This window comes from Strigops habroptila, chromosome 12 (assembly GCF_004027225.2).
Source record: "Strigops habroptila isolate Jane chromosome 12, bStrHab1.2.pri, whole genome shotgun sequence".
Lineage (NCBI taxonomy): Eukaryota > Metazoa > Chordata > Aves > Psittaciformes > Psittacidae > Strigops > Strigops habroptila.
Genome location: NC_044288.2, coordinates 8,686,993 through 8,808,114, shown reverse-complemented (window position 1 = coordinate 8,808,114; position 121,122 = coordinate 8,686,993). Strand labels below are relative to the sequence as shown.

Below are 121,122 nucleotides of genomic sequence, written 5' to 3'. Positions count from 1 at the left end.
CGCTGCTGCAGGACTCTGGGTTCACACCAGCTCCACAGGACATGCTTTTGCTATTGACAGCAGGAGTAATGAAAAAGGAGGCCTGAAACCACATACAGGGTTTGTTACTCAGTGTTAGCAATCTGCAGAAGGGACGTGGTAGGGCTTGGAGTAATGGGAACAGTCATGGCTGTAGATAGGTGGGGCAATAGTGAAGGAAAATATGTGAAGATTGTGAGGGGTGCTCCTGACTGTCTCCTCCGCATTCATGCTTTCCTGGCATGTAGCGGGCAGCACGCAATGAGCCGTCCAGTGTCAGCATGAGTTGGCCCAGTGATGCAGGGAGAGGGACAGGAATCTGCTGCTGCATTCTGGTGTTGCATGCTCATTAAATGCACAGCTCAATGAAACAGGTCCGTGGAGTCACCAGGGTGATTCCAACTCACATCAAGGTGCACCAAGGGACCGAGGTGTGACATGAGCCCCTGCCTGGCCTCTGCAGACCACAGTTCCAGTGAGAAGCGGTACTATGGACACTGCCTGGGGTTGCTTTGTCATTGGTTTGAAAGCCTCCACAGTTGGACAGGAGGGACAAAGGCCTATAGTGACAGGACAAGGGGAATGGCTTTAACTGCCAGAAGGGAGATTGAGATGAGCTCTTAGGCAGAAGTTCTTCCCTGTGAGGGTGCTGAGGCGCTGGCACAGGGTGCCCAGAGAAGCTGTGGCTGCCCCATCCCTGACAGTGTTCAAGGCCAGGTTGGGCACAGGGGCTTGGAGCAACCTGCTCTAGCAGAAAAGCCCAGACTTGGGTTTAAGTGCAGAAAAACACCCTGTAGGTGTGCCCGGCTTGCTCTAAAATGATTTATTTTTCTCTACTTGACTTTTTTACCTTGTGATAGGATCCTCCAGTTGGGTCTTTGTGCTGGGTGAGGCACCAGTGAGCTTTCACCATAGGTGAAGATACAACATATTACATAAATTAAATAACCAAAGAAGGGCAGTGGTACACAGACAAGGTGTGTGGCACTAGGACATTTATAGTTTATGGTCTGTGAGAGAGCACAGGTTCACTCCTCAGCGTAAGACGTCCGGAGATTTAGAGGTAATGTAAAGTACCCTGAAAAAGAGAAGACAGAAGGTATTTGAGGTTCCAGTGCAAATATCATCTACAAAAACAGTCACAACACATAAATTACAATCTAAATACTGATAATAAAGATCATGCTGTCATTCCTTTCAATCTCCCATGGTTTGCTTTCACCCCTCAGCCAGCTCTAAGAAAACTGAATCCTGAGCTCCCTGTTCTGACAGGTTAACGTGTGCACACACTCAGTGTATCTCACATACTTGACTGAATCTTGAAAAGTGACTTGTCTGATACATGACTTTGGTGCTGTTATGATCCTTACCAGCTATTTTTAGTCTGTCCCATCAGGAACTGGCACAGGCACCAAATAGACCAGGAATAGAAACACACAAAGGAAGGTTAACGGTCCCAGCCTTAAATCTCCACTTTCCTCTGGTTTAAGCTCAAACCGATCCTACTCAGTGGAACTGAACTGACCTTTCTATCTGTGCTCTGTCCCATATCTGCATGACAAGTCTCCATGGAGCACGACCTGCCCAAGCTGGGATTCCTTATATTTGTTTGCTGCATTGTTATCTCTCAGCTGAAACAAGGAAATAACAACTTGTCTCTTCCAATATTATTGTGATCTCCTTGCACTGCATTACAAAGCTTTCTCCTTACAAAACCAACTCCTTCTCCCATCTGCACCGCTACACTAACAATCCTCATCCTCTCAGCAGCTTGCTTAATGTAACAGGAATATGCCCTTACACTTGACACATACTTGTATAAAAGTGTGACCAAGGGGTAGTACCTGCACCACCACGACTCAATAAATGGTTGGTCATAAAAAACCATAAACCACCCTTCTGCTCCACCCCGTTTATGACACAGCAAGAATTTCTGCACAGCACGGAATCATTTAGGTTAAAAAAGACCATTAAGATCATTGAGATCAACCGTTAACCCGGCACCGCCACATCCCTCATTCTCTGCAGAGCTGCAGCCCCCCTCCAGCTCTATTTCACATCATTCTTATCTCGGGCACCCACTTGGCCTTTTGGCTCTGAGTACCCTCTGGCATTCCCCCTTTTTCATATTTGCCAGTTCTCTTGTTTCAGTGGTAAACGGAGACACAGAGAAACAGATTGCTAAACTATTCTATCACATTTACCCAATTCAGGGAGATCCCAAGTCTGGGATTGTTTTCCTAATGCAGAGGAAATATTTGATAATATTTTTATCTAAGACCAGATCAAATCCCCAACTGATGCAACTCCAGCAAGTGGTATTTGTTTTTCTAGAATGGGCACCTCTCTGTCTCAGTCAGCAGTGCACTGAAATAAGCTGCTCCTAGGAAGACTGTATTTCAAGTAATGCTAAAAAACAGAAACTATGTGGCATCAACCCCAGAGCTCCTGGTGTAGCCTGAAAGAAGGAGAGTGATGAATCGGGTGTACAGGCTCTAAGGTGGTTCTTTGTTCCCCGCTTTGCTTGGTTAAGCAGCTCAGGATGACTTCACTCCTGGGCTATATAAACAGTGGTTAATGTTGAACCCCATGTGCTGTGGAGTGGCCAGGTCCCAGCCAGCAGCACTGTGCGCCAGCCACCCAAACCTGCCATCTCCAGTGCCTGGCCTGGCTCCCTCTTCCCTAGGGATAAGTGGCACAGATTTCTCACTCATGGGCACCCAGCCTCGTGCTGGGGCTGCCCGGAGCATGTGGGTTTTCCAGCAGTGCAAAAGGAGCATCTTTTCCACCTTACCTCCGCTCTTCCCTCCTTGTGAGATTACCCTTCAGTGGGGATGAGACCTCCCATGCTTTCGCCCAACAAAACTCACCAGGATCTGAACATCCAGAAACATGTTTTGAGGTGCTGGGGGGTGAAGGGGGGGAAACCAGCACACTCCAGCACAAACACAGCTGCAGGAATGGGTGCACACTCCAGAGTCACATTCAGGTAAGCAGAGCACTGGTGCAGGAGTCCATCAGCTTTCTGATAACTTCCCATCCCGGGCTCCCTTCCAAGCTCAGCAAGAGGCAGGTTGCCCTTTCCTCATGGAAGGAGATGCTGAAGGAGCACTCATGAGCACGGCAGGACTGGGCTATCTCATAGCACCTTGTTTAGTGCATGTACCATGCAGCAGCCAGTGCACTGGCCCTGCACTCTCCCAGTGCTATACATGAGGTGTGGATGGGGAAGATGTCCCTCGGCTGTTAAATCCCTAAGGTGTCTGGAGGAGAAAGAGCTTGAGCATTTCACCATGTGTTGATGGCAGTCTCTGCTTTGAAGATTCTCCCTTCCCAGGACTCTGAATTCAACCAGGGGAGAAGCTCTTCAATGGGGAATCCTTGCTCTGGCAATGGGGAGATGGAGAGAGGGGGAGATGGGGAGAGGTGGAGATGGGGAGAGGTGGGGATGGAAAGATGGAGACATGGAGAGATGGGGACGGGGACTGCCACAGGAAGCTGCTTTGAGGACTGGCAGAGAGCCCCAGGAGGGAGCAGAGCTCCAGCTCTGCATGCCCAGGTGGTATTTGGGTGTGGGGAGTGAAAAACCACAGGATGCAGCAGGGGCTTGTGGAGGGGAAGAGCGGGAGCATGGCGAGAGAGAGCCTCTTATCTGCTTCCTTGTGGCCATGGCTGCTTCCTCCCATCACTGCATGGAAGCATGCCTCCCCATGCCCACCAGTCCTCAACAATCCTCCCAGATCCCACTCTGCAGGGGGCTGTTCCTCCTTTCTACCTGTTTTAAGAGAAACCTGCTCTGATGCAAATTCTCTCTCATTTTCTCCCCCACTTTCCTTCCTCCGCTTTCCCTGTCCAACTCAGAAACAATTCCTTTTGGAGCTGCTAACTGGAGCACACAAAACGGGTGTGGAGCCTCATAGAATCATGGTTTGGGTTGGAAAGGACATTAAGATTATCCAGTTCCAACCCTCCTGCCATGAGGATGCCTCATACTAGACCATGACACCAAAGGCTCTGCCCAACCTGGCCTCGGACACTGCCAGGGATGCCAGAGCCTTCGCTGTCGCTTGAGGAATGCCATGGTTGCCAGCAAAGGGACTGTCACAGTATCATGCCCCAGGTCACTTCCAGGCAAGCAGCATGAGAGGGGTTAATGTAGAGCAGACTTTGAAGGCGCAGAGGTGAAGTATCAGCCTTAAAAACTGCATTAGCTAACAACAAAACTTGGCTGCTTGTTGGTCGGTGGGCCTGAGAACACAGGACTCACAGCAGGACTTGCTGCGAGCTCTTTCCATTTCTTATAAATGCCTCTGTTACAAAAAGGAAGCTTGGATGAAGCACATGCAGGAGAATGAATAATGTCAGAAATGTTGAAAGCCTGCCCAGATGGCATGATGTAATACCAGTGAGCGCTCTGATCTGCAGGCTACAATAAATATATCCTGGGATGGGCCGTTTACAGTTTCCTGGAATTGGAAAGGCCTATCTCAGGACCCCAGATCAACATAGTTCTCCCCACCGATGGCAAGGTGAAGTTTTAGACTAAACCCGAATGAGATTTTGTGCTTGGTTTGGTGGGGAAAGAAAAGGAAATTCTAAGAACTTGACTCGTGTCCCCAGACTTTCCCAGCCCCTCACTGTTCTCTCAGCCTTGCAGGAGGACATAGAGCTTTCCTGAACTATTTGCCAAGGAAAACCCTGTGAGCTGCAGGCACCTGGCAGCTGTGGGGAGTTTGCCTAATGAGGGAGCAGCCCTGCAGCAGCCTGAGCCTTCTTGCAAAGGTTAGAGAGACTCAGTCCTTTCCTGGTGCTTGTGGGGGGGCATGGGAGCCAGCAGCCACACCATAGCCTTTCTTTTCTTCCTCCCCTCCCCAGCTGCCCAGTGGGGCAGCAGTGGGGCTATGCTGACCCATGTGAAGCTAAATGAGGAGTCCATTCATTTTACAGCACTGAAGTCCCACCACTGCAGCTGGGGCTCATATCGGGACAAAAAAGGTGAGTTGTGTTTTTAAAATTTTATATATGTTTTATATGCCTTTAGAGTATCTCTCTGAAGGTGTCAGTGAATCCACTTGCCCAACCAGCCACCCAAAGAGCAGGCATTAAACTGAAGGGAGCTGCAGCCTGCAGGAAGGCTGATTGTGCCTCCTGTCTGGCTCCTTGCTGGGTGGGATCCTGGACTGATCGGAAAAGGTGATGAAATTCCCAGGGGAAGAACAGGGGCTGCCCATGGCAGCGTGGTGTTGAGCCTGCAGCAGGCTCCAGCTTGCCCAGTGCTTGGGCTGGAGGTCTCTGGGGCTTCTGCATGTTCCTGCCTGCACATAGCTCCTGCCTGCATCCTGCTTTTACCTACCAGCCAAGCCTGGCAGCTCCAGTGGACCAGAGAACCTGGTGCATGAAGGCAGGGAGGCCCTGGGAAATACTGCAGTTCTCCAGGAAAAGGTGACCTGCGAGTGTTTCACCTCTGCTCCACCCCGGGAAGAACATCAATAGCCCTGCTTTGTTTGGAATGCTCCGTCCCATCCTTGTGCAAAGGGGCTGCCAAAAAGGAAGCTCTTACAGATGCTGCAAAGTGTTGTTGGGCTTGTCACGGTAGCGCTGTTAGGAGCCGAGGGATGGGACAGCAAAGGTGGGATGTGCTGGGAAGGCGGCTTGTGTCCCACCAACCAAGACTGGGACGGGAGCTCTGGCTGTGCTGTCCCAGGCTCTGGGGGAGACCAGGTGTGTCCCAAAGACCTCATATGATGGCCACAGCAATAGTGCCAATCAGGCACTATACAGTGCTGCAGGCATCAGAGCCCAAACCAACTGGGCCTTATTCTCTATGGTTTTATAATTATTTATTGGCCATTAACCTTGATGCAGCTGCAGCCACCTCTGGGCAGACACAGCCTGCGAGAAGCGAGCCCAACAGCTTGGCTTGATGGGAATAATAACTTACATCAGCAAGAGCCAGGTCTGTGGCCTGGAAAATCTTTTTCTCCTTTTCTTCACCTCTTTTTTTTCTTCACCCTTTTTCTGCCCTTTTTTCTCCAGCCTTTTTCCAACTTTTTTTCTTCTTTTTTTTCCCCAATCTTTTTTCCTTCTTCCCTCCCTTCTTTTGCCTTTTCCCCCCCTTTTTCCCTTTTTTCGCCCTTTTTCCTTTTTTTTCTCCTGTTTTTAGTTTTCTTCCTTTATTTTTTCTTCTTTTTCCCCCACTTCTTTCCCGGTTTTGCCTTTTCCCCGCCCCCCGGCTCTGTTCACACCTCACGTCCCGCCGCTGGGTTTCGGTTTCCCGCAGGAGGAGCGGCCCGGGCGGCGAGAGACGCTTCCGGGAATCCGCGGTGCCGGGCGCGGCCGCGAGGGGGCGCTCCCCGATCCCACTCCTGCCTCCCGGGACACGTGGAGAGCCAAAACCACCCCAAAACAACCCAAAACCGGCAGCGGACTGTGAGGGTGGTGGGACACCGGCACAGGGTGCCCAGAGAAGCTGTGGCTGCCCCATCCCTGGCAGTGTTCAAGGCCGGGTTGGACACAGGGGCTTGGAGCAACCTGCTCTAGCGGAATGTCCCTGCCCGTGGCAGGGGGTTGGAACTGGATGAGCCTGAAGGTCCCTTCCAACCCAAACCAGGCTGTAAAACCCCCGTTTGGTCTCAAGCCGGGCCAGGCTCGCTAATTACCCCCGCACACCTCACAGCCTCGTGAACCTTTTCATGTTTCACAACATAAAATCACCATTTGAACCACTGTGAAGCCATCAGACAGTGCTGGAGGGGGGTTCTGCGGAAGACAGACCCAGGTGTTTTGGGGGGCAGGTAGCTGAGGTGGCATCGGGGGCACAATGACTGCCAGGCAGCTTTAAAATCGAAAAGTTCCTTTATTTTCTGGTGGTGCTGAACTGGTCCTGCTTGGCTGATGGAGATGATGTACAGGGGTTTGTTTTCTCCATCATAGGCAGCTTTAGCAGTACACTTTTGGTTCCTCACACACTCATTTCTCATTGCCATCCCCGTGGTGGTCTCCACAGCCTTGTCCCACTGGCACTGGTCAGACCTTCCCTGCTCTCCACCTTTTGGCCCTTCTGAAGTGCAGGCACTGAAACCATGAAATCTGAGCTGGAATCTTTACAGCAAGTGTTGCTGAGCCTATTTTTAACTGTCAAGCTGTGATTGTACCCGGGGTTATACTCATTATGCTAATGCCTGCTTATTTCCTAGTCAGTGACTCCTTCCTGCTCCAGTTGCACCTGAGGCAAAAGGCTCAGCCAGTTTGGAGTTCAAAGCCTGTCTGAAGGAAACGACTGGCTTCCGAGAGGCAGCGAGGGAAAGGGAGAGAGTTTAGGGGGTGTGCATCTTCTATCTCTGGTCTCTTATTGCCACCTGCTGTCAGCCTTCCTCCCGCTCCGCTGCGGGAGGATGCTCCGGCTGGATGGAGAGCGCACTGCAGGCGTTCCAGCAGGGGCTCCCCAACAGCTCTGATAATGTGCCAGCTCAGCTCCATCACAGAGATGTGCACCTCAGTGGTCTCTGGTTTTTAGTTTTTGCATCATTGGAAATAGCTTTCAGCAACACACTTGTTCACTCACCTCAAGGATCTAATTCCCTTGACCATCAGAGATTTGCTTAACTGTGGGAATAGCTTGGAAGAAATTTATGGGAAAAAAATAAAAAGGCTGAGACAAACATTTATTCACTTTGTTAAAAGTAGTAAAAATACAGAATAAATATTTTCTCCAAAATAGATATAGCTATAAAATTTTATATAATTTAATTGACACCGTAGAAATAAATTTATCTAAACACTCCTACTGTTACCATTAGCTTTAGAAGACCCATTAATTCTCTAAGTGGCACGCACTCAGATCCTTACAGAGCTTTAGCTGCCAGATTTCCACTGGTCCGGAGCTGCAGGTAGAGTGAAATCCCAGGATGTTTCTCAGTGCTTGGGAAAGATTTTGGGCAGAGTGGTAAGCATCCACCAAGGTATCATCTGTATTCATTCTTGCTGTGACTGTTCCGAAATTAACTTGACCTCTTCCTAAGAAACCCAAGGTTTTGTGCCTAGGCAGGTCCTTCCATACCCCCTGCACAATCTGCTTTATCAAGCATTTAAATTTCCATCTAGAAATACAAATGACACTTCACCATCGATGCTTTCAGAGCTTACATGCCAAACACTAATAGCACAGCACCACTGAAACCGAAGATGTGCCCTGCAAGATTTTAACATGAAGGAGGAGTGCTTTTAAAACAAATAACCATTTAACTGCTTGTCTAAATTTACAGCAATTCTAGAAACCTGTAACTCTATGCTCTTGCTTTTTTTAATGCTGCTTTTCGGATGAACGTCATCAGCTTCCCCATGAATACTGTTGCAGACTTCCTTTCTGTATCACATTTCCCCTGGAAAGTTAATCAAGAAAATTAATTTGTTTAGTATTTAACCATTATCTAGAGCTTTTTCATCTTGAAATCCTTTTATAAATTATATGGTTTTCTTTAAACCTTAAATATGCTGGTCACGCATCTGATCCTTGTTTTAGGGGTGGACTAGAACAAGGGAAGAGTATGAATGTGAAATAATGCCAGGATTTCTTTTTCCATGTACTCAACACAAGCAAGTACAAAAATTATTCTCTCTTTTGTAGATATAAGGGCTCAGTTATGAATTATGGTTTAAGTTTTGCTACATCTCTGCTTCACGATCTCTGCTGGACAAGAAGCAAGTTCCTACCTCTCTTCCCAGGCTTGGTGTGAGTGACTGCTTCAGTCTTTCAAACTGCTGGAAAAACCCACTGAACTTCTTCATGGCTGGATTAGTTTTCAGCTGTTCTGTTCCTTCAAACATGGTGCTGATGCAGTTCACATCCTGAGATGGAAGAAATGGCAAAGCTGAGATACAAGAATTTGTAGCCATCAACTACAGTAAGTTTATTAAAAATCATCTGGAGTTTCATCCAGCTGCCCGGTGGCAAATAAATTGTTACTGACTTTTGGACTTGTATTTGCAAACAACTGAGGCAAACAGGCTTGACTGATGTGCACATGTATTTACGCTGCAGACAGACACCTGGCAAAGGATAGTTTCTGTGAGGGTAATGCCCAGATGAACCATATAATTATCTAAAGACTTTGTCCTATCTCCTGTGCAGCCATCTGAGGACCAATTTGATTTCTCACATCTGCTCGTGTCAGCAGATAATTCTGGTTGATGTGTCCGGTTTGGATGCAAGATGCTTTCTGCCCCAGGAGCTGGAGCAGTCTGAATATGAGACAATGAATGAACCTGAAGCTACACCAAACATCAGTCTCTGTGTGCTGGGAGAGATGGGGACAATGGCCACACTCTCATCTCACAATCTTGTTTGCCTTGTCCCATCCCAAGCATGGCCATGCCCCAGGAATCCTGGTCTTCTTCCCCATAGTGGTAGCTGGCATTTGTCTCTGAAACCTCATGGCCTGGGCAAGGTGGCAAAGAGAGCTTGAGGGATACAGGACGGAAGCCGAGCAGAGTGATGATGGTCACACTTGGCAGTGTGGGGTTGCTTTGGAAGAGATCAGCTAAACTCATGAACAAGACAAGAAGGAGAGGACACAATGATCAGTGGTGGGAGCAGACTGAGGTGTAATGAGAGAAGAAAGTGATGAAAAATTAAAAGCTAATCAGTGAAGATGAAAGGAAAGGCAGACAGCATCATGCATTGGTCGAGAACATCACGTGTATGCATTTAAAGTCATTGCTCTTAAATACAAAGTATTTTAGGTATAATGAAGAGGTAGCAATTTTAAAGCTATCTCAATCTCCAATTACTAAATTTATGGAAAAGTTGTTTGGGGTTTTTTTTAAGAAGAAAGGAGGTTTACTTACATCTATGTCATCTGGAGTTTCAATCCTCAGATTCTGAAAAATAATATTTAATTAAGCCTTTTAAATATCATCTTCATTAACATGAATATAAATAAAACGTCATATAAATAGATTGACTTCAAAAAATTAAATAGTCAAGAACAAGAGGATTCAGTCTATCAATTTTAGATGAGAAATGTGGAAATTGAACCAACCTGACTGTCCTTAGCCATCGACTCACTCATTTGCTGCAATAATGTCAGTAGTTCAGCCATGCTGCTCGCATGGGGAGCAGCAGAGATGGCTGCAGCCAGCAGAAGAAGGTAGAGATGGGTCTTCATCCTCCTGATGTGCTCAGAGAACCCCGATGTGGCTCTGGCCCACTCCGCTCCCATTTTATGGTCTCTCTACAAGGAAATAACCGTTTTGGTTGATTTTTGAAGCTGATAGGAAAAAGGCCATTTGTTGTGATTTTCTGGAAGAGAGAGGTTCCAGTAAATTTGGGGTTTAACCATGGGGCACGCTCCTTATCCGATCAGCATTTCTACAGAAGTAGGTAATAAACATATAAGGATGTGGCCTTTCCATTTTCAATCACTAATACATAGAATGACCCCAGGCATGACCAAGCACTTGTCTTCTCCACGGCACTTCTCTAGAACTCAGAGTTTCTCTGATAACAGTGTCTGATCTTCTGATAGGCAATAGGAAAAAGACTGTGGTGTAAGTAAAATAATATACTCCATCGAAAAAAGGGAGACCACTGCCCAGAAAGGGAAAATGACATTCATGCAACGCTTGTGGCGAAGTGTTGCAGGTATTCCATAAGAATTAATTTATTTTCAGCAGGAGAAGCCAGTGCCCTGGAGCATGTGCTGGAGCAGGAGGATGGCCCTGGCAACAGGCATGGTGAAGGGGCTCCTTTTGGGTGGGAAGGAGGGATGCGGGATGCCCTGAGCATGTCAGCCCGGACCACACGGATACAGCTGGGGTCCGGGCGTTGATTTTATGCCAGGAAGGGGAAGCCCATCAGGTTCACAAGAGTCACATCTAAGATCTTAATTCATCAAAAGTGTTACGATGTTATCTTACCAAATTAGCTAACTCAGTGACTCAAGTTTCCCTCCTTCCTGGAAGCTGGAAAAAGTCCGATGTCTTTTCAAGGAGAATGGGGTCACTTTTCAAAAAGTGCTATCCTGGCTTTCTGCTGGCAGGTTCCTGTGAGGGCAGCAGGGAATCCAGCCCTGTTTCTCCTGGGAAGGAGCAGACCTGCTGGCTCCAACCTGCATGGCCCTGTACCCCACAGCCCCATGCCACAGCAGTTATGAGTAAGCTCCTCAATATCTCAATACTTTTAATTAGGTCAGTCGAAAGTTGGTAGTGGTTGTGTGGTTCAAGCTAACCTGAAAGCTGATTGCTGCCCACTTCATCATAAGCAGTTGTCATCTCTAACAGGAATAGGGTTTTGTTTTACACTGCATGCTTATCTGTAGAGCTTTCCCATCACATGATTCTGAGGATCGTATCCTTGCAGGAGCACTGACTCCCCACCAGTGCATCTCTGGGAGCTCTGCAGAGAACCTGCCTGGCACTGTCAGTCACCCTCAGGCTGAATTTGTATGTCATAGAATCATGGAATGGTTTGTGTTGGAAGGGACCTTAAAGCTCATCCAGTTCCAACCCCCTGCCATGGGCAGGGACACCTTCCACTAGAGCAGGTTGCTCAAAGTCACGCAGCTGAAAATATTAAGCCCCTTTCTCAGTGCACTGTGGGTTTGGTGTTTTACCACTTGTTTCTTATGGTCTCCTACAAACTCACACTGATTTTTTGAGTAAAGCCTCCTCTCCCCTTTGGTTGCCCCCTGGGCTGTACCTGCCAGCCAGGCTGAGGTTTGACCCCATCATTGGAGACCTCCGTGGACAGCTCGGTTTTGAAGTGCTGCACGACCTCAGCTGCATTGCCAGCACCGGGGAGGTTGCGGGAGCTGCTCAGTGCTTCCTGCCTAGCACAGGATTGATCTCCAGCTGCCCAAGTGCCACCAAGTCCCCGCAGAGACCATGGCAAATCGAAGCACTGCAGTGCCCAGAGGAGGCGACCTAAAGTGGCCCACAGGAACTAGCACGCTATCATGTGCTACTGCCACCTTTGTATCTGTTTGCTGGCATCATTAGCTGGAAGCTGCAACTGTTTGCAGTAGCTGGTTTTGCTCCTTCATCTAGATAAGGATGAAGTTCCGATAGTCAGATAAGGTTTCTTTACTGGTTTAAGTACGAAATGCAGCATGGATATAGTGCAGCAGCTTGTGCCTCTCCAGCTGCCAGGCGCAAGAAAATGGGTATTTCTGGAAATCAGGGAACAGGCTTCACTTCCCAGACTCTCTTATCCCTGAAGACAGCTCAGGGCCGCCTGCACCCCTCTGCCAGAGCAGGTCCCAGGGGAGGTGAAGGACTCGGCTGGAGCCACACTGCAGTGAGCAGGTAACATACTGGGGTGCTGCGGGTAAGGAGCCCTCTGTGATCCCAGCCACTTTCTCTGTCTGTTCTGAGGTCTAATGAACACAAGGGGGTCCAAAAAATGTCCAAGGGGGGGTCTGATGGGGGTCCGAGGGGAATCCTCTGGTGCCCCAGCGGGGCTGACCAGGGGTGCAGCTCATGGGTGCTGTTGAGGGGACACACACGAAATGGTGTGTGGGTGTTTCAGTGGTAAATGTGGGGGGTAAATGGAGCCCTTGGGCAGAGTGACGTTTGTGTCCTTTTCCTCCCTTATCTGAAAGGTCAGGGTAAATGTATGAGGAGATCATGCAGCTTTGGAGACCATATCTTGGTTTTTAAATCCTCCTTGATAAATGGGCAGCTTTTGACCAATGTAAGCTCACACATGGAAACTCCATGTCATCATTTAACATCATCAGTAAATGTTATATCTCATTTATTAACCACAAGTGTTTCCTGGGCATCTCTGAAGTGGCTGCAATGTCCCACCTGAGCACCAGGATCTCAGCTGCAGCCAATGCCATACACTTGGCCACATAAAAAGCTGCAACCGTGATTTGTGGCTCTCCTCCCTGCTCCTGGGAAAGCAGAGCTGCTCAGGACTGCTGGGCTTGCTTCCTCCTGAGCTGGATCCAGCCCAATTCCCAGAGACATGCAGGTGACTTGTTGGAGCCACCAGCCACCCGCCCTTGTTTCTACTCCAGTATGAATAGAAGATTGTACAGCCACGCTCACAACTTCCTCTGCCTTTAGATGTGCAGCCTTTTCCTCCCTCCTAGGACTCCTGAGAACCTCATTCACGTGCCTTGACGACTCTGGTTTGAAACAGCACCTTTTCTTTCTCTTCTGAAATGACTTTTCATAGGTTGGCCAGATGGCAAACATGATGCACTGCATTGGCAGCACACCAGAAACTCATTTCTCCCACTCAGGGTATTTTTAAATGCTCTCAAGGATTCTAAATTGTCCTATCATCCTGGCACTAATCCTCCTGAAGAGCTGATAGCATGAAATGAGAATCACGGGTGCTCCAAACACTGCTAACCTGTACTAATGCAGGAAGTAAAATGCTTCCGGAAGAGCAAAATGGAAAGAAAACAGATTTTCCTGTGCTCTGCCCTGTATGGATGGACCCACTGCAAGGTAATCATAGAATCACAGGATGGTTTGTGTTGGAAGGGACCTTAACGCTCATCCAGTTCCAACCCCCTGCCACAGGCAGGGACACCTTCCACTAGAGCAGGTTGCTCCAAGCCCCTGTGTCCAACCTGGCCTTGAACACTGTCAGGGATGGGGCATCTGAAGGAATAGTGAAAGAACACACTTGTAGGTGTGAGTTGAGCTCACACGAGGCTGCATTAAAATATGCTGTAATTAGTGATCTCTTCTGCTTAATTAGTTAATTAAGCTCCAGTGTGGTCTGGTTAAGCAGTCAGCATTTGCCTGTGCTCACCTCCTGAGGCTTAGCTTGCCATGGGGGAGCAATATCCTCTCCACCCTTAGGTTCATCACATTATAGTTGGCACTTGTAATGTGGTTTAGACAGGCTTAGAGAGCTGGGCTGGGTCAGCCTGGAGAAGAGAAGGCTCCCTAAGGGGAGACCTTAGAGCAGCTCCAGTGCCTAAAGGGGCTACAGGAAACCTGGAGAAGGGCTTTGGACAAGGGCCTGTAGGGACAGGACAAGGGGAATGGCTTTAACCTGCCAGAGGGGAGATTGAGATGAGCTCTGAGGCAGAAGCTCTAAATAAAAAGTTCTAAATAAATAAAGGTATTTAAATTTAGATCATAAATATGATATTATGATAGATTTAGTATTTTTATCTTAGATATTTAATCTTGAGATCATATGCGTAAATAAATAATGCATTGCAGGCAGGTACTGTGCTGCAGTTATGTCACAGAACTTCAGGAAAACACTGATTTCAAACTTAATTCTGCTTATAATTATGAAGTTTTTTCTCTTTTTTGCTCCTCCTACCTTCAGAAAATTAAGATTCTGCCAATTTCCTAAATGTCTGCAGGAGAGCACAGCAATGGACCTGCCTTCCAACCTGTACTTCCTCATTTCACTCACATAGTTTTATTCAAGCCTTGACATATACTCTAGCAATTATAGTGCACAAACCCCACAATGGAACTAATAATTTTAAGTTCTTTTATTAATGATCAGTTTGAACAATTGGGACTGTGTACAAATATAAAAGCTCTCTATAAATTAAATAAATACATTAATACCTGCAATAGGACATAAATAGCTGGTAAGACACACATAAAACATTCACGTTGACGTTGTGCCGTCAGTATTCAGTGGCAGCTTTGCAGGATTCCAGCAGAACTGGCTCTAGTGTTGGGTAAGAGACATCTCAGACTTGCTGGGATGGCAGCACCCATCGACAGGGCTTCTAGCAGTGCTCGTGAAACTTCTGTAAGAACCTCTTGTAGTGCTGCAGGGCGCTGTGCAGGATCACCTCTTTAATCTCACAGTCCCTGCCCTTCTCAAGCTTCTAGAAGAATAATACCAACAGGTAATAGTGATAATAAGGGAGAGAATAAGAAGAGCACAGCGCTGCAGAGCTGTTGGCGGTTGTTCAAGGCAGTATTCAATCAGAAGGAAAGAGAGATCTTAATGAATGAACAGAAAGAAGACTTTTGAGAATCGGGACTATCACTTCCTGGCTGACTCTGCTTACCAAGATGTGGCCTAGGGCATTTCCTTATTCATCTCCTGGCTAATGACAAGTTAGGATTTTTTGAAGGGTGATGCATCTTTTAGAAATCTGTAACTTCCATCCAGATTCTCTGAATTTCAGGCAAGTGTTTTCTATAAAAACATTGCTGAGGGCCAGTTGTAATGCTCAAAGTGCAAAATAAAGAGTGTATGGAAACAGCATCAAAATTTTGCTGTTGGCTTTAGTTGACCAGGCTGCTGAGTTGCTTAATTTCATGTTTTAAAAACAAATAATCCAGCCATTCATTATAATTTCAGATTTTTACCTATTTAATCACTATAAATAACGACAAGGAACTTACTGTACGTGCTTTACTTAAAGTTGATATTATGGTCTCCTTGTTTTTCTCCATCAGAGAAAAGTATGTTCTCATTTGATCATTCTTAACGTAATGTTTCAGCTGTTTCATGGTTCTTTCAAAGTGACAGGGAACGTGGTTGCACTAAAAAACAAATACACCAAACAACAGCAAAATTATTTGCAGAAGCAGATGAGTTAGATTTTATCTTCCAATAAATATTTAATTTATTATTAAATTCAATAACTAACTGCATGCACAGCAGAAACAGCAATTACTTAGTGTCTACTCTAGTTCTACACAATTAGGGAAAGGGGTACTTGGAGCAACCTATTCTAGTGGAAGGTGTCCCTGCCTGTGGCAAGGAATTGGAACTGGGTGAGCTTTAGGGTTCCTTCCAACCCAAACCAGTCTTCACCTCATATAGTAATGTCAAGAACAGCCTCAGTGTTAAGCTCTCTGCAAGAGTTCCTGAGATTGCCTTCAGTAGGAGCATGACCATGTCTCAGAATTGGTTATTTATTTCCATAACTTTTTACATACAAGGAACTTCACCGAATTTGGTAGAATGATGAATATACTGTGAATATACTCTTAGCACGTGTATTCCCTTTTTGTGAAATTCAGTCTTTTTCTCTCTTTCTCTCATGTTTTACCGCAAAGCATCACCATTTTCCACATGATTAACAACAGAAGTAATAAAGAAACTTTAAAAGTCTTACCTGAAATTTCTTGGCAGGTACGGGAAGAAAGCTCTAAAATTTTAAAGCAGAAAACAGTGTTAGAAGGTAATTCTCTTTGAAGTGACTGCCACGTTGTTAAGCATCTCTACCTAACTACATATCATCTCCATCAGGTTTTCTATTTCTGAACTTCCTTTGGGGAAACAATTGCAACACCAGCTTCTGAGGAGAGGCTGACACGCAGTGCCTTCAGCATCTCAAGTTGAACAAACAAAACAGGACACGCAACCTAAGCTGAAACTAACCCAGGCTTGATTTTAGGCTTCCATTAAAAACACAGTAGAAAATGAAGAAGAAAAGGCAATGACCCACCCTCTTGTCTGCCAGATCCACTAAATTCTTGAAGTTTACTAGAAATTCCTCTGTTACACTTCCCATTGAGCCAGAGAAGCAGCCACTCAATAAGAAGATACAGAGCAACAGCATTTTCGCTTCCAGGAAAGCTAGGTTTGATTTATGCCGGTTTAACACCACAAGCTGCCTATATATACCCATGTACACTTTGAATATTAAATCAATGGGAAAGTTTTCTCATATAGGAAAAGGCACAAGAACACAGTGTGAATTACTAGAGGCACTGTGGGATGCCTCAGTGGGGACAGGTTGGGGGTTTCCTTCCTTCTGACATCAAATAAAGGGAAAATACCTTTGTAGATAAGAGGTGTCATTTTTCTACACGGTATCAAAAGCTCATCACAGGAAATAGGAGTATTCCTTGTTTAACACACAGAATCTTTATGTGGTTCTATTCTATTTTTGCATCACATAATCAGGTAGATGGAGACCTGGAAACCTAAATAGTTCCTACATTCCACTCAGTAATAGGACATCCTTTGTTCAAAAGGATTTTCTAATATAAACTGTGGTTTTAGATATAGTAAAAAAATATAGCAAACTCTCAGGCATCACAGACCCTAATACCACTTAACCAGTTTGACTTCTTTAGCCTTCCTCCTTCACCCTCACTCTTCTGTGAAATTCAGTGTATAATATAAAGCTGAGAAAAACATGGGTTTAATTAGCCACAGCCAAATAGCAAAAGCATGGTAGGCACTAATGGCAGAAATTAGCAATCCTGGCATCAAGTAAAAACTTTGTCCTTTAACATCAGTGGAAAAACTCTATCTACTGAAAAATACTGAAGTGCTTATAAACAGTTAAAAACGACTTTCAGATGCCTGGAAAGGGCTTGTGAGAGGGCAACGGTTGCTCATTAAAAGGTTACAATTTTCCAGCAAAATCAGACAAATCATCCAACAGGGTGAGAAGAGAGAAGAATCATCTGGTTTTCCATAGCGGTCTGCTTGAGAGTCAAGAGGCAAAGGAGTCCTTGTGCAGATAATTGCAGAAGACAGCAAATAACCTCATGCAATCAAATAATCAATTGCTCAATACAGAATTTTATGAACAGACCCCTTTCAGTCTTGTTAAAAACACTGCTAAACTTTTAGATATTCCTTTACTATTCAAATACCTATTCTTGTCCTAAAATTCAGTCAGAGAAGAACATCTACAAGTGAAGAAAACCTTTTTTTATTGAACCGTTAGTTAGAATCTGAAAAAGTTCCTGAAGAAGCTTTTACCACCAGGCTCATATAGCATCCTGTTGTCAGAGCATATCCAGAGAAACACAAAAGGCCCCCAGCTGAAAATGCTTGGATACTGGAAGAGCACACAGGGAATAACATAACACAAACTGACATTCCTCCATAGCAATCAGCATTTGACTACTCCTAGTGACAGGATGCTGAGTAAGAGAGACCTTTGCCTGACCTGGTATGCAGAGGGATAAAAAGCATCTGTGATAAACCAGGCAGAAGAAAAGCAGATCTGAAAGGTTTCCCTTTCCCATAGCATGGCTATAAAACAAGCATTTTGTTACATTTCACAAATAGTGGAAGTTTTATTACAAGTTAATATAGACATTAGTTTATATCATATGACATTCCAATAGAGTTTTATATTTTGTTCTATTTAACAAGAATTGAAGGAGTAAAGGTTTCTTGCTATATCGGCAAATAATCTAATCTTTTGGGGCTGTCACCAGCATGTGAATCACCAACAATGTCTTAGCCAGTTTTGAAGGAATGAGAGATTTTGCCCCAAACTGGTCATACCCATGGTGACGTATCCCTAGATATGACCTGGGAGAGAAGCAAGAGGCACATGATGTTTAATAATGGGAGACTTCCGTCCATCATCTATGGGTAGAACCATGGCAGTTCTTCGCATGACAGTATCGATGAGTCTTGCAGTATTTGAATAAAGAGTTGTGACATTATGGGAGGTGTGTGGGAGTAGAATGGAAAAAATGTATGAAGGGAACATAGGATAAGTGTCTCCCAGTAAAATGCCATCGTCCATCTGCAGCAGAAACAAATGCAACAGGTATGTAAGGTTCTATCTCCCAGCTGAGTGCAAGTATCTTGTCTGTCAGACATGGAATTTCAACCACATTATTTAGCAACCTCCCTTCAGAAGCACATAGGAGGCATTTCTGAATGCTTTCTAATTTTATTCTCATTTAATCAGGAAACTGAGTTTTTCTTTGGCTTCTTTTCCAGCTTGTAGTGATTGCTGAGATCACTCACCTAGAGGCATGCAGTGGCTTTGGTCAGGTGCCACTGAGCCATCTGTGGAACAACAGAAGCTGTTTGCATTTCACGTGAAAAGCTGCTGTGATTTATTTTCACGTTTGGGTAAGTCCAACACCATTCCCCTTTGTGCATGGCAACTCTCAGTCCACAAGAGACATTGTCAGAAACTTATGAGCAAATAAAAAGGCGGCAATACTGTTTCTTTACAAACAACTTACATTCAGTTTCCAACAATCTTTGTAGGCAGGTGGAAAACATGGAAAAGAATATGCCATGAAGTAAAACATTTCTATTTGATGGGAGGCCACATGTCTGGGTTGAACACTCCATGCCTCAGAATGGTATTTGAGTGATCACAAAGGCCCATATTAATTTCTACAGTAGGAAGCTGAAGTACAATGCTTGTGCCTCACAACTGCTGCGAGGAGGATGTGGCAGAGGGTCCTCACGCATCTCGTATATTCTAACAGCACTTCTTGAGTCCTGCTAAGATGTTAACTTCAAAAATACCTGATATCACTTAGTTAGTCATTCTTTCCCTATTTTTCATATGGATTGGAAGGAAAGTTCCCCTCAAATTAAACCTAAGTGGAGGAATCATACAGATACATGACTACATTCTCTTTGTGCACTGAGCACAAAGAGACTGATGTGGAATTTCTGCAGTTTATATTCTAGATTTCCTACCGAGGAAGGTGAATTACCAGATCAAAAAACACCTCAGATTTGTAAACCATTTCCTGACTCTCATCTGTCACTGTGAGAGAGGGATGTATCACACTTACACTACCAACAGCGTCATGGTGAACCACCGCTAACCCACAACCCTAAGGACTCATGCTATTGCTGGAAAAACTAGAGCATCGCTACCAACAGCACTGGCATTGCCACAGCCTGCCAGGTAGCTGTGGCAGCTCTGATGATGGTGTTCCACCTTTTTGCATGCTGGTCATCGATCCCGTTCTGGCTCTGATTCAGTGCGCAATGGGCAGAATGAGTGGACATCAAAGCCAGCATTGGAAATGTGGTTTCTGAGGCAGAAGCACTGAGCTGGGATCCTGCAGGGATCTGCAGATTTGCCTTGAAAGCAGGGCTCAGCGGTACACCCTCATGCTCCCCACAATTCAATTACCCCCAGGTCTCTTCATCCTTTAATCAGACTGTCAGAACAAGAGGCCTTGTCTGGGGGATGATCCGCTGTTATTCAGCTCTGTTTAATGATGGGGCTGGGGGATTTGTCTTCCAACGGGCGACCTGTCTGCTCCGAAGGCAAGGGCTGGAGCTGGAGCCAGCTGGAGTTTTCCAGTGCCATAGCTGCCATATCACAGAACTGCGGGAACACCGAGCCACAGCAGCAGGCTGAAAACATTGGTTTAAAACCCTCTTGAATTAAAATTTTATGATTGTTTTGTGTTGGAGCAAGTTCAGGGGAGGCCACGGAGATGCTGTGAGGGCTGGAGCAGCCCTGCTCTGGAGCCAGGCTGAGAGAGCTGGGCTGGGTCAGCCTGGAGAAGAGAAGGCTCCTGAAGGGGAAACCTTAGAGCAGCTCCAGTGCCTAAAGGGGCTACAGGAAACCTGGAGAGGGGCTTTGGACAAGGGCCTGTAGGGACAGGACAAAGGGAATGGCTTTAACCTGCCAGAGGGGAGATTGAGACGAGCTCTGAGGCAGAAGCTCTTCCCTGTGAGGGTGCTGAGGCGCTGGCACAGGGTGCCCAGAGAAGCTGTGGCTGCCCCATCCCTGGCAGTGTTCAAGGCCAGGTTGGACACAGGGGCTCGGAGCAACCTGCTGTAGTGGAAGGTGTCCCTGCCCGGGGCAGGGGTTGGAACTGGATGAGCTTTAAGGTCCCTTCCAACACAAACCAGTCTGGGATTCTATGAGCAGAAGCGCCGAGCCGGCGACTGGTTTCTCCGTCGTTCCTCTGCCTCCGCTCACTGCCTGCGTTCCACCGACAAGGGAAAACGAACGGGCGTGGGAGCGGGACCGGGGAACCCGCAGCGAGGGGCGGTCCCGAGCCGGGGCGGGGCGGCGGCGGCCGCGGTGGCTGCTGGGGAGCGCGGGACAGCGGCGGCGACCGGAGGTGAGCGGGCTGCAGGCGTTACGGGGGTGTTAAGGGGTATTAAGGGGACAGGATGGGAAGGGCCACGGCTGCCCCCGCCGCGGCGGTGCCATCGCCGCTCCCTGGAAAATGTCCCGTTCCCCCCGCCCCGCGCTGCAGCGGGCTCCGGGCGGGGAACTCCCGCTGCCGCCTCTGCCCGCAGCGGTCTCCAGGAAATGCCTGTTTCCGTCCGGTGCCTCGTACCGCAGCGGTGGCCTGGCGGGGGCTCGGGAGGCGCCGGGACCGGGGGAGGACGGGGCGAGCCGTCGGGGCGCAGCGTGGGCGCCAAGCCGCGCTCCTTCGGCCTTTCGGAGCACATCGAAATACACGTGAAGATTGGCTTGAAATACGCGTTCGCCGAGGTTAGGGGCGGCTTTAATGTGGGAGTTGCCTCCACCAGCTCCCCCCGACCCGTGGGTCCTGCCCGCCCCTCCAGCGATGGCTGTGCAGTCTCCTGCTTTTTATCTCCCCCATGTCGGGACAAAGGTAATCCTGGGTGTCCCATGGGAGCTTGAATGCGGCGCTGTGGGAAACAGGGGCTGTAGTGAAGCTCTCGCAATGTTGCAGTGCTACAGAGGGTTTTTAAAGAGAATAAATATTGGGGCCTCTATTGTATTTGTGATATTCTGAAAGCACGTGTGTGGCTTTTGTGATGCGGAATAAAGGCTTATTTTTGGCCACCGTTCTTGATGTAATGATAAGTAGTTTGACACTTCTCATAACTTGGAGTTGGTTAGCTTCTCAGATTAAAACAAATCACAGAATCCCAGCCTGGTTTGGGTTGAAGGGACCTTAAAGCTCATCCAGTCCCAACCCCCTGCCACCGGCAGGGACACCTTCCACTAGAGCAGGTTGCTCCAAGCCCCTGCGTCAAACCTGGCCTTGAACACTGCCAGGGATGGGGCAGCCACAGCTTCTCTGGGGAAAAAAAAAACAACAGGAGTTTTGCCTTCATCTGTTCTGTTACTTGAGCCATTACTGAAGAGTCTTAGCTGTGATTTTAAAGACATTCATAATATTTCATGCTTCCATAGATGCCTCGTCAGCTGTCAGTGACATGCTGTGATTTTTGCCTTCTACACTTCTCACAAAGCTTTATTTTGCAGGATTTTTAACGTTCACATTTCTGACTGGAGGAGAGGAAGTTCCATAGAAATGTCGCGGATTGAGAAAATGAGTATCCTTGGAGTGAGGAGTTTTGGTGTAGAGGATAAAGACAAACAAATTATCAGTTTTTTTAATCCATTAACTATTTTAGTGGGACCAAATGGTGCAGGGAAAACGGTAAGGCTTACTGTGTGTTTGGGTTTGAACTGTGAATAGGTCTGAAAGGCCTCAAAATACAAATAATGATCTCTACAGAAAGATATTAATAATACTGCAAAAATCTTGCTGTTCACTGCAAATACTGTGTTTAGCATTATTAGAGATCTGCTTTCATGCCTGGATTTTGCAGAGCACTGGTTGATATTTTTCATAAGAAATTGATCCAGATCCTGATTAAAACCAATTTTGCAAAGGACCATATTCTCATGATACTCAAGAAATAGAATGTTGTTTCATATTTCTCGCTTCTTGCATATTTAACTCATTTGTAAATATTGGGGTGTTTTTGCCTGCAGTCCATCTTGTTCTAAATTGCCATTATAACTATATACTTATTTCTGTTTTCACAGACTATCATTGAATGTCTTAAATACATATCCACTGGAGATTTTCCTCCTGGCACCAAAGGAAACTCATTTGTTCACGATCCAAAGGTAAAAGTCATAGTGATTAGATTGAATGTGTGTATATCCCTAAGTACAATACTTCACTGCACTCAGGGTTGTGATGGAAACAGGGATGCTCAAATTTTAAGCAGACGTGAGATGACTGTGTTGCTTCAGGAAAAACAGGGAGCTGGGGGACATTATCCACAGCTGGAAGGTCCATTTTCATGTGGACATTGAGGAGAATTTACCTTACTCAGTATTTTGTTTCTCCTAAAGGTTGCCAATGAAACAGATGTTCGAGCTCAGATTCGATTGCAGTTTCGAGATGTAAATGGAGAGCTCGTAGCTGTCCAGCGATCCATGGTCTGTACCCAGAAAGGCAAGAAAACAGAATTTAAAACCCTTGAATCTGTCATTACTAGAACAAAGTAAGTTGTCAAGGTTTGTTTCCTTAGTTTGGCATGAAGATGAGTTTGGGTTTTGTATATTTTTATGTATAAGAGAAGTGAAAACTTAATAATGTATTCATTCAAGCCACCAGTGCTCTTAGATTAAAGCTATGTAGTTACATCACTTTGTTAGTCAATTAAAAATCCTCCATTTGATAGCCACTATGTTAGGAACTACTTATCTGTTCACTTGCATTTATTTGAAAATTGTATTAATAATGGTAATTATTAATAATGATACAGTTTGAAAGTAGCATTGTGTGCAGTATGTAGGCTTGACTTCCTTCAGCACCATTTTCAGTTTAAGGTCTTTGTAGGCCCACCTTTAACTCTGATCTCCACTATTTGACAAGTGTGTTCACTACATTCAGGATCTTTTTTATTCCCTCTGGTGGTTCTGCGTAGTTATAAAATGTGTAATGATAGTCTTGGATACAAACACTGACAGAGTTAAATGCATGTGCTGAAAATGGTAATTATATGCTTAAAAATTGTTACTTGTTGAGTTTTTTAATCAGTACACTGCAATGAGATTATACTGTTTAAAATGCAGTTTACTGCTTTTAAAAGATCTTGCTAGTAACTACTTCGGGGGTTTTTCTTTACCTGTGGTATCTAGGCATGGGGAGAAGGTCAGTCTGAGCTCCAAGTGTGCAGAAATTGATCGAGAGATGGTCAGCGCCCTGGGTGTTTCCAAAGCAGTGATCAACAATGTCATTTTCTGCCACCAAGAAGAATCCAACTGGCCATTAAGTGAAGGGAAGGCCCTGAAGCAGAAATTTGACGAGATCTTCTCAGCAACAAGGTTTTTCTTTTTACTGTAACTAAATAAAAACTAAATAAGAAATTGTCTTCCCTAATAATGTAGCTGTTAATGAAAATGCCTAAGGCCAAGAGGATCTGAGATTTTTTTGTCTTTTTTAAAGGTATATTAAAGCACTCGAAAGTCTCCGTCAGGTCCGGATGAAACAAAGCTTGAAAGTAAAAGAGTGTCAGACAGAGCTGAAATACCTGAAACAGAATAAAGAAAAAGCACAGGAAATCCAGGATCATCTGAGCAACAGAGAGGCTCAGCTGGCTGCTTCTAAGGAGAATGTAAAGTCAATTGAGAGTCAGCTTGATCCTCTCAAGGTAATTTGCATGATGATTACTCTTTTATATTGTGTTATCTAATGCTTTGCTCTGAGGCAGAATCAAGCATACCTCAACAACCCTGGCGGTTGCTGGTCTAGTCTGTAAACAGTCAGTGGGGGTTTAAGAACATCCTTTGTGAAATTCTTGTAGCAGCGTTGGGTTTTTATAGCTTAATTTAAAATCTCTCTCAAATTTAGCTGATAACTAAAACCACGATAAGCTATAACTAAAACGAAAACTAAACTGAAACTTAAACCCCCTTATTCTTGAAAATACTTTATGAGGTGAAAGTTTTTCACTTCGACTACTGTATTGTGTAGAACAATTGATTGTGGGATTCATCAGCTGGTGAGATGTTTTACTTGCAGCATTCTTCCCTTTGCAGAGTTCTCTGGCAACAGTTGAACAGAATCTCACCAAAGTCATGAGGATAGACAACGATGTAAAGGCCCTGGAGAGCAGGAGGCGGCAGATGGAGAAAGATAATCAGGATTTGCAACAGAAGATGGAGAAGGTTGCCTTTTAAATTCCATGCTGCCATCCCTTCTGGTGTATAATCAGTCTGTCTTTTGCTACCCAGTGAACTAAGTAGAATCATAGAATGGTTTTGGTTGGAAAGGACCTTAAGAGGATCTAGTTCCAACCCCCCGACCATGGGCAGGGACGCCTAACTCTCAGTTCATGTTCTGTTATGCATCAGATGTTGGTGAGGAGTATTTTCATAGCCCGTGTAGCTCGCTTGATATTGTCAGATACTGCAAACACGGCTCAGTAAAGCTGTATTAGTGTCTGTATCATTTGGGTTAAATGGCTTTTTGTAACTTCTCCTTCCTCCATCGTCTGGCTTGTTAGGAAGGTAAATACTGACAAGTTTTCATAAAAGCGATAATTATTGGTAACAATGCCCTGTGATGTGTAACTTGAACAGATTTCTCTCTCACAATATGTTGATGATAGCCAGCACTTGTTTTGACCAGTATGGGATGTCTCCTGGCATTAATATTGTTCATCTCCCTGCAGATATTTTCTTTCTTTCTCTTAAAATAAGAAACAATTGTCAGTCTTCTGTGAGATTGTGCCAGGGCATTTGGAGCTACTTTGGTAAATGGGAAGAAATTCTTTGGTGGTAAAAATTTAGATTAATTTGTTTTATCAGCCTAAGAAAAATAGATTTTCTTTTCCCAGTTTTGCTTGTAGCACATTCAGTTTTTCCCAGTTTATGTCTTCATATAAAAATTCTGGATGGGAGGTGTTTATTTCTTATTTCTTGAATTGTGTTATAGTAAAAACTGTACATTTTCTAAAACATCAATAATTGGCTTATAAATGTAGTTAATACAGAATAAAGGTAGCTTTTTGTGTTTGTTGTACAGGTGTTTCAAGGAACAGATGAACAGCTAAAGGATAGGTACCAGAGTCACCAGAGAACAGTGAAGGAGAAGGAGAGGAGATTATTAGACTGTAAGCGGGAATTAGATCGAGCCACTAAAGAATGCCAGAGGTTTAACAGTGAGAAATCAGAACTACTTATTGAACAAGGTATTTTACACTTCATCTATAACCTTTTTGTGTTGTTTAAAACATACTTCAGTTTCAAAGACTTTAAGAAGTCACAACTGACTTTAAATCTTCAGTGTATCTTCTGCCTCAGTTTTTGAGCATTTATGTCACGTTTTCTTGTGAAGGTCGTCTTCAGCTGGAAGCAGGTCGTCACCAAGAACACATCACCATGAGGGATTCATTAATTCAGTCCTTGGCAGCACAGCTGGAATTAGATGGTTTTGAGCAGACACCTTTTAATGAATGGCACATTACCAGTTTTCACACGTTGTTGAAGGAGAGACAGAGAAGAGATACAGAAGCTGCACAGCATTTGATGGTAAGAATTTTGTTGGTTTAGTAGTGTAGTTAGTATTGGTTAGTATAGTGTGTTATTGGTCCATATGTGTCTTCATGGTGCTGGGAGGAAGAATATTGGGAGGGAAATGAAGCGATTTTTTCTTCTAGACTTCTTTGTTAGGGGTTGCCTGAATTTTTCCATGGAAATTGGTTTCGGAACGAAGAGTGATAGCAGTTCTTCAGATAGGTTTTTCTTAGCAGCCATCTCAGGCAGGTGTGTCACTGACAAGCTAAAAAGCCTGAACATGAATTATAGTGGGCAGCTGGTTTAAAAACAACTTTTTGTTGAAGTCATCCTCAGAATGGAGTTGCTCTCACGGAACACTCCAGCGTGATGCATCTGCATCTTCCTATGGAAACATTTCAGCAGAAAAATTCTGACAAGTTCTTGTTATCTAAGTATTTCAATGTCTTGTATTACAGTGGTGAATATTTGCAAGCTTGTGTGAGTAAGTGTACTTAAATGCTGTTTGCCTGTGAAAAAATTAGTATATTATTGCTGACTTCTTTCAGAGAGAATTTACACGAAAAGAAGCAATGAAACAGAAGCAGATAGATGAAATAAGAGACAAGAAAACTGGATTAGAAAAAACCATTGACCTGAAATCAGACATTCAAAATAAGAAACAAGTTGAGCTGAAGAATGTGAAATACGAATTGAAGCAGTTGGAGGGGTTTTCAGACAGAATTCTGGAGTTGGAGCAGGAGATCGTCAAGACAGTAAGTTCATGTATCTGAAACGTTTATAGAAGTTGAAGTAAAACCTTTTGGCTTTATCATTAAAACAAACAAATAAAAACCTCTTGATGTTTACTCCATTTGCTGCATTCTTGCCATTTTAATCCCCTCTCTATGCTTTGTCTGTTTAGATGGTGTGCCCTCTGGGACAGGGACCATTCACTACTTCGTTTTTCTAGAGTGCATGCATAGAATATAGTAATGCTGCTTGGTATAAGTAGGGTAATAGGCACAGCTGGGGAATATTGTAAGATTAGTCAGTCTTAAATTATTGGGCCAGAAAAATATGCCAAGATCCCAGCCTTTGTCCTTTTTCATCTATTCTTTACAAATCTTGTGTCATTCCTGCTACAGCTAATGACGCTGCTGCCAGGCAGCTTGAGAGCTTTCTTCTGTTGCCTTTAGTTAGGACTTGATTGACTAGTATAACTATATAAGTCTTCTGGGCTTTTGTTTAGGAAAAGGAGCTGGAGAAGACTGAGAGGAGTAGCAGTGTAGAAAAACTGGAACTGGAAGTGCAGACTCTGCAAAATGAGAAAATAAACCTGGACAAAGCTCTTAGGAAGCTGGATCAAGAGATTGAACAATTGAATCTACATACCACGACAATTACCCAAATGGAGATGCTGAAGAAAGACAAAGTAATTTTTCTATCATGATCTCATGAGACAGGGACGTGAAATTAATACAGTGCCTTCAAGATTTGTGTGTTTTTCAGGTGTTTGTCAACAATCGTATGTAAAGCTTCTGTCTGACTGCAGAGAAGCCATTAACTGCATGAACACATGGACATAAACTTAAAGATATGAAAAAACTAATTCAAAATGCTTCATTTCCCCAGGTAGACAAAGAAGAGCAGATCAGAAAAGTAAAAGCAAGACATTCTGATGAACTGACATCACTGCTGGGATACTTTCCAAATAAAAACCAACTTGAAGACTGGCTTCATAGTAAAAATAGGAAGATAAATCAGACAAGGGATAATCTTGCTGGCCTTAAGTAGGTATTAGTTTAATTGGTTAGGATCCATAAGTATTTATATGAATTTAAATGTTGGGAAGTTTACTATGCTTAATATACTTGTTACTTTATTATTGTTTATTTAGCTGTCTGCAAAAATCAAAGAAAGCATCCTGCAGAATTTGTGCAATGTAGGGCTGCTACAGTTTGTACTAGTTAATAAATCACGTTTGTAGTATGTCAGAGGCAGCACTAAAAGCAGATAGTGGAGGTTGCTGATCTTCTGACCTTGTAAGTTGGAGTACTTGGTGACTATATCACAAGTTCATATGTGATTATGTCCTGATTTTATTTGATTATATAGAACAATTTGTTAGTAAGTAAGATCACAACACTGTGTAATGATGCCCATTACGCTTCCACAAAACAAAACCTCCAAGATTTTAAGCATAAGAGTATAGCATAATTCAGAAGTGTGTAGCATGAGTAGAAGGGTGCTAGCATTCTTTGCTTAAGAGGTTCAGTAGTATCTCATAAGCAGTAATTGTTGTAGGGGGCAAAAAAGTTGATAGTGTATTATTCCGTAAAGTTTTGTATAGCTTTGTTGTTAGAAATGAGCTTCTCATCAGAAAGCAGCAATAAAACAAAAGAGAATTAAAATGAAGCACTTTGTGCTGTACTTAGATTAATAAAAAGCTGATGCTATAGATTCCCTGAAAAGTCATTAATGAAGAACTGGTGAACAGCTCTGTAGTATCAATTTCAGATTAACTTCCCATGTCTTTGTTTTGGCTTAAGCAGTTTGAAATCTTTGTGGTTTTGTAACAAAAGTCTTTGTGCATTGATTGATGTTTCAGCAAACGGCTGGTGTCAGTAGAATATCAAAAAACTTACGTCAGCAATGAGCTGCGAAACAAAGAAGAGCAGTTGTCCCTTCATGAAGCAAAACTCTTCGATGTCTGTGGAAGCCAAGACTTTGACAGTGATCTGGACAAGCTTCAAGATGAAATTGAGAAAAGCTCAAAACAGCGAGGTACATTCGTATATAGCTCTACTTTCTTTCCTAAAGCATGTTTTAAATGTAAGCCACGGATACTGGGATGATCTGTTGCGTGTGCAGGGCAAACAATAGGCACAGAAACTGACTGGAGAGAGAGTTTTACTGCATCTTACTGGTTTTTAATAAATCACTTCCACTGTTGATTGTAGAGGGATGAGCATGGTTTAATAAAACACTCATAGAAGAATTCAGGTTGACAAGGACTTGAGGTGATTTAGGGCAGCCTGCTGAAACAGGGGCAGCACTGAATTCCAACCGGGTCACTTAGAGCCGTTTCAGTTCCCTACCTTTGTGATTTATGGGTTATAATTTTCTCTTATGGTAAATACATATCTAGTTTAGATCTTTTTATGCACTGTTTATTCAACATAAAGTGTTTTCTTTCTAAACCAGCCGTGCTTGCGGGAGCCACTGCAGTCTATTCCCAGTTCATCACGCAGCTGACAGAGGAGAACCAGAGGTGTTGTCCAGTTTGTCAGAGAGCATTTCAAACAGAGGCCGATCTGCAAGATGTCATCAGTGATCTGCAGTCTAAGCTGCGTCTTGCTCCAGACAAACTGAAGTCAACAGAGTCTGAGCTTAAAAGAAAGGAGAAGAAACGTGATGAAATGATGAGTCTTAAACCACTGAGGTAAAATCCTTAGCAAACCGGATTGTTGCAAGCTGTTTTCTTTTAAATCCTTGGGTTTTATTATTAAAAACAATGCAGACATCGAGGAGGTTTAATTTTTAGGGCTTGTTAGTTCATTTAAAAAATCTCAGTTGTTGAGATAAGTATCTTCCTAGCATTTGTTCTCTGCTCGTTTGGACTTTAAACTGTTTTACATTCCTGGTATTTCTGGTCGTTTGGGGCTTCTCATGAGAGTTAAACAGAAGAAATGGTTCTATGCTTATTTTCTACTGATCATTTACACTATAGAGGCACAGTTCTCCTCCTTGTTACTTATCATTGTAATTTAAAATGGACAGGCTGGTTCTGTCATTACTGAAATGTTTTTTATACCACGGCACCTTAAATATGTTTCTGAAGAAAGCTGAAATGGAAGTTTGTAGAGACAGAATGCGAACTGAACCTGTATTAAACACCCTTTAATAATATCTTGATTCATATCTCCTTTAACAGTAGTTTTTATTGCTGGCATTTTTATATGAATGATGATGTTTTAGAAAGGCATCTCTGGATTTTATAGCGGATTCCCAATGCCATTCATGTTTCCTTGAAGTTCAGTCAGCTGCAGCTCCATCATTTGGGAATGAATCTCTGTCTCTGATGCTGATAATCCATAGATTGAACTGAATTCTTTTATTTTAGTTACTTAACCTTTTTATGTTGGGTTTGGATTTTTGGGTTGTTTTGTGGCGGGCTTTTTGAACATGCAAGGTAATACAAAGTTTAGGTAACATTAACAAATGCAGGAAAGGTGCCTATGGTATTTTCCAGTTTCCAGGCTGAATTAGTCTGTGTTTTTAAAGCTATGAAAACACTGGACAGGCTCCAAAGCATCAACAAATAACACTTGGCCTAAAGAGTTTTTGTCAGAGTCTTCTTTTTCTCTTTTCTTAGCATACAAACAGCAAAGTGAGGGTAGTTTCCTGGTTTGTCTGTTACAGGGTAGACCTTTCCTTCACAAGAGGGCACCCTTGCACGGTGGATTTCATCCGTCTCATGAGCACTTGCTGCAATTAAGTTAAAAATCAAAAGAGATTTTGTTTGCTTGTTTCACCTCACTTTTCTAAACCAAGGGATGTGTTACCTTAGCTGGGTATATAACATCAGCTTCATCTAATACGGGCAAGGTTAAAGGAATTATATTGACGAAATTTAGTCTTCCACTATTAAATCCTATCAATCACAGACTTTGTAATTTTGAATGTCTTGAACTTATGCTGCTGTTTTGACAAAGGAAACTTTAAGGATTTGTCTTTCATTCAAGGCAAACTGTAGTTGAACTCCAAGCAAGGGACATACCAAACTTGAGGAACAAGATACAGAATGCAAACAGGGATTTGACAGGCCTGAAGGGCGAGATAGAAGAACAGGAATCACTCTTGCAGACAGCTTTGTCTGAGGAGGAAGGTGCCAAGGCATGTTTACAGGATATAACTCTAATGGAAAGGTACCAGGTATGTTTGGTAATTTCTTTTAGTATATAAAATGATACTCACTAATGTAGTTATTCAATAATGTGACAAAACTTTGAGGTCTTACGACTGTTGAAGCAAAGTAAAAGTACTTTCAAAGCCAGCATAACAGAGGTGAGCTTCAAGTTTTATGTCATGACTTCTTCTTCTGAGGACCACAGAGTCCCTTGAGTTCTAATTCAATTCTGTGCTATAGTAACTGGGAATAAAGGCAGAACTTGAGCATGACTGGAAGTACACCAAAGTGTATTTCAGTCCTCACAGTCATTATAGTTCAGTGTATTCTCAGCTTTTACTCTATGTACTTTCTGAAATCTTGTCACATGTGCTTCCTTGTTCTGTGCCATATGGTGAAGGGGAATGGATAATCCTACACTGTTATTATTCTGACAGTCTTCATGCCTTTATTACCAACACAAAATCTTAGCTTGACCAAGAACCATGAGAGGGATGATTATGCAGAGAACCAGGAGCCAGGCAAAGGACTGAGAGCACTTCACGAGTGGGAGATGGCAGCAGCTCCTGAGGCTCCAATGGTTCTGTTGTCACAGCGAGAGGTAGCATATGTAACTGTTCTGAGGTGGACATGGGTGTCTAAAGCCTGTCCATCCATATTGACTGGTTTCCTCTCACAATTAGGAATTCCAGATTCCAGCAGCCTGTGGCTGACATAACCTTCCTGATAATGATGTGACATTGCTCCAGCAGCAGAGATAAATTTGAACGCATTGGGTCATGTGTGCCTCAAGCCGCAAGCATGTTGTTGTGTGCCGAAGATTAAAAAATACATTGTTAAACACTACTACAATAGTAATAGTGCTTTTCCTCATACTTTCAGACTGATATTAGGGATGTTGAACGTAAAATTGCTCAGCAGGAGGCTAAGCTGCTAGGGGTCGATTTAAGTAGGACTGTTCTACAAGTAAGCCAAGAAAAACAAGAGAAAAAGCACTTGTGGGATACAGGTAGGTCATACAAGACTGATATTTCATTTTTGTATTGAAAATAACGCTCCAAGCTTCCTGCCATTAACATTTTAGTTTAATTATTTTACATTCTGAAATAACTGTTCTAGTTATTTCAGAATGTTCGTTGCTTTGGCTTAATTTAGACTTCAATTTTGATGAGGAAGATAATGTTTTCAATAACAGATTGTTTCGCTCGGTGTTTGTTTTCATCTGCAGTTACTGGTAAAATTGAGTTAAACCAGAAACTGAAGCAAGACCAGCAAAATCAGATCCAGCAGCTGAAGAGCACCGTTAATGAGCTTAAAGCAGAGAAACTTCAGATTTTCAGCAGCATGCAGCGTCGGCGCCAGCTGGAGGAACAAACAGTGGAATTAACCACTGAGGTTCAGGACTTATGCAGAGAGATCAAGGTAGGAAATACTCTCATCATTTAACCCTTAGCTTTGTTGTTCTGGAAGAAAAATAATAATCCTGTTATATTTAACATTGTCTGTAATCCTAGAAAATAAGATGTATTTTTAATGTGCGGCTATTGCATATATTTGGGAATGGTCAGAACTTTATTAATACGTGCTTTCACGTTTATTGTAACACACACGCACACAGAAAGAACTAAGTAACCACATGACTTTTTTACCACTTGAAAACATTATTATGCTTTAACAGAATGAGAAAATAAAAAGGATTTTCTCCAACTACTTTCCAGGAAGCAAAAGAACAGGTATTTCCTTTGGATGCAACTTTAGAAAAGCTGCAGCAGGAGAAGGAGGAACTGGTGAATAAAAGGACTACAAGTAATAAAGAAACACAGGATAAGGTTTGTTTGCTCTTGGTGTAGCGGGGAGATAGGGTTATATATTGTTTTTCAGACATGGATGGAATTGTGGTAATGAGTTTGCTTTTAGGAAACAGTGACTTTAGCAGATGCTTTAGATTGGTGGAGCTTCTGGGGAAGAAAAGGAGCATAACTAAGTCAGGAGATGAACTCAATTGTTATTAACCTTTGGCTGTGTTGTCAAAGGGACATTTGCCAATATTTAGCAACCAGTGGTATTAAAAAGCCCTTCCTAATAGACCTAAGAGGAATAGGAAGGATGACTGTAACCTGTCCTTGCCAAGAGACAAACCTGTTTTCCTCAGGTGCAGTGGTTCTTTTGTAAGCTCAAATGAGTGTTTTACCATTTGTTTTGGAAGGCATTTTCATGGTGACAAGTTGTATCTGCGTTTCAGAAGCTGAAGGTTTTATAGGTAAATTAAAAGAGAATTATGCTAAGGAATTGTATTTTGACAGTAGCGTTATCCAGTATCTAGTATTTGATACAGAGGGTATCAGGTTTTGGACAAAAGACTACATTTCATTTGAAATCTTTTCCCTGCAGATGAATGGCATAAATGAGAAAGTTAAAGATATCAACAAGTACGTGAAAGAAATCGAAAACTATATTCAACAAGGAAGAGATGACTATAAAAAGGTAACCTAAAATCCAATCAATGAAAAGGTGACATCAATAATACTTCTGTATTTAAGCTGTCTGCTGTTTTATTTCTTTAGCAAAAGGAGTCTGAACTTAATGAAGTAAATTCACAGTTAGCTGACTGTGAGAAACAGAAGGAAAAGATAAGTAAAGAGATGGAAACGATTCGACAGGATATTGACACTCAAAAGGTAGATGTGTTGTTTTAGAGTAAATGTATTTTGCATAGTTGAACTAATTTCTGGGTTTGGCTTAAGTCTGCCTAGGTCCATAGTGGTGCAAAGTTTGTCTCCTCTTGATTTGCTTAGATAGTTGTTAGTCAGAATAGCTGCTATATGTGCATTAGGCTGAAAAAGTGTTGAGATTTGTATATGCAAAAGTAGATGCATTTTAAAAACCTTTATGTGGAGAATACCCACCTTCTGAAGTGAGGTACCAAACTGGAGGTACCAAAAGTTGCTTGTCGCTCCAGGTTTTGTCATGTACTTTAAATTCTTATGTATGTATTACAAATACTGTTAACATTCTTTATAGGAAAGATGTCTTTCCCCATTCTACCCCACCCCTTACTGTCTAACTTAACAGAACAGACATGGGCGACTCAGTTAAATCTCATCCTAAATTACTGCCCCATTTGAAACATTGATTAATAGTCACACACAGGATCACTCTGGCGTTCACCTGTGACAATAAATACTGTTATTTCAGATTGAAATATAAAAATATACTGCTAATTTCCATTATACCCTGTTTCCAGCACAAGATGAGTTCTCACTCTGATAATTTTTGTTGTTATCAATTATATTATGCTTGCAGCACATTTTAGAGTTGTGCAGAACTCATACTGTGTAATTGAGAATCAATCTACTGAAGCATTATACAACTTCTTGCTTTCTGTGGAGACAGGTACAGGAAAGGTGGCTGGAGGATAATCTTACTTTGAGGAAACGGAATGAAGAGCTAAAAGATGTTGAAGACAATATAAAACGACTTGTGAGGGAGATGGGAGAAATGAAAGTCCTGGAAATGAAAAAGTAAGTGTCTTCAAAACAGCAAGGCGTGTTGTGCACAAGAATTCAATGAGTATCTGAATGTAATATTCACTGTGGTTTTGGTGTGTTTTCTGGTCCACTTTTCTCCCCATTCATGTAGACCACTTCCTCCTTCAAACTCACTTTTGTATAATATCCCCATGATGACAATATAAATGACTCAGTGAATTATATGGTGCTTCTGGCTAGGAAGAAACACATGTGCACATGTGCCCATACCTGTTTTAATCCAATCCATTTTTTTAATGAATTCCATTGCTAAATCCACATGTAAAAATAATTCATGTCTCTTGGTAAGAATATTTAGTTGTCATTTCCAGTCTGCTCATGTAGGTCTCAGCAGAAAATTTTGTATTTACTTCGTAGTTTAATATTAATTGCTTAGATAATAAACACTTTTGAAAAAGGAATTAGCCCTATGCTGGTGCTTACATGTGAACTATTTATTTAGCTTTCTAGAGGTTACTCAATTAATTCATCTTATTTTGCTCAGCATCCTAATTTAATTCCACCTCTGAAATGAATTATTTATATGTTTCTACATACAGCACTTTGGCATCCAAACTTCGTAACTTGCTTCTCCCACTCACAATAGCAATTTGAGTATGTTCTTCCCAAAGTTAAAAGTACTTTTATTTCAATAATGTCTTCATTTCAGTGATGTTAGTACTATAATTTTAACTGTTACAGACTTCATAGATATAATATAATACGCTCCCTACATCAGCTCCAAATTAGAACCCTGATTGATAAATTGTGAAACACTCAATACAAAAGACTTGTGTATCAATTATGGTTTCACAGTGAACAGAAACAGCTAGAGGAGAAAATAGAATCTCTGAAAAGAAACCATCATGTTGCCCTTGGTCGACAGCGTGGATTTGAGGAGGAGATTGTCCGGTTCAAAAAGGAACTTCGAGAGCCACAATTCAAAGATGCAGAGGAAAAATACAGGGACATGATGATTGTCATGAGAACAACAGAGCTAGTGAACAAAGATCTGGACCTTTATTACAAGGCTCTTGATAAGTAAGTGTTGTCATCTGAGAGTGATTCTTAAATGTATTCATCTTTATTACTAATGATAACCTTGATCCAAAAGCAGCTTTCAGTTTCAGACTTCCAGGGGTAACTTCTTATAAGCAGGAAATCGATAAAAGTCTTTGAGATGTTTAATCATTTCTCTTAATAAAATCTGGCCTTTAAATATTAAGGCAGCATAACATGGTACAACTTTTAAAGCGAATTAATGAAAATATGCTTCAAACTTCACAGGATTGGTAAGATGTAGGAAATTTGTGAGTTAATGTATAGAAAGTACATACAGTAAATGTGTTGACAATAACTGGAGTTTAATAGAGTCATAGATAAATTTAGTGATCATTATAAATTTATTCACAGTTCTCTGTAGGACCTATTTTGAGTTATGATTGTACATGTTGATATGTTACTCATTTGAATGGTGGTTAGAGAGCGTCCAGACAATAAACATTCAACTTTGGTTGTCATATGAGACCACATGGAAGAGCCAGTGGAGCCGGAGGCTAGAGGAATAGCCGGAGAGCTATTCTGCTGTAGCTTTTTTTTCCATTTGAAGGCATTTTTAGGATGCTTTTGTCAGTGTGACTCCCAGAATTGCTGATGCTTTTCCTTTCCGCCTGTGCTTTTGGTGGGGTTTGGTTTTGAGGGAAGTAAAGTATTACAGGATGTGCAATGACTAATGGGGAGAATGCGTTCCTTAAAAGTCTGTCTCACATGTTATCTCAAAATACTCTACAGTACGAGTCAAGGAAAGGTGGAATCTGTGTTTAAATCATTCATTATTAACCTGGATCTTTCTTACATAGTCTCTCTACTCTTCCATTTCTATAGCAGTATATTTTAGCATCTTCTGGTCGTATCTTAACACAAATAACATACACCAGGTAGATTTCTTGTTCCCCATGATCTTCTGAGGTAAACAAATGTGTTTGCATTAAAGAATATTGCAATATAGAGGTGGCTTTCCCCTGTTTCCGGTGTGGGTGGTTTTGTGCTTATATTAGAGAAGGCAAGATCAAAAGAAGCATGTCTTGCATTTGATGGAAAGTGTAGTCAACTTCGTGATTGTTTCTGCTTCCTCTGGAAGCTGGTTTTCTAGTCTTGGGCTGACTGGCCAAAAATAGTATCTCATCATTTGTAAACATATACAAAGTAAAAGATATGGCTCCCTAAAACCCCCTAAATGTTCAATTATAATGGAATTGCAGTGAGCTGTTGCAATTTGGTGGACAATGGGGAAGGATCTTGGAGTCAGTGGATACATTTTAGGAAATACAAAACTGGTTCTCAGTGACAGATAAATTGAATATTAGGAACAAAGAAAGAAAGAAACATTTGGGCACTATATGAATTCCCAGGACACCCTTGTCTGGAATATAGTATGGAATTTTGGTCTCCTGTATTAAAAAGGGTCTGGAAAAAAGAGCACAGAAGAGCAGGAGTGTGGTTGAGGGTACACCATGATGGCTAAGAAGAGAAACTAAACAGATGAGAACTTTCCAAGTTGAAAAGATGGTCTAGAGGAATCCTGCTTTCAGCAGTTTTAACAATTATATACAATTAAACATAGTATTAAAATGTAAGCTAAGCCATAATTTATTTTGTGAAGACATAAATTGTTCAGAGCTTGCATAATTCTTCCCTTTCAGCTTAAATGGAAATGTACTCCAAGAACTTCCCTTTTAGAATTCAGAATCTTTTTGTATGGTATCAAATTATCTATTGTTCCTATTTAAGGCAAAACAGGAAACCAGTCTGGTAATTTCAAGAAGAATAGATAAACATCACTTATTGGTAATCGTCTGAAAGATCGGTGAGACGAAATGTTAACTCTAATGGTCAGAGATTGAAAGCTGTCTCTGTCGCTGGGAAAACTGACTTTTTGGGTGTTCTGTGCTATCACTTGATCTTTATTGTGGTAATATTTAGAGGTTTATGATAAATATTGATGAGGAATGCATTCTTGGGTTTAACAAAGTAAACAGTTGAAAACACGTTCTTCTTTCTTTGGACTGAACAAATCCTATTAGAGTTGATTCTTCAGTATTCCCCAGAAGAGGTGGAAATAATTCCTGTAAGAGAGAAAGTAGGAAAAGTCTATGTAAAAGCCCATTTCAGAAGTATATTTTGTTTCCACCATATTCTTTTTTGGCATAAATTGAACAAGCAATTTTTTTCATTACAGAGTACTTTTTGCTTTAAAAAGCAAAGTTAGGAACGTGGCATCCTGTCCTTTCGTGAATGCTTTCGTAAGGAGTTCATCTGTTATTGAACTAAAGTCATTTTGATACACTAAACAGAGGAATTAAATTGGAAATAGTTAATGACATCCTATGTTCCTCTCGCTACTGAAGAGAAAGGCAGCTCTAGTCGGAATATCTCTTTGGGTGATTATAAAGTATAGTCTCAAGAAGAATTCTCCACTCTCCTTTCCTATGGAGACCCAGTTATTTGCATTGCTGGGAGACTGCACCAAAGAGTAAGACTACTGCTGTTTAGAAAGCCATAATATCAGATTCGTCTTCTTGGTGTCAGTCTTAAAATGCACCTCACATAAATTATCTCTTGGAAATCCAGGTAAAGCTGCTCTCCGTTGAGTGACTGCAAATCTTTTTGTCTTCATGACTCTCCTGATGCTTGAGCCTGAGCTGTTTGTGAGACAATTTATGCAATCGTGTGTGTTTGATCTTTAGATACTTCTGCATTCAAAATGAACCAGTACTGTAGTTTTAGTACAAGTATTTAGGGATTGGAAAGGGGGCTGCTGCCTTCCTTAAAGCTCCTCTAGTCCCTGGTAGTCCATGGTCACACCTTTAACAATTTGCATTTGTTGTTGTTGTTTTAGAGCAATAATGACATTTCATAGCATGAAGATGGAAGAAATCAACAAAATAATTCGGGAACTTTGGCGAAGCACCTACAGAGGACAAGGTATGTGCAACTCTTATTTTGTTAGCTTTGCCCATGTGTATCCCTTTAATATTGAGTACTGCATATGGAAAAGAGTTTGTTCAAAATACTGAAAACCCAGGATCTGAAAACAGTTGATTCCATTCTGAAGGCTGCCTCTGTTGTTCACCACTATAATCTTTTTATTACACATATGTAAGTTATAGGATAAATAGAGTTAATTTTCCTTTTCCATGTTTTCTAAAGGTAAAGTTTCTTTGAAGCAGAAGAACTGCACAAGTTCATTCTTTCAATTTTGGAAAAAATCCTTTCAAAGGTGTAGCTATTGGTCGGAGTTCTGAATGGAATTTCTGTGGTTGCTGTATATTGTACCTCTCACCTCCTGGTAACCCTGGGGTATTTTTAATAATGTAAAAACTGTCTCCTTCCCATTTTCAGATATTGAGTATATAGAAATTCGTTCTGATGCAGATGAGAATGTCTCAGCCTCTGATAAAAGAAGAAGTTACAATTACAGAGTAGTAATGGTAAAGGGCGATACAGCACTGGATATGCGAGGAAGATGTAGTGCTGGGCAAAAGGTAACAGCGTTTGTTTTTTAGTATGAAGTAAAAACTTGCAGGTGAATGCAGGAGAGGAACGTGTTCTGAGTGACCCTGGAGAACAAGTGGCTCCAACTGTAACTTACAGTTCTGACAGCTTCCCTTCACCATGTCTGGATTTTGCTGACAGTATGCAATATATGAGTCTGAACATCTGAACCGTATTTGGGGGTTCCAGAATCTGTTGTTCCAGTTGAGGACTGGTCTGAGTCCTGCAGGAGTGAAGTGTTTTCAACTTCCCTCTCCTCAAGTTCAAATCCTTCCACTCTGTCTCTTGCTAGTTACCACTAATGTTCCCATAGCTTTAGGTCTATTGACTTGCTCCACTATTTCTGCCATCCTGAGGGCTGCCCTTGGTCGTCTTTTCACAACTGTATCTACCTCTAAGTGTGGCAAGACCTCTTTTTCTCCAAGTTATGCTGCTGTCTCCTACTGCTCAATATAACCTTTCAGTTCGTGTCACCAAATACATACCATACTCACTGTTGGGTCATGTTAAGCTTGTCGTCAACCAGCACCCCCAAGTCTTTTTCCTTAGTCGGCTCTCCATCCATTCTCTGCCGAGCCTGGTTCTTGGGAGCCAGGCCTTTTCGATGACCAGATGGTACAGGCAGTAGTAGAAAACAAAATCAAGGGATGGAACAAAATTATACACAATATCTTTAAGTGCATACAGCAGTAGAGTCATGAAAGGATGTTTCATCAGAAGATGAATAATGTATTGTTGCTTGAATATGAAAAATGCTGTCAAATTAAATCCCACACGAGTGTAGATGTTTACTTAGTTTTGAAAATTCCATACAAATTCTGGGGGAAATCCAAATCTTCTAAAACAGCACTATAGGCAAAAAATTTGTCCTCTCCTAAAGTAGTCTAGGATGTTACGTTAGAGTCTTATGTAAATGAGAGTGAAACTTGTTCACGGTTTCTTACCTTATATTCTGAGAATTCTTTGATCGTGAAGTGTGATGCCAAAAGTTGTGATAATTGGAAAGTATTTTCGGCAGCACAGTTTCCATCGAGTGTTCTGTAATTTTCACTAGTTCAGGAGATCTAACAGCAGTGTGATTAGGTATGATAACATAAAACTGATGTGTAAGGTGGTAAATCCTCCTGTCTTCATGTTTAGTATGTCGTCAGTTCAGTAACTCAAACCTAGTGACACCCGTACAAATTTCCACTGTCCCTGATGCATTATGGTGGGGCTTGAAGAGAGCAAGATGGCAATGTGGCGTCTTTACCTCAGGTTGGAATCTTTACTTCCAACATCTCTTCAATTTTGAGTATTTGACTTTACAATATTTTTTCCAACAGTACTTTGCAGAACGGATCTTTCAATTCAAACTTGAAGTTTTAATGGTGTTTTTCAGTAACTAATTGTTGCCATTTTGTGAACTATCAGCACATTGTTATGGAAACTTTACTCATGGTTTGTAATGGCATTAAATATAGCATGTCACATGTCGTTCCTCTACAAACACTCTGAAGAGTGAGATTTTGATGTTGATTTGGTTTTTTTCCCCTTAGGTGCTTGCTTCTCTTATTATCCGTCTTGCTCTAGCAGAAACATTCTGTCTCAACTGCGGCATATTGGCACTTGATGAGCCTACTACCAACCTTGATCGAGAAAACATCGAGTCTCTTGCCCATGCCCTCATGGAGTAAGCGATCTCTTCTTGAGAAGCTTAAAGATGGATGTTTTTCAAATGTTAATAGTAGTTGGCAGAAGTTAATTACATTTTGAGTTGGTATATCTCTCTTAGCATCTGCAGATATACACGCAAAGCAGTAGTTTTAGATTCCCTGACCTTTATCTGGCAAAGAAAAAAGGTTTCTTAAATAATTTAAGGGGTTTTAGGTGGGTGAAAAGCATTGCTAATCAGCATTAGATTGCTTGATGGTCCATGTCATCCATTTTCAGTACGTAAATATTTTGATCAATAGTTAAAAATTTTGATCAATAATTAAATTCTTTTGTTCTATGATGTTTTACAAGTCCTCTAAAACCAGAATGTGATTTAGATAAATACACACTAACCAATATCTCTTTGTAGGATAATAAAAAGCCGCTCACAACAGCGTAACTTTCAACTTCTGGTGATAACTCACGATGAGGATTTTGTTGAACTTCTGGTCCGTTCTGAATACGTGGAGACGTTCTACAGGATAAGGAAGAACATTGACCAGTGCTCTGAGATCATGAAATGCAGTGCCAGTTCCCTGGGCTCGTACGTTCATTAGGAATTTGAGTAATTACATGTTATAGACTGGCTTGGCTGCCTGACTCTGTAAGAGGTCAGATGAAGGCACCTGAAAATATAGTTCCTTCGTATTATATATTATTGAGGGTTTGTAACAATTTTAGCTAAAGCTATTAAACTTCTAAGCTTTTGCATATTTCTGTGCCTGGCTTTAAGGATCACCACAACCTGGACCCATTAAGCACCACGGACAGAGGCAGCCCTGGGACCAGCCACTGCTGAGCCCCTCTCGTTCATGATACCACCACCACCTAAAGGCTCTGGGCATCTGCAGCAAAAGAGACAAAACCCAGCAACAGCAGAGGTCTAATTCTGCATCTCAATAGCTGATGTTTTTCAGTGCCTCCATGGCCAGAGAGTTAGGTAGACTTGGGGAAAGGTGGCTTAAAGGGTCCTGACGCAAACTGAGCCTTTGAACCAAGGATTATTTCCACCTGAATTTTCTGAAACTGCAAGTCACTAGAATGAGGGTGACCCCGTCACTGGGAAACCACTCAGATAAGCGAATGAATGGGACTTCCTAGCAATTACGCTCTTTCACCAGTCCCCTGATAAAGCAATTAACACCAGACTAGGGAGAGGGGGAGGAGAAGGCAGAGGAAAATGCTACGCCATGCAGTACATTTGCAGTTTTGAATAAGAATCTTCACTGACTGTAGCACTACTTCCTGAAGGGGAATTTTCTTAGAGATACAATCGACAGGAAAAAAAAAATGACTTTGAATTTTCAAATTTTCCTGTCCTACCTGTTTGTTTTAGCATGACACATACATCCCAGCTCATGAAAATCACATCAGCTTCAGAAGCAACTCCTCAACCTTTGTGAATTCTGTGCCTTCCCCCCCCCCCCCCCCCCAAGTTAAAGCCGTGGCTGGCAATCCCTCTATAAAGTAGTTTGAGACACAGGAAGCTGGGCTGCGGACAGGCAGAGTCAGCCACCCCCAGCGCCACGTCAGGGGGATCCCTGCTCCACCACCAACCACGCTTCCTGCCGCAGCGCACGGTGACGGCAGCTGAGCAGCTGCCTGTGCTCCCAGCTCAGCCTCCTCCAGCCTTGTCCTGCGGGTAAAGGACTGAAGGTGAGGGGCAAGAGGAGCAGACTATCAGGGAGAAGGGGTTGGCGCCCTTACGTGATGCTACTACACAAGGTGCAACACTGTTTGTAGTCTGGAACCAAGCAGAGGTGTTTTAAGGCAAGCGAGGCACAGATTTATTGTGGTAACTCATTGTGCAGGTGGCAAAATGGTAAAGAAACTGGCTCTGCACTTGCCATTGTGGTTTGGCTGGATTTCCAGCAGAGAAACACTGGCACAGGAGTGGCTCTGTTCTCCACATGAAAGCATCATAGAATCCCAGCCTGGTTTGGGTTGGAAGGGACCTTAAAGCTCCTCCAGTTCCAACCCCTGCCACGGGCAGGGACACCTTCCACTAGAGCAGGTTGCTCCAAGCCCCTGTGTCCAACCTGGCCTTAGACACCGCCAGGGTTAGGGCAGCCACAACTCCACGTGATGCAGGCACACACCATCACAAGGAGGGCACAGCCACAGGCAGACACACCTCGGATATACAACGACTTAAGAGCCAAAATTTACAACTAAAAAGACCTTTCCATGCTGTCACAAAATCATCACTGAGTACAACTGCAGCGGGCCCAGGAGCCAAGAGTCCAGCAGTTGCCTGGGGCAGTGATTTCAGAGCCAGACAGGCACCCAGCACCTGCCTGCACGGACAAGTGGTGGCAGGGAAGGGTTGGTTGGGTATAAATCCCTTCTAAAGGATTTCGGGCTGATGCAGCCTCAGCTGTGGCCAACACTCTCAGAGCCAGGGACATGTAGCAGCTGGAGGGCTGCAGGATGCACCAATGCACCACTCAAGTGGGTGACTTCCCTCCCACCCCTCATCATAGCATTGATTTCTTCACTAACATCACATTTTTGGTTTATCTGCACTTAGCAAGGTGGCAGCTACTTTCACTAGAACAAAGAAGAATCTTCAAGACATCCCTGTCTGAACAGTCTCATTTCTAAGTGGAATTGAGACTATGTAAATTAAATGTATAATTAGTGGAAAACCAAGACTTTGGTTTTCTGAGGCTTCTTTCAACATTACCTGTGCAGCACAGCACTGCTGCCTGCTTACAGACTGCTGCAAAGACAGAAACGACCCAAAGCACTCCAGGTACTTAAAGCTTCAGAGAAGATGCATTTGTACATTTTTTTTTCCCAACCAAAACTGCTTTCTGACCTATTTGAAGTAAAAAGAGTGACTTACAGAACATGTAACTTGTTACTCCCTGGAGCAACCTCTCTGTGAAGCTTCCAGTGGTGGAGATCCAGTTCTGCTCCTGCAGGCCACTTTTTAGGCAAAACCAGCTCTTGTACGCCCTAAAAATTACAAATAAAGAAAGATACAAATGCAGTTACCTGCAAATAACCAACACCACAAAACAAACCAATAAATAGATGCTTTCAAAAGCTTAATCATTTCACTTTGTTAGCATTTAAATGTCCCATTAGATATCACTTCTAATCTATTTCACTATGACAGTTTGTTTATACTCCCCCCACCCCGGGGATGCTGCCAGGAGCCAGCTCTTACTGTCTGCTTACTGCAAGGTTACACCTTCGGGAAATGGGATGCAGTTTCCAATTCTCCTCCATCACCTTCCTCCTACTCCTTGTAATCTGGTTTATGCAGAACAAAACCCTGTGGCTGTCGCTGTAGCGCTGGCTCCATGTCCTGGGGCTGAAACACGCCATCTGCAAAAAGTCAACCACTGATTCAAGAGATACCACATTGCTGTAGGCATTACACAGTGACCCACATTTGGGTTTTTTCTCATGTTAGAAAATGCTGTATTTAACTTTGGCATCTTCTGAAAGTAAGGAGCAGCATATGAGCCAACAGGAAAAAGTGTTGTGGCTTCCTTATGAGGATTCCATACAAGGCAAAGTTGGAATAGTATCGGAAAGAAGAATACAGTAGGGTTGTCCAAAATTAGGTCTTCGAAAATGATGGAAGAGACCTGAAGGTGTTTATATCACCACAATTAAGGTATCCACTGGACCATGTGAGTTCTGGTTCTTAATGTCATGATCACATTCTTTCCTCCGCAAAACCTACGACAGTGCAGCTGGGACTGCCATAGGGGTGAACTTGTCCTCCCACTGTCAGGACAAGGCATGCTGAGTGCAGTAGGGAACCGTGGGAGAAGGAAAGTCGGCCGAGAGCTCTCAATCACCCAGGAGAAGTGGGGTACATGATGCCAGGTATGGACAAATGCAGCTGGGTGGGAAACCTGCCACTCCTCCTGCATGCCACCACAATGGTACCGAGACAGAGCTGCTGCCTGTGAAACTGAGAAGGCACAAATTCAGCCCATCTGAAAGTATAAACCATGGTTCCCTCTTTCCTACAGAGCCAGGAAAGAGAAGGGGCCGCTGCCATGGGGAGCTGTAGCCCCTGTAAGTCTGAATTATGGCAATCATCTATGCCATGTCAGGGGGTTGGAACTAGACGATCTTTAAAGTCCCTTCCAACCCAAACCATTCTATGACTCTATGACTTAGCTATCGGCCATACCTGTTTCCATTGGTTCCAACCGTGTCCACCAGTGCCATCCTGTGGAGGCCGCAGCTCCAGCCTGTCCCACGACTCTTCCTTTGTGTGTGGTGCTTGTGGGCAACCAACCTTGGCTCACTGCTGGGAAAGGAGGAAACAAAGAGGAAAAAGCCGTGGCTTTGGGCACAGGAATGTGCAGTTCAGCTCTCCCTCGGGCTGTGCAACACGTTGGCTTCACTGAAAACTAAAAAAAATAATAAAAAAAGGTTAAACTTAAAATTTCTACATTTTCTAAATGAATTTAACAGTTCACAACTATTTACAAGCCTCTGATGTGGTATAGGGTGAGGTCTGAGGCTCCCTGTACAAGGTTTGCCTCAGCCAGGGCAGCCGTGTGGGGTGCTGGTGTGAGCAGAGCTGTGCGGTGCCCTGAGCCATGTCACCTCTGCTTGCAGCAGTGCTTGGAAAAGGCATTTAGGAATTTAGGGAAGAAATGAGCCATTTTGGAAAGCCAACTTTTTTCCCCACAGAATTCCCACTAATAACACACTTCAGCCATGGTGATAATTGTCTGCTCAAGGATGACGTGGTTGTTGTTGGTTTTCTGATGTCCTCTGTCATGGTTCAACATGTGGGACAGCATGGGATGACATGGAACAGCATGGGACAGTGTGGGATGGCATGGGGACAGTGTGGGATGTTGTGGCCCACAGGCGTCTGGAAGGTGCCGTGCCGAGCTGGGTGCTGCAGGAGCCATCCCCACAGGACAGGATACATGCTACAGAGCTGAGCAAGTCCTAGATAAACCCACACACCCACACACCAGAAAACCCCCTCAGCTGCTTCTTCCTTTACATGCAAGAGGTTTTTTTTCTTGTCACTGCAGATGTTCAGGATCTTGATAAAAGTTTTGAGGTTTTTGTTTTCTTTCAGGTCTGACTTTGGCTGCTGGAGCTTGCCAGAGCTGCCGCTGCTATGGCCAAACGACACACGGTTCTGCTGCTCCCCTCCAACAGCAGCCTGCTCTTTTTCCAGAGTGCTGCCACCACCCAGGATGCCCTTTTCCAACCGAGCTGTGGCACAGGGCACTGTGGTCCTGTCATGTCCCTGAGGAGAAGGAGCGACATGGGAGAAGAGGTCCTCCAGGTCAGGAGGTGGTTGGGGTGCCCTGGAAAGCAGCACCAGCGTGCTCCCACCCGCATCCCATGATGGTGGAACCCCCAGAGCAGAGCACATTCAAGTGCAAAAGCAAATACCTGCTTTGGTGTCACTTCATCCCCTGGGTTTCTAACCCGAGGGTGATCCCTGAGCTACAGCCACTGGGCACCAACCCACCTGGATGACAAGGCTGGTCTGGCTCCCGGCACTCAGCTCCAAACTCAACCAGATACTTGCTGGGGTCATGTCATCCCTCATAAGTCATTGACATCCAGGGCAGGAGCCCAGCAGACATCCAGCCATACACATCCCAAGGCTGGTCCTTATGCCTAGCTGCTTGCCTCTTCCATCATGGAGACAAGGAAAGCTTTGCAGACATTTCTCTGTTCATAGCTTGACTTCATGCAATGTGCACAGTTAAGTCGTGCACATTCATGGTTTTCCACAGGCAGCACGTTACAAACGCTCAATAGTAAATAGATCCTCAAACATCAAAGAGCAATTCTCAACTTCTCATCCCGGTATCTCTCCATCTATCAATTAGGTGATTAAGATCTGCATGGTCGCTGACACAGACAACGCAGGTGAAGGGCAAGAAGCCTGCCATCATTACATAGTGCCCTTTGGGGTGAAGGCACTTCCCACCGTCTCACCCCATCAGCACAGGAACACACCTATATTTGGCAGCCCATGGAGATGCGGGTCCTTCTCCACTCTATAAAACCCGTGCTGTGCCCAGCAGCGAGGCAGAGGGGCCCCGGCCAGCCCAGCGCACGGCAGCAGGATGCTCCCCTGGCTGAAGGCTGCTCTCGCTGTCCTCTCCCTGCTCCAGCTCATTTCTTCCAGACCGCTGATGACTACATCTCCCAAGATAAAGCTCTCAGAGATCACCCACTGCATCCAACAGCTCAATTCAGGAGTGCAGGTAAATGCTGCTACACTGCCTGGCTTTTCTTCGCTTACAGAGCAGAGGAACATTATTGATTGTGATGATGATGTTCCTTAGTGCTCAAGGCACTGCCACTGCAGGGACCAGTGCCCACCCATGGCTCAGTCCACTGTATCCCACCTCCAGCTATGGGCACTGGTTTCAGCCTGGACTTTAGGTGCTCAGCCCTTGACATGGTGGTACAAGAGGCTGCTGGGGTTGGGCAGGGGGGAGTTTTACATCTGGCATAAGGCACATCGCATTAAAAAATGCTGAGGAAGAAAACAACCTCCCCCAGCCCTCCCTGTCCAATGCAAAGGGTGTATCAGGGTGACAGTGGCAGGGACATGGTGTCCTGGTGCGATGTGAGCTGCCGGAGGGTCTCTGCTCTGCTCTGGTCCACAGCACCCGCTGAGCACTCAGGGATCCTCCTGCCCCTTCCCCTTCAGCTGCTTGCAAGTGCTGAGCAAACCCAGGTCCCACCTTCCCAGGAGCCTGTTTTAAAAAACAACTTGCTGCAAGATGCATCTCAGTGGTGGCAGCACCGAGGGTGCATCCACGCCGTGCCCTGCGGAGAGGGACTGGGACATGGTACCTCTTCCTGGGGCACAGCACAGCTCCTCGGGGATGGTCTCATAATGGTGATCTCCTAATGATGGCCTCCTAATGCCAGTATCTTAATGATGGCTCTGCTTTGTGTCGCCTCTCCAGGTACCCTGCAATGACACCCGAGTGGCACAGGTCGCCTTCACAGACCGAAAGGTAAAAGATGCCGGAGAGAAAGGTGGAAAACGCAGTTGTAAGAAACACAGACGTAGCCGGCACCGTCCTCACCGTGGTGCACAGCCCACGTAGCAGAGGTGCTTGTATTAGTCACTGAGCAAGAGCTGCTCAAGTGCAGTCACTGGGGGTGATGCCGTCTGCACCCCAGGACCTGCCTCCAGCCTCTGCCCCCAGCTCCCCTCTTCGGGCCCGGGTCACCCCCCGGGACTGTGATTGCAGCCATAAAATGAAAGCAACTTAGGGGATCACTGTGAGACCTCCCCCCAGTCCTGACACCTCAGTAAGTGACATCGACTCAACTCCATGGTGCTAACGATTGCCCCTGGTTTACAGCTGTCAGAGCAGGAGCTGCTGTGCCAGGCTGCTGCGGCGCTCACCAGCATCACACAGTGCAGGAAGGACTATGAGCCCCTCATCATCAACCTGCAGAGCCTGCACGGAGACACGGTAAGCAGGACCTGCAGCCCCCAGCCCCGGGTGCCCGTGTCCCCCTTCACTCAGCACAGCCCCGATTCAGTGCCAGCCCCACCACATGCACCCCAGGGCTGATCAAGCCCATACTGATTATCTTGCATGGGGCCAGACTTGGGCATTGCATGTTGCAGGGTAATTTGCCTCCATGGGAAGAGGGTGAATGTCCCCACCAGACCCAGCCACCCCACACCAGTGGCCATGGGCATCAAGTGCTGGGAACAGGGGCCAGGCGCCTGTCCTGAGTGAAGGACAAATTCCCAACCTCCTGAGGCAGCACCTTCCAGCATCTCAGAGCAGCTTCCAGTATCTGAAGGGAGCCTAAAAGAATGTCAGAGAGGGACTCTTCATCCATCAGAGACTGTAGCAATAGGACAAGGGGTGATGGGTTCAAACTTCAGCAGGGGAGATTTAGGTTAGATATAAAGACGTTCTTCCCTGTGAGGGTGCTGAGGCGCTGGCACAGGGTGCCCAGAGAAGCTGTGGCTGCCCCATCCCTGGCAGTGTTCAAGGCCAGGTTGGACACAGGGGCTTGGAGCAACCTGCTCTAGTGGAAGGTGTCCCTGCCTGTGGCAGGGGGTTGGAACTGGATGAGCTGTAAGGTCCCTTCCAGCCCAAATCAGTCTGGAATCTATCTTCACAGTTCTGTATTATTTGTTCAATTATTTATATGGAGGCAGAGGCAATGGAAACAAACCATCTGCATGGGCCGGTCGCCTGCCTAAGCTGCTAAATCCTGGTGGCAGCTCTGAAGTGACTCTTTTCCTTCCCCAGAGCTGCTCCCTGAGCGATGAAAACGAGATCTACCTGCGCAACTTCTTACCGGAGCTGGGGAACTTCACGCAGGGGGTGTACAGGCGCCTGGCCACATTGGCTACACCATGAGGCAGGAGACCCACCGCTGCCAGCCCCGAGCACAGGGATCATACTGCTGGTAGCTCTGAAATAGGTTTTGCAGAGGTTTTTTTGCTCTTCATTGTATGCACTTCCTCAGCTCTGCCCCAGCCCTCCTAAACCCAATGCAATCCTGACAGCAAGTCCCAGCGGGAACGCCGGGGACGTGGGATCACTCAGCTCTGGTGGGAAATGTCCCCTTCCTGGCAGGTGCCGGGCATCTCCCAAGCTTTCCACCAAGCCCTGTGTTAGACCTTACTCAAGCTCTGCAGGAGAGGTCTTGCCCGGATAAGGCTGCCCTTGGTGCTCCCTCACAGCTCTGAGGCTCTTCCAGCTGGCACTATGGGGGATGAGACCCCTTGGGAGGGATCCCATCCCCTGGGAAGCATGAGACTCCCCTGGGAAGGCTTTACCCAGCCGGGAGGAGCTGAGCATCACGCCTGGATGGGGCATTGCAGGAGGCTGAGCTTCTAATTCGTTCACCTTCTCCTGCAGCAGCTACCAAAACCAAAACCAAGTTATCTGTCTGCTTCCTGTTCCTCTTAATGGAGGGAGGCTTCTTCGCAATCACCATCTCTTCCTAAAGAGATCAAAATCTGAGGCTGAAATGATGCATTTTTCACTAACAAGTTACTACAGCACGCAAAGAAGTGACTCCTTGTTGGAGCAGAGCTGGGGAAGGGCAGCATCCAAGAGCAAGAGCCAGGAGGGGACAGCTGAGGGAGGGGGCTGCCAGGGCTGTGCACTCAACCTTGAATGGGTCTTCTACATCACTGGTGGGCATTTAGAATCATAGAGTTTTAAGTTATTACTAGTAAAGACTGGGAGAGGCTGTAGGACAGCTCTGGATCTAGCAGGTGCTCATTGGCACCACACTTCTCGAGTTTATTTATTATTGTATTTTATTTAAATAACTTATTTTTATACTGCATAATCTAAAGATTAAAGACCAGAAAAATCCTGGCTGGTGAAAGCTGTTCTTCACTTGGGACCCACCACAAAAAGGAAAAGCCACTATTCAGGTTGTTTAAGTTATACAAAAGCAGGTCTGTGGAATAGTTGTATTGAAAATACTGCTACCTCATTCTTAGGGAACTCTTACTGCCCGGTTGCCCTTCCATGACAGCAAGTGATTCATAATTTATTGTTCTTCCCTCTATTTAAACTATTTGTATGATGACAGAGTTAATATATTCAAATTACACGTATTTGGATGCTTTGTTTTATCCTTTTTTTTTTATTTCAACCTTGCACTGATGTTATAAAAGTGTCTCAGGGCTTAAGCAATAAATTACTGACAAACAAGCTCTTGGTTTTGCTGTTCATTCCCCTCTTTTCACCCTCAGCAGTTAATGAAGAGCATCGGGGGGTGCTGCCTCCTTGGTCAGTCGGCATGGGGTGGGAATGGAGTGGGAAAGGCTGGCATTTTTCGTAGGATCATGGAACCCCAGACTGGTTTGTGTTGAAGGGACCTTAAAGCTCAACCAGTCCCACCCCCTGCCATGGGCAGGGACACCTTCCACTAGAGCAGGTTGCTGCAAGCCCAGTCCAGGTTTTGGGGTGATTGATACACAGCAAATCTACCCAGTTTGCCACTGAAAGCAAGTTTTCAAGAAAGCGAAAGGCACCAATGAACCCATCTGGCTTGTGGTGTAGGAAAACACGGGTGAAAGGAAGGGCTGGAGGAGCGGAGATAAGCTGCAGCAGGTACAGGGGTAGGAAATAAATGGTCAAAACAGCTGCTGGAAATCATTATAAATGCAGGAAACTGCAATAAATGCACACAATGGGGTGTTAATCGCAGCCTTTGGATTTGCTCTGGGTGACCCCCAGCATTATCAGCACCAGCGCCAGGCCTAGTAGGCAACAGAAAGGCATGAAACCAGCGGCACATCCCTGCCCCTGCAGCCCAAACTTACCTGGGCATGTGTGACACCGTCTCGCAGCGCCTGTCCTGGGATCCTCCAGTTCCAGCCACAGGAAGCTGAGCTGGTGGCTTTCAGTGGAGCCCGGGGGCCACAGGGACACCAGCAGGATCCTGTGTGATGGGGAGATGTTTTAATCCACAGAGCATGACAGGGAGGAGGAAAACAGAGAACACATTTCTGCAACAAGCACCTTCCTTTAGTAGGGGAAATGGCAGCAGGTTCATCCATGAAGGATGGCTGGGGTGAAGGCAAAGCCAGGGCTCTGGAAACATCCCTCCCACCTCACATGGGCAGAGATGGGGACCACGTGGAGCTGGAGCCATCCCCCCTGCCAGCAATGGAGCCGTTGCTGCATCCCACCCTTAGGAAAGGATGTGGGAACAGAAAGCTGCTCTGTCACTGCCCTCTTCAACTGGACTGAGGAGAGAAAACACAGCAAAAGGCTGGTGGGTCAAGATAAGAGCAGGGAGAGATCACTCAGCAGTTACTGTCGTGGGTAAAAAGTGACTTGAGGAAATCAGTTTAATTTATTACAATCAAGTCACAGCAGGATAATGAGAAATAAACGCAAATCTTAACACACCTTCCCCCCATCCCTCCCTGCTTCCAAGGCTCAGCTTCACTCCCAAATTCTCTCCCTCCTCCCCTCTTTCTGCACTGACCTTGGGATCTGCAGGGCCCTTGCTCTCACATATTGCCACTCCTCTCTTTGGATGCTGTTGCACAGGGGTTTTTCCCCTTCTTACTGTCATCCCAGAGGTGCTGCCACCATTGCTGACGGGCTCAGCTGTGGGTCCATCTTAGAGCCGCTGGCATTAGCTCTGCTGGACGTGGGGGACACTTCTAGCAGTTTCTCACAGAAACCACCCTGTAGCCCTCCTGCTAGCAAACCCTTGCCACACAAACCCAATGCAACCGCTGGCTTTCCCATCACCAGTGATGCAGTTTTCCACCATGATTCAGCCCGAGTAGCTCAAAGGTTAATTTTTTCTGCTAATTTAGCATTTTCTGTCCATTTACTCCAGTTTTAGAGCTTTACACCACTATCACTGGGGAAATCACTGTGTCTGCAGGATGGGACCACAAATCCATCCCCTCTTCCAGCATCCACCAGGGAGCCTCTCACCACCAACCATTCCAGATCAGTGGGGCTGCTCCAGGCATCCCAGTAAGGTGCCCGGCCCCATGGCCACTGTCCATCAAGGCCACCACTTCCATTGCTTATCTGCTGTCCATCGAGATTGTGCAGGTAGGAAATGTCAGCACTCCACCGGCAAATCCCTCACAAAGGTCTTTCTGAGTCAGTGGCACCAACTTCATCTGAGGCATTTCGCAATTAGACAAACACAATCACTCTCAGTCTGGCTGCTCCTGGATTAATCGAGCGCTCGCAGCCTCTTATCAAGAATCTGATGGCAAGTTGCTATTTGAGTTACAAAAATACCTATTAGTTATTACAAAACTCCAAAGTTTCCCAGCTCAGCTCATTTCTCAGCATGATTTCCTGCAGTGGTGCTGGTTGGTGGTGCCAGCAGAGCCCATGGCCTGAACCTCGCTCCTGAGCAGGACAGAACAGGATGGGGAATGAGGTTCAGGCCATGGAGTGATGCTGCAGCTCATTGGGATGCCGAGTGCTGGAGCAGAGGCACAAAACCCATTTCCCCATGGGAGCACCAGCGTCAACACTATGAGACCACCCTGCACCAGCTCCCTGCCCATCACCACATCCCCTACGGTAACCACACAGGGTCACATTGTTTTAGGGGTCCCTTGGAGGGCCCCAGCTCTCTATAACCCCCAGCCCCAGCAATGCCCCGCTCCTACCCAGGAGGTGTTTGTGCCCCGGGCTGCAGGCAGGGTTCTGCTGTGCTTTCTGTTTCGCCCCAGCACAGGGTAAGATAAGCACAGACAGAAAATCACACACGGATGAAGGATGCTTTGCATGATCTGGAGATATTCAAATGAAACACAAGGTGGAAGAGTTCACAGGATGGATAGAGAGACATAAAAAGGCAAAGCTCCACTCTCGAAGTGTGGTCCGATAAGATTCGGCCACTTTCACCTCACTGTCTAGAGAAAATGTTGGGATACGTAGAAACAAAGAATCCCCAAACCTGAGAGTTTACGCACTTCACTCTCGTACGTGACCTGACTCCTACCGGCGTTATCTTAGGGTGGAAATTTCCTACGTTGAAACGTAATGCAAGATCAGAAGAAAATCTTGACTTTTACACTAAAGACCTGTTGTCCTAATTGGATGGGAGCAACCTTGGAAAGTGCAGATCAGAGAAAAACGAGATTTTTCCTACAGGTTCAGCAATTTCACAGCCATAAATTGAGATGGTTCTTCCAGAAAAGTACACCCAGGTGTTGAGCACCAAAATATCCAGAACCTGCAGCAGAGGGTTCAGTGCACCAAGGCCATGGTCATCCCGGTGCCGGTGCTGCTCACCTTGCTGGCGCTGTCAGGCTGCCACACGGCCACTCTGCTGCACACCTCCAACTTCCTGAAGGAGAGCATCAGGCTGCTGGACGAGCTCCAGAAGGCAAAGGTAGGGCTCAACCTGTGGATCAGCCTTAGGGATGGGTTGTTGTGCCAGGCTGGATGAGAGCGATGCTGAGGCAAAGGCAGGCTCAAAGCGAGTGGTTCACAGCGCGCTGGGGGGATGGATGGACAGACGGGGGTGTGTCTGCTCGTGTCAGGATGGATCCATGTTAGCGCTTTCTTTAGCCTGATCACTCCTCTCTTTTCTGTCTCCATAAAGGTTTCCTGTGGCAAGATGAATGTGACAAATGTTTTTGCAGGCAATAAGGTAAGAGAGAAAAAGAGGAACTTGTCCTTGTTTGGAAACAACCATAGGGCCACAATGGGCACTGGGAGAGGATGCTGGGGCAGAGGAGAGCACAGGGTGGCCAGGGGGAGGTGTGAAGCCCTGGGAGTTCTGCAGCACTGCATAGGAGTAAGGGGCCCATTGGTGCATCATCAGTGCCCTCGACCATCTCCACCTGAAGCAGCAGTGGCTGCTCCCGGCCATCCCGGAGGCACGGGCAGGAATGGGCAGCATGTGTCTGAGCAGCACTCGAGTTATCAAGCTTTTCAGAAAGGAAGCGAGGAACTTCTTCCTTTGCCTTGGAGCAGTGTGTCACCACCTCAGAGACACCCACACGGGCCTATCGCACACTCTGGTTACACACATTATCCCTCTTTAGCCCCTTATCTGGGGAAGGCTCCTCAGTTAGCAGATTTAACGGCAGATAGTAAAGCCTATTTCTGCTCTGAAAAACACTGCCTAAGCCGAGCTCCCCGGCCCCAGAGTTCCTGTTTTCACAGAAAGCCAATGCCCTCGCACCGAGCTGCACCAACGGGCACCAGCCCAGGGCTGCAGCAGCCACCCTCGGGGGGCTGAGCATCCCCCAGGGGTCCGTGCACCCTCCTACCATAGGCAAGGGCCCTGGGAGCAAGGAGAGATGCTCAGGATGACCCAGCACCCGCAGATCTGTGCTCATGGGACAGGGTGGTCACTTGTTTAATGGTGGCATTTAGTTCAAAGCTGAGAAGATCTGAGCAGGCAGAGCTCAGCGACCTTCCCTGTATTGGGAACATCCCCCATGGAAAACAGTTGAATAGTTTTATTACCAGCATTTCACTTACCAGTTCCTCATCTTCCATGTGTCTCTGCTATGGGGCTTTTTCCACTCAAAGCACCTAGTGGAGGCAACCTCTTCTCTTCCCGGGGGCTTTTGTTATTCCCATAGAGCCTCTGCCCCCCAAAACCAGCTCCATCCCCATGGGACCCACAGGGAGCAGCTCCCTGAGCATCAGGTCCCATGTTCATGCCCACAACAGGAGCACAATGCTCTAAGCAGGAGGGTGCTCACCGCTGTGCTGAGCTCTGCCAGGACTTCTCACCATCAGCCTCCTCACCAGGAGGGCAGCAGACTTGGGAGCTTCAGGGGGGCTCTGACATCTCCTGCTGTACCTTGTACCTGCGCTTAGGAACAGAAATGTGTTATTGTCCCTGCCCGTGGCAGGGGGTTGGGATTGGATGAGCTTTAAGGTCCCTTCAACCCAAATCAGTTTGTGGTTCTTCTTTGCACTGGTTTAATCTGCTGCGGATGAAGCAGTGACTGTACAAAAGGGTGTCTCAAAAACCACACGTGTCTTTTTCCAGCAAGACAATGACCTGGAGACCTTATGCAAAGCCGCCACAGTTGCTTGGGAAGGCCGGAGCTGCCACAGGTACCTGGAGGGCATCTACCTCAACTTGCTCAGCCTGCTCCGAAGGGAGAGCACGGTCTACAAGGTACACCAGGGTCTCCCCTCGCTGCTCACGGCCTCAGCTTCTGCTCTCAGCCCATCCTCTCCTGCACCACGCTGCAGAACCAGATCCCCCCACAGCAAACACCCTAATGGCCATTTTTCCCTCTTACAGGCCCCATGCCCCGTGGCAGGAGGCAGCACTACCTCCCTGAATGATTTCCTACTGGACTTGCGCAGAGCCCTCCAACAACTAATAAAAGGCCAGAGCTTGAAGTGAAAACCAGTTTGTTCTATGTTTGTAAACTATGATGCTATTTTTGTAAGCTATGATGCTATTTTTCAGAGATTATTTATAATAATTCTTTAAATAAATGTATTTTGGGATTAAATTTGCTTACATTGTGCAAGATGCTTCTTGGCTAGAAACTGGAGAGCACAGAAGCACGTTTGAGAGCTTGAAGGTGCCAGCAGGAGACTGGAGGCCCCTTGCTCTTGGTGAGACCAATCCCAGCAGAGACACTGAGGGACACAAGGAGAGGCTATGGATAGGACTGAGCAACAGGGACAGAGAATGGCAGAGCAGGGAAGAAAGAATGGGTATTTTCTATCCATGATGTTGGAAAGGGGCAACCAGGGCCTGGAGGGGGAGTGCTGACTCCAGAGCACTAGATGGAACTGGGGCTTTAGAAATAAGGGGGTTTAAAACCATGAAATCTACAATTTTGTAACTTACTTTTGCACCAGGACAGTGCAGGGTTTGGTTCATACATCGGCTGAGTCTCTACTCAGGGAGCTGCAGTGTTAGGAGAGTACAACCAACCTGTTACCTTCTGCATGAGCAGGCTGGAGGGTCTTCCAGAGGAAACAGAGCTGAGCAGCTCCAGTGACTGCAGCTGAATTCACACCACCTGCATGAATCCAGGGCAACAGGCTTAGTGTGTAGCACAAGGACACTTCAAGGCAGAATAGTGTGAAAAGCATCTCCCCATCCGCTGGGCCACCTATCCCATGCATGGGTGCAGGAAGAAGCAGAACACAGGCAGCACTGACATTCCAGTGGACAAGCTGCTGCTCTTGCATGCTCTGGCTCACCTGGGCTCTCCTCTTCCTCGGGAGAGGATGGGCTTGAACAGGGGGCTCACCACCTCCACAGGCCACATCTCCTGACCTGCAGACTGGCCTCATCCCACTGATCTTCTCCAGAGTCTTACAAAGCATCCTCTAGTCCTGCTCTGTCCACGTCTTCCACAAGAGCTGGCTGCCCACTGCCCCAGGGCTTGGCAATAGGGTCCCCAACACCCCAAACTCACTTCTCCAACTTCTCCAGTGAGTGCTGTGCATCAGAGACACACAGACTGTTTGATCCTTCCTGCTGCATCTTCTGACTTAGGAAGCTGCCGTATGTGCAGAGTTATTTGAGAAACATGCACAGAGGTGGAACTAGGAATCCAGAGTTTTATTTCATGGTATGAACATGCTCCAGGGACACAATACTGATATATACAGTGTTATGAATAAAGTTTAATCATAAACCAAAGAATAATCAGAAATAAACAGTTAGAAAACCAATAAATAGGAAGACAAATCATACAGACTAGTGTTTTATCCTATATACAGGACTGGCGAAGCAGAACCGTTGAGAAGGTGAAAGCTGGACATGTGCAGACAGTGTAGTCAGTGAAAGGCACTAAGGACCATCTTCCCCTCCTCTTAAAGAAAGGATCAGGAACAAGTTAAACATGAAATAATTCATTTACACAACATTAAACAACATAAAGCATCAAAACCCTCAATGTTAAGGTTGATGTTCTGGAATGAGGGGAACCTTGTGGTAGCAAGAAGCAAGGATGAGCACACACTGTCTATATTATGGTAGTATGATTTTTGATAAATACTCTAGAGCACGTACTGACCTGGGATGAGAAAGGCTCTATTAAGCTCTTAAAACCCCCCACAAACCAAACTCCTTCTGCATTAAAACACATCACGGACCCATGAGACATTCACAGACTGCCCAGGGCTAGAGAGGGCCCATGTGCTAATCCTGCAAACCAGGCTCCCTGGTTTCAACAGAGGGCCCAGGACTGCAACATGTCACATCAGTTAAAGGTGAGCCTAGCTGACAGACCATCATAACTCTGATAGAGGTCCACTTTCTGTTTGAAGGCCTCTTGTAAGAGCAGATAATCTGTACTCCAAGCCCCTGTAACAGGAGATTACAGCCATTTCTGCCAATTAAAGGTGTGCAAGCAGTTAGTTATTGTATTCTCTGGCCCAAGGCTTGCTTAACTATGTAGAATACTCTTGTTTTCAGCAGCAGGCCTGTAATTTGATTAGATTGTAAAGCATATGCCTTTATAGTTAAGTTTTAAATACTTTAACTGCAGTGCCATGGTTCACAGGGGTGTCTTCAAGCCACTGATAGACATCTGTCAGGTAGAAGACTTCTTAATGGTCCTTTTGAAAGCACAGTTCAGCAGAAACTCCCTCAAAAACAGATCATTCAAAGCAGCTTAGCACAGCAAGATGTAACACAAGGGGAATACAACAATTATCCCTGCTTCCAAGAACTAGCACAGGCCAAACCCATGCATCTATCTGCTTGGGCTCAGAACTGACACAAAGCCTAAAGACAAAACAGCATTTAAGCTGTTTCCAGTCTGTCTTGTTTGATGGGAAATGTATTACATGAGAACCCAAGTCTATCCAAGCACGCTCAAAGTAAGGTCAGCCCTTCAAGAGCAAAGCCAATTACAGCTTAAGTCCACAAAACTTCTGAGTATTTATCTCTTTCAGTGCTAGGCTAGAGAAAATAAATGCCAGTGTTCGTGTTTGTAACTTGTAGGAAGTTAGGCAACAAAGCTAGATTTTGTATGAACTTAGGTGACACTCCCCCCCAAAACAGGGCAGTTCTTCTAGGTCATTGTCCTGAAACACACAGCTAAAAAACAACATGAAAAAGCTTACAACTCATTTAGAATAGCACTGAATATATCTCCAGAGCAAAACATGCCCTTACAAGACCAGTTTTAACTAGTACAGATCCTGTTACAGACCTGTTAGAGCCACAAGGTACATCCAGTTAAGCATCACAACCGTAAGAAAGGGCTATTGACTTTTACCTACTCTAAGTACTTCACAGGAACACTCTGGTAATTGCAAACACAGCTACTAGCAAGAACTCAGGATGTCTAAAGAGCTGTCTTGTGCTTTCTGCCATGCTTAAGGACTCTATTTCTCCTATTAGTGATCACAGCTCTCTAAACCTCTAGACAACATGAAGATCAGAAGTTACAGCTGATCACCCCCATCCTGGCACAGGAGCTGTTTCAATGCCTGCAGCTCAGAATGCCTTTTCTCTGTGACACAAAAGCAATGTATTAAAGTGATATGTGTCTGTTAGCAGCATAAATATCAAAGAATAAGAGCAGCCACCACAAAGAAATGGTTGTTATCAGAGACCAGAATTAGTTTCCTCTCATCAGAGCACAGCCAGGAACCAGAGATGATACAGGAACACAAACAGCATCAGCTACTTCAGGGGATGTTACTGTTCTGGATAATTCATGCCTGGTTTAATACAGGAGAGTCAAATTCACCCTCAGTGCAGAGCACTGGTCCAGTGGAGCCACAGGTGGGAGAATGGAGCCATAATGCTCATCCCATGGCTGAAGCCAAGTCCTAGTGTCACAGCATTCCCCTTTAATAATCTCTGCTGTTGAGATTCCAAAACAATTCACATACATGTAAAAGAAATTCCAGATCAACAGCATAAAAAGCAGCCAAAGCAATGCTGCCACACAGCCTTAACAGGAGAGTAAACCCAAGAGAGCTCTTTTGCCTTTGCATCAGAGGCCCCATTCCCCACAGTGCCAGATCATGAACATACAGACAAAAACAAAAGCACTACTTAGACACATTGGTTTTCTGTTGCACTTAAACAGAGCATGGTCCCTTCCCAGAAGTCTCAGACTTTTGTAGTTCACGTTTCCCCTACCCAACTACTTTCTCTGTACAGCAAGACAGCAAAGGAAGGGAAAAGGACTGTGTATTCCATACACAACACAATCAGGTTAACAGCCACAGTGAGGGATATTTAAATAAAAGGGTTTGATGCTCCTAAAGGTTTGCAGCAACCACATTCAAACACAGATCAGTGCAACAGAGGACAATAGTGAAAGCTGCCAGTTATGTGCAAAGCAGGGCATAAATCAGATTCACCAGCCTCAAACTGTAGGATTTCATCAACTGTTTTGAGCTAATACGTCTATAGCACTTAAACACACATCTAGAACCCTTATTTTCTATACATCTCAATAAGGATTGCCAACAACAGTTTCCCTGCACAACACATTTAACACATGGAATTTCACAACCATCATATACCAGTTTAATATTATGTTAATATAACATACAATATACGGGCAACTAAGGAAAAATACATTTCTTTAAAATAAAGCTCCATACCAGCAAGGTATGGATTTTATAGCCAAACTGTGCCACCTCTTGAATTCCATATTCTGGCCCAATCTTATACACTCACTGATTTATACGGCAATTCTGAACAGGTCACACCTACTGCAGCAGAGAGTCAATGACAGCTCCTGGCTTTGCCGAACGTTTTCTGTTTGGAGAGCAGAAAGGAAAGGGAAAAATAGCACCATACACACATCATGACGCTGTCTAGGAAAAACAGGGACCAGCCACATCTCAAGTTAAAACTATACAATGTTACTCTTCCAAGTATTCGTCAAAGCCAAACCAAAAATAACCAAGGAAACCCATGCTGAAATCTCCCCCAACAGCACATTACTTTCCAGTAACATCAGTCAACGTGTCAGGTGTTAAACTGAACCACAGAACACAGTGAAACAAAGCCAGAAGCCAGAAAAGGGGAATGCAGCAAAAGGGCATTAGAGAAATACCCAGACAAGTCTTTCTGGACAAGATTCTGCTGTGGTAAAGAGATTTCAGCTTGGTTGTGTCACACTCATCACCAATAAACTTTATACCGTGCAAAATGTTAGCATTGAGTCTTCTCATTAAGCAACCGTTTGAAGATTTATGGTCAGTTTGCATGCACAGACTTAAGCCTTCCCCTGGGTAAATCCCCCATATAGATACTCCAAAGTTCTTCACCTTCTACCCGTCTTGGGCCTGGATCTTCCTTTCGAAGTCCTCGGCCTCTCCAGCTTCATCAGCGATTGCCTCAAGCTTTCTTCAGTGTAGGCTAAGTAAACATGGGAAAGGTCCACTTCAAAGGGCTAAAAAAGCAAAACACCCACAAAACAGGAACATCAAAATCATTTTATACCCTGATCTACAGTGCTTTTCTAATACTAGGAAGACTCCTCTCTTCAAAAGAAAACAGAAATTCAGCAGTTTCTCTATCAATACACAGGCACAGGCAGCAGAACTCAGCCCCACACAGTTCAATACATGCTTAGAAAGAGCCACTCACATCTTTTTCTTTTTTATCCAGGACAGGAGTCTGTTTCCTCATGTTGTTCCCTGTATATGCAACACATTTCTTAAAGAAAGAAAGAAGGCCTGTTAGTAAAGCTGCCGTGCACAGTAAAAGTGACCACAGCTTTAGCAGTTTACTTCTGGGCTCAACTGAACTCCTCAGAAGCTCATGCTAACACTGGCTCCCACACGAGCCAGCCAGCAAACTTACCAGCTGCCATTCTCCGATGTCTTCATTCCAGTGAACATAGTTTTCAATCATTTCCTAGAAAGAAATAACAACAGTAATTGTTCCAGACTTGCACAATTCACCCTCCAGTCACATTTTCCAGAGCATACACCCCTAAAAGCCTGGACAAGCTGCTTAAGGACAGTCTTGACCAATCCAAGTTGTTTTTAATCAGGGCAGCCATATCCTGTACAAACACACCTATTTACACTTTAAGGACTACAGAAGAGAAAAACACCATTCCCAAATTGCATGCATTGGAGTTCACTTGGATGCCCACCAGGTTACAAGAGTCACTTGACAGCAGCATCTTTTCCTACTTCAGCATCACCTGGTTCCAACAACCCAGATAATGGCACCAACACATGAATGCCACCAAGTTGCTCAGCTGAGCCACAGCAAAGGAAAGCTCACAGCAACATACACCAAGTCATCTGGGCCACAACCTAACACACAAGTGTCCATCAGTGCACTGTGAATACCTCATGGAGAGACAAGAAGCCAACTCATTCTGTTTGGTGGATAGAAGAAAAGCTGGAGGGTTCAGCATGCACAGCATAATCTTATGTCACAGGTTCTCTGTCTTTACCTGGTAGTCCTGAGGAATGAAGTTGTCTATGATAAGCATCTGAAGACGAAGTTCCCTGCTCAGCTGCCGAATATTCTCTAGTAATCCTTCAATCTCTCTCTGATGCTCTTGCTGGAGATCTGCCATCTGAAAATAAGCCAGGTATTTGAGAGGCATCAGAGCTAGCTCAAGACATGGTAACAGCCTAAAAGAGAAGAGTCTTCAGCCTATATGAGGATTTCAGGAAACAAAAGCAAACTCTCATTATAAAGTACTATGATATTTTATCTCTGAAGAATAAACCCTCTGGAATGTTCCAGCTCAGAGATGCCTGAGAGCAGCATTAAGTTCTCAGTTTCATAAAACTGAAACTGACTTTCTGCCAATCCAAGGTCTGCACCAGCTAAGAGCAGATGAAGAGTGTGCAGCCAAGTTATATCCCTGGCAAGATTTCAAGGAAAATCTCTGATCCCAGAAACAAAATGCAATTTTGTGAAACAGGAGCTCACGATACCAGCCAAAGGACACATTCATCCAGTGACTGAGCAAGAGATAACAAGGGCAACAGGCAGAAAAAACAGACAGCTAGGAGCAGAGGAGCACTGGGCTGCTGCAAAGCGGATAGAGCTGCCAGCAAACAGCTTTCTGAAACAAAATAGCCAGTGTTTTTCCTTAAAATTCTGAATATCTCAGGATCTCACACATCATTCCTCTCAGCCTGGCTTAGGGGAATGCTCTAAACATGCCCCTGTGAAGCTCTGATACCAGACTTCATTAAATCTTTGTGTCACAAAGCTGATGGCTTACCCCTGTCCCAGCTGTAGTCCCCCACATGATCCCAGGCTGAGGACCTCAGACACTAACCTCTGATTTTGCAGCCATAAGCATGGTCCAAACTTTCTTCAGCTTTTTGGTTTTCCCCTGTGCTTCTTCCTGGAGGCTGGTGTACTTCTCCTCGATGTCCAAGCGTTCTTGCTGTACGCAAGATTCAACACAGACATCCATACTTTAACATAACCAAAGAAACTATCTGCGATAGTATGAACAAGAGGAGGAACTACTTGAACAGAGGAAAGCATTTGCCAAGGGCCTGGAGCCCTGGCTCAGCCTCGCAGCAATCGCATTGCCAACGTGTGGCCTCTGAAGCAGTTCACTTCTGCTACACTTTCAGAGCAGAGCCATGTTTCATGCACAGCAGCAATGCCAAGGCACAACACTGTGTCCTGCCACTGCCGTTTCCAGACAGCTACAGCATAAAACCCCACCTCCTTCTCCTCAAGCTCCTTGCGAAGCTGTTCTGCTCTCTTCCTTCGTTCCTCCAGTTCCATATTTGATTCTTCTAGAAGCTTCTCTTGCTCCTCTGCTTTTGCCAGCAAGTCCACTCCTCCTACAATCACTTTCTTCTCCAGTGCAGACAGTTTCTCCAACAAGGACTGGTGCTCTTGTCTAGAGACAGGTAAGTGTAAAGCTTTCTATCCCACAGTGCTCACAAGGCAGCAGGTCCAGCTCAGTTTTACAGCCCAGACGGCATTTGCAGGGCTGGAAAAACTTGTCTTGCTGTCAAGGGTTTCAGTGGGGGTGAGGCAGTGCAAGTGAATGCAGGGAGTTCCCTGAGCTCCAGCTTTCCCACAAGCAAACCAGGTCAGCAGAGAAGTCTCTCTAGCTAACGTCCCCCTGTGAGGGGCTGTGACATTGCCTGGGTGCCCAAGGCACCCCCTCCCCAAGGGCCCTGCCAGCACTGCAGTGCCCACAGGCAGCTGCAGAATGGAAGTGAATGAACAGAGATCAAGGCAGGGCAGCTGAGATGCCAACCAGGAATGCCGGCTGCTGCTGGAGCAGCCTCTGGCAGCAGGACTGTCCTATTTGCATGGGCCAGTGTGATCTCAGCAGCTTTTCAGCTGTTCAGTTTATACAAAAGCACCCCACCAGGCATCTCCAGATATCCAGAACTGAGTTGTAGATTAAAGCAGGAAAAACCCACACAAGCTGCTCTGAGCAGGATACTTACTGAGCTTTAAGCAAGTCTTTTTCTCTTTTCTCCAGTTCAGCTCTGGCTTTATTTCTTTCTTCTTCTTCCATATCAAGCTTAGTTTCAAGAGCTTTTCTCTCCTCTTCAATCTTTGCTTGCATTTCTACCATCTTATCAGGAGAAACTTTCTTTTTGCCTTTGGAAAGAGATAGGAAAAACAAATCAGTGGCCAGGAAAATAAGACAACCTCTGTATCATGGCATTTTTTCCAGGTTCAGATTCAATACTTGCATTTAACATATTTAACTAGATGTCAGCTCCAAGCCAGGCACAACTCACTCTCAAATCCCATTTTAACATTGACCAGTTGTCACCAGTTCCTACAGAGAAGGAATGCTACATAACTAACACTATAACATATTGCCCCCAAAATAGAAAACAGAACACTTGGAGAAGGACCACTGCCCAAAGAGAACTCACATGTTCCAACTGTGCAGATGAGGCTGAATAAAGGAAAACCAAAAGCTGCCTTGACCTACAGCTACAAGAGCCAAGCTATCAAGAGTTATATACCCAAATTTCAGATTGGCATCCCCACCACAAGAAGGTTTGCTGTGACTTATCAACTGTGTCTTTACAACATTACTACTACTCCACTACTACAGCAAACCAGGTACGTTTCATGGAGGGTTACAAAGGAAGCAGCCAGAGCAGCTCATTGAGCCTATCAGCCTGAAGGGTTGGCCCCAAACATCTCATTTAGAAACAAAGTGTGAGGCTGCTGCTCCTGGAAGTTACTCTGCAAGTCCTCAGTCAGCTTTCATTGTAATCGCAGGTGAACACCAAGATCCTTGGGGGTTATTTGGAATGATAGAGCACCCGGCCTATGTGCATTCCTCAAATCTACGTCTTCCTGAAATCCTACATCTCCCTTTAGTCACTACAAGCAAATCCTTCATTTTCTGGTTTTGTTCTTCTCCAGATATGAGAAAACCCCTGTAGAATCCAGGCGCCTAGAAACTAAGAGAAGCCATCGACTGTCAAGGGAGTGTTTTCACATGACATAATATGAACACTCAGAACATGCTCAAGAAGTTGTTCCCAGAATAGGAGAAAAAGGTGAACTAAACCAAGTTGTAAAGACCCTTTCCCAAGAGCTTTCACAAGGTCTACAATGGTATTCTGAGGAGGTGGAAATGCATTACACCAACCTGCTTGATCTTGCATTAAGAGGAAGTAGAAAGCAAATCGTGGAGAGGCAGCATACACATAAAAAGAGGAGGAAAGAAAATATATTACTGCTTTGATCATTTTGGACAGAGATCATCAGCATCAGAACAAACATCATTTGTTTACGCATGTTTCTAGAGTAGAAAGCACAGGATAATCATCACTTTCAAAAACTCCATTAGAGCCAACATGAATGCATCGTGATTTTATGCTAAAGCAGAGAAAGTTTCTGCACTTCAGAGTGCTTTGCATATCCAGGATAATCGTCAGCTCTCTCTTGCATTCCCCTGCCCATTCAATGCAATGCAGAATCTAAGTGTAACATTAGGAGCCTGCCGCAAAGATCATGCCCTAAGAAACAATTAGAGGGTGGATTTCTTCTTCAACAAGAGACTTGAGGCTTTCCCTCCCACTCAAGACAGCCAATTCTGTTGTATTACCTGTAAAATATTAGCATTCAGCAGACACCTTCAAAGTTTTAACCAAGTTTCCAAGCCAATTCTTTGCAAGATACATGACAGTTGCACATAGGGAGTCTCAGCACAAGATTTCTCCATTTAATTGCACAGAGTATTAGTAGGTTAATTTGCAGTAACTGATGCTTCCATAGAGGTATATAGGCAGGTTTGGTTATTCAAGCAAGTGCAGCAAAAAAGGCAGGACAGGAAGGGGACAGTGAGAGACACCACATGCAAAGGGGTCACGCTGGAGGACAGTTAATATCCCAAACCACAAATAGCCACACTTATCCTAAGCACCAGCACAGCTTCCACAACAGAGCTCTCCCCGAATCTGCAGGAGACGGACTCATCCATCCACTGCCACAGCAGCAGTTTGCTATTAACTGTCCTCATCCAAATAAAACACTCGGGTTTCAAGCAAGCTTTGAAAGAGCAAGTTTGAAGGAAGCAGATTCCAAGCCAACTGCTGTAGACCCACCAAGGGTCAATCTTAGGTTGTGATCCTTCCTAACCTGCTACCACGCTTTCTCTGAGCTGATGCTTTCCACTGACATAACTAGGGTAAGTGTGATTGAATTACACAGCAACACTTTTCAGACTCTCCACATCGGGAGGAGAGGGGACTGCATCTATTCAGGATAACCGCAAAAGTGGGTGAACTCTTTACAAGCAAAGTCCTAAGATGTGATTTATTCACTGTAAGGGTTTTAAAGGCACAGAGCCCTCTCTCTGGCCAGGAGCAGACCAGACTTGCCTCACTTCTAGCCCAAAAATGTAAATCCTGGATCCTCTGAACTAAGTCCCACAGTGATCAAGAACTTAATGCCATGGAGCAGTTAAACCCCAACCAAGTCAACCAATCAAGCATTACATGTTTTCTTTTCAAGTATAAACCTAAACCTCGTGTTTGTTCACTGCTCCATTTGCCTTCCCCAAAACTAAATTTGAGCAGGCAGAGTCCAGTATAACATAGCACAACCCATGTCACCTGGCTAGCTGTCCTTTTTATGCACTCATATTGGAGCAACTCTCAAAGTTAGCTCAGACTTTCCTGATATTTTAGAAGGAGCATTTAACGCAAGTCACAAACTTGCATTTTTTAACCTATTATTTCTTGTCTTTAAATCTTGAGCAAGCAGCATATCCAATTGCTTCCTATTCTCTCACATAGCTGGCTAACAATGCGCACATTGAACAACTGTTTCAAGCATGGAAGCAGCAAAGGAAAGGCATGCTTTAGCAGAGCTGAAAGTTCAGGTTTATCTTTCCAACAGACACAGCAGGAAGCGCACAGCACTGCGAAATGGAGTGTGCAGATTATGGAAAGGCCAAAGCTTAAAGGACTTAAGAGCTCCCACTCACTAGTGAAGGACTTATCCAGAGGTTTCTCTATGACAGAGCATGTGGAGTCTGAACTACTGCTGCTGCTACTGCCTGGAAAACAGAAATGCGTCCCACAGAAAGACCCAGAGAGGAAGAAACATGCAGATGGGAAGTTAGTTCTAAAGGAAAGAAACCCAGAAGGGCCAGCAACCTAGTTCAGAAAGGCACAAGTTCCCATTAGGAAGCATTTGCTAGGATCCCTCCCAGACTCAGCTTGCAAAGCCACCATTTCCCAGCACAAAATAGCATGCTCAGAAAGACACTTCAGTTAAAACCCATCTTAACCAGCCTACAGCTTGAATCAGCATGCCAAGGCAGCTTCCATCTCAGGCAACAAGAGCACAGAGAACCAGATTACAGTGGAGAAGGCTGTGGCTATCTGCAGCAGCAGAGGATTCTGTGACCAGGAGTCCTTTCAAGTCTTATGTACATGGCAATGTGCATGTTTCCCTCTAGAAGGCAGAACCAGCTTACACAGGGACAGTTACTGTGTGTACTCCTGCTAAGCAGCACCCTTACTTAGGGAACTTAACTAGGGCAGCTTGTTTGGAAGTTGAGTAAGTCAGTTATTTGTCCTCTGGTCCTTTCAAGCAGGATTTTGATGTTCTCCTCTTGGGAGGAGATTTGGGCAGGGCTTGGTTCTCGATGGAGACAGTGGTCCATCTTTTTGTTCCTAGAAATTACCAAAAGGTGAAAAATGAAGCGCAAGTTGTTAAAACTATCACCAAAGGCATGGCAAAGGCCATTTACAACTCTACTTGGGCAGATACTGAAATGAAGATAGTGCATCTGAAGCAAGAATGCTTTAACAGCATTATTTTAACAGATGGAAGTGCTTCAGGGCAGGAAGGCAGTCTGAACGTCAAAATTAGTTTACGAGAGAAGCTGTAAGTTGAGGTGTAGCACTGGACTTCTCTACTCCCTGTGAAACATCAGGGAGGTTTTAGGGGCATAGCAAGCTCCCTGGAAGCCACAGCATCCCATGGGACACAGTGACCTGCAGTTCTAAGTTCAGCAATATCGCCTGGGGTTTAGGTGTTATGCCGTAGTTTAACACTGATGCAGGACAGAGCAAACTTCACCATGGGATTTCCAGAGTGCTCCCAAACAAGGGATGCGAAGCTCCTATTCAGCTTTTCAGCTTGCAAAGATACCCAAAGGTCAGGTTTTTCCTTTATCAACATAAAACAGGACACGAGAAGAGTCAGTTACTGAACATCCATAAGACAGATGAATCCTTTGCCTAAACCACAGCCAAAATTCCCCTCCAACCATTCCTATGGTTATAAAAACCACATCTGCCTACCACTGTTGTTTGGTGCCTTCTTCCTCCCACCTCTGTGAGCAGGGGAAGTTCCACACCACCAGTCACAAGCCATACACAGCCACCTTGCGGCAACCAAGGAGCCACCACAAAGGAGATGTTACCACAAGCACAGCTACCCAAGTGGAAGCAGATTCTACACAGGTTCAGGGCTGTCCATGTACAGAGACAGCACCAAACAGCTTCGTTTCTAGGAGAGGCATGATAATTGCAGCGGCAATAGGGCAGCTTTACACCTCCACTTTTCCCCCCTGGCTCTGGCTACAGTTCCTGACACTAGCTCTTGGCTAAGAGGAGGCTGGTGGCACTGACAGGAATCTCTACTGCCTTACCCCGCCTCTTCTTCCGCTTCTCCCCATCCTCTCCAATCTCCCCTTCGTCATCTTCATCCTCCTCTTCAGAGTCACTGCTCTCGGAACCAGATATCTCTTCCCCTAGAACAGAAGAAAGGGCTTTCTGATGTGCTTTCCTTCACCTCATTTAGCTCGTTACTGTGACAGCAGCATTTGCCCAAACACAGCAGTGTCCAACATCACCTGCAGAAGTCACTGACTGTTGAGTAGACAGCTTGTCATGGCTCAGGAACTTCAGGAAAATCTAGATAGTGGTCAATGTTCATATGTTAAAGCTCAAGTGAGTGTTTTTCGTGAGAAATAACTAATCCTTGCACTGCTAAAGTGTTAAGCTATAAAGTCTTTCTAGCAGATCTCCCCATACCAGAGATGGAAGGGAAAACATTCAAAGTTCACAGAGACCTATGACTTAATCAGCCACTTGTACACATGAAGTTCAATGGCTGTTAATTGCGAAAAATATCCAGTTTCACAAGTGTTTGTCACTGTTGCCATTGCAAACGTGATGCTCAGATGTTTCAGGCTGAGTTTGGAAATCGAACTGAATAGAATCAACATTTAACATCACAGAATCCTGGACTGGTTTGTGCTGGAAGGGACCTTAAAGCTTATCAAGTTCCAAGCCCCTGCCACAGGCAGGAACACCTTCCATTAGAGCAGGTTGCTCCAAGCCCCTGTGTCCAACCTGGCCTTGAACACTGCCTTATGGGCACCCAAGATAGCTGCTCTGGAAATGTCACTTAAATGCTCAGCTACAGCAGCTGTCATTGAGGCTAGTGTCTTAGACTCGCCTAGATCAAATAGGTTTCAGGTTTATGTGACACTCTTCCTTTCCAGGAACCCAGCAGGGACAACAGAACCAGGACACTGCCCTGCACCAGCTACTAAACTCCTGTGACACATCTTCAACCAGTAGAGAATGTTCACACTGAAGCAGACTGAGCACTGCCATGGAGAGACACACCAGGAGGAAGGAGAAACTCACCTTCCTCCAGTTTCTTCTTAAGCTCTTCAATTTCTTTCTGAAACTGGCGGAGCAGAGCATCCTTGGGATCCTCATTGATCCTGGCCTTGTTCTTGATGTTCTTGGCTCGATTTGCATACCTGAGAGTGCTGATAGTCTCATCATAGTTGTAGTCTGCTGGTCCAATGTTTGCACACTGTGACACAGGGAAGACAGAGTTACCAGAGGACAGAGTGGCAGAGCCCAGAACAGGTAGTTTCAGGGACCCATCCCCAGCCCTGCCAACCTCACACTGCTACTCTTCCCCAGGCTTTCCTGCTGCTTCTACACCAAAGCTGCTTTTGGCTACCCAAGCACAGCTTCTATTAGATCTTACACACACGTGTACATTTGCACTGTGTTTAGAACCTCACCTGTACAGAGGCAAAGAGGGAAAAATAGAATAGGATGCCACAGAAGGCTCCCTAAGCTGAACCCAACTCTAAATCAAGAGGTAAATGCCAAGCTGTGCTCATGGCAAAGTCACTATGCTGTCCCTGTACAAACTGGCACCTCTCAGCTTACCATCATGGTTTTGGAGTTGCCCCCCAGAGAATCCTGAAGGAGCCGTGTAAGTTTGGAGTTACGGTAGGGCACGTGGGTGCTCTTGCCATCCACCAGTGCAGAGATAACATTCCCCAGTGTGGAAAGAGACAGGTTGATCTTGGTAGCTTCCTTCAGGCGCTGTCCCGTGGCTCCAGTTTTTGCCTGTCTTTCAGAACCCTGCAGAGGGAACAGGAAGCAGGAGTTACAACAGATCATCTCCCTCCAAATAGGATCAGCTACACCTGAAGTGTTGCCAGCAGCCATGTCACTAACCACCTCCTCCATTATTAGAGGACCTGGCTAAGTACCTCACACATTGTTAAAGAGACAAGTTAAATAGATCTTAAATGAAGCTTCAGTGCCAGAAAAATCTGGATTGCTCACATTAATGCAGATTTTGTTCTCATGAACAAAAATGTTATGAGAAGCAAGTCAGCAATTATGAGGCACCTCAGGTGGAGCTGCCAGGCACCATCTCTGGCCTTTCTTAACAGCAGGTCAAAGGAGAAAAGCCACACTGCAAATAGAGTTTTCTAGAGCAACCTAAGCATACACCAAGTAAATAAGGTTAACATGCAGACATTGAATGCCTTTAGCCTCCCCTTTCTGCATCTTCTCCAAGGAAAGATACTCCAGTGTAAAGTCTGGGTTAAAGACACATTTTGCCAGCACACTTACATCGGTTCCAAGTGAGTGACAGAGGGAGGGAACCCACAAGTGATGAACTGCATGATCACAACCCTTACAAAAAAACATCCCACTCTTGCAAAGCCCCAGCTCTGCTGCCCAGAGAGCTCTTTCCAAGTGCAGTGCAGCCATTTAATGGTTCATTTATAGAAGCAAGAGAACCCTTTTACTGGGATGGACTTTAGCTACACTAGAGACTCTTCCTGGTACACCTCTAATTTAAGGCCCCGAGTGAATACTTCACAGACGTCAAGCATCAAACAGAAGTAGGGCTTTAGCCATGAAATGACGGACATGCCCTTTCCTGCGCCTTCAGCAGGGCACACACAAGGAGCTCTACCCACCACAGGTCATGGCAGACCCAGCTGGTCCTACTCACTGCGAGGTCCACGAGGTGCAGCTTGCCCATGCGCACGTGCATGTTGCCATCGACCCCCTTCTCACTGCACTCGATGGTGATAGTGAAGATGGCGTGTGAGCGAGAGCTGTGCTCGTTCATGTTTGTGGCACCAACAGAACCTTTCAGCAGAGAGAAAAAGCAAGGATGCCTTCACAATTAACCACATGCCCCTGGAACACTCCCTGCTCTCAAAGGAGCCTTATCCCCACCTCTTCACCCAGCCCTGGTTTTCATAAGAGGGATGCTCAGACTCAGCAGCAAACCATATTCTTGGGCACATCTCCAATCCGGACGAGCAGGAATGTTACAGCCTGCTGTAACTCTACACCAACCACAGTCTCCCATCCCAAGAGCAGCAGTAGTTCTCATCTGTTTCTTTAAGGCTACAAAGATCAGTAGCCTAAAGGTACTCACAGCTGATCCCTGGAAACAGCTGTATTTTGAGCAATAAGAACACAGCAATCCATGCCAAGAGCAACAGTAGTCAGAATTGTAGGTTGTAAAAGGATCTGAGCTTAACTAAGAAGTCTTCCAGAAAACATAAACCACCTCCCACTGACAGCACAGTGCTAGTTCATCCTGACCAGAACTGAAGGGGATAAAGGACCAAGACACACACTAGTAGTCCTGACAACACTGCCCTCACTGCGTCCTCCCACCACTGGCACTGGCCAATGTGGGAGGCACAGCCTACTTTACCTGCCTGTGCACAGGAGAGCTCTGGGGGGAAAAGTCCTTTTTGCTGTGCTCAGCTGACCAATCTTTCCAGCATTAGGACTTGGATCTCTTACTGCAGTCTCACAACCAGACCTTCATTCTGCCTGAGCTATAAACCTGCCCACAGCAAGGCTACGTACGGTTCTTGTGGCCCAGAGTCATGATTCTGTCCATATCGTCTGCATTGTTTACGACATAAGCTGAAAGGTCTTTGATATAAACTCCCACATCAGGTCTCTCTTTAACCTAAGAGAGAAACAGTTTAGACTGAGCATCCTTTGGAGATCCCCAACAGCAGTTTCCAGGGATACTGCTCACTGATTCAAAACAAACACCACACTCCGAACAGCAGCTCACCTCTAATCTCTGTGTCTGGTCTTTTCCTAGTAGGTCCCTCACTTCTTCATTGTAAATTTCCAGGTAAGAAACACGAACTAAAAACCTGAAGACAAACAGTTGGGTGGCTTTCTAAGTGAGACAGTTGCTAAAGTCCAACACGCACAATCACAGAGTGCAAATAAAATGCAGTGATATAAAACACAAACGTGCTGCCCCATCAAGAACTGCCTAAGTAGCAGTCTTCCAGTTAGGGCCAGAGGTACCATTTCAGTTGCCACTGTAAAGGTCAGGCTCCAACTACAGACAGACACACAAAAGACTGCAGGAGTGAAGAGAAGCTGCTTACCTTGTATCGCCCTCTGCCTTGGCAATGTGACCAAATATGTGGGCAAAGGAATTGGGAATGATGCCTCGAAGCTCAGGAACTGCTCGGACCCCTTCCATGGTGAAAGTTTTGCCTGTTCCAGTCTGCCCATATGCAAAAATAGTACCTGAAGGATAAGAAGATACATGAACAAACTCTAAGAAGTTGCTAACAGCACTTTTACTCCATCCCTTCTTAGCCTGATAGCACTAAAACCTCTGCTGTTATGGAGCTGAAGTTTTCCACGCGCTCCAGTAGATGCTGCACAAGGCCAGGAGCAACATAAGTGCTGGACAACCACCACAAACAGGGCTGAGCCACTGCTCTATCCAGCCTGCAAGACACCCAAGAAAAAGTCAGCTTGGTTTGTCTCTGCAAAGTGACGAAAGCATGGAGTGCTAGTACTCTTAGGTCTCACAAACAAATAATTAAGGCAAGCCCAATTAATAACATTGTCAATTAGAGGAAGATTATATACCAGCTGCAAACCCCATTATTGCTAGCACCTTAGCCACAGCAGAAACAGCACAGGCCACAGCACAAGCCTAGTTCTGAACCTACAAATGCAGCTATAATTCGGACTAGAGAATCAACCTGCACAGGAAGACAGCCAGAAACTTTACTGAGATCCCAGACTCTGCTACTGCAGAATTACACTGGTTCTTAGGTTAACCTAGCACTGCTGAAAACTCCAGTTTTCATTGTCAAGGCACTGATATTACAGTTCAGAAAAGCTGCATGGAATAGTTCTGTTGGAGGAGACCTACAATCATCTAGTCTAATTGCTTGACCAGCTCAGAGCTGACCAGAAGTTAAAACATGTTTTTAAGGGCATTGGCCAAATGCCTCTTAAATACTGACAGGTTCTGGGCATCAACCACCTCTCCGAGAAGCCTGTTTCAGTGCTTAACCACCCTCTCAAAGAACTGCTTCCTGGAGTCTAGTGTAACCTCGCCTGGTGCAGCTTTGAACCATGAAATTTTGAGCCATGAATTTTCATCAGCTGAAACCTGGGTGTTAGCACGAGAGCTTATTAGGCATTCACAGACCTTTCAGAACTTTGCAATTTGTTGTTGTTTATAGCATACTGTTATGGAAAGCAGTAATTTGCTTCCTTAGTAACATCTGCTTTCCTTTACATACTACATTTACATGCATAACAGACACACGCACATATTCTTCCCAGCTCTAGGAAGCCAGAGACTATCTGTGCACAGAGCAGATGTGTTTTACTAGTCATCTTAGTTTAAAACGGCAAAGTTCAGAGGAGAAGAGGCAGCAGTTATATGCACAAGCCTGGTATGCATACCTAGTTACTGCAGGACCGTGGCAGCTGCCTGGGGACTGAAACTGTACAGTGAAGAGCCGCTGAGAATTCTGATCATGAGATAAAGTGCAGATCCTTTGCAAACAGAAGATACAGAATAAACCCACAGAGCTACCTGACATCAGCCGAGTCTTTGTCATCATCGAGCTCCCACTGTTAAATGACCATAGTAGGTACAATGGCTGAGTACTCAGAACAGCAAGTACCTTCAGGCTATTTTAAGTTAAAGGCAACAACAGAAACAACACAGGGCTATAGCCCTCAGGAGGTGAAACTCCATTAAATAAGATCAGCAGGAACTATAACAATGCAGAGAATAGCAGGTGGGATCCTTGACAACAAGGGACTTACCATTGTATCCTTCTAGGACAAAGTCAATAATAGGTCTTGCAGTTAAATTATAGACATCCAGCTGTTTACTCTCTGGTCCAAACACTGTGTCAAATGTAAATGTCTTGGGAGGCTCATTGGATGAGTCTGTTTTATGAACAGTTATAGTTCCTCTCATTTCATCCACGTTCACTGCCATTTTGTAGCCTGTAGCTTTCTCTCGTTCATTAAGAGGCCGGCACCGAACCACCACCTTGACATTATCGCAGCTCTCTGGCTTGTCCAGCTTCTCAGGCTTGTTGATCTGTAATTATTAAAAGAGAAAAGGAAATATGCAGGCTGTAACACTACTGTTAACATACCTGTGTGATTCAACAGCATTTGTGCTCGAGTAGATATATCTCCATATGACCATGAACTTGGGGACTTAAAACCAGAACTGCTTTATAATTAAAGCTGAGAGAATAATGTACACTTACTCAGTCAGTGCAATTTTCTTCTGCTTCCTCATGTGGAAAATGATGGAGTAAGACTTGAGAATTTGACATTCAGTATAATTTAAGAACTTCAAGAACAATTTCATGCTTGCAAACAGTGTGCAAGCAGTTTGCTGGAAGTCAGCACAGGCGGCTGTTCTTTGACATTAACACCAACTGTGCTCTCTCACTGGAGCACACAAGACCCAAACCTCACAGCTGGCATGAGCAGGTACCAGTGAGCACTGCCTGAAGGGAATTCCTTTAAGTTACAAGCTTCAGCATACCTGCTAAATCTGCTCACAAACCGTTGCTTTCATGAAGTAGTTACAGATTTCGAAGCACCACTGAGTAATCTCACCCTAGAATTGTTTATGTTGAAGGGAGCATAAAGCTTCTCCAGTCCCAACCCCCTGCCACAGGCAGGGACACCTTCCACTAGAGCAGGTTGCTCCAAGCCCCTGTGTCCAACCTGGCCTTGAACACTGCCAGGGATGGGGCAGCCACAGCTTCTCTGGGCACCCTGTGCCAGTGCCTCAGCACCCTCACAGCAAGGGTGTCACATGCTTCTCCTGATTAAATAAACCTGAAACCCATCTGATCTAGCAAAGTCTACGACACTGCTGGTGATAGATGCTGTAGTTGAGCATCTAACTACTTCCAGAGCAGCTATCTTGGGTACACACAGGAAACAAACCCTGTTTCCAAGCACCTCTCCCACCAGCTGCCATCTGCCTGGATTCCTCCCAGGCCTTGGCAGAGGCCAGGAACGCTTCTGTTGCTGTGGTGGAAGCAGGGGCTGGTTCGCCTCATCCAGGCGGAAGCGGGACCCTGCTGCACCCCTGCTCCACCTCCGAGGTGGAGGACCCCCAGCATGGGGGAGCCAGGACGAGCCGCCCCGCACCGCCCGGCCACCGCAGCCTCCGCTTCCCACCGGCCCCTTCCCCGCCGGGGTCACCGGCCCCGCCGCCCGCCCGCCTGCGCGCCGCGGGGAGCTGGAGCCGGGCGAACCACCGCCCCTCGCCGCCTCAGCCGGGGGCTCGCCTCGCCCCACCCGCACCCCTCGCCCCACCCAGCCTGACAGGACTGCGCACGTTGAACGGGAGCAGCGGGGCCGGCGGACCCCGCGGCTCCCGTCAGCGAAAGTCCGAGGAGCGCTGCGCCCGGGCGACAGCTCCTCCCCTCCCGCGCCCCGGGGCTCACCGGCATGGCGGCGGCGGCGGCACCGGGCGCAAGCACCCGCCGTGCGGCACTACGGGACAATAACAGCACCGCGCCTGCGCCCGCCCCGCGCCGCCGCCGCCCGCGGCCAATCCCCGCGCGCTGCGGAGGCCGCGCACCCAATGCCTGCCGAGGAAAGGAGGGGCCCGGCCTGCCCCTCGCGGCCATTGGTGGCAGGCAGCAGCCAATGAGCGGGGTGGGCGGGGCGTTGCCATGGGAACGGCGGAGGGGCGAGGGGCGGGGCTGGTGGCACTGCGGCGCCATGGCGCCGCCCGGGGGGCTCCGGGCGTGACGGGAGCCCGCGGAGCCGGGAGGGCTCCGGCGGGGCTGGGAGGGCTGTGACGGGGCTGCAATGGCTCCGACGGGGCTCCAGTGGCTCTGACAGGGCTGCAATGGCTGTGACAGGGCTGCAATGGCTCCGACAGGGCTCCAGTGGCTCTGGCAGGGCTCCAGTGGCTCTGACAGGGCTGCAATGGCTCTGACAGGGCTGCAATGGCTGTGACAGTGCTCCAGTGGCTCTGACAGGGCTGCAATGGCTCTGACAGGGCTGCAATGGCTGTGACAGTGCTCCAGTGGCTCTGACAGGGCTGCAATGGCTCTGACAGGGCTGCAATGGCTGTGACAGTGCTCCAGTGGCTCTGACAGGGCTGCAATGGCTCTGACAGGGCTCCAGCGGCTCTGACAGGGCTCCAGTGGCCCTGACAGGGCTCCAGTGGCCCTTTTCAACGCATCAAACTGAGCAGATGAATCCTCTCCAGCTCTCCCTTTGCTGAAACGGCCTGGGAAGTTGTATTTGGATGCTCTGACATCCAGTGGCAGCAAAAGCCGAAGTCATGCGCGGTTCCTGCTTCCAGGGAGCACACACAGCACGGTTTCAGCTTTAGAGCAGTTTCCAGAGGGTTCATGCTGGGGTTTTTAATGGAGCTGCTGAGATAATGGTGTGAGCTTCCAGAAAGCACTGACACGGGAACCCACGTCCGCCCCTGCTTACAGAGAGAGGCACACGTTATAGCTATAGTGTCGTCTTTCTGCTGTTAAAGAGACACCAAAACGTAAGCATTGAAATGATCTGTTTCAGGTTGAGATGGTCTCTCTGTGTGGTTATTAATAGGTTATTATTTGGAGATGGTTATTTCATATGAATACCTGCTTAGTCTGGAGAGTGGCATTTCCAATGCTGTTTTATGCCTTTGACACAAAGATTAAACTGCTTTAAGGAGAACTGTTAATAGGAATTAATAAACCTCCTAAGAACAGTCATCTCTGAGCTGCTGTACAATAGACCTCTATTTGCCAGAAACTGGAAATCAGGTGATAACAAATTGCAGTGTAATAGCTCTGCAAATGCAGAGCTGAGCGTGTGGAACAAGATAAACAGTAACAGGTACTGCTCGCCCCAAGGTTACTCAAGCACGGCTTTAGACAGACTGGGAGGAAGAAGCTGGACTGAACCATGTTTAGCAATGTGATGTTTTCTTTCACCATGAGCTGCCCCTCGGGGCAAACGGGTGACAGGATTGCTCTGTCTGCAACGAACATGTCTATGGCTGCTCCTGACTTAGTTCTCAGCACTGAAAGGGCACCACGAGAGGAAATCATACTGACTACGAGGAGCTGGGACGTTGCTTTATTGTTCTTCTCTTGGTTTGACAGCGGCTGCCACCAGGGAAGCGGGCTCAGAGAGCTGCTATGAAGTGCCCTGGACCCCCAGAGAGCCAGAGGCTTGCTGCCCTCCTGGGAAATGCCTTAGCCAGAGAGGTGAGCATGTGGAAAGTGCCAGTTCTCCGGAATCTCACCCTGAAGGTATCTCCCCGTCCTTTTGGAAGTCCCTGAGGGACTGCAGGGGTGCAGTGCTGGTCCTGCCATCTAATCCACCTGAAAGCAGAAGTCATCCTCCATGGCCTAAGCTTAAGGAATGGAGCGGAGAAGGGGCTGTGTTTGTCCTGGTTTACATCTTTTTAATCCTTTTTATAAACCAGGTGCTTTATGTTTTGGTTTGACTCAAGTAGTTTTGGGAAATGTGGAGCAGGTAAGAGCAGGCAAGTGATGGTGAAGCCATAAATATGACACGTTATAATTAACTGTGCTTGGCACCATCTTTGAGTCCCACCTATTCAGATGGGAGAAGAGGGAATTCACTGAGGCCTGACAGAATCCCAGCCCCATTCCTGGCTGCTAAAGCAGGTCAGGCTGCTCCCTTAGGAAGCTACAACACTTCATGACCTGTGTATGCTCAGCTGCTCCTGGAAAGTGTGTCAGATCCATGCAAGAATGCTCAAAAGTGCCCTGTCAGCCTTGTCTCTCTTTTGCAATAATGTAGAATGCTATTTTTTACCAAGTATTTTTATTACCACATAGAGCAAAACAGGGAAATGGCAAATGTGACTAATATTAAACAAATTGGTGGTAAATGTCTGTTCTGTGTAGCTGCTCAGCCCTTTCAGTTCTCCTGCAATAACGTTCTGATGTGTGCCGTGTGTCATGTACAGCATTATAACAGCAGCCAGAGCAAACTCCTTCCTCGCACCTGAAAGCATCTTTGAATCAGATGTAAGAAAGATAAAGCTGAGTATGTTTTGCTTTGTGCCTTGGGGGAGTGATAAGCCTGGCTTCTGTGGTCCCAACGCTAGGGAAATTGAAGGGCTGTTAAAAAACAAATCTTGAAGAGTAAATCAAAGCCTGACTCCAGTTTCTCCCTCCTCGTGGAGGCTTCTGGAGGGGGAATAACAAGAACACGCAGCACCTTGTCTGTAGGAGCTCAGTTTGGGGGTTCACATGCACTGTGCAGGGGGAGGGCGGGTGCTTCCCCACTTAGTGCTCCAGTACAGCCCAGCACCAAGCCCCCAGGAGCACAAGTACAGCCTGGCTGAGTGGGCAACACCACTGAGTGTGCTGAGCTGCTGCAAACCCTGCCCTTGCCCTCACTCTGTAGACACAGCCAACAGCTTTCTTCGTTCCAAGCCTCCAGACATCTGAAATGGTAATTAGAGCACTTGGAATGAGCTGAGCCTTCCTTTGGAGATTTGTTAACAAAATCATCAAAGCACTAACTGTATTTTCCTTCTGACTTCTTCCCCTCAGGGCACAGATATCTCTCTGGCATGTTACAGGAAAGCAGTTCTGTGGATCGCAGAAATGAGCTCTCAGTTCCACTTCTACCCTGAAACCTTTGCCTTGGCTACCAGCATCTTTAACCGGTTACTGGCATCAGTAAAGGTAGAGAATCCCTGTCCCCTTTTCCCTGGCTGGGTTACTGACTGGGGATGTAAGGAGCATGTAATCAGTTTATACACAAAGCAGGCGCTATGTTTGGCAGCAGATTTAGGGAGCAGGCAGAGGCTTTGCTGGGCAGGCTTTGAAGCATCTATATTTATATAAGAACTTGAGTGTTTAATGAGGTCTCACTGAAGTACAGTCCTCAGTAGGAGTGTTTGTGTGAACTGCAGTCCAAATGCTGTGCTAAGTACAAAGAACCATCATCTGGCTGCCTCTGCGCAACACAAAACATTTGCATTATCACTTTCAGTATTTTAGTTTGGAAACCACTATTTTTAACCAAACCATGAGGCCAACTTTTCCTGCCATTGAAGCAACAGCAAAGTTACGCGTTGAGCTGAGCCTTGCAGCAATCAATTCTATCCAGATCAATACTGAATATTAATAGCATATTAATTAGTATCTCAGCTGAGGAGTAACACTGCATTGTAAGTACTGTGGCACTGCATAGACTAAAAACTGTGGGACACATGAATAAATATTGCACCAAGAGGACTTGTTTTGTTTCACCTTGGATTTCCTTGCTCTATTTCCAGCTTCTAATGAAGCTTTCTGCAGCTAAACTAATTCAGAAGCAACTGTAACTTAAATGAAGGTTTGAAACCTGTGCATCTGTTGTAGAACGACAATTACTTCCCCCAACACTGTTACCTTCCTTAGTCAGTGTTTTCTTCTTCTCCCTTCAGGCCCAATTAAAATATCTTCAGTGCATTGCAATTTCCTGCCTTGTCCTTGCAGCAAAAACCAATGAAGAAGATGAGGTCTGTATGTTCAATTTTAAACACACTAAACTCATCTCTTGTGTTCAATTTGTTCATGTTTCCAGGTCTTTCAACAACTTGGGCATAATGAAGAGTTAACTTATTTACCCCAATTAGTCCTTAAGGGCTGACAGTAACATTTTCAGGCCTGTTTGATCATTGTTTGGAAGAATTGTGACCTTTAGGGATGAAGGACTTGTGTTTGCTTTTATAATGGATGTGTTTCCCTCCTCCTGCCCTTAAACCTCTCCCCTCCCTTCAGAATCCACAGCTCACAGTAAGGCTTAGTCTGGGGGGAACAGTCAGGATGTAGATGCACAGCTTTGTGTGCACAACATCAGAGTGCTGTAATACTGTTGTTCCAGGTCCTGGAGGGTAAGGTAGGCACAACAGAGCAGAGGTTCTTCAGAGGAAGCTTAAAATAAATGAGTTTGCTCAGAGCCAAAACTGTTTTCTGAACCTGCGGAGGAAATGACTCAGGTTTGCACCTCGAGGTGAGCATGTAATATCAGCACCTAGCCCCATAAATGTGAGATTACACAGGATAATCTCTCATGGCAGAAGTTCACTGACAGACTTCTTCAGACAGTTACAACCACTAGCCGCAAGCTTTTCAGACTGCGTTTCTGTTCATTCTGTTTTGAACAAGAACAGGAAACCTAGGAGTTGGTGGCAGACATGCATGTCTTCAACCAACCACTGCTGAGGTGAAATGCTCCTCAGAGCCTTAGGATGTGTCTTGCTGAGCTTACTCTTCTTTTCCTCTTAGCTAAGAAGGAGAAGCTGTGTCAATGACCACAGGAAACAAGCCAACCACTGAAGGCCCATAGAACAGGCCAGCAGGAAGCCTCCTCCTGGCTTGACAGAGGAGCAAACCCAAAGACACTGGTAGCAGGGACTGTGCCTCACCAACGCAGCACTAACGGGGCTCGTGGTGACCCAGGGGCTGACGGGCACGGTTCATGGTGAGCACGGGCTGGCCTTCAATTAGGACAGGAGTAAATGCTGAATGAGTTGTATAAACTGGAGGTGTAAAAACTTGTCAAATGCCTTCAAGATACAGAGAAACACACACAGCACCGGGTAGGACGTTGGCTTCTTTATTATTTGTAATGATTTCTTTTTACAGGTAATACCATCGGTGAAGATGCTCGCGGTGCAGAGTGCTTGCAAACGCTCTCCAGCTGAGATCTTGCGAATGGAAAGAATTATACTAGATAAGCTTCACTGGGACCTTTACACAGCAACACCAATGGATTTCTTAAACATTGTAAGCACTAAGTTTTGCAAATTGTTTTTCTCCAAAGAAACAGCTCCTTATCAAAGAAGACTAGAAAACACAGATGCGCACACATACACACCCCACACATCCACCCCAAGGTGCTCTGCAAGCTCCCTGTCCTTAGCTATCTGCAAGCCTTTTGAAGAATGGTACAGTGAGTTTTATTTTCTTAATTTCTATTTAAAATTTTCTACTATTTAAAACCTTTCATTCTGCTCAAAAAATTACTCCCCTCATAGAATCACAGAATGGTTTGGGTTGGAAAGGACCTTAAGATCATCTAGTTCCAACCCCCTGCCACGGGCAGGGATGCCTCACACTAGACCATGTTGCCCAAGGCTCTGTCCAACCTGGCCCTGAACACTGCCAGGGATGGGGCATTTACCACTTCTTTGGGCAGCCTGTTCCAGTGCCTCACCACCCTCACAGGGAAGAACTTCTTCCTTACAAAGAACTTCTTCCTTCTTTAAAGACAACTTAAACAGACATTAAAAAGATTCTCATATGCACCACTATATGCCATTTTTATTTTTTTAAATACACACTGCAAAAATATTTCTAACTATTTCCCTCTATTAATACTGTACATAGAAAGCTGTCAGAGTTTTGCTACATTTCACACACAGGCTTTTTCTTAAACCATTTTCCTTTTCATCCCACTAATGATCCACCCCTGGTCTAGGCAATGAGACTACCCCAATCTGGCACTTAGTTCACATTGCAGTTACTAAACGTTTGATAGAAACAATTAAACTTTGTCTTCAAGAAAGATCATGTGCTAGTAAGGCAAAAATTATGTGATACAAACACATCCTGGATCCCTTTTCTTAAGGTTATGTGCAAATATTAAGCCATCTTAGGCTGCTGATTGTGAAAACTGCCTTTTTAGGTGCTTGTTTCCTTGGTAAATTCAGAGTGCAGTCACTATGGTAGGTTCTACTCTATTCATATCTGCTGGCCTGAATTTAATCTTCTGGGTAGCAATCCGGAGAACGCAGACACTTCAGAAATCGTTAGGAAACACAGACCTTGTACATTCATTTTCAGCTCAAAAAAACCAGTTCAATGGTTGGCAAGTACAAACACAAAACACCCAAAAAATAAGGTGTGGGGAGGAACCCTTGAGGTTTCCTGATATGAAATGAAATTAGTCTGTATTTCTGATTGATAACATAGGAAAACATACAAAGTTCACTGACCTCTGGGGGGGGTTTAATATATATACTTTCTCTTCTCTCCAGTTCCATGCCATGGTGATGTCCAACTGGCCCCATCTACTACCTGGGCTGCCTCAGATGAATCCTTCCCTCCACGTCGCGCTCTTGACCAGACAGCTGCAGCACTGTATGGCGTGCCACCAGCTATTGCAGTTTAAGGGCTCCACATTGGCCTTGGTGATCATCACCTTAGAGCTGGAGAGGCAGACTCCTGATTGGTTTCCTGTTATTACTGATCTGCTAAAGAAAGCACAGGTAGGAATCAAAATGGCCTTTGGTCACAAATCTTGAGGCCAGGACACTGATAAATTAAAGCACATGTGTATTTGCAACCAACATTGCACTTCAGCAGCCTCCTGAGAAGCATGTGTCCATGTTCTGCCTCTGCTGCAGATCTCACGAGTGCTAACGAAAGATGGAATGAAACTGCAGTGAAAGGCTGGGAATGGCAGAGGGCCCTCCCTTAGGCAAGAAAAGGAGGCTTCCAAAGTGCTTGGCCACAAGTAGCCCCCGACTCCCATTCTCCCACAGCAGGAATGTCTGAGAGCACCTACAAAGCTACCCACCGTGTCCCACCCTCCCCTGAGCACTGCAGAAACCTCCAAGTACAGTTACATGGCTTTTACAATATCATCAGTTTGGCTTCTGATGATCCACATTAGAGGCAAACTCGGGGGTTTGTTCTTTTAAAGCTGTTCTCCAGCTCATCAAACACGTGCCTTTTGAGGGACTATACCCAGAAGGCTGAAGACCCAGGCTGTCAGTTTACCATTCACCCATTTGTGGTCTCAAATTTGCCTGAAGTAACCCAGCCTCCTGCTGTCCTCCTCACCAATGGCACCTCCTAAAAAGAGGGAGAGCTTACCCACCTTCTGTGTAGCATTCAGGAGCTCCTGGTTACGTGTTTTGCATCAACATGCATATTGCTGATATGAGGCATCAATGCAGCCTGTCCCTACCCTCCCCATAATTACAGAGTTACAGGAGCAGCAGCCAGGAGAGAGCCTGAACTTACATACAATCTGCCTTTTTCCTTACAGGTTAACAGCCCTGAACTCATCCGCTGCAAAGAGCTCGTGGACCAAGAGCTCACGTGCCTGCAGCCATCCAATGCTGTTTGTATTTTCTACCCCATCAGCCAAGACACCCAGGGCCACCCCAAGGCAAGGCCACCACAGCACAACCCTTCTGGATTGAAGAATTCCCATCAAGCACGGCTGAGGGTTGCTGTAAACCACCCAGTTTTAGCACCTTTCACACCTCCTACAGCCCAAGTTCCTGATGACACCGTGGGGACCGAGGAATGCTACGATGGATTCAGACTCCTGCACAGTGAGGACGTGGGAGCGAGTGGTGGGTGGGTGAACATGGGTGGCTGGTGCCTCAGCTGAGGGCTGGGAGGGAGCTCCCCACGTCCTCCCCTGAGAGGGACCAGTGGGGACTTGCTGCCTTGGAAGCAGCAACTGCAGAACCTGTCCCCGAGAACAGAGCAGCCAACAGAGCAGAGTGACAGTGCTGCTGCGTTTCCCAGAGGATAATGACACGTTGATATTACCTTTCTATTTCTTATCTCCTTCCTAAGCAGTGTGTGCTACCTCTCAGTTTTAACATCATGTAAATTCAGAAAGCTGGGGGAGGGACTTGGTCACAATCCTGCACCTCAGGGATTAAGTTGGCAGAAGGCTGAGAACTGCACCAGGGAGAATCAAACGAAGCAGAGATAGTTTCTGAAGTAGCTGTGATGAAGTGTGACAGGCTGAGCCTTTCATCCAGCTCGCTCCATTGTTCTCTTATTAGAGCTAATCTCACTTGCCCCATGGGAGAGCCACAGGAGCTGCTTTCGAGGAAGGGGGAGCTCCCATTGCTGCTCTGAGAGCAGGTCTCAGGTGGAACCAAGGTTTTCATTTAGCAGCGAGAAGGCTGAGAATCAAACCTCCCCTTTTCCATAAGGCTTCCCCTGGAATGCAGGGCTCTGAGGTCCGTGCCCCTTCCCGGTTAAGCCAGTCCCAGATCCTACTAGGTGTGGGAATCACTTCTTATCCACAAGCACCATTGCCTTGGGCCCTCACCAACCAGCACGTGCTGCTCAGGGATTTTTAGATTCATTCTTTTTTTACCAGACAATACAAAAAGCCCTTGGAATTCCAGCTCTGAACCCACGGCCCCTCAGACCCAGCCCGGCCAGGCCCTGATTGCTTCTCACCTGGTCCCGCTTCCACTGCAGCCTCCCTCGCTGATGGTGAGTGATGTGGGGTGAACATGGTCATCACGGGGTTCAGTCCCTGCTGCCTGCAAGGGGTGGGAGTCTCCGGAACGTCCCCGTGTGCCCCGTTTGGTTATTTCATCCCACATACCTGTTCGATGCTGAGATTTATTTCCCAGTTCTAGTCTATGCCGAGGGCATCCGGAGGTTTCGGTGACCGCCAAGTGCAACACACCCAGGGGACAGGAGCTCAGTGCCTGTGGCTGTCAGTGCCTTGGCACCTTCCTCTCCATCCCAGCTGACTCCTGGGTGGTTACAGCCCAGCCTGCTCAGGGGGGAACCTTGTGCGGGTCCTGGTGCAGCCCGCTCCAGTCACCCCATCCTGCTTCTGTCACCCTGTCCCACACAAGGCAGGGGCACAGGGTGCAAGCTGCCCTCAAACCTCCTGCCAAGGACTGGCTTTCTGCTGGTCCAAGGCAGGAGCAGCTGGAGAAGGGGAGGGAAGACTGCTGGCAGCAGCCCCAGACCTGTGGGGCTGCACGGGGGACATCACTCCATAATCACAGATACACAGGGCAAGGGAGTTGTAACAGAGGGAATCTGGATAACTTTGAGGGTGGTGAATTTGGCCACAGCACTCTGCTGTTGCAGTGACTGTAACTGATGTACAAAACATGGTTTTAACAGGTGTTTGTTAAACAAGTCAGTTTTGATTTTATTAAACCCAACTTTGGTACAAGCAGGTCATTCCTGAGATTCATTTACAAGGTTTGTTTTAAGACAAAGACACACTGGGGCCTCTCCCTGCTCTGTGTGAAGCCAGACTGGGGCACAGACATCACGCTTCGTTTTAACTTGTTGGGGTTTTGGAACAAGTACGTGTGTAAGGGGAAGTCAGTCTGTTACAAACACAACTCACAGCCAGGAACACCCAGTCTCCAGCTTTAAACCGTTTCCCCTCTGTTAACATAGAACATTTAGTTGTCCTTTAAAACAGTTCCCTTCTCACCCACCACATCCCACCAGTGTTACCCGGCCCGAAGCAGCGGTGGGAGGTGGGCAGGGTTAAGGTGTGAGGCACAGCTCTGCAGCCCTAGAACAAAGGCTGGTTTGGTTATAAACCTGTAAGTCCAAGGAGAAAAGCTACACGGAAGAGTTATTGCCAAGAAATGTGAGAATGCAGCAGAAAGGGACGTTAGGAGGTTCTCCAGGTCCATCCCCAAACCAGAGCGAGGGAGGACACACAGAACCCCCACTGCAGCAGCAGCAAAGCCGAGTGCTCCCCTCGCACTAACCTGCTCTATCCCCCGTCCCCATGGAAGTTGGGTCAGTGTTAACTGCTCTGTGCCCTCACTCGGAGATCAGAGCTGTGGGTTTAGTGCAAGCCATGCAGCAGCCTCCATTAGCAGGTTTATCTTTGGGCAAGTTATCTTAGATTTCAACTTTATCAAGAAACCTGATGGAGCAAACTGTTCCCAATCAGAAGGCACGGTTCATCTTAGTCCTTGCTATATAATCTCTTCAGTGCAATATAGCGCAAGCTTAAAGGTGAAAGCACCAATTAATTTCTTCTGCATGAGATGTTTTGGCCTTAATAAATCTTCTAATTAACATATCTTCCTGATGCAATGGAGCACGCACTGGGAAGACTAAAAAAGCTACAGAAAGAACAGAAGAGAATCAGTGTTTGAGTTTCAGTCACTTACATTAAGACAGCATGAAGGGTCAAAGTACAAATCTAACATGTGGGGCTGGGCACAGGCACCTGAATTTAAACCATCACGACCCAGAGAAGCTCTCACAGCTGCCAAGACCTTGTTTGGAACCAGTAACCAGAGGATTGATGGGAAGTTTGAATGAGGAACGGCTGCTGGAGGGAACATCTGAGAAGCTGTGTGCTGTGATGGGGTGGGAGGAGGACAGAGCTGTCCCAGCCTGGCCAGGACACACAGCCCAGGCCAGGGGCTTTGTGTTTGTCCTATAGAACAGCCCAGGACAAGGAGGCCAGGTTGGGCTTGGGTTGTCTCCTAAGGGAAAGCACCGACACGTCCTGGGGTCTTGGTCACTGGGCTTCAGCTCTGGAGCTGCAAAACATGGGCAGGACCTACCTTGCTGCTGAGCTTAACACCCTCTGCACTCCTCATTCTGTTGCAAGCATCTCTAGGGGCTTTGCATGGATATTAATGACTAATTAACATTGCTCCTGTGGAAGATCACTTGCCAATGCACATCATCCTGCACCACCAGATGGCCCAGCTTTAAAATGACCGGTCTCTACCACCTTAATTCCCCAACTAATTCACTGGGGCAGTGATGGCCACAGGCAATGTCCCAACAGCTCCAGCCACCTCTTCTGGTCACCTCGGTACCAGAGCTGGGCACCAGCCCGGCCTGGTACAAAGGTGGGATGCCAACACACAGCACACAGGACATGCAGAACTGCCCGATGCCTTTAAAGCAAGCTGTGTATTAAATGCAGACAGCAGAGGTCTCGCACACAAGCGAACTCCTGCAGCAACAGCACAGTCCACCTGCACATTCCTAAGATGATCTTGGAAGCAGCCAGGATCCAGCCAAGATCACTGACTTGCTTTTGTGCTTGGAACTGAGGCTGCAGAAAACGCTCCATCAAAAGCAGCCCTTCAGCAAACACTGTGCATCAGCCAAACTCCACTTGTTGGCTTGGTCTGAACTGCAGCATTGATCTCGGTCCAATAACAAACACAAACCAGAGAGACCCTAAATTACCCCAAAATAACTTCCTATGTAGCGATAACACAGAACAGACAGCAAGGACACGCCTCAGGGTAAAGCTTCAGCAGCAGGCTTAAAAAAGAGCTCTCAAGCAGGCTCAAAGAAGAGCCCCAAACTAAAGCTGTGCTTATTTCTGGCCTTGACCTAAGCATACAACGTGCTTCTCCAGAAAAAGCACACAGCTTTGGAGGTTATCATGGAATCCCAGACTGATCTGGGTTGGAAGAGACCTTAAAGCTCATCCAGTTCCAACCCCCTGTACTATTAGGAAACCCTCCACCTTTCTCCCCTTTCATCCCACTCTTAAATCACCTCTTTGGGCAGTGTTACATCAGCCAATCTGCTGGTACATCTACCCTTTCAGTCACCAGATCCCACAGGAGATGTGCCAACGAGCTTGAAGGCTCCTTTTGCTCAATTAGGGATGGCATTTGAATTAATAGCTTCAAATCTCTCCCCAGTTCCAGATGAGGTGCCTTTCCGCATGCTGCATGATTAACTAATTGTTAATGAGCAGCTAATTTCATGTTGGAATGCTCCCAAGAGTCACAAGACATCCTGTGCCTGGTAACACTTTCAATCGATTGCGCCACGTTGTCATTTCAACAGAGACCCACAGGAAATGCACCACTAAATAAACGACACCACAAGAACTCAAAATACACGTGAGATTTAATAAAAGAAAACAACGTACAAAGTGAGTGGAAAGAAATGAAAGTCAAAAAAAAACCCAAAAACCAGCCAACAACCCCCCACATTCGGGATGGCAAAGAGAAGGGATGCTGCAGGCCCCCGAGGCTCTGAGCCAACCTCCCCAGCTCCACCCAGGGGCATCCACCACAGCCAGACATGAAGCCTACAGAGCTCAGAGCCCCATAAAACACATTTTAAATTAGAAAGCAGACAACATACATGATGGTAAATGGTTAAATGATAAAAAACAATGGATAGTTTTTCCCATTAATAACAACCTTTTATAGATAAATGTATAAACCAGCTGCAAGATGCTTAACTGAACAGTTTTGGTCATTTCTGAAGGGGTTTTCTTTCACTTCTTTTAGCCTATAAAATGTAAGTCTTCGGACTGGATTGAGATTAGCATCACCATGTATTTGTAACTTGTTAAATAAAAACAAGATCACAACTACCCTACATACCACATAGCGAGACCTTGTCTCAGCCAAAAGGGAAAATCGAGTACTAGCGAAAAGCAATATGACTGAGTCCCATTGGGGAGATTATGGTGGTGAATGCTCTAAAGAACAAGTAACTACAAGGAAAAGGGATGTCTGTCACAACATAAAGTCAATGTAATATAATAATCATCGTCATTAAAATATTGTTACATACATTCTGAATGTCTTCATCAGAAAAAGCTGGAAATTTCTCCACAATGCCCATGGATTTGAAGGTTTTTACTCTTTCATCATTACTCTAAATAACCTGCTATTCCAGGAAAAAAGAATCGATCTCTGATGAGCCAGAGCAGTTAAAATCATTTGCATAGATCTTGCTGGCTGCACCACGAGATCGGGAGGGAATGATCGACTGGAAAAGGCTCTTTGCACACCCAGGATCATCGGATGCGGTTTTATCCCGGCCTGCACAGCAGCAGCCTTGAGAAGTAAAACAAGTAGTAAACCAAATAGTGCTGCTCACTCGTGCAATTAGTGCACCAGAGCTCCTCTCATCAGCAAAACATCAAAGTCCTGCCCCTCATTCGCTGTGTGGCTGGACTGTGGTCAGCATGAGCTGGAATTGTCTCCTTGCATGTAACAAGAGGTTGGGTTCCTCGTCTGTTTCTCTGAGAACAAGACACCAACCCTCCTACATTTGACTCTTTAAAACATCTACCTGGAGGCACAGCCTTAAACATTCATGTTCAGCTTTCAGCAGGCTCCTAACGAGCACACACAACTCCTCCCCTTTGACAAGCAGCCTGTTCTGGAGGGTACCCGTGACATCTTTGTGAGGTTCTTTCTCGCCAGCATCAAGTAACACTGATTTGCAGTATATCCAAATAAAAGGCCATATGAAAAGAGTCTAACACCTGAGCATGTATTGGGAAAGGAAAACAAGAAACAAACCCCTGCTGTTATGGGATATGCAACTTAGAGAACCTCATTTTACAATCCAGCAAGGGCTGCCCTCAAACAGACCATAACAGCCGAGGTACAAGGCCGTGCACTTCTGTCTGCGCCTCAAAGAAGGAACCTGCTGACAGCTTGAAGACAAGTCTTTAAGAAAAAAAGCATCAGAAAAGTCCTGTAACATGAATAACTAGATAAAAACACACACCCTCACAACTAACACTTAGCCAGCCAGTGTTCTCATAAACTCTAAAGACACTATGTGAGGGTTAATATAAAATATTTGCTTTCTTTTAGCCTGTTACGTGATGGATGGATGGAATTGGGTCCAGCTATTATTCCATGACAACGTAGCTAGTAAGCCTCTACTCAGTTATTGTCCTGCCTGATCACAGAATGGTTCGAGTGGAAAAAACTAACATTGATCCTAATTATTCCTCTGAGCTCAGCTGCCCAGGAAAACCAGGCTGTGATTTCCAGGCATGAGGAGTGTTAAGAGAACCACCTTCTAAGAGGAATAACGCCTATCGGTATAAATAGGGTGCATAGCTCAAGATTAGGGGAGTCTCCTTGTTTAGGCACATAATAAGTTTAAGGTTAAAGAGTAAAAGTAAAGATGATTGCTTAAATAGTTTTGACACACAGTAAAGTACATTGGTAAATGACAACTGAGAAGTTACACAAATCCTGTAGCTCCACATTATACGACACACTCTTATGAAAAATCTTTCTATATAAATGTTCTACTTTAGCAGTAAACTCAAAACATTGTCCCATGAATTTTATAACCATTCTCCTTATATATATATATATATATATTTCTTATAAATGATGTAGAAAGTGTTTAGAGTAATTCAGGATTAAAATATAGAATTACTAGAATGAGGGTTACTCGGAGTAGGATTCCCAGGGCAGAAAGTCTGAGCACTGTGTTTAAGCTCACTCAAATGGAGAACTTACTTTGCTAGAAAAATACACGTTTGAGCATTCTTCACACCATTCGTCACATTTGTGCATGTACAGGGGAAGGTCAATGAGCCTCAAGCAGTCACCAAGTGAATTACAAAGTAAAAACAAAGCTAGAAAGCAATTATTTAGCTGGTGGGTAAGATGAGTTCAGACAAACAGTTACAGTCACTGTATACACGGCTGCTCGACCACTGGGTTTAGAACAAAACATCTTATTTTAGGGATTAGTTGCCTTTGTTTAACAAAATGTACATGGTTACTTCCTTAAAGCCTCCTGCCAAACTCTGCATGGATAACAGGGAGTCGTTACACCGCCAGCACCGAAGATGCTCATTTTCTCTTTCACTTTGGTCCACTCACACAATGTTATGAGAAGGGTCACAGGGTGGGAAACTCAAGCAACTTAACACATGAAAGCACCAAGTCCATTCTTGGCCTGAAAGTCTGTGTGTGATTAACTGAAAGAAACAAAACATAAAAAAAAAAAAGCATAAATTAAAGTTATGAAAATTAAACCAAAAGCAAAATGTAGTGAAATATGTTAAAAACAAAACAAGGGAAGAGAAGGGCAAAAGCTTCTCAAGCGCCTGAAGACCCACGGACGAGAGCAAATCCCACGCTGGAGCACAACCTGCCTGGCACAGAGAAGCACAAGGGAGAACCTCAGCACAAACACTTGCATTTCCTCTCGACACCTGCAATTCATCTTCATTTTTCACTTATTACAGCTACTAAAAGCACTGTGTTGAAACAGGAGATGATAAAAGGTTCGACCAACTCTCCTAAACATTGAAACAAGAAAAACCACCCCCTCTCCAAGCTCACGATATATTCCCAGCTCCTGCAAGCTCCCAAGGTCTTGCCCATAAACCCAGGATACTCCTCGAGCTCCATGACACCCAGCTCCACACAGCACCAGAAACTCACTGCTCGAAGCCACAGCACAGCCTGCACCGTGTGCTCAGCCGGGGGAAGCCTCACAGGCTCCGCAGGACCCCCCGCTCCTTTTGGTGCCTCCCAGATGAAGCCAAAAAACCACCCAACCAAAAAAGCTAAAAAACCCCAAATAACCCAAACCCCATCAAAACCACATCTCCCTAACTTATTAATGTTATTCCTGGTGATGGTGCACCTCCTCCAGCCATGCTCTGGAGCTGAAGAGAGCCCCAGCACCACGCAGGGTCCCACCACACTGTGGGTGCCCTTTGGTCCTTCATATGCTGCCTGAGCTGCCTTCCTGACTATAGCCAGATTCTAACCACCCAGAAGAGGAATGGTGTCCAGACTCACATCTCAGGTGGGATAAAGCCACCAAAGCCCAGGAAACCCATTTCTGCCACAGGCAGACGGAGTGGAGGGGAAGCTGCAGTGTTCCTGCCTGGCCACGGCACAGCACAGCACCGCTGGAGCATCCCAGCGCCGGCATCGCTCGCTCAAGGTAGCAGTGTGCAGCTCAGCGTGCTCACCTCCTCCAAAGCAGACCCAGCCCCAGCCTGGCCCAGGGTTCAGCCCCTAACTCATTCATGAGTTCAGCTGGATTAAAGCCTGTTTTCAGCAACATATTTTACAAACCAGTTTGGATTCTATGTGTGAGGTGGGACAGGCTCAGAGGATGCTGAGAGGTCCACAGAAGAGAGAGGGTTTGTGTTGTTTTAACACCAACACACTCACATTCCAAATAAACACATTAAATAATACACACTGTTATCTTCCACAGGAAGAGACAAATTACGAGCATGGCAGTGCCTAGAATGAGCTCCTCTAGTGCTGCAGTTCACAGCAGAGAAGTGTCAGAGCACAAGATCTCATCAGCAACATGAAGCTGAACGTTGTGCTGTCAAGAGCAAACTCGGGTGCTGCTACTCTCGATGGTCTTGTTCTTGTTTTCATCACTAGAAGGCTCAGGAGCATTGCCACCAGCCTGCGCTGGATTTGACAAGATGCAGTTCAGATTCCTAAGCTCCTTCACGAAAGAGGAAGTAACAAAAGGTGCTGGAATAAGAGAATTACCAGCTTGTGTGATGGTGCTTCTCATTTTGCTCCCTGGCCAGTGTTCCTTGAAGACTGGCTTGAATGGAAGCAGAATCACACACACACCCCTTTTCTTTTTAAACCGGTTTGCCCCATTCCTGCTTTATCTTTACACCTTCAAGTGGCTGAAGGAGCATTATTTACATGCCCTCCTCCACACTCCTGCTGGCTTCAGCAATGACCATTAACTTGCAGCAAGCTAAGATAACAATTCTGCCTTTAGGAGAATACAGCTTCCTCCTGAGCAGAGCTGTGTCCTGGAGCCCTATTTCACAGAAACCCTCATGAATTTCCAATGCATCTTCTCTCTAAGCTGCTGTTTCGTTCTTTACAGCTTTGCCTCTAAAAATGACATGAGCACACTCTCCACAGAGGGCCCCAAGCCTACAGATGACAGGGGACCACATCTGAGAGACATTACAACTGTGCCAAGATCATCCCACGCCTCTCTGCTGGGGAGAAGATGCAGCTTCTGCTGGTCTCCAGAAGCAGAGGGCTGGCAGGATCTTGCTGTCACAGAGGCAAGGGCAAACCCTGCGGGACTCTCAGCCTTTACAGAATGGCCCCAAAGTGCAAATCCCTCCCCGCTGCAGCCACCAGGGCTTCCCCAGGGCACTGCCCGGGCACAGGAGGACCCCGTCTCTCCTCCACTTTAAGCAGAGAGTCAGAAGAGTAGGAATTAGGATTCCAAAATCCCCTTTTCCATTTGCCACCTAAACCATTGACCAAACATTAAAGCATCCCAGCAGACACTCAGCTTCCCGGCAGCAGAGCAGAAAGACTCGAGTTCAGTCACTTACTTTTTCTTGTCTTTGTCCTTCTTCAGCGGCTGCTGTGAGGTAGCCTGCAAGGATTGGGACTGCAAGGTTTCCACCGCTACTTTCCGCCGGTTGAAGGCGTTCATCTCCTCCTCCAGCTCCCTCCTCTTCTCCTCCACCTTCCGTTTCTCTTCCTGGTGTATCCTTTTTAAGTGCTCAAATTTCTCATGCAGCTGAGGGGAGACAGACCCTCTGAGCATCGCACCCAGCACAACCATGGGGCTGTGACCCCCTGCCCTGCTTCACCCCACACGAATTCCCACCGCCCCACAGAGACCTACCGCCTGGTGGGGTCCAGCAGTGCCCCTGCACTGTGCCAGCCCCCAGCAGAGCTGACCTTTACCAAAAGCAGTGAATACACAATAAATTCAGGTCTGCTGTGAGCTGAATATATCACATATATCAAACCAGGAGAGCACATAAGCGCTGGTATGAGCACTGAGGATCTCTGCTCACTCTGCAATGGCTCTGTGGACACTGTGGGCTCTTTATTCCTCACTAGTTTTGAAGACGGTCCATTTATCTCCTCCTCAGTCCAGGCCAGCTCCCCCATTTACTCTGCTACTCTGCTGCCCTGCCTGCAGAGATGAAGTCTACCTGACATGGATGCTCACCAAAACATCCTGCACTGCCCCTCACTCACCAAGCAGCAACCGAGCCTCCTACACACAGCACAGGACGGGGAGAACTGTTGTTTCTGAGGCACTTAAACCAGTGATGCTGTTTTGAAAACATTACCCCATGTCCCCTTCTCTGAGTGGGGGAAAGTGTGTGTGTGTGTTTGTGCTTTGGCTGGTCTGCTCCAGCGCTGCATGTGCTTTCCAGGATTCATATGTTGCCCAGTCCCAGATCCTATGCTGGCTGCATTTTGGGCTCCTCTCACAGGTTTTTGGCACACCCACCTCTCTCTCCTTCTCCTTCAGCTCTGCCTCCGTCTCCTTGACTTTGTTAACAAACATTTGTCTCATTTCTTCCTCTTTCCTCTGGAGCTCTCCCAAGAACTCTTTCCTTTTGGTCTCGTATGTTTCTTGGAGGCTGGGGAAGAAAGCAAACAAAATCCAGACTCTTTGGACACCAGTGAGTTAGGGATGGGGAAATGCACGGCTGTCTGCATTGCTTGAAGACAAACAGGCAAGGGAGGGAATGTTCAAGTCAGCTGCAAAGTTCAAACCCAGTGCTTGTATTTTCCAGCCCAGCATTCAGGATACCACCTATGAACCTCCCTTTTTTGGAGTGTCAGTACCAAACTACTGCTTTATATGGATGCTAGATGGGAAGGCTGCTCACCTGAAGGGCTGGCTGTCAGGATCTGTGTCCTTGAAGCCCATCTCTTCCAGTTTGCACCTCCTGTACAGCTCATAGTGGCGGGTGTGAGTCTGCTCCCGAAGATCTTCCATGTTGACCCGAATCAGCATTTCCCGCAGCTTCACAAAGTCACAGTGACTTTCATTCTCAACTGATGGAGGCAAAGGGAGAACTCAGCAAACTGCACACGCAACGGGAGCACAAATACAGATTGACTCCAGACACTCCCCTCCCAAGGACTTCTACCTGTTGTCCCACACAGGGCACAACATAGCCCTTGGATGCAGGGATTCCCATTGACCGTTACTGCTTGCTGTTAGGAATGGAATGGGAATTCAAAGGGAAGATTGGCCAACCCACAAAAGGCTGCACTGTTCAGCACAGGGCAGCTCCATGCACAGGGGAGGGCAGAGCTGGATGGAGAGGGTTGCCCAGGCACACACAAGGCAGGCCTGCAGTGGTCCTGGCTGGCAGCACCTTACCTTGCACCACTCCCCATGGGTACTGCCGAGCTCTCACCAGCTTGTTCCCAACCTTCACCTCCTCTGTGCTGCCGACCACGGCAAAGGGCAGATGAGCCTGAAACAGAGCCACGGAGAGACTGAGTGCATGAGCTGAGAGATCAGCCTGACCACTGGACCCCCCTCACCCAGGATCTACTCCAAAAAGTCCTTCCTCTGAAGCTAACAATCCCCAATACTCAGAGCAGTCTTTACTATGAACTGGGATGTTACAATAGAGAGCAGCGTAAGGCTGCAGCATAGCTTATGAGCAATGCTGGCTGGACTGGATGGGGAAATATTGTAGGAACACCATGATCATTACTGATGTCCCTGTATCCATTTGTCAGGTTGTTCTTGCAGCTCTTTCCCCATGCCAAGAGTGGGGCACTCCCTGCCTCGCAGAAAGCACAAGCAAAGACATCCGTAAACAGGCCTTGGCAGAGCAGTTTGTGTGTGGGCACTGGAAGGGACGTGAGCAGGATACAACATGTGCTCGCTGCTCTCCAAGCCTGCAAAGCACAGAGCACAGTGAGGGAACAGGGCACTGTCCTCAGCGCCGCAGGAGCCGCAGAGCAGGCGCTTCAGTTGGATGAGGCTCACAAAACCTTTCATGTTTAAGAAGAAAAGAATCCACAAGTGTGGAATTGGTAGAGAAATGGACAAGAATATTTTCACTGGGGCACAGACCAAGCAGCCCCAACTCCCCTTTCAATCCCCAATGCACACAGCTTGCAATTGCTTTAGAAAGATTGTTGTATCCTCCAACTTTTCATGAATTCAGCAAAAAAAAAGAGCTATTCTGGTGCAAACACACATCTACTTGACCCAGAAATCAACTGGCTATTGAAATTTAAAATACGTTTAAAAAGGGGGGGCAGGGATAAAAGAAAAAGCATTTAATCAGAAACAGCCATGCAGGAAGATGCTCGTTTTGATTAAAAAGCTACTTTTTAGTTAAAAAAACACCATGGAGGCATTTCAGTTGTTTCTACTGCGATAGCTACGCTCTGATTTGGGAGATGGAAAACCTGAAAGTGTTTTGCACATGCTTCAGCCAGGTCTGAATTTGATCTTTGAATCTCAAAAAGATAAAATAGAGTCTAATCATTTTTCTTCTTTAGTTTAAACCAGGGTTTCTCTGCTCAGACCCCTTAAGTGAGGAGGTTAATGTGCATCTTAATTGTAAGATTTTCATTCCAAGTTTCCCCCTCCTCATGTGAGAAGCAGCCTCAAAGGTGGAGAGAATGAATTTTAAATAAAGTATTTTTCAAACAGTCAATAAAACAAATTTTAGAGCACAGTTTCTCCAGAGAGCCCACAGATTCAATCAGATCCATGCCATAATTAACTCTGCACACAACAGCCTTGGGCATCTCTCAGATCCTCAGCTCAACTCTCAAACAGACTCAGTGTCTGGACAATCCCAGTGGAATTTGCCTTTCAAATGCTGTTTTGTGCAGCAATTATTTGCCACAACTTTTGGTGGCATCAGTGTGACTGGCAGCACTACTCACATTCATCACTGAGTTGATCTCAGCGACTGCTTCATCATCTGTAGGGAACTGGTAGATCTGCACCCCATTGCTGACCAGCTCGCTCATCACCTTGATCTTGAACTTGTGCAACTCGCTCTTGGAGATGGTGTCTGCTTTGGCAATGATCGGGATGATGTTCACCTGCAGCAGAAGGAAGGAAGGAGAAACAAGCCAGGTGAGCAGCAGTGGGGTGAGCAGCTCCATGGTGCCCGCAGGGTGACCGGGTCCTACCCCGGTGACTGCTTTACATTTCACACCGCCACAGAGGTGCTGTGCTTTGCATGATGTGCAGCACGAACGCAGCTGAACACTAGAGGGAAGAGTTTTCCAGGACTAATTTGGCTACAAGATTTCCAGATAAACCAAAGACAAATAAATACACAACGAGCAGATCAAAGCCTCTGCTCGTGTCTATGCATTTTGTTGTTACACACTTCGAGGGAGGCAGAGGCAGTGTAACTGTCACATCTCCAGTTATCACCTATCCGCTTCTGGCTGTGCTGACAAGCCATTTTAGAAGACAAGCACAAGGATGACACACTGCAGTGAGCTGATGGAGCCCTTCCCATGCCTCAGCAGGAAGAGCAGAGGCTCCTCAGATGCTTTCGCAGCAGCTACGGATCCTTTCCAAGGACTCCCCGAGCCTCCCTGTGCAGATCACAACTTGGGCGTGCTGTGTGGATGCCACGGACCCCCTGGGAAAGGTGCAGGGTGCCACACAGCACACAGGAGGTGGGGTGTCCTGCTGCTGTTGCTCAGCTTTGGTTTCACATAGCACTCACCAGCACAACACCCTGTGCAGCTTCATCAGCGCAGGGTTCAAAGCCACCCACAAGCTGCAGCGTGGGGAGGTCCCCACCGTGCACGGTACCTACCAAGATCAAGAGCAAACAAGGGCCACATCCCCCATGCTTCAGGAGGGACGTGGTTCACTCTGGCCTCATGCTTGAGAGAGCTGCAGCGGGGCAGGATCTGCCACAGGAACCTCTATCAGATAATGCTGCGATACCAGAAAAGCCAAGCGCAACACTGCAAACCACTGCTTAAACAAACAACAGCACAACTCCTCTGTCTGAACTGCAGCCAAATTCACAGCAGCAACATGCAAGAATTCAGACAAATGAGGGGAAAGTCTGATTTGCCATTTAACAGCTCCCAACAGCCACGGCTTTTTGTCCTACAGAGCACAAATTCAGAGCAGCCATTTGGTCTCCAGTGGGTGCCATTCGTATAAATAACCTTGCTTTCCCAGCTCAAGTTCTCTTTGTGGCTCAGTGTTTTTTCCATGCTTCTTGTTCCTCCCCCCTCCCTCTGGTTTAGCACCCACTAAATACAAGAGCATTAACTTGCTCCAAAAGAAAATAGTCTTAATTGCAAATATATCCAAGGGGATAAATTCCTTCTTTTTCTCAGCCGCTGACCTGGCCTCTTTAGCAAGGACCACAAACCCACACAGAACAAGGTCTATTGCTCACTCCGTTCCTCAGCAGGCCAGTGTCCTCATTACCAAGGTAGAAAGGGCCATGACCACAGCTGGGTGCCTCGCTGACCCGCTAAGAGCTGAGGAGGTTTGGATCCACGATTTCCCACAGAAAAGGGGTCAGCTCATGGCTCACATTCCACCACTCAGGAGCTGAGACTCCAGGAGGAAGGCACTGCCAGGGAGCTGCTGTGTGCTGGGCTCCACGCTCTCCAGCCGCCCAGGCACATTGTCAAACCAGCACAAGAGGTGGGTTTAGTCCATTTTCAGTTGGCCTACACAATTCACAGAACCACAGCCTGGTTTGGGATGAAGGGACCTTAAAGTTCATCCAGTTCCAACCCCCTGCCACAGGCAGGGACACCTTCCACTAGAGCAGGTTGCTCCAAGCCCCTGTGTCCAACCTGGCCTTGAACACTGCCAGGGATGGGGCAGCCACAGCTTCTCTGGGCACCCTGTGCCAGCGCCTCAGCACCCTCACAGGGAAGAGCTTCTGCCCAAGAGCTCATCTCAATCTCCCCTCTGGCAGGTTAAAGCCATTCCCCCTTGTCCTGGAATTATGACCCAAGGAAGTCTGTGCTTCAGACAAGACAGTGAACTCAAATGCACACCCATAAAACCCACCTCCTTCTCAAGTCACAACGGGCAGGCAATTAGCTACAGCTCATAAACAGCACTGGAAACCATCCAGGACAACAACCAGGGAGCGCCGGGATGCCCACAGCAGCACACAGCTGGTCAGCACGCCCCAGGGCAGGGCTGTGTTTCACGTCAATACATCACCTTCTCATCTGATACAGACATAATTTTATCTATCTCCTCCTTTCCCCAGGTTAAACCCAACAGAAAGCCAACCCCTGCCAGGTCCTACGTGCTTCCCACCCACCAGCCATTCCATCTACCCAGAACCACTTCTGAAGATGCTTCTAGCTCTCTGGCTGTAACTGAATACACTGAGAGCAGCTGGCCATGAGCTCAGCCAAACAGATGATGTATTACAGTACAATGGAAGGTTCTGTTTACGAACCAGCTTTACTCAGAAGGGACTTTGTAAACTTTACACTAAAGGCAACATTTGTTATTGAAATCATCACACAGATTCAAAAGCCTGCCCAACACCTGATGCCATGCCATGGTGTGCTGAAGCGAAGGTGTAACCGAGCATCAAAACCCTTGTTAAACGAGTCCCAGAGGCTGAGTCAGCAGAGCACACTGCAAAGCACTGCCTCTGATACACCTTTTGTCTCCATGGGCTCCAATCTCCAACTATAAAACAGAGGCCACCAGCCACCCACAGCTTCCCAAGGGGAAAGCCAGGTTCAGGTGTGCTCACAGGGCTGCAGACACGAGTCAGAGCATGGCATCTCCCTTCTGTGTCACCACTCACTGATACCGGTGTGGAGCAGACAGAAAGCTGCCGGGGGTCTGCTGACACCCCACTGCACTCTGCCCCGTGCACACCGGTTCATGTGCACTGGGAAGGAGGCTCAGCGCTGTCATGCACAAATCCTGGAGTGCCTGGAAAGCACCTTGATGTCCTGGGATGACACTGATGCAGAAATGCAACATAAATCCCTGACACCCAGAAAACATCAATGGTCTCGAGTTGCTTATTCACTTCCATGTGCCTCCTTGTGCAAAGCCATCACACCACCAAATCCAAGATGTTCTCACACTGTGGTAAGAAGGGAAATGAGAGCAAAGGGATAAAAGGACTCCAGAGAGGACTATTTAAGTGGAAGTTTAGAAATATAAAAAGCCTGCGTGTGCACAAAGTCCTCATCTCTGCACAAGTACAAAGGATTTATTTTGGTACTACCCAAGGACCACATTAAAGGCAGCCACAGGGAGATGTGAAAAGTAGGGAATGCAGAAGGAGAGGAAGGGAAGAGCTTTGTGGGACCACCAGCACCAAGGGGAATCGTGCAGAAGCTTTCCTCCAAACATATTTCTGGCAATATGTAATGCTGGCACCACACCAAGAGACAAGAGTTTATTGAGGGAAAGTTTCTGGATTCCTGATGAAGTCAGTGTAACAGCCACCAGGGTTACAACAGCCCACTGCAGTGGGAGGGCAGCGCCTGCTCTGAGTGGAGCCAAGGGAAAGCAAGCCAACAGCCCCGCCTGGGAGGCCAAACAGCAGGGACTCTGCAAGGGGAACTCTACCCAGGGGACCCCCCGTCACTGCAGGGTCTCAGCACCTTGCCTGTCCCCTCTGCAGGCTCATCAGCGTCTGCCATCTGAAAGGAACCACCTTGCTGCTAAAGCACTGCTCTGAAAGATAGGAAATCCTTGAGGAGATGCTGCTGCCACTTGTGACCTTTGAAACCTCCTGCAGCTCCCTGGAAGCCAGCAGGAACAAGAAGTCTGTCAGAAACCTCCTCCGAGCTGCAGGAATAGCAGTGGTAGCTGGTTAAGTAACCCACTGCCCCCTAAGGCAGAATAGCCTGTGCACAGAGAAACACCCCCAGAGCAGACCCTCTCATGACCCACTTTTCGGATTGTATGACCTCAAGGATTTCTCACCATGCTGACATCTTCAGGAGATACTGTGATCTCCTGTGCAGGTCACCTGGCACTCAGAACACATCCCTACCTGCATACCTGTAAAGAGCAGGTAATGAAGTTGCAGCTGATGGCTTTGGTAAATATGAGCTAATCTGGGTAAGATTCTTACACTGAGGGACACTGCAGACTCTACACAGCTGGCTGGGAAACAGGTTTTGCACCTGATATTCTTTAGGAAAGGCAGTGAGAAAACAAGCACAAGACCTCAGGACAGATGAAGTTTTACCAGAGTCCTAAAAACAGCTCAGCTAACAAGCAGGAAGGAGTCCAGCACTGACATAGGAGCAACAAACACTTCCAAGAAGACGGACCATGGTCTCCAACCCCTTACCTTGCTATCGAGCTTCTTCATAGTAACCAGGTCCAAGGACTTGAGGGAGTGGCCGGTGGGGGTGATGAAGTAGAGGCAGACGTGGATCCTCGTGTCGTGGTAGTTGAAGAGGGAGCGACGGATCTTCAGCTCCTCTTGCAAATAATTTTCAAACTGCGTATCAATGTACTCAACTATCGGCCTGTAACTAAAACCAGACCATTAGCAAGCCAGGCCTGGGGCACAAACACTGCAAAGGCTTCAGGGATTCTCCCAGACACACCACTTTAAAAGTACTCATGAGACCCAAACGATGTAGCCTCACAACAGAAGTGTGGCGTTTACACACAGACCTCATAAGCCAAAGGCTGCGGGAGTCTCCTGAGGCTGCACTGCAAAATAAGGACACTGGAGCACGGAAAGACAACTGCTCCCCCAGATCTAACTTTGCCCAGATCTCAGAGCTGAGCCATCTGGCTGCAGCAATGCAGCATGACCAAGGAGAGACCCTGGAGTCCCAGAATGCCTCTACCTCGGGCTTGAACAAGATGTCTGTGTAATTAAATGAGACAGGTCCAGAGACACTGGTCAGAACAGATAATTCCCAACCCTGCGCTGAGGTCAGCTTGTTAACTGCTCACGCTCCTGGAGGACACCATTCTCTGCTGGACAGACCTCCTGTGACCTCTCTTTTTGGCTCCTCACCCAATTCACTCCACACTTAGTCCCCAGAACCAGAACCACTGCAGGGAGCTACTCCATTAACAGAAACACGGACAAGCAGGGCTGCAGGCGCTTCATGCCTAAGCACCAGAGGCAAGCCCAGGAAAGCCAAGCAGATGGCACGAGACCTGCCTTTCATCTTTATTTATCTGGTCCCCGAAGCCAACCGCATCCACGATCGTCAGCTTCAGGTGCACGTTGCTCTCCTGCAGGTCGTAGGTGCGTGGCCGCAAGCGGACTGCGCTCTCGTAGTGACTGGCTTCCTCTGTCTCAAACGTGGTATTGAAGAGGGTGTTCATTAGTGTGGATTTCCCAATGCCGGTCTCACCTGGGAAGGAGAAATCATCAGCTCACTGCTGCATGAGCCTGTCACAGGTACTTCAAAGGACGTTAATTACAGAGCGGAATAAATTACACTGTGAGAGGTTACTACAAATTGCTGAGGACAGACATATAATTCTCACAGAGGTAAGTGCATTCTTGAAGGCCTCCCATGCTTAATGCAAAGCTAACACAGAGCACTTTGCTCTCATCTCCCCAGCAAGGATCACACAGCACAGCAAAACACTGTTTTCCTTTGGAGAAAATGATCCTTGGAGAACCAGTAAGGGCAAGATCAGGAGAAGTTTCCCATCTGCAGCCTCTGGATGCTGAAGGACACCTGGGAAGCATCACAAACCAAGCTCTCTCCCAGAATATTTGGCTCAAAGGCATCTGTGATCCAGAAAGGCTTTGAACTGCTGCTCCTAGTAACTCAACTAGACTGATATCTTCCAGATTGGCCTACAAGGGGCCACGTTTAAGCTCCTCATTCACTACATGCAGCCGTATTGGCCAAGGGAGTGAAGAGAGGCAAAATCCAAGGAAATAACCTACTCCCTGTTCATTCCCAGGCAGTCTGTCGTGCTACACCTTCAGCATAGACAGCCACTGCTTCCTGAACCTCCGAGGAGCCCTAAGGTGGATGTGGGAGAGCAGGAGAGTGAGCAAGTGTCTGTTCAAGGGAGGTGCCATGCCTGCTGCCAAGGGGCTGGGGCTTTTTGCTTCTTCAAGCACTAGATTCTGCTCTCCACTGCAGAATAAATACCTCATGGTGATCAGAACAGGGCAGAGGCACACGCCACGTCCTACCTGCTGTGGCCAAGAGTTGTGCAAGGCAATAAAGCAGCCTGGTGCTCCAGACTGAGCTGAAAGGAGTGGGGAGAACTCACTACTGGCATAAGCCACATTCTCCAGAGCCATATTCTCTTTGGGCAGACTGAGGGCCAGGCAGGGAGCTGCTGTCTCTGGATGTATTTCTGCTGGTCTAGCAGGTTACAATACTGCAGATTCATACACAATACAAGAACCAGCCAAAGTAAAACTAATGCTCATCTCATCTCTGGAAGGAATTGGTTTCTAGTGCTCCAGCAGCATCGCCTGCTCACATCAATACCAGAGTTAAAAACCAAGCACATAATGAGGTTATTTCTTCTCTCAACTGCTCTCAAGCTTCCAGACAAATACTTTACAATCAATAAAACCAGGAACACTCCCTCTCCCTTTCCTAGCACAGAGGTGGTCATGCTTCCAGCCCTTTGACTCAGCTGGCAAAGCATCAACCAGGCACAAACCTCATGCCAGCCACCCCAGCGTGCAAATATTTAACTTGCCATTTCTCTTAATCCTTCCTATTGCAAAGCTGCTGCAGCAGCTCAGCAGAGATGAGCAACACCTCACCGATGATGGAAACTCTTCTGGTTTCAAGGCTCAGCCATTGGACCTCCCTGTCACTCTGCAGCTTCTGCACCAGCAGCTCAGCTCAATGCAGACCTGGACGGCCACGCACCCATTTCCTCCCCCACTTCCTCACCAAAAGCAGAAAGTTGATCTGTTTAAGCTTTTCCCCAAACTCTCTCTAATTTTGGGCAATGAGTCTCCAACAGCCACATGTGAAAGTCCCATCTTAGAAGCATCAAGCTCCAGAGAGCTCAAGTTCACTGAAATTCAACCCTATTTTTTAAAGAGTTGGGCATTTTGGCCTTGCTTGAAGTTGCTGCCGAGGCTGTGGCACAGCACAAGGAATGAATCCCAGTCCCAGTCTCAGCGCCAGCCCAGCCCGTGTCCGTGTGCGGAGGACAGTGCAGAGGACAGCACTCACCCACACAGAGGATGTTGAAGCTGAAGCCCTGTGTGACAGACTTGCTGACCAGCTGATCCGGGAGACTGTCGAAGCCGACATGGCCCCCCAGGGAAAGGTTCCTCTTCTCTTCATTCTGGCAGGGAGAAGAAGCCACGTTAGCAAACTGCACTGAGATGGGAAATCACATGGAGGAGAGGGACCACCAAGCCCAAGAAATACCCACCCTCCTGTGCACTGCGGAGCCACCAGCACAAACCCTGATGCTGCCTGCAAGAGCTTGTGTGTTGGCACAGCACAAACCCCGACAGCCACCAACACAGAGAAGAGAGGGGAAAATACTGATCTTAGCAGGGAATTGGGAGAACTGACCTAACAGGCTACAAAGAAAAGAAAACACTATCGCATGAGCTCCAACTGCATACAGCTGGGAGAGATTAGCAGAGGAGAACCCACCACCCTGTGTTTTAGCACTCATTTCTTCTCCTCCTTTCAACTTTTGTTTTGTTAAACCCTCCAGCACTGAGCTCAGCTCCGCAGACTGTGCATCCCCCTAAGTACTTGAGCCTTTTCCCTTTGCTATTGCCATGAGCAGAGTGGGGCTGTTCGCTCGGGCATTCAGGGGTGCTGCTCGCACAGGCAGGGTGAGGAACCCTCTTGCTTTACCATCTGTGACCACAGCTTTCCACCTTTTCTCTGCTGTTCCTCTTCCTGTCTCCCCCCATGCACTTGATTCTTCCTTCTGTCTCCTCCTTCCCCCAGAGGAAGCTGATCACCTGTAGGAAGCTTTGCTTGGAAACCAAGACAATAAACATCCGAGGAGACAATAACACGTCTGTGCCCTGTGTTATACAGAAAAGCAGACCAGGTCAGCTGCAAAGTCCAGAAGAGAGGAGTCGACTGAAGGGTAATTTCTGCTTCTAGTGGTTAAGAACAGGAGAGTTTGGATTTGCACAAATATTTCAGCAGATATTGCCACCTCTCTACACAACTAAACAACACCATCTGAAGCCCAGGGCTGGACCACAGTCCCTGCAGCCTCTCAAGCACTCCCATCCTTCCATGGGGAGGCACGGATACAGGATTTCAGAGCATGATTCAGTCACCCGCACAGATTCCTTGGTAAATGACTCTTTTTTTCTTAATCGCCAGCACACAGTGGAAGATGGGGGTGGGAGAAGTGTGTGCCCTGTGCCTGGCTTTGGTTCTTCTATTTGTCCCTGACAACTGGGACTTAAAAGACTACGAGACAAGAGCCTAAGCTGCCTGGCAAACTTTAACTCGAGAGGAAAATAAAAGACAGGTCATGATAAGCCTTGTGCATCGCTCTATGCCTGCAATAAAAAGCTCAGCAAAACACAAACCTTTGTTCATCTGCATCTCCAGCCAAAGCCTCCCTTAGTTCTGCCTTTGGTAGAACAAATATTCTCAGCTTTGTAAAATAAACCATTTAAATCACAAGAACAACACGTGAGCAGCTGAGGCCTCATGCACAAACCTCCCTGGTTAGCTGTTACCAGCTTCCAGTTGATTGCAGCCCAGCACTCTCCCAGGGGACTCCCTGGACACAAACACAACCAAATCCCAGCTGGGCTCCTGCAATCAATTCTGTTTCATCCCATCAGGATCGATCGCGCTCACTAAGCGGAAATCGCAATCATTTAAAGTTTTCCTGTGGGAGAGGTGGCATTAAGTAAGGATTTATGGTGGCCAAGAGTTGAGGTGAATTAAAAGGGGCCCCTAAGACAGGGAGACCTCAAAGTTCAGCTTTCTCCTCTTCATCTATCACCACATGGAGATGTTAAAGCTCCTGAGGGAGATGAGGTCTGTCCCTCCCTGTCTCTGAAGGGACAGACCCGAAGGGCAGGACAAGTCCATGCTGATTCTGGCAGCCCAATGCTGGACCACAGATCTGGCACAGGATGGTGCAGCTGCACGGGGATGGGGAATAGGGACACATGGGGGCTCAGCGTTGTTCAGGTTTGGTTTTCCTCTTAGGAGGAGACTGTCCCAAGGCATGGGGAGCCACTGCACAGCTGGAGGGCTTCCTCAGCCCCCACTTGTCCTCCTCTCCCCTCTCTGAGCCACCACATAGGGAGCTCAGCGCGCCGGTTCCCAGCACTGCGGCACGGGGACAGCCGAGCTGTTCCCACAGAAAGTCACCGGGTTTGACAGTTACACTTTTGTGTCTTTCCATTGTAAATAACAAACAAAACCAAGCAAACAAAACCCCCAAACCAGAAAGCCCGGGATGACGTTTTGGATGGGAAATAAATAAAGGCTGCCGGTGGCTATGATTAGGCTGCGAGAGCCCGAGGCTGGGAGGAGGTTTCCAGGCAACAGGCAGCACCACTGCTCCGCATTTTAAAATAGGCTCCAGCTCGGCAAGGCTGCATTGAGAACTCAGTCATGCCTTGGCCGGAGGAAACCCAAATGTGTTCACACAGGGCTTGCTTTTCTCTTCTCTTCTGGCGTTTGGCCGCTGTTTGGTCAGGACAAGAATACCCTGAACTCAAAACTGCTCCAGTGCTCTTAGAGCTGCTGAGCCAACCAGGCAGCTTCAGGGAGAGAGTCTTTGACAGTGACCTTGAAATGCAGTTGCCTTTTATTTCTGTGAGCAGCAATAATAATCTGGTTCAAGTTCAAGACTGCCGATACCGAAACAGAGAAGCATTTGCTGTGCTTGCAGTGCCTTCAGCTGCCACTCAGCTCCAAAGGATTTTGCTATTGTTGCTGTGTTAGGACAAACAAGTGCTGGGAAGGAGTGAGGCCAACAAAAGAAGGATTAAAAACCAGGTTTTGCTGGTTTATTCCTTCTCTCCAATCCGTCAAGCTCACAGACTTGACAGCCTTGTGAATACAACCAATGCTTCTGCTCCCTTGTGTTGTTTGGTGCTTTCCTGGAGAGGAACCTCCCCAGCATCCTGGTGGCACTTATCCCTGCATCAGCCTGCAGCCGATCTATGAGACTCACCCCCAGTGACTAACGCTTTTGGGCAGCTCCTGCTCGCCCAGGGTAGCTCCAGGACAGCCTGACATGGTTCACCTGCTAGTAAAGACATCAAGGTCACACTCAAAACTGAATTCCTCCCAGCAGCAGCAGCAGCCAGGCTGCAATGCTCAGCATGAATAATCAATCCAGAACACGAATGCTGCAATACATGAGGGCAGCAGTAACGCAGCAACGTGGGGTGGGGGGGCTGTTGGGTTTGGTTTAGACAAAGAATTTCAGTAGGACTCTTCCCCTGTTTGGTGTCCTGCAGGACAGGAGCAGGCGGTTACGTGGCAGGATGGCATCAGCCATGGCGAGAGCACAAACACAGCCCTGCCCTTTCCAGTTGCGCTGGTCTCTGCCACGCGCCCACAATGCCTGATGAGACTCAGGTCTCTCATCTCACAGCCTGGAGAGAGGAATCTCCTGCTTCTCCCCAGCCAAGACCCCAATCCTGGGGTTGCAAATAGCCACAGGGCAGCCGACCTTCCATGAAGCCCATTTGATCATCTCACAGCATGGTCATTACGAGCTTGCGATGGCTCCGAGTGCCAGCTCCCACCAAAAACAGCCAGTGCAGCCCTGAACATCACTTCTTGGGTCACTAATGATCACCATATGATGGGCATCTACCAGGGTTTTACTTCACAGGCAGCCTTTGTACATGCTCTTTGAAGATCTTCCGTGCCTTGAGCTGACCTTCAGGGCTTGGATCAGAGAGACAAGGGGATAATTTGTATTTTGAACCTGGAATTTCATGGGGAAACAGAAGATTCATCAGAAGGTCAGAGCGGAATTTGTTAGTTTTCAAATGCAAAGTCCTTTTAACCATTTTCACTGATGCTCTGGGTCGAGAAGCAGAGTCTGTGAAGGCAACAGGCACACAAATGGCACAGCCACAGGAACAGCCGCCATCCCAGAGGGAAATCAATCTTTGGCTCTGTTTGACAGCTACGTCACAGGACCCTTCTCCTGGCACGCAGTGGACAGGCAGACGTGCCCTTGGAGGCACAGATGGCCACACTTAGCTGAGCACCACAAGAACCAAAGAGAAACCTCCAAACACAGTGCTTCAAACCTGCTCTGAGGCACCAGCCACCCCGGCTCCGGGACACGCTCCGCCGGAGGCCGGGATGCATTTGGGATGCACAACGTCACACTGGCCCATTCCTGTGGCCACACCAGCACAAAGACATCCAGGGAACCAAAACCAGCACTTCAAGCCCACATCACCTTCCTAAGCCCATCCACAGCAGGGTCCCACAGACCATGCTGTGCAGTGGGGCTGTGGGGTGGGAGAAAGCAGAGGCAGCATCGCTGTGGGCAGCTGGCCACAAACCACATGCGTAGAAGATTATGTGTTATTTGGTCCTTTATTGCAAGCGAGACAAGAAAAGGCATCAGAGAAACACAGAGACACCAAATCCAGACCCCTAAAAGAGGGGCAACACAGTATTCACATACTAATTGGGCTCTTCCTGGTAGACAGAAGGATTAAAGAAACCTTGCGAGGCTGCAGCACCAAGCAGTGTGCCTACGATCCTTTAAAAACCAGCAATCTGATCACAGCCTCTCTTCATGCTTCACCTCCAAATTAGCATCAGTTTCACTTTGCGTCATTACATTTTCAGCAACTTCTCCCAGCAGAAGTGTCTCTGTCACTTGTGCAAGCCATGCGGGATGGCAGCAGCTCTGTCCTGGCTGGGGCTCCTGGTGCAGACAGGAGCAGCTCTCTCTGCTTTTAGATGAGCTGCCCCTGTTGTCCTCCCTCCTCTCACACCAGGAGCAGCATGAACAGACTGTGACATCAGTTGTTAAAACAAAGAAAAGAAGACATTTATAAGTATCATCTTTCAACTGAGCTCCACAAGAAATGCTCCTCGTGACATATGCTTGTTTTCTGCTTGAGACAACCCTCAGCTTTGGTTTCCAGAGCTTTTTCCATATGTGTTTTACACACACACTTATAAGATACCAAGAAGCAACGACACAACATGTGCACAGCACTTTCCCATGGTGCTTCAATTCCCACTTACTGAGGCACACTTCTGCGTATAAATTCCTCAATCCTGGATGACACCTTGACCTTGAATACCAAATCCTCCAGGACTTTGCTGCTGGAAACAGTTTGTTACCTTCCCACCAATGCCCTGAAGTAGCTGGACAGCACTGGACATACCACGGGCACATCACTTTGCAGTGGCACAGGCAGCAGTGGGGTCAGGGCGCACTGAGCCAGGCTCCCTGCGAAGTGCAGAGCACGGACAGATCCTCTCCCCTCCAATTCACAACCAAATCAAACACAGCGATAAGCAGATTGCAGCTCCCGCTCAGCGTGACTCAGGGAGCAGCACGAGGAAGAGCAGGGAAAGCTCCCATGGGCCCCGCGCGCCGCTGGCAGCGCTCCCGCGGCGGGACGGAGCAGCCCGGGCTCTGCAGGGGCCAGCTCGGCACCCGGCACCGCTGGGGACTGCTGCTGCTCACAAACAATGACTTCACCTTCTTGACTCCCCATCCACAATCACAGCAGCGCGTGCAACGCAGAGATTAACACACACACCAGTGGCGTTTGTGGGATGCTCTTCCCTTGGCTCCTGAATGGAAACGCATGGAATTGGGGAATTGTTTGGTCTTGATGCAATGAGTTTCATTTGTAACTGAGCAGAGAAAGAACTGAATGAGATCTGGCTGTTAAACTCAAGCAGAGCAAGCTGGTCTCATGTAAGGGTTCACACATGATGGCACCCTGAGACATCACCTTGCCCCTGGAGCAGGCAGTTCAGGCAGCAGGGCAAGTCGAGCTGCCCACACACCATGGGAAAGAGAGGGCTGCTTTGGGGAACAGCATATACAGCGTACCGACGCCAACCCCACAAGTGCGGGTGCTGAGGGCACCCAAACACCCATCACTGCAGGATTCCTTACAGAGGCGCTGGTGGTTTCACTGTCATTTCACAAGTAAACTGAGTCATGGAGCAGTTGAATACTTGCCTAGAGACCTTTGGGCAAACAGTGCTGGAAGCCACATCCAGCTTCCTCATCCAAGCCGGCACTCCCTGAGGCTTGGCCCCGTTTCTGGATCAATGCAGAATGATCTGGCAAGTCACCTCTCTCAGGAGATCCCACCCCAGCTCCGAACACCAGCTCAACAAATGCCACTTGTCATCTGCAAAGGACCAGCAGCAAGAACAGACTCAAGTTTCCATGAAGGAAACGTTTCTCTTGCCAAGCTCTGCAGCTGAGGGACTGTAACAGCAACACCTCATCTGGCGTTTGAAAAGCACCTTCATGGTGCTGGCAACGTTCAAAGCAGCCACTAGCACACAGCAAAATATTCTCTTTCTTGTACACACAGAAAGAGGGTTATTAGCTGTATGACAGCATCAGTGAATGAGCTTGCACTTTGCAGTCTACAAAGCAGAAAGAGGTGGCCCAAGAGAGGAAATGAGACCAGATTTGAGGTTGTCTAACAACAGCCAGGGGTTGCTGAGCATAATAAATCTTAACAGAGGGCTTAGATGCAGTAAGCCTGACCTCGTGGGTGCCGCTAGCACAGGAGATGAAGGGAAGCACACTGAGCTGGGGCTGGCCAGTGGAGATCTCAGCACCTCTCAGGCTAAAGTTGTCACATCTAAATGCCACCTAATCTCAAGCAGATTTCCAAGTGCAGGCACATACTCAGCTGAAGGTCTTCAGATAATCTTAAGCATGTGCTTAAAATTCCCGATCCCCATTGTGGAGCACTTAATAACAGGCTGGTGGAAGGAGAAAGGGAGTGAAAATAAGGCCATGAGCAACATCTTAGCAGTGGGATTTATGCTGATTTACCACTTGTCCTACAACAGCAACCTGCTGCGGTGGTACCTGGCCAGTCCCACAGGACACATCTGAGATGGTGTGAGCCACTCTGCCTTCGCTATGGCCATGCAGGGAGGGCAATGGTGTTTTCTCTGCTGTGGCAGCCCTAAAGAACTGTAAATGGAAACACTGTGATGCCTGACACTGCTCTTCCCTCCAGCAACAGCATGGCAGGGCCCCAGTGGCCTTCATTCACTTCCTTCTCTCTTCCAGCACAGCCCACCGGAGCACAGCCACATCCGAGCCATCCCTCCCTTACACGACACCACATCACCCAGTCATCTCCAGTTGCTGCAAGCTCCCAACAAGCTCCCAGCCCACACTGACGTCCCCCAACAAAAACCTCACACTAAACCAACACAATTCCCAGCCCCCCTTTAAACCACTCTCCTAAGAATGCCAGGAATTTTCCCAGACACTCGAGCCTTTATTCACATCCCTCCGGCTCCCAGCTGCACTCCAGGCAGGCAGAAACATCGCTGAAGAAACCAGATATGGAGTCACCAGCAAGACACGCCAAATACAAATGAAAGCCACTTTACACTGCTGAGGCAAGAGGACTCAAAGCTGAGGTTCTCTCCTTCGGGGGTAACTAAAGGTTATGTTGCCTGAAGCGATGGTTTTCTTGAGAGCTTTTGGACCCGTTTTTAAGAGCTATTCATAAACCCCAAGACCAGCGAGGGCATTGAGAAGAGCAATGCTCACCATCTTGGGAAAACAAACCAACATCCCACATGCCCCAGGCAATCGCTCTGCTGCACACCTGCAAACATCCTAAACACGCGCTGCAGTCACCTACCCAAAGGAAGGTGGATGGGGATTCAAGTGAGAAACTCCTTTGAAGGGAAGAACTCCCCGGGCAAACTCCTTAACTGCTTCCCCGAACCGGAGCTGCCGGTGCCAAAGCAGGGCTTGGCTCCTGCAGCACAGCTTGTACTGGCAGCCCAGCCACGCATCGGACACGGAGCGCTCCCAGCAGCAAGGATCTGCACAGTGGACATATCACCCCTCTGCACCAGCCTGCTCACTGCGACCTCTGCGAGCGAAGGGCTGAACCTCAGGGGCTGCCTTCAGCTTTGCTTCAGCCTTTCCTCCTTTAAAACCAAAACAACAAACCACGAAACAGAACATCCTACACACATCTCCAGCATCCAGTGAACTGGCACAGGCTTCAAACATGAGGTTTTGGTGATGTTCAGAGCTAAGTCTGATGGGAGAGTAAAGCCTCTCATCACTTCCCATACAACATGCATCCAAAATGATACATTCACAACCTGTGAATGCAACATCAGCTTTAGTGTTCTGCAAACAAACTGACTGTTTCTGGCTTAAATTCCTCTCTGATTTTTACACTAAAAGCAGAATTCCCACAGGCTTCCTTTCCTTAAGCTCTTATTTAGTGATTTCCCTATAATGTTTATGAAGCCTAATTAATTAATTGCGAGGTCTTTCTCCATTAAGAAAGCATGCATTTTGTCCCAGCCACAAGTCCTGGAGGAGAGTTCACAAAGGAGCAAACCAGGATTTGCCGGGCATTATGCACACAATGTTTCGCAAACATGAATGTTGCCTTTGAGAATAAGGGAAGTTGGTTGAAACAGAGAAAACTGTGGAACCAAAAATGAGAGACATTTCCTCCAAACTGACCTTAAAGGATGAGAAAGTTCAGCTTTCCGTCAGCCCAAGAATTCCATCCCCCAGAAGCTATTCAAAACCAAGAAAGCAAAGTCCAAAACACAAACATAACTTTTCCTCCAATCTGTTCCAAAAGAACCCAAACTGCAGACAAACACCATCTCAGCAGACTGCCTGAGTCCAATTCTTTGCCAAGTTTTTTTACTCAGAAGGTGCTGAGGCTTTTGATTTAATGGAACTTCCCAATTAACCCTGACAGGAGACTCATCACCTTAAGATAAGCAAGAGACTTTCCCAAATTCACCCAAGGCAGCAGATGTGTTCCCAGTTTGCACTCCACTGATCTCATCAGCAGGATCTCTTCCCATCCCCATGCTACCACAAGGAAGAGGAAGAGACATTTGGCAAAGACAACTATCTGTGGGACAAAGCCAAGAGCAAAGCTGGGTGCCTGCCCCTCAGGAGTGGCATGGAAAAGGTTTGGGGCAGTTGGAAAGAACTGAAGAAGGCCCTGGATCCCCACCATGCCAAAGGAGCTGTGCTGGATACCAGCCACCAAGATTGTTTGTTTTAGTTACCACTTAAAATAAACATGGCTAATTCCCACATACATGTCCAGAATTTAATGCCTGATTACAACAAATACTATTATTCAGTGTATTTTTAGGCAAGGGAACAGAGATAGAGTGGGAACCCAAGAGTTCTGGTCACCGCTGATGCTTTTCCCAGTTTGCCTTACGCCACCTCTCCATAAGCATCTCCACAAAGAGCTCTTCCAGCTACTGGACAAGTCTCCTTGTGATACTGCCCGGGAGACACCAGAAAGAGAAGATACTACAGCCACTCAGCTCTGGGAGCTAAAGCAGAGCCATCGTGCTAATAAGCTGATTGCTATATATCCGCATGCCTCCAGAAAGCCTCACAGTGTATTAGCACAAAACAGCTTTAATGTGAAGACTTGAGGCAACAGAAAGAAGAAAACCTCTATCTGAGAGACACACAAAGCAAAAGATAAAATGAAAGGGCTCTTCATTCTGTGTGAAAATACTGAAAAAGTCTATATTCACAAACAGGAGCTGGAAACACCTTTGCTGCAGAAGATGGGGGAAGGAGAGCATTACAGGGATGCCGGCACTGGCAGCCCTTCCACTGTGGCAGAGCTGAAAGCCAGGATCAATTGGATTAGGATCCAAGGCCTGGAGCAGACTGCTGGAAGCAGGGTCTGGACCAGAGGCCCAGCAATGTCCCTCTGCCCCGGGATCACAGCCCCACAGAGCCTGGGCACCAGCAGGACATACATGATACCTAACACAGCGTGGTGGGTCTCCTCTCCCGCTGACCGGCCGGAGCAGCCCTGGCTGCTGCTGCGGGAACATTCGGTGTTCCCAGTGAACACCAGGAGCTCTGGGAACACGGTTCCCACCAGCGCAGTTGCAGACATGCCTGTGCAGTGCTCCACAGGCGAGCCGGGGCCGAGGGATGTGTCCTGCTCCGCTGCCACAGCCAGAACCAGCCGGAACGCGCGGTGCCTGCGGAGGGCTCCGGGTGCATTCCCCACATGTTTCCTTGCACACGTCATGCAGCGGTGGACGGGCTCATGGCAGCACCTCATGCAGAGGACGGGAGCAGCCCCAGGTCCCTCCATGGAAATCCAGCCCTGGCTCTCTTGCTCCACAACAATCTGGTTTGGAGGCTGTGCGAGCCGGAGAGGGCAAGAGCCCCGAGGCAGTGTGCTCCATGGGAACCTTCTCCAGCTCTGACATCTCTGGAATTTCATGTGTGTGGGAGACAGACACTGCTTGGCTTCACAAAGGAATCTGAACATCTAAACAGAGCGGTGCCTCCACAGGGCTGACCCCATGGGCCCTGGTCAGCCCGCAAGCCGAGAGCAGCGACTGGGGATGCATCCAAGGAGCCTGCAGCTATCATTGACACCGTTCTGCCTCAGCCCTCTGAAAATCCCCACTGTCACCCCATTGGGGAGGGGGCCAAATCTGACTGGCTCCACCTTTTGCATCCACATGTCACAAGCTGGAGGCAAGCACGGGTTCTGGAGATGCTCTGGAAGGAAAGCACATGGCTGGGACTGAGGAGAAGCAGCACCTTCAGGATTCTTTCCTCACTTGAGCTACTCTGGGAGCAGAGATGGGATCTCTTACCACCCATTTGATGCTTTTACGATACATGAATACAAATGCAAACCTCCAGATATAAACCCAGAGCTCGCTCCAGCCATGCAGATGTGGAGAAGGGGAGAAACAAGCAGACAGTGCATGAACACACAGGCCCCACCTCACCAAAACACCAGCACGGGACAGGACATTACTTCTAAGGGTTGCAGCTAAGCTGGACCAAGCAGAGCAGCTTCTCCCATCCACAGCCTCAATGTGCCCAGGCCGTGCACTGAATAATCACAGTTAATCACATAAACGTGCCCCTGCCCCACGCAGGCGGGTGGAAGCAGCGTGCCCACACCCTGCGTGTCTCCCTCTGTCCTGTTGCCTCCCAAATTCCTCCTCCTAATTGCACAACCCAGAAAAGCTCGTTCAGCATCACGCTGCTTCCCCTCCCAAGCTCTGAGCCAAAGGAGCACGAGGAGAGGGGATGAGGGGAACCACAACGGTGGTGCCGCGAGGGGACAGGGCTGGGAACAGGGCGGGCACCCGGAGCCAGGCCTGCGGCTGGAGCAGGATAACATTTAGGGAGCATGTGGCCCCGCAGCAGCGCTGGGGCCGGGCTGAGAGCTGCCCCCACAGCCCTGCCATGGGGCTGGCTCCCGAGAGGGAGCTATTCTCGAGGCGCTGGTTTGCTTTGCCGCTGCGGAGGGCACGCGGCGCTCGCCAGCTCACATCCTTCCACCCACCGCTGCCGCTCCGCGCGGGCGGGAGCGGCTCCGAGGCTCCCACGCAGAACAACGTGTTGCATCTCTGCTGCAATGGGATTCACCGGCAGCACCAGCACCGCGGCGAGGAGGGACGCAGCAGAGAAGCAACAAAACAAACCCATCTATTTCTGGGCAGCGTTTGCTCCCGGCGCGTACATGGAGAAACGAGTGTTGAACTGCGATGGACTGTGGTTGAGCTAATTGCTGCTGTGGTTGAAACAGGCAGAGCCGGCTTCCTGCGTGAGCCTCCCGGGGAGGGATTGCAGGGCTCGGAGAGGCAACCACCAATTTGTCTCCTCCAGTGAAAGAAGAGCGTTTTCCCCATCCCTCCTTCCCAAAAAAGCAGGCGCTACAGGCAGGAGCCGGCCAGGGCAGAGGGAAAGGGCTGCTCCCGCTGGGCTCGCTTCCTGAGCCTGTGACCAGCTTGGAGAAAAATCTGTCACTTCTGTTCCACGCTGCATGGGGCATCACTGGGTTTTCCAGGCTAAAGGTAAAATAACTGAATGACAAAAACAGGCAAGGAAATTTAACCCTGGAGCTTCCGAACGGTGCCACTGGCTGGGAAATGGGCAGGGGGAATGTCTGGATCCAAATAAACCCTGGTTTCCACTGGAATTGAGCCATGGAAATGTTTTCCTTGAGACACTGATTAAAAGAAAATGTAAGTCAATGCTTAGGATAAGTGTGAGTCTTCCAGCAATGGTTCACAGAACTGTCCTCAGCCCGCTCCTCAGGCCCTTCTTCCATGGACTAAGGTGTAACACCAGCCCCTTCACACAGAGGACCAGGTTTAGGCTGCACAGTCACTACGAGAACACATGAGCTCACAGCAAACAGCAGCAGAAATGCATGGAGTTTATCAGAGCCCCGCAGCTATGGCAGGAACGGGGTCCAAAGGTCCCTCTCCTCCCACAGAGCTGGGAGCAGGCCACAAGGCAGCAGCGGTGTGAGAACAGGTAACGCTCACACCAAGCTGCAAAGTGGCCAGACCCCACCAGCTCACTGAGGCAAAGAACCACAGCACTGCCTGTTCCCGGTGAGGAAGATGGGGTTCAGCTTTCCTCTGTGCAAAGTGGTGCTTTTTCTGGCAACATCTTCTAAGCAGCACTAATTTATAGTAACGCTACCAGTAAAAGCCTAGCTGTCAATCACTAACATGAAGGGATGTCTTCTCAGAGCTGTGTGTAGACAGCCACCCGCAACCACAGCTCACACACAGCTACATGTGTGCATCCGGCACCCGCTTCGCTGGGTGTCATCGCTCACAAATCCCTGTCTCTGCTCACAGACACAGTGTGAGCACAAAGTGATCAGCCATGGCATCTTCACAACATATGGCATCATGTTGAACTCTTATCTCAGCCCAACCTTCAGACTAAGGACACAGCTCCTCCTCACAGGCACGTGGCTGAGAGCCCCAGCAACTGCCTTTGTACCTCCAAGTCAGACAACCATGGAATCATGGAACGGTTTGTGTTGAAGGGACCTTAAAGCTCCTCCAGCTCCAACCCCTGCCACGGGCAGGGACACCTTCCACTAGAGCAGGTTGCTCCAAGCCCCTGTGTCCAACCTGGCCTTGAACACTGCCAGGGATGGGGCAGCCACAGCTTCTCTGGGCACCCTGTGCCAGCGCCTCAGCACCCTCACAGGGAAGAGCTTCTGCCTCAGAGCTCATCTCAATCTCCCCTCTGGCAGGTTAAAGCCATTCCCCTTGTCCTGTCCCTACAGGCCCTTGTCCAAAGCCTCTCAGTGTGTTAATGCAGACAGTTAAGCAGGAGGTCAATGGGATTTATTTAAGAAGTGAAAGCAATAGATCGGGGGGGGTTGAAAAACCTTCTCAAAACAGTTTTAGAGTCTCGGTCTCAATCTCATCCCATTTATTCACCTACACACCTCCAGTCACGTCTCCTTCAGCTGTCCTAGCTTCCTCCAGAGCTTCTGCACTTCCCCCATGCATTTCATGCACTTTCTGGCTTCGTCTTGCACATGGTGGTTGGGCTGTTTCCCGCTCAACATACCAACACCCAGCTAATGCTGCCAGCGCCTGCTCCAGCACAGAACCACATGTGCCAGCTCAGCACCAGCCAGACCAGGCCACGGAGAAGCTCCGAGTTTGAGGACAGATTGAAGCATTTCGTAACTGAACCAAACTATCAGCCTTCTTTCCACTCTGGTTGTAACTGTGATGACAACAACCGGCCTGGGGTGTCCAGAAGCAATACCTGCAGACCGAGCCCTGAACACGGCACTGGTGAGCCAGGTTCTCACTGCAGATCAGCAGAAACTTTCGGTCTCTGGGGTCTCTCACAAACACCACATTCACAAAAACAAAGGCTGCTGGTGCGATTTTGCTGCCTTAGAGGCAGCTTTCTATGGGTGAGCTTCCTTTCATTTGCTTTTGTTGGTCATTTCTAACAGCAGCACTTCAAGGGAACTGCATTGTGCTGGAGACAGAGGCATTCTGGAGGACTGCACAAGGGGAGCATGCATCTGGGGAGTTTTGAAAACACATTATCCAAACCTAAGGGTCATTACATTCCAGGATGTCAGTGTCAGCTGGACACTTAAAAATAGCTTCACTCATTTGAACAGCACGACCTATTGTGTACCAGAAACCTCCTTCGGAGTCTGTTTCATCATTGCTTCCTACTGTAGATACAAACAGCTGGTAAAAATAAATCAGTTTCTCATCACCTCTTGTTGGCAGCATCGAGCTGTTCCCACACAGGAAACTGAGGCACAGCGACATGAAGTGGCACCAGGAGAGCTGTGAGCCCTGCAGAGAGCAACCCGGAACACCTGAATCACGAGGTTCCATGATCCTGCTGGAGGAGCAGCATCAGAGCAGAGACACGCGCCAAGGATAAAGGAAGCAGCAGCTGGGACCATCCTCTGCCCTCCGTCAAATGGAATCAAGATGCTGCTCTCCCACCGCCTCTGCCAGATCCCAGGTTCCAGGCAAGAGGCGAATGAGCCCAAAGGCAAAGATGAGCCGATCACCACATCTCCTGGGCCTGCAGGTCCCTGTGAGCTCACCCAGCTCCTGCACAAAGCAGGCAGGTTTTCTCCTAATGGAGTTGGACACCAAAGTCACGTTGGAGCCCCGCCACTTCATTCCGGTGCCCAAATGAGAGCCAAGCACCTTCGGGAACTGCCCTCCTCCCTTCTGTGGTAACTAAAAGTGATAGAGTATTGACGCAAGCACACCAGGCGCTCAAGTACACACCAAAGAATGCAAGATCAAGTTCGATTTTCTCCTAGGGCAAAGCAGTATTTTAGGTTCCTTAACACCTCTGAAAACCCGCACAGGCACTAGCACACACACCAAATTAACATTACAACTATCTATTGTATACGATACAAATGCAGAGAATTTGCAGTGAGACAACTCCCATTCCTTGCCACTAAAGCTTTCCCTTGATCCCCTCTCCCCAGAGCCTGGAAGCATTTGCTTTCTTAAATAAGAGCCCCCAATCAATTTTCCTTTATTCAAGCTCTAAGTAAGTCACAGTCTTGCAAATTCATTCTCAAGCTGGAAACTTTTGGGCCGGGATTCAAAGAAATGAAGCAGAGTTTGAGATTCTTGGCAAAAAGTAGTTTACAGAGAAAACAGTAGCAGGGGCTTGTTTGTGCTCCAACGGCATGTCTATAATCCAGACAACCACCACTGCTGTTCCCAGTTTATTCAGCAATATCACACCAGACATTTCTGACTTTTGAGAGCCACGCTGTTCAATGTGGCAGAAACGCTTTTAGCTCCGAAAGGCTGCAAGATGCATCTCTGAGCTATGTAATTACAACAGCCCTTCCAACAACAACAAAACGTCCAAGCTGTAGACAAAGAATAGTTTTGAGCCGACACAGATTTTAGGCAGATTGACTTCCGATAGCAGTTATACAACATGTGAGCCGCAGAGGCGGCGATGCAGGGGTCACGTTCCATGTTTGCTGTACAGCCTTCTTCATACACTGGCTCAGAGAGCTGCTCGCCTCAAGAGTTTGCTTTACCCGTGTCTGAATCGGCGTGTCCCTCGCAGTATTATATACACACCCCCCGTTAAGTTACTCGCTGTTTCAGAGTGTTTGCGTACCGGTGGTATGTAAATAATTCTTATTGAGGAAGCTCTGACCCCATTTCTTCCCGCCCCGCTTTGCGGGGTGCTCCACGCCTGCAGACACACGGGTATCGGATACCCCTCCCGAGCATCCTGGGCATCCAGGGCGGACTCGCCACGGGCTTTCGGTACCGGCTGCAGCATTAGACCGCGCGCTGGGACATCGCAGCCCCCCAGCCCACGTACCCTCCAGCCCCCGCCGCAGGGCAGGACCTTCCCGCAGGACCCTCCCGGCACCCGGCCGAGAGCACCGGCTGCGCCCCGCTCCCGAGAGCCTCCTGCAGCCGGGTCCGTGTCCCGACATCCCGCAGCCGGGTCCCCCCGCTCGCCCCGCACACGCCAGGGGCTGGCGCCCGGCGCATCCCCCCGGCTGCCCCGGCCCCACCATGGGCTGGGCTATTCCCCACCACCCCCAAGGGAGAACCCCCCCCCGAGTCATGTGCGAGCGGGGCCGGGCCCCGCCGCTGCTCACCGAGAAGCGCTCCAGGTCGGTGGCGGCCATGGCCGGGGCTGGCGCGGCTCCGGCGGCGGGAGCGCGGCTGTCCCCGCCGCGGGTGGATGCGGCTGAATGGATCCAATATGGCCACTTCCTGGAAACTCCCCTCCGCCCGCCACAGGCGCCGCCCGACGGGACCGGGGGGAACCGGGGGCCGGGCACCGGCACCGGCCGGGGGCGGGAAGGGGCGGGGGCAGCCCGAGCCCGGCCCCGGAGCCGGGCGGGGGAAGGCCCCGGCGGTCCCCTGGGTGCCCGCGGCAGGGTCCGCTGCGGGCGGCGGGTGCGGGATCGAGCACATCGCGCTGAGCGCGGCCCGCGGCCGGGCAGCGCCGCCCGCAGCCCGGGAGAGCGCGAGTGGGGCCGTGGGAGCGCCGGGAGCATCCTCGGCTGGGCGCAGGGGATGCGCGCAGGGATGCGGGGACCCGTTGGCCCCTCTTCCCAGGCTTTCAGCATGCTGGAAGGCCGACAGACACCATCAGCGCCTGTCGCACACGGGGATTACACCGAAGTTGCAGCCACGGCGTGGGTCTGAGCCGGGATGCCAACAGCTTGCAGCCATCACGCTGCCTGTGTAAGCTAAAACACGCAGCAGAGGACCGTCGAGTCTTTCTTCATCATCCCTTCCCACGTAAAGCACAAAGCCAATCCCAGCACCAGCACCCACAAAGACATTGGTATTTCACCAGCTGTTAGCACAGAGCAAAGTTTCTCTTGCTTTCTGGTGCCCTCTGCTGCAGTGCGCCGATGAATGAACAGCTCTCCAGAGCCGCTCTCCTCTCGGGCACACAGCTGAGTCACTAGAGCAGTCCTACACCCCCAATCCACCCCCTGCCCTGCAAATGCAAGTGCTTTGGGGGATCAGAGGCTAGGAAGAAGGTTGTATCCTCCCTTTAAGCAATTCCAAGGCGTTTTCTGAGAAGTTGTTATCCAAGTGATGTGCTGCTTGCAGTATGACAGATCTACTGCAGGTCACAAGAGGTGTTTTTCTGTCCTCCCTGAGTGGACTGCCTATAATCGAGTTAATTCTGCTAATGCGCGTATTAGTTCTGCCCAGAGACAGGTTGCAAAAATACTGCATTTCTATAAAAAGGCCACTGCTGAACACCATCTCTTAATCTATCTCCTTGGGCCACCAAAAATGACCAAAACTCCCCAACCTTCTTCCTGTCTCAGCCACCGCTCTTTGTGCTGTTTTTTCCCCTTTTTCTTTAAAGGCAAGCTCGGGAGTGCTGATTTAAGACAATGTAAAAGTCTTGTTTAACACACGTTTAAATGCCATTACGGCAGGTACTCTGGGAGAAGTGATTGACTTATATTCATTAAAAGCTCTTTTCCTGCCAATGAAGTGCAGAATGTAACAACAGGAGGTTCACAGAGCTGATTCCGAGGCAGATACTGGCTTCTGGGAGCAGATGTAAAGATCCACGGCAAAATGGGAATTCTGAGCCATTGCAAAGAATCAAGGGCCAGCGCTGGTGTCCCCTGGCTGGGCTGGCCTATGCTGCTGAGAGCTTCTCGTCCCTGTGCCCCCCAGCGTGGGGCAGAGCTCTGTGGCAGGACCGCACCGTGTAGAAGCTCGCAGGTATCGTTAAACACCTCGTTATTTCAGAAAGCAC

General features: G+C 47.0%; 4 protein-coding genes across 14 annotated transcripts; 2 read left to right on the top strand and 2 right to left on the bottom strand.

Annotated features, from left to right (window-relative positions):
- Window positions 1–20,729: 20,729 nt before the first annotated feature.
- Window positions 20,730–41,341, top strand: RAD50 (RAD50 double strand break repair protein). Of its 2 annotated transcripts, none has more exons than XM_030503923.1 (26): window positions 20,730–20,781; window positions 21,906–22,083; window positions 22,476–22,559; window positions 22,791–22,942; window positions 23,583–23,768; window positions 23,890–24,094; window positions 24,483–24,611; window positions 25,471–25,636; window positions 25,783–25,976; window positions 26,510–26,716; window positions 27,193–27,375; window positions 27,576–27,733; window positions 28,552–28,727; window positions 29,148–29,385; window positions 30,689–30,878; window positions 31,735–31,861; window positions 32,081–32,274; window positions 32,571–32,681; window positions 33,244–33,336; window positions 33,417–33,530; window positions 34,246–34,373; window positions 35,196–35,420; window positions 38,278–38,363; window positions 38,781–38,923; window positions 40,472–40,605; window positions 40,999–41,341. In XM_030503923.1, exons 2-26 carry the CDS (start codon window positions 21,955–21,957, stop codon window positions 41,183–41,185), a joined length of 3,939 nt encoding a protein of 1,312 aa, XP_030359783.1. In that variant the 5' UTR covers window positions 20,730–20,781; window positions 21,906–21,954; the 3' UTR covers window positions 41,186–41,341. The 2 variants fall into 2 exon arrangements, with proteins under 2 accessions (XP_030359783.1, XP_030359782.1); XM_030503922.1 differs by lacking the exon at window positions 20,730–20,781 and adding an exon at window positions 21,161–21,285.
- A 12,010-nt stretch (window positions 41,342–53,351) lies between these two features.
- Window positions 53,352–55,466, top strand: IL4 (interleukin 4). Its single transcript, XM_030504856.1, has 4 exons — window positions 53,352–53,480; window positions 53,694–53,741; window positions 55,101–55,232; window positions 55,362–55,466. Exons 1-4 carry the CDS (start codon window positions 53,352–53,354, stop codon window positions 55,464–55,466), a joined length of 414 nt encoding a protein of 137 aa, XP_030360716.1.
- Window positions 55,467–56,627: 1,161 nt separating this feature from the next.
- Window positions 56,628–75,645, bottom strand: KIF3A (kinesin family member 3A). 6 transcript variants are annotated; one of them, XM_030504081.1, is made up of 19 exons: window positions 75,565–75,645; window positions 73,907–74,189; window positions 72,211–72,355; window positions 71,883–71,967; window positions 71,666–71,771; window positions 70,788–70,927; window positions 69,701–69,898; window positions 69,158–69,332; window positions 68,152–68,253; window positions 66,475–66,546; window positions 64,633–64,641; window positions 63,461–63,617; window positions 62,718–62,898; window positions 62,317–62,427; window positions 61,474–61,599; window positions 60,867–60,920; window positions 60,651–60,719; window positions 60,329–60,453; window positions 56,628–59,813 (listed from the first exon to the last, which is right to left on the bottom strand). In XM_030504081.1, exons 1-19 carry the CDS (start codon window positions 75,568–75,570, stop codon window positions 59,765–59,767), a joined length of 2,193 nt encoding a protein of 730 aa, XP_030359941.1. In that variant the 5' UTR covers window positions 75,571–75,645; the 3' UTR covers window positions 56,628–59,764. The 6 variants fall into 6 exon arrangements, 5 of the variants coding, with proteins under 5 accessions (XP_030359941.1, XP_030359944.1, XP_030359942.1 ...); XM_030504084.1 differs by lacking the exon at window positions 75,565–75,645 and adding an exon at window positions 74,365–74,384; XR_003994113.1 differs by having other exon boundaries at window positions 59,726–59,813; window positions 60,329–60,419.
- A 5,053-nt stretch (window positions 75,646–80,698) lies between these two features.
- SEPTIN8 (septin 8) lies at window positions 80,699–119,673 on the bottom strand. 5 transcript variants are annotated; one of them, XM_030504077.1, is made up of 10 exons: window positions 119,483–119,656; window positions 103,548–103,662; window positions 101,540–101,735; window positions 100,706–100,892; window positions 96,306–96,467; window positions 94,771–94,867; window positions 94,271–94,439; window positions 93,886–94,018; window positions 92,966–93,156; window positions 80,699–82,355 (listed from the first exon to the last, which is right to left on the bottom strand). In XM_030504077.1, exons 1-10 carry the CDS (start codon window positions 119,510–119,512, stop codon window positions 82,193–82,195), a joined length of 1,443 nt encoding a protein of 480 aa, XP_030359937.1. In that variant the 5' UTR covers window positions 119,513–119,656; the 3' UTR covers window positions 80,699–82,192. The 5 variants fall into 5 exon arrangements, with proteins under 5 accessions (XP_030359937.1, XP_030359936.1, XP_030359938.1 ...); XM_030504076.1 differs by having other exon boundaries at window positions 80,705–82,358; window positions 119,483–119,673; XM_030504078.1 differs by having other exon boundaries at window positions 80,705–82,358; window positions 100,706–100,886; window positions 119,483–119,620.
- Between the last annotated feature and the right edge of the window lie 1,449 nt (window positions 119,674–121,122).

Bases quoted from the DNA above. Each gene is read 5' to 3' on its own strand.
- KIF3A (XM_030504081.1), bottom strand. The intron at 62,899-63,460 runs GTAAGTATCCTG...ACCTGTCTCTAG, and splicing joins AAAGACTTGCTTAAAGCTCA to ACAAGAGCACCAGTCCTTGT. The intron at 61,600-62,316 runs GTTAGTGTCTGA...GCTTATTTTCAG, and splicing joins TTATGGCTGCAAAATCAGAG to ATGGCAGATCTCCAGCAAGA.
- SEPTIN8 (XM_030504076.1), bottom strand. From the start codon at position 119,512: ATGGCCGCCACCGACCTGGAGCGCTTCTCG. The intron at 94,868-96,305 runs GTGAGTAGTGCT...GCTCTGTTTCAG, and splicing joins AGATCAACTCAGTGATGAAT to GCTCATCTGCCCTTTGCCGT. The intron at 93,157-93,885 runs GTGGGTGTGCCA...GTCTCCCCTCAG, and splicing joins TGAAGGAGAAGGAGAGAGAG to CTGCATGAGAAATTTGAGCA.
- RAD50 (XM_030503922.1), top strand. The intron at 22,943-23,582 runs GTAAGTTGTCAA...TGTGGTATCTAG, and splicing joins TCTGTCATTACTAGAACAAA to GCATGGGGAGAAGGTCAGTC. The intron at 38,364-38,780 runs GTATGTGCAACT...TCCCATTTTCAG, and splicing joins AAGCACCTACAGAGGACAAG to ATATTGAGTATATAGAAATT.
- IL4 (XM_030504856.1), top strand. From the start codon at position 53,352: ATGGTCATCCCGGTGCCGGTGCTGCTCACCTTGCTGGCGCTGTCAGGC. The intron at 53,742-55,100 runs GTAAGAGAGAAA...GTCTTTTTCCAG, and splicing joins ATGTTTTTGCAGGCAATAAG to CAAGACAATGACCTGGAGAC. The intron at 55,233-55,361 runs GTACACCAGGGT...TCCCTCTTACAG, and splicing joins GGGAGAGCACGGTCTACAAG to GCCCCATGCCCCGTGGCAGG.